The following is a 144,179-nucleotide window of genomic DNA, read 5'->3' on the forward strand; positions in this document are numbered from 1 at the left end:
TAAAAAATTAAGCAAATCATAGTTTTTTTTAAAAGCTTCTAAGATTTTAAGATGTCATGAATTAAAAAAATCATGAAAAGCATTGCATGGCATTTAGAATATATATATTTAGAAAATGAAAAATGCCCAACATTTTCTACTTTTTATTAACAAAGATAAATAAAAAAATATTTATTGCCTAACTTCTTTTTTGTTTGAGACATTGTTGTAAAACTTTTTATTCTAAAACTTATCTTTCCTCATAAAAAGTAACCAATCTTTCGAAAAACGCCGGCGTTACTTTTCGAGAAAAGACATTTAAAAAGTGGACAAAATAGTATTTTTTCCCTTGATTCTCTCAAAAATATGTTTTGAAACTCATAAAAAAAGAATAAAAGAAAGAACCAGAATAAATATTTAAAGTTACGAAAAGTTTTACACCAGCATATCCTCATTGTATTGCTTTCACAAAACTTTTAAGGGTGCATGAAAATTTTTAGTTCGAAAAATAAATTTTTAAAAGAAAAATTTGACAACGAGGAATAAAATAAAAAGGGAGGACTGTGAAATTATGTTTTAAAACTATTATAATGAATTAAAAATTGTCATGAAAAATAAATTGTAACTGTACGATACTAATATATTTTTACTAATTTTTCTTATGCTCATAAAACCAGTAAGCTTTTCAATTAAATCCTGAGAAGTTAATTTGTAAATTAAAGCCTGAGAATTTATTTGGCTGCTTATTTTGATACACTTGTTCAGTTTGTAAACTTAATATAAGTGAATCATTTTCTCTACACAAAGAAGATTAAAAACTGTTTAAATTTTATGGAAAATATTGTTTCACATTATAGTGATGTTAAATCTCTATTTTTTTTAATTCTCTGTCATTATATAAAATATTTCAAAAGGAGAAATTTTTATTGTAACATTGTCAAAATATTTTATAGCTTGAAATGCTCTATTTATACAAGATGTCAAGTCAGTATGTGATTTATAGCAAAATATTATTCTTTATGAAAAGTCCGAAGCTTTTTTGCCTCACTCTCCCTTTCTGTTTCTTTACTTCTATTTTTTCTTTTCTTTTTTTCTTTTCTTTCGATAGAAATCTATTTTGGAACTTATCTTTTTCTAAAAAATGTAATACAACATTTATAGTACTTTAACAAAAGTTTAAAAGCATTAAAATTATCATTAGGGGTAAGATACTATTAAATATTTTTGAATCTTCTGATTTCTCATATTAATAGTTAGGTTTTAAAGGAAAGATCAATTGTAGTAACTTTAAACCAAAAGAATAAACATTTAATGAAGTTTCTTTAATATTTTGGAATTGAAAATATTAGTCTCATCGTTATTAGATAAAAACCACATATGTGTGACACTAATCAGCTGCTACAGTTTATTAATATTTTAAATACGGAACAACAATTCTTCAACAATGTTGCTAATGCTATTGAAACATTTATCCATTTTTGGTGAATGTTTGCTAACTATTTTGGTAAGATTATAGATGCTTTTATACGTGGTATTCTGTGTTATATAAATCAGTATTTTCAATATTCATGTCAGAGTAAAAGATTCTAATATTTTCAATTCGGAATTGCAGTTTGATGTAACGTAGTACGATTTGCTTTTATCATTAAAAAATGAAAAATTTTGATGAAATAAATACATATTATGTATAAAAAAAATGTTGGTAAAATTACCGCAATGTATGATAATGACATTACTAGTAAAAAAACGTAATTATAGTCAATAAAACCAAAATATACGGTATGTAAACCATTTATTTGGTAATTTTTCCGTTGATATGGTAACGGTTCACCGGAAATTCTAGTTTTTAAAATAGTTCTTATTACCACATATTTTATAAGAAAAGCAAAATATTTTTAGCATATTTAACCGAATAAATAGTTTTATGCCGTACTCTAAGATATAATGATAAAATTACCACATTTTATCACATATTATTGACATATATTTATTGTTAATTTTACCAAAATCCATACCAAAGTACTTCGGTTAAAATTACCGCACTTTTTGGTGTTACCATAAACCCAGAAACACGATAAAATTTGCAATAAAGTGGTAGTTTTTACCATACTATTTTCTCAGGTGGAGCCATACTAATGTGTTATTGACAATGGACTGGGAAAATGTTTTAATGATGATGCGAAGACAATGCTTGTGTATGCTTGAACTGCACAAAACCGATTTAGGTCGAAGGGCTGATGAAGGAAGTAATCATCCAGCCTTACCATCACACCCCCAATCGATTAATTGTAAGAGGACTTTTTTGGCTATGAAACCGTTCGTCATGTTACTTTAGAGAGGATTCCAGAATGCGCAATCTGATCAAACGATCAGCTTTTATCGTGGGTAATTAACATCCCCAGGCCTTGATAGACGAAGATTCTCCCCTCCATACCAACTCGATGACAATAATACAGTTGATTTACGGTATTTAAAATAAAAACTGATTTTTATCTATAGTAATTGTATATGTTGTTAACCATTATTTATATTAATACCGATTGGAAAGTAAAGTATATGAAAGGGCATTTTAAAAACTCTAAAATCTTTAACTAAAAGTACCTGTTATAATTTGTTATAACTGTTGGAGCCTAGTTTGTCTTTTGATTTTAAAAAAGAAATACTTAGTTAAGATCTTTCCGGTTGTTATATTTTATTTCAAAGCTGATGAGTTTCTCGAATTTATAAAAATGTCATTTGCATGTTCTATCATTAAGTTATTTACTAAACGTTATAGAATTTAAAGTTTCTTTTCCAAGAAACAGCGATTTTCGAAATGATAAATGTGAGGAAAAAAATGTTCTGAAACTATGTGAAATTAAAGCAACTTAACTCCTTAAAAATGTCTGTAATATAAAACGCTGCAATTAAAACCGTATATAGCAAAGTATTATTTTAGCAGTTTACGTTTTAAGAGATTGTTTAATTAAATTGAATGGTTTCAAACAGAGCTTCATTAATAATATGCAGTTTACCTAATTAACTTTAATAAAAATTCGAAATTAAAAAAAAGTAATTAGACACCGATATCCTCTTAGTGAAAATATTTCCACCTGACTAACATTCCCAAGCGTAAAAATGAGAAGGAATACAGTACAGAAAATGAGAACTCTACCTTCGTACGAAACGTGCAAATTATCAGATCACGCAGACGAACTTTCCTTTTTTAATTCCTTTTTGATTATTTTGGCGAGGATTCGTCACGCAACGTGGTTGCCATAGTTACTAATTTCATAGAATCTGTCCACTTCCTGACCAATGTACAACGATTTGTGGTTGACGGGTAACCGTAAAATGTCGACGCAATAAGTGAAGATCTTTCTAGACTGTCCTTTCTATTTGCTGATAAGTGACACACGTGAGAGAAATGGGAATTGATTATCCAATCAGTGGCGGGAAAATGGTAGGGAACTAAGGTGAATTTAGACGCTAGTTGTAAGGTATCATAACTTTAACAACGGCAGTTAAGATAACGTAATAGTTGATGTATTAAAAATGGATGGGTTGAAAATCATTTTCACGAGGAAAGTTAAAAGAACTTCTGTCCTAGCAATAAAATACTTCTTACATTCAAATTTTTCATAAATTCGAATAAAATGCTGTCTGTTTCAAATAACGGAAAATTCTGTTGTTGAAATATTATAAACGAATTTTTACAGTAATAAGCAATTAAGCAGGAATTTAAAAAACAAATAAATTACAATAATGATAAAGTTACAATAATGACCAGGCAGCAAAATTGTTACTTTAAGCTTGATCCCAATACAATCGGAAGCTAAATATGTGAAATCTAATATCTGTTAATTCAAAAAAATAATAATATAATAAATAAATAAAAATAATAAAACTAAAATTTTTTTAGTTGAGTACTTTTTAAATTTTTATAAAACAGTCTGTTTCTGGTCAAGAAAAAAAATATTTGCCAAGCAATCATAGTGATCAGTGGCATAGTTTGTTTAATTTCTAAACATAATTTAACTAAACGTAATTACAATAGCATAATTACACTAAAAGTAGGGTTTACTTTTAAGAATGCATGGCAATTAAATGGAATACATGGCTCTTTCTTTAAGTACTCTCTTTCTAAGTACTATTTCTCTCTCGTTTCTCTGAATATGTATTTCTCAAGTTCAACTCGTAACTAAGTTTTTACTTTTACTCGTTTTTCTAAGTATCGAATCGTTTCTCTAAGTATTTTCTATTTTATAACCGTCGTTGAACAGCCAACCCAATTTTGGGATTACAACTATAATGTTCAACTCTGTAGCTTTGTAATTTTAAAATAATTCAGAAGACAAGGGAACTCCTGGATCAAGTATTGAATGATACTTGCTTTCGTGGAGGACTTTTTGATGGAACTAAACCGCATTTGCGATACATGGAGAGAAAGACCACGAACATGGTCTATTTTTTTAAACTGTTTACTGTTTTTGAATTTTTTCTTAATTTTTTGTAACTGAAAGTGATTAAAAAATATTTTAAGGTTTAAAATTCATAAAATCTTTTATTATTCATGAAATATAAATGTTCTAAAGCTAAAAATATACTGAACTAAATCCCAACTGAATGCTGAATCTTATTTAGAGCTATAATATATTTATTTGTTTTATTTTAAATCATTTTAGATCCCATTAAAAATTTTTAATAAAAATATTTCATTTGCATTTATGTTACTCAATAAAATATTTATCTATTTTTTATTTTCTTTCATTTCTTTCAAGAACATTAGAGTTAATTTATTTTAATATAAACTTTTATGTTACTAAATATGATAAAAAACCAACACTTCTCCTATCCTCATCTTTATATTTTTTTCGACAAATATGTTTTTTGATAAGAAGAGAACATTTTTTTTAAAAAGTAGCGGTTTGGTATTTGTTAGTTTTGAACAAATTTCAACAGTTAAAATAATTTAATTTTATGTAAATACATAACTAAGTTGACTAGTGAAAAGATGAAAGATGGAATTAATTAAAAGAATTAAGAAAATAAGAAAAAGAATTATAATTGCTCAAAAAGATTTATTTCATGCAAACATTTTATTATGTTGATCGATAATTATGTCCGAAACATTGATATTTTGATATTTATGAAATTATCGTAATTGTTGTCAAGATTTCTAGGTACAAAAAAGAGTTGTTACCCCAACTATTTGAATCACAATGTTTCTATTATGAGATATTTTTTAAATTAATTTTACAAGTAATAATAACCCTTAACTAAACTTTGAATCTAATTATTGTAAGATAGTGAGTTATTTTTTCGTATTGTTACATTAATTAAATTTTAATGTGGCAAGTTGGTAAGTGTATACTTTGTTCCATTTTAGTACTTTTCTGAATTCCGCCTTTCCAACACAGTTATTAATTCCTTATTAATTGAAATACAAATAATTTAAAATATACAAATTAAAATTAATTAATTAATGTAAATTAAAATAAAATGAATAACTTTAAATACCTAAATGTACTTTCATTGTGTTTTTGTTTCATATTATGATTTTTAAAGAAAATTAAGTTAAGTTTAAGAAAGGCCTCATTTATAAATCTTGCAGGGAGCGCACCTAAGTCGATGTAAGGCCACTAACTATAATATTTGTACTATGATCCTTAAACAAACAGTTGGTAATAAATTAGTGAACTTCATTTCAGCGAAACTCGGGCTAACAAGCGGTTTCGTCCGTATAAAAATGTTTCAATGTAAATACATTGAACTACTTCGAAGTTTTTGAAGAATCGAGGTATTATGCTGTTATTTATGCTAATTTCTATCACTAGCAAGCCTGCTTGAAATCAAGCGAATTTTTAAGGCAGATGATGCACTTCTTGTTTTTCCAGTGGGGACATCGATGACCAAGAACACGAATTCAGCCACACACACACGTCACAGCCCTTTTTACAGGGACGACACAATCATACTCCATTTACTTATCCACAGATCATAATTTTGTCCTGAACCAAAGAATGATCAATCTCCAATTCATTACCCCCAAAGGTATTGATTTGTTAATTGGAACTTGGAGAACTTTGTAACCCAACAGATTTAACTTGCACCAGTCACCATTTAATACTCGAGGATTCTTTTGTCAGCGGTTTGAACTCACGTTCTCAAGAACACGAACCCAACGTCCTACTAACCATGCTATTCCGGCTCAGATACTATGTCTTCACTTTATACCACATTATTTAATTTCTGTAAAACTGAGCTTTAAACTGTACTACCGAAGATCTTTCCACGTTGCTTCAAAGTACGAGCATCCTACCCTCCTCCACTCTCTACTTGCATTTTTCAGTGTAGCTTTGAATTTAGGCTTTTTATCTTTTTAAGTAGGTTTTAATTCCTTTATTCAATACTTAAAAAAGCTTAAAAATATAAATCTAAAGAAAAAGGAAGAAAAAGTGCATTGTTGGCTAAATTATTGTTAATAAAATGCATACCTTTCCAGCGTTATTTATGAAGCATCATTAAAACAAAAATATAACATTTCTACTGAGCATTTAATGCATATAAGATTTAAAAAAATAATTAAAACAAAAAGTAACTCTTTCGAAAGAAGAAAATAACTATTATTTTAACATTAGTCATCTTCAAGGACACATAATTTCAATAATTTTATAGACTCCCGTGAGTTAAGAAATATATATATTCATTTTAAATTCTCAGAATGTGCCTTGCTTATGTTTGCTTTAAAAAGTAACTTGATAAATAAAATAACAATTTTTAAATAAAAATTATTTACAGCAGATGGCTCGCGTGTTTCCTTATATTTCACTGTCACGTTTTGATACAAAAAAGCTCGAGGCATGACATAATTTTTAGAACACTATTCGTTTTATAACTTGAAGACTATATAGTGACACTAAAAAAATTTTGTGTATTCAGTTTATTTGAAAGTATATAAAATCCTTCACCTTCAATTTCTCTTCAGCAGAAATGGACAAGAAAGACGAAAAGAAACCTGGTGAACATGGCAAACCTGGAGAACCTGGTAAGCCCGGAGAAAAAAAGCCTGATGATAAATCAAAATCTCCAGAAAAGAAATAAATTCAGAAATGGCTGACAAAAGAAATAAAGTAAGTGCTCTTATCAGCTTTTAAAGATGGAATAAAACTGCGATAATATATTCATATTTCTTATATATCTTGCGTAGTTGCTTAGATTAAATATAGTAATTTAAGGCATTATTAACAATATGATTCATTTTGCCATTTTTTGTTTTGTAAGTAAAAGCTTTAAACTGAAAAGTATATTTTTATTAAAAAAATAATATATTTATTATTGTACTAATTTTGGCCATTAACTAGACTAATCCAGAATTTAAAAGAAAAATAAATAAATAATTTGCAGCAAGAATATTTTTTTAAAAATTACCTTCATTCTGATTTTAAAGTTAAATTTTGCAGTTAAAAACGCTTATCTAGAACTGAAATTTAAGTATTGGAAACAAATTTTAGATATTTGTCAAAATTTCTCCTGATTTAAGAAAAAATTGCTTGAGCAAAGCTTTAGCTCCTCCTTTTTCATTTTTGATACATACTTTATAGCTACACTCATAGCAAAATTAACCGGTGTAAGCGGCTATGGGGATCATGTATTGGCGGCAGCTTTTCTGAGTTGTCGCCAACGCGAATAATCATTCGATTAAGTAGGAATTGGTAATTGCGTATTACTCCGTCGACCAATTTCGTCAAATCTGAAAATAAATTTGGAAGCAGTTAAAATTGAAATATTTTCTCCTTTTTGCGTACAATAAATTATATTTGTATTTGCTAATTATTTTTGATAAATTACTATGTAGAAATAAATTTGAACGATAGCAAAAGGACTCGCAGAGTTGGCGAAAATAATTGACGGGATAATATGTAAGTACCTACGAATTAATAGTTAGGTAAGTACGAATAACAATTTAATAAGGGCGCTGCTGCTTTATTGCCAATAAGTAGGAATTTTATTACAACGACATATTGTAAAAACATCAATATTTACAATCTATATAGATATTTCCCAAGGAAACTAATTTATATTATTATAATAATTTATATTTCAATATTTTTGTTAATTAGATTAACTTTATTGTGACTCACAAAAATATTTTATTAAAAAAATATTATTTACCAATAATTATCGTTATGAATATTATTCACAAATTATTTTTTCGATACGTTATGCCATCGATAATAATCACAATATGATTGTATTCAATGCGTATTATTATTGTTAATGAACTCTCATGTGTATTATCAGTAGTCGGTGATCTATGTAAATCAAAATCTTAAGCTGTTCACGCCCTTTGGTCATTTTGGCTGCGTGGTCCTTTTAACTGATAAATATTAGGTAAGCTTTAAGCATTATCAAGACTACTACTGCCTCTTAGCATCATTTTCGATAGTACTGGTGACAAGTGATAAGTTTAGCGCGATTTTGAAAAATGTTGCCAACGCTGAAATGACGCGTTGATGCATGTCGCCAAACTGTTGCTTGTTGCCAAACCTGCTGGTTGGCAAACCAGGTTTTCGCAGGTGCTGAAATCCCATTTCTGGTTACCATGATTAACTTTGCGGATTTTGCCTCCAATGACGTCACCTTTGGGTTACCGCAACTTTTGTTTACCCATTTATGTGATTGATTCTTGAGTTATTTTACATATATATTCGTTTATTTGCCAATCGCCAAAAATGAGAGGGGCCCCCGATTGTAAACTATTACAGATTTCAATTTCATTTACTCAAAAATAATTTGGTTTCTTAAGAGGAAAACCATAAATTTAGAAATTATATAATGCTGTACTATTGCCAAATATATTATTTTTGGAACATAACGCCCGGTAAATAAATCGTCCCTTTTTGCGCAACTTAAATTTAATTTAGGTACTTCTCTGTTTCCATGAGTCATAAAATAAACGCCAAGCTATTTTTGACACCAGTGATTATTTTTTTCTGGGGTAAAAGGCACTGCTGGTAATATGGTCAATAGATACCTAATGTATTATTACCAAAACATTATAAACAATTTCAGGTCAAGTAACGGCATTTAGGGTACCGGTGCTTTTTACCATAAAATCTATTTTAACAATAAAATTTTACAGAACAAATAATATAATCTGCCATAATTTTAACTGTAATATTTGCAGCAAAATTATTAAATCACTGCAATTAAATGAATATCAATGTAAAATCCACGGTGTGAAATTTTAGGGTAAGATGGATTTTATGGATGATGTACTGATGCCAGTACTTTTTACTGTAATTTGATTCGGAATTTTTTACAATGTTCCCTATACAAATATTGTGATAACTGATCTTTACAATACCTTGAATTATTTAGGCAATATCACTTGTATTGTGAAGAAATTTTTAATGAATAACTATCTTTTGTATTCATTTGTAAGATTCATATTTTTTAAATTGGAAGCATGAATCACAGTTTACTTAAAATTAGAGAAACTTATCATTCTAGATGGCCGGTAATAAATTTGAAAAATTATTAATCCTTTTATTATTTAGCATCAAAATTTCTTTTAAAAAATGAATGAATTAAAATCTTCAAACTGAAAATGATATTTTTGTATCAGAGAAACGAAGCAAAGGGAGTGAAAAATTATAATACTTTATTTATTTGTCTCTTCCTCGACACTTGGTACTAAACCTTAAAAAAAGCTTGCCAGTTTCCTCTTAATATTAGGTAATCATTTTTTTTAGACGTGGACTTTCAAAAATAACGTGAACGCTCATGTGACATTTTCGGTACTTTTTCGTTATCTAGCTAACGGAGAAAGTTTAGCGAAAATTGGCAAGTTCATCTTCAGTGCTCTAGCAATACGTCATCAATGTGCCAGTTATGCATCAACAAGTTATTTATTCGACAAAATTGTGAAATTTTTATAAGTTTTTATAAACAGTTAGCTTATTTTTTTATAAGATTAAAGATACACTTTCGAGTAGCGAACAGGATAATTAACTAAGTTTCGAAGAGAATTTAATTGTTTCTAATTCTTTAAAATGTTGGCGGGCATTCTTATGAGTAAGAAGTTTTGTTAAGCAGCGAGATAATGGGTAAGTACCTAAATAAAACCGAACCGAAAATTACCTAAGTCAACGCCATTGAATTAGATTCATCAGCAACTATCACCAATTTTTCGCCGAACCGAAAAAGTCAACAAAACCAAAAAGTACCTAATTCAACGCCATTTGGATTCATCAGCAATTGTCACCAATTTTTCTTTATATTTACCCTTTTCGGGGTTCAAATGTGTAAAAAAATGATGTCTTTTCCTAATCAAACTAAACAGTTTTAAAAATTCAGAATACTTTCTTGGGTCTTGGATTACCAAGTCTTTGGAAGCAATTTTTACTAAAAGTTAACCCTAATATCATGGATCATGCATAATCTATGCATATGGTATCTATATAATTTTATCATTTTATTATTTTAATAATCTCCGTTAGTTAAATAACTAAAAATGTTGGTAATAAAGAATATTCCTTTTTTTAATATTAAGTACTTTAAGTGGATGACGAAAAACATGAGAAAAAAACTGAAAACATTTACCCGAAAATCTGAAACAAAATGGCTGATTAAAAATATATGAGTTATGATTTACATTTAATACTAAAATTCCGTTACGTTGCACTTACATTACTGACAAGCTATTGGCAACACTCCGCCGAGGTATTATAAATATTAATTTTTTCGACAAGAGTGTATCTTGATTTCTTTTTTTCCTTTCTAAAGCATTATTTTTAAAAACGGTAATATTTAGTTTCCAAGTTTAGTAACCAAACTATTATTTTATTAAAATATCACTGGTATTGTAGTAACATATAACTTACCGTTAGGCAATACCGTTATTGAATAGACGACAGCACGATAGTATACTTCTGTATTAAAAAAGATGGAACTTCATAAAAAAAATTAATCCTGCATGTTTTCAAAATTTTACTACCTAAACAACATTTTTATGTATTGTTTCTTTATAAAGCAACCTCTTAAGCAATTAACTTATAAACAAAACATATTTTAAACATACATTAATAAAAGAATAATAAATTCAAATAGGCAGATTGTTTGGATTCACAATTGTTTCTCGTCAAAACTGCTTCTTTGGATAAATTCCAATTAATCGTTATTTATAGAGTAACTTTTCCTTTTATACTTTTTCAGGTACTAGCATTGAAGATCTGCATGCTAAGTGCATCAAGTCCACTGAATATGATTCTTTTCAAAATTCAATTGCAAAAAATTTCTTTTCAAAATTCATTGTAATTTTTAAACTTTCTTACTGTTTAAACAATGTTTTAGAATAAACTCTCTAAAAGAATTGGTATGATGTTTTTTTTTTTGCACTTCTTATTCTCACAACTATCATAGCATTCTTAATAATCATATCAAAATACTTTAATTTCGCTATTTTTTTTCTAGTTGAAATGTTTATATTTGCTCAATTTGCCAAATTATGTCTATTTGCACAATGTAGAAATGAAATAAATATTAGAAATGGTAAATAATATTTTTGCAACAGCTAAAAAGGAAAAAAAAGTGGTGTGAAAATAAAATATATTTAGAATTTTGTTCAATTCTCGTTAGTATTCACTGAAGCTATAACAATGAGATACCACAATAAAAATATTAAAATAAATAACTTTTAAAAACCTGTATGACTTATAATTTTATTTATAAATTTTCGCTAATTTCTAAAATTTTCACAACATTCGTGTATTTAAATAGGCAATATAAACACAATTTTTCAAAATTATATTCGTAATATTAAAAATCATAATGTTTGTGCACCCTGTACCATAAAATGTTTCGAAGAAGTTTTAATAAGTAGTTTTTACGAGTGTTTATCCATACTGTAGTACTTGTACTTTATATTATGTGCATTACATTATATAATTTTGTATCACTATAATTATGAACATAACTTGATTACTGTTAATGACTTGAGTTTCATGTTCTGAAAGCTATAAATGTTAGAGTTGTTATTCAAACCCAGCTGTATAATAATTTTATTAAATTTAATCGAAACATAGCTAATATAGCTGACAAATATTCGAAGTGAGAGTCAATCAAACTCACATATAAATGTAACAACAAGCACTTGTCTTATTTTAAAAATATTTTGTAGCATTCAGAAGTAAATAGTTTCAAAGCACTAATCATAAATTATAATTTTACTTTAGGAAGAATGCTTTCTGCGGCATTTATTCATTCCGACTGCATGTAAAAACTCCAAACTATTAACCTTAGTCATGCTTAATTGTTAAAATAAGTACTACTGGCATTGTTTTAATATAAACCTAATATACAGATAGAGATAACTACTATGGATACTGTAATAGGTTTTTAATGACACTTTTTCCTGCAATGCAATATTGCAATTTATGACAGTAATTAACACTCAAAAGTTTTTTTAAGGACAGACCTGGGCTAGAAAAATAGAAGCAACATCTTTTTATATTTGTGTTGTATGGAGATCAAATGTTTAAATATATTTATTAAAAACGATATACAAGTTTATTATAAATATATTTTCATTGATGAAATATAAATGTAAAGACACCGATTGATTTGATGGATAACTGTTTCTCAGTTTCTCACCAAAATTGGTGTATTAGGTGAATTCTTAAGAAATTTAATTTCTATTTTCATATTATTCTAGGTTCAAAAAGTAAACACGTAAGCCAAGTATACTCATTTTCTCTTACCTAAAATTCCTTATAAATAAGATCCGTAAAGCTATAAAAATTAACTTCTTGTCTTAAAATTTAGTAGTATATTAAAATATAGCTAGAAGCTAGATTGCGCCCATAAAATAACCACTTTCGTGGAAAATAATTTATGTCTGATCTAGGTTCATGTACCTTTGAAAATTCATAATGTCACTAAATTCCTTTTTGATATTTTAATTTGTATTTTATTTATAGTTTGCTACTTATTAAAAATTTAGTAGCTACATCAAATAATTTTTGCGAATGGCTTAATTAGTGGGATTTTTCGAAATTTCTCTATCCAGTTGATTTTGTTTACCATACTTTTTAATGCTTTATAGATAAAACAGACGAATAGTTCTATGCACATTCATTTTCAGCATTTAAAATGTGCCTTGCTTATATTCGCTTGCTTATAATCATTAAAATAAAAAATTAAAAGTTGTTCATTGCACGCGGCTCGCGTGTTCATTACGCTGTTACNAAAACAGACGAATAGTTCTATGCACATTCATTTTCAGCATTTAAAATGTGCCTTGCTTATATTCGCTTGCTTATAATCATTAAAATAAAAAATAAATAAAAAATTAAAATGTACGCGGTAAATGTACGTAATGCACGCGGCTCGCGTGTTCATTACGCTGTTACGTTTGTCATAAAAAAAATCTCGAGCTATGAAATAAGTTTTAGAATACCATTTGCTTGATAATTTTGAGGCTGTACAGTGCAACTAAAAATTTTCAGTGCATTCAATTTATAATAAGGTATTTAAATTCTTCATACTTCTAACTTCAATTGATCAAGAGCAGAAATGGACAAGAAAGACGAAAAAAAACCCGGAGAACCTGGTAAACCAGGTGAGCATGGTAAGCCCGGCGAAAAAAAGCCCGATGATAAAACGAAATCACCAGAAAAGAAATAAACGAAAAGAATAAATGAAAAAGAAAAAGAAATAAAGTGAGTACTCTTATCAGATTTTAAAGATTGATAAAACTGTAAGCATACACGTATTTTTCTTATATATCATTTGTAATTTCTTATTTTTCTTATATATCATTCAAAACTATGCATTCTTCACTCTTAATTAACAAAAACGACACATTTAAGACAATACTGGAATTTCATTAATTTGTATTTCACTAGCTGATTTATCCAGACCTGAATTAAGCAGCAAGAGTTTTTTTTTCAATTCCTTTTAATATACATTTTATAATTCTTTCTGTTAATATACATACTATTAATATACTATTTCTTTTAATATACATTTTATAATGAAATTTTAATAATTTAATTTTTCGCTATTTCGATTTTGCTAAGTGAACAGGCCCTATTTTAAAAACCATGAAAACTTTAATCGTTCATTATGTCAAAAAGCAGTGATGGTCAAAAAATGTATTATCCATTAGTAAAATTTGGTTTAACTCTAGTATACAGGTGCATTTGGCGACATTGGCGATGTTTGGGAGGGCAATAAAGTTTCAAATATGTAGTTTTATATTTGGCGAGAATTAGTATGTTATTGCTTTTTATGGCATTTTTATGTATTTGCTATTTTCAATAAGCGATTTTTGCTAATTCCAATTTTTGTCGATAATCGTAAAAACGTCTTTTAGGCGTTGGCAACAGTTTGAAGACTGTTGACCGAAAATGTCGAATGTGTCATTTTGTCACGATTCTACCTAAAAATATTTATGTAAAAATGTTAATTTATGTGATAAAGTTTCAGTTAATATGTTTAAGTTTAATACATATTTAAATTTAAACATTTTGCCACTTCATTTTTTTTTTAAAAAAAAAGCTATAAATCTAATTACATTTAAGAAATTTTTTTTTCATTTATAAGAAAAATAGTACTATAACCATTGTAACATTTTTTTTCTTTCGGTGAGAATATTCATAAATGTAATCGAACGAGAATTTTTACATTATATTTGCTATCACAATACTTCCTTTTCATAAACAGATTTGAAAGTACTTTTCTATTTCAGCTATTTTATTCATTTGTTATATCTTTTTATTTTTGAGGAAATAAACCATCATCTAAAAAATAGAAAATAAATAAACACTACAGCTTAGCATTGGCGACTTTATCCCCTGCGTCGGCGAAACGGAAAATACCGATTCTATTTATGTAAAAAAGCAGCATTTGTATGTTTTTGTTTATTCTTGTTTTCGTGAAAGATATCAGTGTATATCAATGTCCCATAAAGAAAACTGGGTTCATTTTTTTAATAAAAAATCCTTTATAAAACATTTTTTTTAAAAATCCTAAAATAAAAAATTATATAAAGCTGCACTGTTTGTATAAAGCCGTATTTTTGGTTGCATAGCTGGATAAATAATTTGTTTATTTTCACATAATTTATTTATCTGTTTCAGTGGACCATAAAAAATCTCTGAACCATTATCCACGCCCGTTAATAACTGGCGATAATTTTCGTTCAGTTTTTCTGAAAATCCCGATTCCGGTAATCATAGCATTCTTTGATGGCTTTGTTTTCAATAACGCCAAATTAGGGTTATCGAAACTTTCGCTTGTTATTTGTTTTTGATTTGTTTTTGGTCAACAAGTTTCATCGACAGCAGAATGGTAGCAGCAATCACCAATATGTCAATTATTTCACAAAATTGCGTAATTAATATTAGCGGTTTCAGTTAAACCTACTACCCTATTACCAACACTAATGGTACTAATCTTCAGAACCTATATTGATGACTAGTGGTAACTAAATATTCACAAATTAAACTTATATATATATATATATATAAATTTAACCATTATANTAAATTTATATATATATATACATATAAATTTAACCATTATATATATATATATATATAGTCCGAATATACGGTATTTAAATTTAAACCATTCATTTAGTAATTTTTCCATTTATATTGTAACGATTTACAGGAAATTCTGGTTTTCTCGATTAAACTTCTTATTATCATACAATTAATAAAAAAATACAAAACTGAAGTTAAGCCGAAATAAATAGTTTTTAGCCGTGTTCTAAGATATAATAATAAAAATACATCATTTTTCAAACTTTAACACACAATATAAACTCATATTTTATTATTAACTTCACGTAAATCATTGCTAAAACGTTTTGGTAAAGATTACCGAGCTTTTTGGTGTTCTCATAAAGCGAGAAATCAGCTAAATGTTACCATATTCTAGTAGTTTTGAACTTAATTTTTCCTCAGGGCATTTCCAGAGACCGTAAAAGAGCCTCCAAATTATTGCCCCCAATGATTTTTAAGCAATTATATAATAGATGTAGGTACCACTGTTATTGTATTTGAAGGTGATAGGTATTATAATAGGTATCTAGTAAACAATACCGTTATTGCATACACCACACTCTTTAATTATAAGATTTAAATGGCGGAATTTGGTGAAAAATTGAATCGACACGTTTGCAAATTTTCTGTCTAAGTAATATTTATGCGTGCTGTTACTTTATTTAAAACATTTTTGTAAAAAACGTGCTTAACATAAATATAAACATTAACTGAAGAGTATAAAAATGCAGATTATTTACATTTACAAGACATTTATTTCGCGCCAAGATTGCTGTCTTGGCTATGTTCCAATTAATCTAACTTTTCCTTTTATATTTTTTCAGGTACTAACACTGAAGATCTTCATAATAAATGCATTCATATTCCAGTAAAGCCACCTATAATTCCTTTCGAAATTCAATTCCTTAAAACTTTATTTTCTAAATTCATTATATTTTCAAATTTTCCGAATGTAAAAGCCACGTTAGAATAAACTGTCTAAAATAATCGCAATGTTTACTTTGCATCTTTTTCTTACCATATATTTAATTCTAGCATTTGTAATAATTACACCAAAAACCAAAAAACTAGTACTTATGATTAGGAGTTTACTAGTACTAGTAAAACAAGTACTTATGATTTTTCAGATCGCGTTATCAAACCTATCAGTGCGAAAAAGGCATGATTGGCTAAAGCTCTAAAACCAATTTCAGTTAGTAGATTGGTGATAGCAAGAATATTATGATAATCAAATAACACCGTTCAATTACATGGTAGCCGTAAAATAAAACGTCAATTCTTTTTTTTTAATGTTCAATGTAGTGTTAACATTTTTTGTTCAGCTAATGGTGTTAAATTTGTACTTTTCGGTTACTTGGGAGCAAATAAATTCACCTATTTTTTAAATGCTTGTTACTTTAATATTTTATTTTATTTAATTTTATGCGTTTAAAAAATAAATTAAAAAAAATTTAAAAAAAGTTGGTAGAGATCTACATTGTTTGGCGACTTTTTTCTCTTGCTTGTCTAACGGAAAGTACTGTTAAGTTATATAGAAATAACTGTACATGCTGGCTTACCTCTTTTTTCTTCTGCTTTTTTATGTTCAACGTTTGTGTGTTCTCGTTACATCACATTATTTTTTGCTTAATTTTCTATTTCTTTACTTATTATAACGTTTATAACGTTACGTATCAGCTAACGGCGTTTAAATATAAATAATAATTGTGTAATTTTTTAAAAAGCAAGCAATATAAATATCTTATATAAGATTAAAAAAATTTCTCCCGTATAAAACTAAAATTCATTAATTAAATTTAATTAATAAATTGTTATTTAAAAAAAACTGTTGTTGTTGTTGTTGCTAATTCCCATCTGGTCTGACGGGGTCAGACATGGGAAACAGTTCAAGATGTGCTCAGGTGATGCCTAGTTTTGTTGGCATTTAGGGCAAAGATGAAAGATCTTTTGATTAGCAGANAAAGATCTTTTGATTTGCAGAAAATGTGAGACTTTTCAGGTGTCCACTGGCCAGTCGGGATAGGCAGGTGTTGGTTTGCCTGTCACCAGGGAGAGATAGAGAGAGTCCTGGTCTTTTTGCTTTATACCAGTAGTGAATAGGTGGAAGCAGCCACTTTTGTTTGTTCTGGGCCTTTTGCCTTGCAAAAAGTTCAAGGTATGTAAGCTCTAAAAAAAAACTGTATTAACATCAAGTGTCATTCACTGCAAGTTTAATTAATAAGTATCATAATTTTCTTAATCGAATGATGCATTTAGTTCGATTTATCTAAAATATATATAATAAAATTAGTTTAAATCCAACTCAGACAGACTCTATACAAAAGCAATTATATCATTCAAGGTCAGACTGATGTCGTTATTTTGGAACAAATATTTTAAATTTAGCCTGGAAACTTAACTTTATTGTAGGAAATCGTTCAACAATAGAAAGCTTTTGCGTTACGTTACGGTTTCCCGTTAACGCTAACGCAAACAATATTAAGCTTTACAGCACATGCATGAAAATTAAAGTAAAAAATAACACATGCCTACAGTTTTTACATTAAATTTGGCAAAAACTTAACCTTATGCTATTTTTCAAAAGCCGCGTATTTTATTGTGACTGTAGATTTAATTGCGCTTCCGAAAACTTTTTTTCCCTTATTTTTTTCATTTTTTCTTTATTTTCATTCTTTACCGTTATTTTCTTTTTAATTTTCATTATATTTTTAAAAATATGAATAACATGAATATGAATCTATATTATACATGAATATGAATATATAATATGAATATGAATATAATTTGCTGGAATTGGCGATATACGATAAAACACTTTTACTGGAATTGTCGCACTTTTCAACAATATTCATACTTCAGATAGGTGAAATAGGTCAGAATGGTTTTTCTTCGACATGGAAGAATACATTTTGAAATTATTAAATTTTACTTTCTGTTAATTTTTTTCTTATTTTAATATTTCATTAATTACTACTTGATTTGTGAATTATATTGGAATGATAAGTAAGAAATATACGTGCTAATTAACATGTAGTGTGTTATGTGCTATACTCTGTTACTAGTTAAAAAAGAAAAGCAAAACATCTCTATGGAGAGAGTCTGTTAGCATCGAAGTTCACGCCAAATGGATGCCAAGCTCCTAACTTGAACGTATATCAATATCGCTAACTCCTGAAATGACGTTGCATAGCCTCCTTTGTGTGTGTGTTTATTTTCTTATTAATAATAATAACTGTTATTAACAACAATAATCAATTGGCAAGTAATAAGAAGTAATAAAAATGATATCTGAACATCGTAACAAATATATGACTTTCTGTTAGCATTTAAAGAAACTGATGAAAGAATATTAAATATTTTTTCTTGCAGACGATTTTCTTCTGCAGCGAAGCAAAAGTAAAAAAATTTTAACTCGCATTTGATTTGTCAAGGGCATGTCAGCAAAACACGTGCCATTTTTATTGGTCCAAGCGAATCCAATATTCTTACCACATCATATAGTTTTCTTTTTCAAGAACGAATGTTCTTATTCATCGAAATATATCACCAAGTCTGGAATTCCAGTAAGGCTACGAAACTATAACCTTTTTATAATAATTATTTGATATATATCTTAAAGGATTTCACGAATTAAATTTCTGCTACGTGTACGTGTTTTCGAAAGCTTTTATATTGTTTTGAAAGCATGTCTGTACAATTTGTTCACGAAATAAACCGGAACGATTTGCAGTCTCGGATGATTACTTGAATCCAATACCGCAATGGTCTCTTCTAAACCTGCAACGGATTATATTCTTTACCGCTTTTTGAAAGTTAAGATGTTCAGTAAAAAAATAAATAAGCTGTGATAAGTTTAAAAATATAAAATGAATTTATTTTATTTTTTACTTTTAACGTTTATAAAAAATTCTTTTATTTAGACTGATTTAACAGAAACACTTACAATTAAACACTTTATATTAGACATTAATATTACTTGTTAAGATATCCTTTTATTCACTTACTCATACCGTAACTTTTTAAGTTAAAGCAAATAGTTGCTAAAATTAATTAGTTTGGAATAAAACTACGTAATAGGTACTAATTGAAATCGAAGAAATAGTTAGAGCTATGTATCAAAAAGAAAACAAAGTGAGAAATGATACTTGTTTGATTAAGAGAAATGTAAGAAATCGCCATACTGTTATTGTCGCCAGACCTAATTAATTTTAGTAATGGGTTCTAATTAAAACAAAAAATGAGCCATTTACTACAATGAAAATTTAATGGATAAATAATTCTACTACTAATTCATTATGGAAAAACGTAAAAAATCGCCTAGTTATTATTAAACTACATCTAAAGCATTTTAGAAGAGAAGAGAGGAATCTGAAAAAGTAAGGTCTTAACTTCTTATATTTTAATTTTATTGACAATGTGAATATAAATCTTAAATAAAGTTATGAAAATTTCGATATATAATTTACTCCTNTGGCGTCAGCTCTACGTCAACTTTCCGCTGACGCCCAGATAAGGCGCTAGTTCTAAGAAACCAGGCCTTGAGCTAACAAACCAGTATTTTGTTGGCGTCAACGAGACGTTGACGTCCCGCTGACGCCCAGATAAGGCGCTTGTCCTAAGAAACCAGACCTTTAAGCATTTTAGAAGAGAAGAGAGGAATCTGAAAAAGTAAGGTCTTGACTTCTTATATTTTAATTTTATTGACAATGTGAATATAAATCTTAAATAAAGTTATGAAAATTTGAATATATAATTTACTCCTAGATTTATTTTTATCAATTACATAGTGCAATACTTTAAAAAGACTAGTGCACAAGCGTGAAAATATTAATTTCATTATAAAAATACTTACTATTTCTATACTGTGCGAGAACTAATAGCGAAAGTAAATCATGCTCCCGAACACTTAACATTATTCTAAACTAATTGACACCGAGGTTATAATAAACAGCGCTAAACTGACTAATAGTTAGTTAAGAAAGGATTTTGGATTCAGGAAGGAATCAGTAGAAGTATTGTTGGCGATAAACAGCAATCTTTTATGTTTACTTCCACGATCAGTACTCGCTAAACTAAAGTTTAGAAGTAGTACTTTTATAATAAAATTAAAATTTACACGATCTCATGCTCTTCTTTTAAAATTATTGCGCTTTGCAATTGATCACAATAAACTAAAGAGTGCATATGTTGCAACTGGCGATAGTAAGCAAAGTAAATATTGGTGTACATAGACGATTATTGCAATTTGAATAAACTTCATTTAAGATTTTTACTTACATTTTCAATAAAATTAATCAAAATATGAGGAGTTAATCACTTACTTTCTCAAATCCTACTTCTCTTTTCATTTCAAATACTTCAGATGTAGTTCTATGTGTACCCGTACATAACGTAATGAAAATTTGTTTTTAGTAGCATTGACTTTACTTTTATGTAATTCTTTCTAACGGTCAGAATCTTCATAAGAATCCGAAGCTAAATCATCTCCGAGGAGAAAGCTGGTTATTCACTGTCGGTTATACACCATTTCAGGCCTTTTTTGCTCTCCATTTTTAAAATAAACATTCTTACGCTATTTGAGAGATACAATACGCTATTTGAGAGATACAATACGCTATTTCTGATCATGCACAGTATCTCTAAAGCATGGGAAATAAGGTTTCCGTTAACGCAACGCAAAAGCTCTCAAATGTTAAAGTACCAAAACCTTTTACTAGAATAGCTGATAAAAATAGTAAATGGTCTAAGAAAGCATTTTTATGTTTCATTTAAAGTTTGGAAACAAAAGTTTGAATTTCAATCTCATAACGTTAACCTATTGATGCAATAATAAAACATCCGTTAGTCAACATGTTATAAAAAAGAGTAGCCATTACCCTAGACTATTAGAATACGAAACTATCATTCCCGTATAAGTGGCCCACCACACATAGAGCTCAAATGTCCGTTGAAGTTTCATTTTTATAATTTAAAAACTGTACTAATTGTAAATGGTTACAAAACCGTATGGCTCTGTATTCACGGTTTTTTAACTGTACTAGTTTTAAACGGTTTCAATACCGTAAAAAAATTGATTTGTCCCTATCCATAATCTTTTTGGTTAATTGGATGAACAGACTGTTGCCAGTTATTTTACCATAATTTCAGAATAAATATTCTAACAGTATAAGGTAAAAAGGGTAAACTCACAAATTAGCGTATTTCTGAAACCAGTTGAAAGATTGTATTTTGAGTAAAATCTTGAGGTTAAACTAAATCACGAATATATTAGTTCGATAAACCGAATGACAATTAGAGTTATAAAAGATGATGATTTGGATACCATTGCAGTTATTTTTATGTCAGCGTATGGAAAAACATAATTAAGAAGCAAATTATTATGCAAACACAATTTAGATATTCAGTTTGCATAGAAATTACATTTTCCGAACATTTTCGGAAAATTCATTTCTAAGAACAGTATCACAAGACAGTTTCCTGATGATAATAACTTAAGTAACACAATAATAGTAAACCTTTTAATAATGGTAACTTTTTTTAGTAAATAACTTTTTTTTAAGCAACAAAACAGTGAAATTTTTTATTAAAGCATTTCATAAAATTTCCCTCTTAATTTCTAAACTTCATTAATAGCTTGAATTTTATGTCTGGAACATCATAATTGTCCGAATCGTAATTTAAACCTAGAATTCTGGTAATTATTGTTCTATCAAATTTGATCATTATAATGTGGCAGACAGAACTATTCGTATGGAATGTTAATCATAAACATATGGTTTATAAGTTTAATAATCAACACTTGTATGCTTTAGAAGAAAAACTTTAAGACAATCTTCTGGCAATTAAACAATTCTTTAAAGCAATCAAATTTTATTTTTGGTAGAGTGCTTTTTTTTCTTACTAATCTGCTATTCAATGGAAATTAAAACAAAATTTATTTTCTTTAAAAATTGAAATTAATGTGATCATACCATCAGTCTTTTTTTTTTCTTTTTTTTTTCGAAAAACAAAATGTTGAGTATATGATCAAAACAATTTTGTGGCAGAATTTATTTGTAAAAATAATTAAAGATAAAAGTATCTTAAATCCATTATAATTTAAAAAGAACATTGTTTTTAATCAGTACTTTTAAATAGATTTTTAAACGTAAAATATTAGTTATTTATATTTATTTACAAATTGATTTGCTGACTCACTGGTTTGAGAGAAAAAAAGAAGCAATTTTACATTTTTATGTATTTTTTGTTTTGGTTAAATAAACGTTGTATGGAAGTCTAGATATATTTTAAATATATATTAGTCGAAGAACAGTGTAAAAATACACGTTGTTTAAATTGGAACTGTTTCTCGCCAAGTTTGCTTTATTACGCAAGTTCTTCATAATTTAAATTTTCTTTCTTATAATAGAAATAAACAATCAAATATAATTTGTATGTTTTATTTTTGAGTTTTTTCAAACAATTTGTCTATCTTTTAGATAGTGTTTTTAATAAACAAGCGAAAACCTGATCTTTATAATTTCTTAAATCTTTGTTCAGTGTGCCACATCAAGCCTATTTTTCGTAGCTACAATATAATCAAGATCAATAAAATTAAGTGACGTAAGTTTGTAAACAATGATTTCTAAAAACCATGAAGAAGAAATAAACATTTGAATTTTTAAAAAAAATATGCCAGAACCAGATCTTTATAATTTCTGAAATATTTATTCAACGTGCTACCTTTTGCCTATTATATACTATTATCTAATTTGGTTATACGCTTTGGTCTCCTTTGTTTTCTACCTATTCTTAACAGCTACGTTTGAGAGGGTCATTTCCTGGACACTTTAATGATTTTTTATAATTTTTTGGTTCTAAATAGAACTTTGATTTTAATATCAAGTCAAAGGATAAGTGTCATAATTTCTTAAAATGTATACATATGCTAAAAAATGTGTCTAAAATATTTTTAACCGAATTTTTATTTCGTCCTTTATCACTCCTCTCAGTCTGCACAGGTGTTGCTAAAACCAAATCGATGATGATATACATATGAGGCGAGTTAAGAAAAATTCTGTGTAGTCAACATTTAATTTATACTATTATCTAATTTGGTTTGTCGCCTTGTTCTCCTTTGTTTAGTAAAAATTATTAGCTGCGTTTGAGAGGGTCGTTTCCCGGACACTTTAAAGATTTTTTATAATTTTTTGGTTCAAAATAGAACTTTTATTTTATCATCAAGTCAAAGGATAAGTGTCAAAATTTCTGAAAATATGTATAAAATATTTTTAAACTAATTTTTATTTCATCCTGTATCACTCCACTCTGTCAGCACAGGTGTTGTTAAAATCGATGATGATACAAACATGAGGCGGGTTCAAAAAAATTTTATGCTACCTACATTTAATATATATTATTATCTAATTTAGTTACACGCATTGTTCTCCTATGTTTTCTATTTATTATTGGTAGCTACGATTGAGGGAGTCATTTGACTCACACTTTAATTATTATTTTTTTATAATTTTTTGGTTCATATGAGAACNACTTTATTTATTATTTTTTTATAATTTTTTGGTTCAATGGAGAATCTTTATATTAATATTAAGTCAAAGAATAGGTGTCAAATTTTCTAAAAACATATACATATACTAAAAATATTCATAAAATACTTTTAAAGTCTTTTTATTTTGTACTTGTCACTCCATATAGCCAGCGCAGGTTTCGAAGATATAAAGGAATTAAAGAAATTAAGTGTAGTCTGCAATTAATGTATACTATTGTCTATTTCTTTAATAGGCATTCCTCTCCTTTTACTTTCTAATTATTATTAATTTCTGCGTTTGACAGGTCATTTTGCGGACAATTATTTTATTTTCTTTATAATTTTTTGGTTCAAAAGAGAAAGAGAAATAGAGAAGAGAAATTTGGTTCTAAAGAGAAAAGAAAAAAAGAGAAAAGATAATTTGGTTCAAAAGAGAAGAGAAGAGAAATTTGATTATCATATCAAATCAAATGATAGTTGTGATAATTTCGAAAAACATATACATAGGCTAAAAAATATTTATAAAACATTTTAATTTTTTTTATTTTGTTCTTGTCTTCTATTTAATTAGCACAGTGTATACTTAAACAAGAACCGTTTTTCCCCAGCACGTTTAATCTTTACTGTGCAATAACCATTTTTACATGACTGATTTGCCAAAACTTAGAAATCCTCAAAACGCACAAGATTGAATTGTCATTTTTTTAAGAGATGGACATAAGTCGTTGTTCCCCATTGATCTTCATATATGACTGCAAACTTTGTGCAATATTCATGTGTGATGACTTCTTGTTTGAAAACTAGAACCTTGTCTGCTTTAAACGTTTAATTCCTAGTCAACATAAATTATTCACAGGTTGCGAAAATTATTACAAAAATAAACTTTCTTTTAATAAATATACCATTTTGGATCACGTACAGCCTACCCAATTCTAAGGTTACGAATATCAGTATTCAACTCTGTAGACTTGTAATTTTCAACTCAACTCAGAAGGCAAGGGAACTCCTGGACCAAACATTGGGACAAACTGGCATCCCTAGCTGGAATTTCTTGGTGGAACTTACCCTCATTTAGCGGAAAGGCACTGGAATTTTCCCACTAACTGACTACAGAGGGAATTTTACATTGCACTTTGGTCGGTGCTTTTGGACCTATTCAATTTTTCTAAATCTCATAGCTGAAATCTTTAAAACATTTTCTCAAAAGTCAGGAGGGTAATCAAAATTTTGAGCTTTGTTATGGTTCATCACCTGTTTGCATATTTAAAGGAACTATCTCTAAGTTTAAGGAACAGTTTAAACAAGATAAGAAATTTCTGAACAATTATAATATTCTTTATTCCATTTAAAACACTTCGTTACAATCATTTTTTCATTTAAAAAATTTTTTTCATTTCATAATTATCAAAATATTTTGAATTTTAAATAGAACAAATTATTATACTTTAAATTACGTAATTCTGAATGATCAAATCCATATCTTGAATGAAATCTGTGCCAACAATTTGCGAAAAAGAGACATATAAATATACAACTTCTTAAAACAAAAATCGCAGTGCTCAGAGATAATTCAAATAAACTTATTCAAATATCGCATTTTCTCATTTAAAATTCGATAGTTCTATAAAATGCGTGAATATTTTTTGTCGTGTTAAAAAAATAACTGTTTTGTTAAGAAAAAAAACTGGAGCGTTTTGAAGAAGACAAAAATACATTTTGTAATGTAAATTATGATTTACGTAAATATTTTAATTCTTTTACCATTTTTCCTGTATTTGAATTTATTTCTATGTTAAATTAAATACATATTTATATGACTGAAGTGCACCATTATTCAGCTTAAACTAAAAATGGAATAAGTATAGCTAAGCATTACAGTAAACGTCTTACTATTGCTACTAAATGATATTTGATAAATTATTAATGCAAATTTTTTTCTTTTTCTTAATTTATAGCTTAATTTTTTTATGACTGCATTAAAGAAGCAAAAATACATAAAAAAATTTTAAACACACTAATCACAGTACTTCTCGATTTTCCAAGTGGAAAGACACCAAAAAATGTAGACATCCACCAGCTTCTTTCTTTTTACTATATTTTTCGTATTTTATTTATATTTTAAGCATTGAACAAAATGGGCGCTCAAAAAATCAAATATAAAAAAGTAAAAAATAATAATTAAAAATACATTTGAATTTTCTTGTGTTAATCAGTTGAATTGTGCTCTTCCCGGTTAATCAAAAAGTACCCTAATTATTGATAGAACACAAACCTAAAATTAAAGATTTCCAATTGTTTTGAAAATCTTAAGAAAAGCATTATAATGTCGATACAGTGAAGAGGCCTTTAGTATTATTGTTCAGGTTTGTTTACATATTTCTTTTCAATTGGGTACTTGCGAGAAGGGGTGAAGTGCTTGCACCTAACCATGTGACTTAAGTCAGATTTAATAGGAATCCTGCTAGTGACATTACGCTTGCGTATCGTACCTGGTTGACTTGTGAATTCGCGATCGCAACGCTCGAGTACGCCCTCTATCGGGAGCCTGTAAATATCAGACATTAATTTATCACGTTTTCATTTAGTTCCATCAAAATCATCGACCATGAAGGACGCCATTTTCTTAGCAGCAAGTAAAAATCAAAATTTCCCTAAGGAAAAGCTGAAGAACTTGAAAAGACTAACCAGAACATGTCAAACATTGAAACAGAACACGCCAAGCATTTGAAGAACAATTTCTCAATAATTTTTTCCTTTCTATTACCAACAACATAACTTAAATTTCATGATCACTTGCTGTTACAGATGTGTATATTACGGTAAAATAATTTTTTCTGTCTTCAATTCATTACAAATTAAAATGAAGTCAACATTGCTTTCGTCATTCCAATAAAGAAATGTGAATTCAGAACGTCAAGAACTGCAATAGTTATAGAATTCTTCTTTGTTATAGAACAGTATATATTTCTGTATCTATATAATTCGGAAAACAACAATAAAGAATCAACCAAATTACTTGAAATAGTGTCATTTGTGCTGATGATTAATAAATTTTTTATCGTTTTCTTGGTAAGTATTTCTTAGTTTTGAAAGAATAGATAATTTCAACTAGAATTCAGCTGTTCTGTTTTTAAGCTACATATTCAAATTCATATCGAGATCTTACAATTCTAAAATTTTGATGTGTGGTATGTTATCTATAATAAAGGGATAATCTATGCACATATTATTTGAAAATAAAACTTTCAAACGAAGAACATTTCATTTGGAACTCTACGGATTTATAAAGAAGGTGAGTGTTATGATTTTTATAATAAAAAATTAGCTTGTAAATCTTTTTTTCTTATTTGATGATAGTTCTCTACAGAATGGGTTCTTACGTCTGATTAAGAACTATAAGAATAATAAGAAAAGAAGCTATATGAAAGTTTTTATTTCAATGTAAAGAATTCTTAAAATCGTTTTTTATCCTAAGAATTCGTTATTTTCCGTTTTATAGTTTATAATTTTTTGATAAAAATGGTTGTTAAAATAATTGTTTTGAGAGATAAATGGTATAACATTATGTGCTAATGCAAACTTCTTGCATATTCTAATGTTTCAAATAATATGATTCAGAAAAGTATGAGTAAAAATTCGGTACTTATGTATTAACGCCACAACAGCTACAGATTTGGCTGTTTTTAAGTGACGCCAATCTACTCCAAAAATTTTTGTGACAAATCATAAAACGAAACACTTTATTTAAAATCAAAGTAGTTTATCGGATTTCGGTGGACAATGGGCAAAATATTTCGCTCCAGAAAAAATAAAATTGCATCTTGTTCTATTTTTGGCAAATCCCAAAGACGCATTTTCGTAGCACTAAAAAATGGTAACAAAAATCGAAGAACAAATCATTTTGGAATTCTTCTGATTTATAAAGCTGGTAAGTGTTAATTTTCATAAAATAAAAAATTTTACTTTTAAGTAGTCTTTTTCTTGATGATAGTTTTCTATAGAATGGTTTTCTACGTCCGATTATGAATCAAAAAAGAAAAAAACATGAAAGTTGTTTATTTAAATATAAGGAATTTTTATTTGTCGTATCGTAAGCATTCTTTACTTTACGTTTTTCAGTTTCTAAATAATGATTTTTATTAAAACTTAAAATTTTTTGATAAAATTACTTTTCAAAAACCTTATTTACAAAATTAAATTACATAAAATTATGAAGCTTATGTATACTTTTTGCTTATTTTAATGTTTGAAGTAATATGATTCTTAAAACTATGGAATGTAAAGTTTAAAAAGGCCTTTCAGGTTATATCATTAAATTTAGTAAAACTATTTCTCAGGCATTAGGTTTTAACTCTAATAAGAAGATCCATATTTTTTTCTGTTTATTTACAAATATTTTTCAGATGTGTTTTGGATGTTCCTTCTTTAAAAAAAAAGAGATACCATCTTGTTTTCGTTTGTATAAGAAAGGATATCAAACATTTTTCTTTTTTAAATTTAATAAGCCACATTAAAGAAGGAACGTTACAATGTTACACGTTACATTAAAGACGTCTTTAGAGAAACTGAATGACGGTTCATTTAGAAATCGCAGGTATGCGTCTCATACAACAATGCCCCCTATAGTTCGTTGCGATCGCGAATTGACTACGTACACAGTGATTTACCTATGACGGCTAGAGCCCCTGAATTAGAAAATTGATAGTATAGGAGCCTTAATGACGGCGTCACTTGCAGTTATCCTTTTCATGAAATGTGTCTCACTTATGCTTGCTTTAAAAAAGTCCTCATGAATAAAATAAGAAATTTTAATAATGCTCAATGCACGTGGCTAATGTATTTATTATCTTTCACAGGTCACGTTTTTGATATAATAAAACCTCGAGACTTTAACTTTTAGAACAGCATTCGGATAATTATTTTGAGAATTTGTAGTTCAACTTAAAATTTTTAGTGAATTCAATTTATTTCAAAGTATTCAAAGACTTTCACGTTACTTCCTTCGGTAAATCTTCAGCAGAAATGGACAAGAAAGACGAAAAGAAGCCTGGAGAACATGGTAAACCTGGAGAACATGGTAAACCAGGAGAGAAGAAGCCCGATGATAAATCAAAATCACCAGAAAAGAAATAAATTCATGAATGACTGAAAAAATAAAGTAAGTGCTATTATCTGAATTAAAACCTTGGATGAAGGGGTTAAAATAAATTTAGAGGTAGCCCTCGGAGAAAATAACTGACTTTCTCTTGCCATCAATTATGTTTACCTACTTTACCAGATGAAAGGGCACCGTAAACAAAACTATAATATAAAAGCATTTTGACTCGAATAAAATCCATTATATATCAAAGTAAAACAAAGTAACCTTAAAAATTGAAATGCATGTTATCTGATATGCGCAGTAAAATAGGAAATATCGACTTGCCTAATTTACAGATTTAAGTGCCATACTGAAACAACAATTAGAATATAGAATTGGGTGCCCCTTGGATTGGGTAGTGCAGTTTGAAGATTTTACTCTATATAAAATCTTCCATTTTCGTATTATTTCTATCTACATTTTTTATTATTAGAAAATTTCTGTGTTACAGTGTAGAGTCGGGTGCCCCTTGGTTTGGTGCCAAATTTCGATTGCTGAAACTCAGTTTCTAGTTACCATGATCTTCTTTTCCTGCTGTCTCTTATTTTAATGAGGACAACATCGAGTTACCACAATTTCTATTTACCGTTATGTGATTGATTCTTGGCTTATTTTCATATGTATATACCTAGGCATGTTTTCTAATCGCCAAATATCATAGGACCCTTGATTATGCAGTTTAACCAATCTTTGCTTTCTGTAAGAATATAAAAAATAAGAGCGCCCTTAATTGTAATTTTTTTTAGCTCACCGTTTATCTTGGCGATAGGGGGTAACTCAAAATATAGTCTTACCGGTAAAGGCATAAATAATTTAATTTATTTTCCAATTATCTTTATAGTTGTTTAACATCAGAATAATTTAAGAAATAATTGAAGATCATATGTATTTTGAGTTTAAGAGTTAATCGTAATATACGTTATACGGTGGATTTGGCGATGTCTAAGAAGGCAATGAAGTTTTCTATCTGTAGTTATAGATTTTCAGAGTTTCGGGGGTTTTTGATTTATTTCATGGTAAGTTTATATATAGCCTACGCCAATTCTTGGCGATAATTGTAAGAACACCATTTCAACGTTGGTAACAGTTTCGGCGAAAAGTATTAACGCTTCATTTCGGCGTTGGTGACTTTTTATAAAATTGCGCCAAGCATGTAACGTATACTAGGATTTTATCGGTTTATTTTTGAAAAGTTAATACATTAATCCATTATTAAGTTTATAAAAAGAATCTTTTCCTTATAGTTCTAATTTTGAAATCTCAATAAACTTGCCCATAACTGGTATGAGCAATTATTAATATTATTATTATTTTCATTAAACTTTCACTTTAATTTAAGTTTTAACTATTTAACACAAATGTTACTTATTTAGCATAATTTAAGAGGTATTATGTTGCGAGAGATAGATAAGAGAGCCCATTACCACTATACCAGTAGCGTATATTACTAAATTTATCATAACTGTTATCAACAATAGTTTTGCCCTCTCATAATTTATTCTTTCATTTTTTTTCTTCATAAAAGTAAATAAAATTAAGTGATAATAATAATAAAATACACAGTAAAACACTACATATAGTTAATATTTACGTTAATAAAATGGTACATTTAACACGATACCTATACTTTGGCGACTGAAATAATTTGATTTGAAATGAGAGATAGAATACAACCTATGCATATAAATACGCTTAAGTTCAAACTACAGTTATTTATATAAATAATTATATAAACAAATTATATAAACAAATTTGAAACTAAGTATTTAATTTATTTTTAAGTATTCAAAATTTTATTAAATTTCTCTTACCAAGAAATGACACGATTAATAATTTGAAATACTACATGGAATTTTCGGATTAAAAATAAATAGTAAAAAAATTTTAATGAATTATATAAATGTTCAAGTCACACTGTTACAATTTTATGAAAAAAATGTTTTAAAATCATAGAATAAAGATAGCTTCCTTTTTTTCATATCAAAATGGAGTTAACTAGATATTTACTTTGGCGATTAAACTGACTAATCTAAAGCTTAAATAAGAAATAAGTTATAAATTATTCAAATTTTCCCAGATCAAATTTTTTATAATATAATAAATTATTTTTATACGAATTTTAACATTATTCACATTAATCTTAAATTTAAAGTTAAATTTAAAGATATATTTATAACTTCTTTTCATCCATAATAAAAATAGCACATAGAGTACTAAACTAAAGGAGCTTATATGGCGATGAAATGCACAATAAAAGTTTCTCTATTGCTCAAAGTTTTTAAAGTCTTCCAAAAGTTTTTTTTTTATTGCTCAGGATCAATTTTACTTAACATTTATATAAATTTTGCTACTTACGTATTTTCCCGTAGATTATTTTCGCCAAATCTGAAAATAAATTTTAAAATGACTCAAATTTAAATATTATCTAATTTTCTGCATGCAATAAATTATATTTGCATTTTGTCAATTTCTTTAGGTACTTTTTTAAAGAAGTCGACACTTAAAAAACCAAAATAAGTAAATAAATAAAAGTTAAGAAACAAAACAAATGAATTTATTTGTACTTAGTAAATTTACATTGGCAACTTTTTCCCCCTGTGCCGGCGAAATGGAAAAGTATCTTTCCTTTATAATTAATTACTATATTAAAATTAAAAAAAATTTAAAAACTAACTGAAGGACTTTGGCGCGATGTTGGTTATTGCCTGAATTTCAAAGTTTGAATCAAGTAAAGATCTCATAGCATTAATTTTGCATCTTAAATTTCTCTACATTCTTAGCAAAAAGACTGTTCCGTATCGATTATAGGTATTATAGGATTCTCGATTATAGGATTCTCGATTATAGGATATCGATTATAGGATTCTTGATTATAGGATATATCAATTATAGGATATGTGTTGGCGAAAACTCGGAAAAAGCATTCACGTGTTGGCGACTTCCTTACCAAGTTTTCGTCAACATGTGCATTGGTCTCCATGGCCGTTAAAGCTTAAGGTCAGCGTTACTTGACACAAAATAAAACAATAAGCTTGGATAAAAATTCTATTTTAGGTAGATTGTTCAATTTTTTTGACACTCTCTTTGTCGTATACATTCGTCAATACTTTTGTACTGCAAATGGCAGACCTTGGCAAGAAAACTAATTCGTAAATTTCAGAAATTCTTGTGTACGCTTTAAAAATCGTTTAATATTTGCGTGATTGTTGCATGATTTAAACCAGCTTTTTAAGTAAACACTTATAATCCTTTTTTATTTATTATAAATACACTTTAATGGAATTACTATTAATGCAAATAGGCATATTTGTAAAATTGCATATTGTTTTTCACCTGGTTTAAATATTGCGTAAACTCCAGTTAATCTAACTCTTCTTTTCATTTTTTTTTCAGGTACAAAAAGTGAAGTTCAGCAAACTAAGTGCAATCAGGCTCCATTCAAATCCAATAAATATGACTTATTTGGAAATTTATTTCAAAAAAGTTTATTTCAAAATTCCTTTGATTTTTCAAAATTTCTGTCTGTGAAACTTGTGAAGAATAATATTAGAAATAAATGGTTTAAAGTAATCAAAACATTTTTCTTTTTGCCTTTCTTTCTAGAACTTTGCATTTTTTCGGAAGAACTAACACACGAAGGAATCCTTCTACATTTTCTCTTTTTTCTTTTTTTTTTTAGATTCATACGATGTATATTTGTTCAATGTACCAAAAGGTTGCAAAATAATTTGTTATGTATTTAGACACATTTGGTTTCCCAGATTTAGTTAAGATTCGATCTCAATAAAATCACCAGTTCTATTAAAATATGCTCTTAATAATTTTGCACAAACCTAATTTTTGAACAAAATAATTTTGCACAATTATCATTGAAAGTTCGTCCAAAATTATGTATCATTATATTCCAATTTAACTCTTAGTTAAGATAAAATTTCATGCATGCTTTTCACCTAAGACATTACTTATTAATAAGGAGAGTAGTTAAGTCCTAATTTTATATGTTGACTGGATGTAGATTTACACAAAATTCATAAACATAACAAATTTACCGTTTACTAATTGTAAAATGGTCAATAAGTTTAGACACCAATTTAACCTTTTGCAGTTCGAGTTTACTTCGGTTGCTCGAATTACTTTAACTATTGTCCAGTTCCTCTCGATCAACTTTATAGACATAGTTGTAAGAATTCGCATTCAAAGTTTTCAGAAGATATTATGTATAAGTGAATATTAATGGCTTAAAATATTATTTGCATTTTCAGCATATTTTGCTTTATTTACACTCTAATAAAATCAATGGATCGGAAAGGGATTTTTATTATAAAATCTATTCTGGGATTACTTTATAAAAAATGAAAAATCAGTTTTCAGTTTTAAGTCTTTCATTTAAAATACTTAATTGAAATTATTAAAGAAATGAAGTAGATGTTACCAGTAAAGACCTTTAAAGGCATTCAAATGAATCTCAACGACAATGAGCTTTATACAACAACAAGGAAGGCTTTGATTCGTAGAAAAAACGTTATAAAATAGAGAGGAAGCTTGTAATTGAACTTTTAGATTAGCAAACCAATCAATCAGGTTTAACTGCGTGAGTGGAATTTTTTTCGCTTCACAGTTAGGTAAAAAGGTAAGAAATGCGTGCCTACAACCTATGTTTTTTCCAGGCAAGCAGGATTTCTTTTTGGTTTCTTTTTTTATCTGCGAGATGGTTACAAATTTTAATCCAAATATAGATTTAAAACTAGCGTAGGAATTAACAGGCAATAGCTTTTAATCTTAAAGACACATTGTTTAGGGAATTCCGGGGAAATATAAATCTGGCAATGATCCTATCCCTTAAAGGAGCAATATCCGGAAAATGTAAACCGGACAATAACTCACACATTTGCGCGAGTTATAGTAATTATAATTATTTTCATGTATATAGGTTAGTAAAATCCAATAACAAATTTAAAAAATTCTTATGTGCTTAGAAGAATATATATTTCAAGTAAGGTATTATTTTATTGTTTTTTTAATGAATTTGCGTTATTACCACACCTATTATAGAGAATCAGAAAGTGTTTGAAATATTCTAAGAATATTTCACACGTCAACATCAAATAGAGTCTACATTTTAGTTATTTAAATATTTCAGTACTTTTATAATTAAAATACGTATTTCATTCTTGAACTTGCATGAAAAGAAAATTTTTAAATTAAAATTAAATCATCAAATGAGCTAAATTTTACAATTCTTTAGAATAAATTAATATATATATATTGCTTTCAATCGACTAGCATGCATAATTTAGTACATAAAATTCGAATTTAAAGAGCTAAGGCCTGTGTAGAGAAAACATCGTTTTATTCATAGATATGATCTATAGTCTGGTTGCCCATCTTAAATCAATAATTTCATTCTGTTGAGAACGATATTTGCATAACAATTCAAATATTATTGACTGCTCTCGTGATAAGAGATTCCCCCTTAACTGAAAATCCCTTTATGCAGCTGCAATGATTGGCATTCTTTTTACCGAAATTTAATACGCTTTTGAACATTTATTTACCTCTGGCACAAATTGAATTTGGTAGCTTAGAATTTAATAAACAGTTGTTTCAATATGTTTTCGGAATTCATTCAGTTTTATAAAAATACTCTTTATATGTTTTTGTAAATGAAAAAGAAAATTAGTTTACGAAAATTAAATACAAATGCAATTTTTTGGAAGGACGCTGTTATGTCTAAGTGGTGCAGAGTTAAGTTGAGGAACATTTATTTTAGAGGTCAAATAACTTTTTTTTCTTAAGAGACTCCACATCTCTGTCGTTTACACTTGGGTTTCATCTTACATTGTTTCATTATATTCAAACTAGATTTTTTTTTAAAAGCAATATATAACTAGACTATGAAGATTTTTTTTAATTCCATAGCACAACAAGCACAGAAATGAATTATTTTTCCAAATCGTCATATCTTTCTCCAATTTTTAGGGTATTTTTCTCGAATTCTAACTCATTTGTTTTATTTATTATGTAAGTCCCTAAATTTTGTTAATTTCTAAAAAGTTATTAAAGTTATAATCTGTAAGTATTTGGCGAAAAAATTTTCGAAAAGAGCTAAACAAAATTACGTCATTTGAACGCTTGATATTTCTCATTCAGATAAAACTGGTTTTAGGAAAATTCTGCCATGCAAGAAATAAAAGGAAATATAATTTTTAACGTGTCTTCATGATTAAGTTTTCAGTTTTAAACAAAGCAAAATAAGTAAGAAATTTAAATTTAATGGACTTTAGGGAAAAACAGCAAACATTGAGCCCAGAAGATCAGATAAAACATAAATTCGAAAAGTGTTACAAAGAAATCAAAATTATTATTAAAGTCAAAAGGAAGAATGCATTTTCAATTGAATACCAACTTACCAATGTGTGACACGCAACTGTAAGCCACCGAATACATTTAACATGAGTAAAAGAAAATGGATGCATTTTACGTAAAAATTGAACAAAAAAATAAACTCATAAATTACGCTTCTCAAAGGTTTGTCATTTTTTTAATTCAGATAGAACTGGTGCTTGACTAATTATTTATGAATTTTTCACATAATCGCATTATTCAACCTGACAACAGGATAACCAGAGCAAATGCGAAGATTTTTGAAGAAGGTAGGAGTAAAAAAGACCCATGGAACATTTGAAATCATCTAATTTAGATGAAACCAGTTCAATAGAAAAAGTTCAGCCAACTTTTATCAGAAAAAATTTTACAGTGACCACATAGCCATGCTGAAGAAACCATTCAATATTGAATAAACATTTGCAAAATGAAAAGACCTAGAATGAATCTTACGTACTCAAGCTTTTAAATGCAAATCATAACACCTCTGGAAGGTTTTATACCTTCGAATTCAGGCAAAACGTTACTTCAAAATTCATTGGAACAAAAAAATTGAAGACGAAGATATTATTAATGATACTTTCGTATAAACCTATTTTCCTTTGCGACGAGAGAGTACAATTATTCGACACTTGTTAAGAATTAAGTAGGAAGTTTTGCGTTAAGTATCCTAATAAAGAAATTGCACTTTAATAGCTTAAAATAAACAATGTTCAAACAACCTATTAATTTTCAGTAAAAAAATATTAACTTTCAGTTTATTTACTTTTGAATAACGCGGGCTTTTATTGAAGTAAAACCTTATTGATAAACAAAGTTTTTTATATAATTCGAAATACATTTTGTTTCAAGATACTGTAAAACATTTTTAAGATAGTAAAATAAAATAACAAAATCAAAAAGGTAGACTATTTAAAAATATTGTTCAGTGCTTTCCACTTTTAGCCAACCAACATTTAAATGGACTTTTTAACTTAAAATTCTAAGTTGATATTCTACTAATTAATTTGTTATAAGCCTATGTCGTAAGTTTATTTATCCTTTAAAAATATGAGCTAGCGTTTTATTCCATCAATATGTATAACACACATTCAAAGTGTGTATTTCATTAAGATCAAGACCCGAATATACTTCAGATTTTTCAAATAATTCATTTTAATCAATCAATCAATAGATAATAATATCATTTTAATGTCGTTCATGAAGTTTTGTTTTTCCAACCCACATAAAAAAATTTATAACGTAAAAAAAGTATTTTCTAAAGATATTAATACTTAATTTTTAATTTAATTTCATGGTAGATATAATTTTCAACGAAATTCAATAATATCACGTAACAAAAAGTTATTTCTTAAAGCGAACTTACGGGAGAGGTATAACTTAAGCCGTTTCATTTCCTTAAAGTAAGTGAAAGTAAATGCAGCACAGTAATTTATTTTTTAAAACCATTTATTAGATAAAAAGATCGAATTCATCATATACAGAAAAAATTCTCACATGCTTTTGCAACAAATAACTGGATAAATGAGAACACTTGAAACGCTGTAGCACACAGAATTGCGTACATATGAGCGGCAGAAAAAGAAATAAGCTTTCTGTAAAAGGGGGTACGATATTGGTTTGCACAGTTGGGTAGAGGGGGCGCTCATGTCGATGCAAAGAACAACACGTAGCAGTTAGTAAAGCGTTCAACGTACTGAACTTGCGGCAATCTACTGAATTTTTGCATTATTTTTTCTACATCAAATAATAAAGAATCAAACATATTCATTTTCTACACACTTAAAACAATTTATTCTTTACAAGATTATATAAGAATTTATACATATGCTAAAAAGATATTTAAGTTTCAAAAGTTAGGGAAACTGTTAATTTATTATATAATGCAGTCAGATTGATCCAAATTCAGATTAGGATTTACAATTTTCGTAATATACATACTTGTAACTTCAAAATTATATTGAAATAAATTACTGACTTACTAGTTTTTTATAAAACAGACATAAATGAAAACAAAAAAACAAATTTGAATTAAATTTAGAAATATATTGGGTGAGTTCTGTAACACGGAGCCTAAATAACACATTTCAAGTTGTTAAAACCTTTAAATAGATGAAGAAGTATATTTACTTGAGTTTAATGATAATTTATTTTAATGCCAGAGAGAGCGAATATCCATATTTTCTTTATCTAAACAAATTTAGAGTTAACTAAAATATTTAAATGATAAACTTTTTTTTTAATTGAAAATAATCTATTGCAATGCACTGGTTGGTTTTTTTAATAATTGAAATAAAAATCCATATGCAATGAAAATTAAGGAGTCTGCTAAGGAATCTGAAAAATGATAACATGTGTAAAGTAAAGTAGATTGTTCGAAGTCAACAGTCAAACCGTATTTCGTTTGACAGTTGAAGAAATTCGACTCCAATGCTTTCGTGTAACATAACTCACTCCTTTTAAAATATATATTAAAATGTTCATTTTAAACATAAATATTGTAAACAAATATAATCGTAGCAAATAATTTTTTCAGTTACATCATGTAGCACCTTTTGATGTCAAAATCGGTACAATAATCTTTCTACGAAATAAAGCACCAACTTTATATGTACAACTATAACTAAGATTTCAAATAATAGAAGCGTTTTGTACAAAAGAGAAAATTGGGTACTTGCACTTTAAGAAGAAGATCATTGATACCCAGACATGTGACCTCTTGGATGCTTTGCGCATGCTAATGGATAAATGTGTGAACCCAATTTTCCCCAGATCAGTTTGTGATATTTATAATTCCCTTCTTGCAGAGAAGAAAGTTTGTTTGCAATCGGAGCAAGTAAGGAATTTTATAACATCATAAACTGATATAGGGAAAATTAAGCTTGCACTTGATCTCCGTGAGCATGCGCAATATCATCGATACCCACACTACGCCACTTGCAGGTATCACATTGAAAAACTAATAACTTTATAGGATTGCTCAAGCATCTTTTTTCTAAACTATGAACGCAGGTTTAAAAAAAACTCAATGCATTTCGAAGTAAAGAAAAAAATTCTAAAGATGTAAACTTTTTCTTAAAAGGTGGTCTGCTAGTTAAATTTTTAAAAAATCACGTCTAGTTCGTATTTGAGCAGTTTTTTTTTTTTGTTTGTTTTTTTGACTTATTTAATTAAACATTGAGCTAAGGAACCAATTGAAATTGTGCGTGTTAAAAAGTGAAATCAGACTGATAACATATGATGCTTTTTTTTTCTGACGTCAAAAAGTTTTCTACTAAATGATGCACACTTGAGCAATTCTATTGATACACAAAAACACATACATATGTATACATACATATTTATATCCATATTTATATATGTACTTACCACATGGGCTTCTCAGATGTGTTGCAAAATAAAAATTGAAAGACTAAATAACTACGCCTATTACCTCTACTCATGATGAAAAAGAAGAATTAGCTGTAGTCTACGTATGTCAAAAAAAGCACCATCTTCATAGTAAAGATAACTTAAAAAAATGACTGATAATGTAAATGCTTATTCTGAAATGGACAGATACCAGCATTATCGTTATTTTAGCACACGTGAGATATTTATGAAAATGTTTTCGAATAGGACCGGGAAGAAGTTTAAAATCAATTGCTAAAATCGTTTTCTTTTTATTCGTTATTGAATAAAAATATTATCGCTTGTTTTAATCATTTATTAAATAAAAAAATTTTTTGTTATTTTATTGAAAATGACAACTGTTTAGAAAAGGAAATAAAGTGTTAGCAACTTTAAGCTATGAAATAAGCTATATTTATATTTTTAGGCTATATGTTGGATTATATTTAGAGAAATTTAAGATGTGTTATTAAAATCGTTTTCTACTTCGAAATCGTTTTCTTTATGTGCATTATTGAAAAAAAATGTTAGTGTTTGGCTTCATTATTAAATATTGAAATTTGTTTTTTCTCATTTTATTGAACACTACATCGATTTCGAGAAAAGAAATAAAAGCTCTTAACACCTTTAGAAAAATTGATGTAAAAATGTTTTTAAAGCAAATTTTTTCTTTGTTATTTCAATTAATTAATAAACATTAATTTCTTTAAGTAATTTTAAAAAACTATTGGAATTTATTATTTGTTTTATTTATCTATTCTGTTATGTGTATAAGTTTGCTTTAGAATGCTTTTATGAGTTAAAATTTTTTTATAGAACATTACAATTGCACTGGAAAAAAACACCATAACACCATAAAAAATAAAAAATAAATGCTAAGCATCTTTGAAAAACATATTCTCAAAAGGTTTTGTTCATTAGGATAATTCATTATTAAACATAAATATCTTTACGTAATTTTGCATAAAAATTGAGCTTGTTAATATTTTATACTTATTTGTTCCATTATGTATATAAAATTTCTTAAAATTATCTTGAATGTGGATTATATGCTTTTTCCCTCTTTTTCAATTTTAGAAACTATTTTAAAATGATAATTTTGTAGATGTTTCCTTTATAAAACTTATCATTTCATATATAAATGCTACATTAATAAATATTGAGCTTGAAAATCGCCCCGAAAAGGCATGGAAATTGCTTTATGTAAATTCATTTCTAAAAGGATTATTAAATGACAAATTTATAGCAATGAAAATGTTCCAAATAAGGAATTCTTTACTATATATGTTAATAAGAAACACCAGTTAAAATAGTAGAAACAAAAAACTGTTTTGGAAAAAAAATTAATTCCAAAATTTTTTTATTTTTTTTATTAAAAACCCGCATAAATTGTATATTAAAGTTGGTCATTTGTTTCATAGCATTTAAATATGGTATGGACGATTAGGGTTAAAAGTTTTTTTTAAATTTTTTTTATAAAATGATCTTTCACCAGCGACCCTCTAGTCTGACAATTCATTACGAAAATTAAAAACATTTTATGCGTAAAAAAAATCCGTTTTTTTTATTGATAGTTTTATTGGCAGAATACAATTTAAAGCGCTAATTGCTAGTGCATTTTTTTCTATCGATTATTTGAATTGGATTTTTTAAAATTATAAAAAAAATTTAAATGATATTTAAGTATTTTTACATAGATAAACAATTAACTTTAAAAAAATTCAGATCTTATGATTGAAATTTTACAACATTTTGCATTTCAAATTTTATCAAAAGTTTCTAGTAAACTTTTTATTTGAAAAGAATCTTTTTTACTGCTAAAAAGTTGGTAAATTTTGACCATCCTAAGAATAGAAAAGTGGTATTTTTATGCTTTGTATACATTAAGAGATTATTTAAAAAAATTCATATTTTGCATTTATTAAACAACAGTTAAGAATATGTTTGAATTTTTGCATTTTAAATTGGTTTTACTACATTAAAGAATATAAAAGTGTACGTAAGTTCCTTTACCTACTTAAAAGGACTAAATCATGATAATGAATACTATAAAATATTTACAGATATTGATGAGAAATAATAGAAGCTTTTAGAGATAGTTAAATTATGAAGTAAGAAACTTAATAAAAAAATAATCACTTAATCATTCGAAGGTCACCGGCTAATCTATCAAGAGAACGTCTGTTATGAAGCTGTCAATTCCAAATTGATACATTTTTTAAAAAAAGAACACCTTCCTTTCGTTCCTGTCTTTCTTCACACAGTCTATGCCCTGACATTCACGCGCAATCAAGAGTAACATTTTCCTTTCCATAATGTGAAGATATGCACAGATAAAAATTGGACGTTAATGCTTGGATTGAACCTTTCATAGCTATTGTTGCCGAAAAGCTGAGGCAATCAACCTATGAAAATTCAATTTGTGAAATTGCATTTATAGTAACAAGAAAGAAAAACTTTTTTTTTCTTCTTAGAAAGCCTTTAGTTAATACAGGAAATCATATTTTAAGTTAAAAATTTAATACTTAATTTGAAAAATTAAAAAATAAGTCGTAAAAATTTGTTTGAAGGAAATAAACAATCAAAGAATATTAAATTACAAGTTAAATGTGCCAAATCAAACGAAGTTCTGCAGTTATTTGTAAGATTAAGATATTTGAGTGATGCAGTTTAATTTAAGGACCAGCATAGTTATTGTAAAAAGTTAAGGCTAATAAAAAATTAATAATAATGAGCTATTATAATTATATTTTGTCAGAAAAAATGTAAAGTAAATTTCATAAAACAAACAAGTTCCTTATTTCCAAAAAATCCCCGTTTTTAATTTTGTCTTATAAACAAAAACCATAATAAGCTATTAATTTAGTTTTTGAAGGCTCTTAGCACGTCATAGGTGATTTTTTGCAAATCTTAAAAACTAATACAAATGAAGCATATATATCTTATAAAAGTCAGATCAGAAAATGTAATAAAATATTAAGGAAAAGGAGTGATTTTATTTTTAAAAAATTCAGGAAATCAAAATAACTATATTTAATGTAAAATTATTTTTAAAAAATAAGAAAAATTGACAGACTAAGCAATGAATTTAAAAGCAAAGAACTATAATTGTCAAAGTAAATTCACATTTAAAATAAGAACAATTATATACAAATGATGAATAAAATAAATGCGTAAGAAAAAACATGAACAATAAATTAATTTATAAAAACTTTTAAGGTACCCTACATAAAATATAAACTAATTTACTATGAACACATTTAAAATCAGAAGAAAAAAATTACCTTTTTTTATGTTTCATACAATTTTTTGATCTCGCAAATTTCAGTTTTAAAATGTTAAAGCAGATACTTAATGATTCAATACAAATTTCATAAAACAATTTTTTTACCAATAAGGAATAAGGATAAATTTCACAGAAATTCTTTCACATTGGCGACAACAACTACGAATGCAATGCATCGTGATCTATTTCACCTTGAAATGGTTATAGAACCAGAAAAGCCATAACAAAAAGGAAAGTTTCATTTGTAACTATCTTTTTTTTAGTTGAATGCCGCTATAAGAAAAAGTTTCTCCACTTCTTGCTTCATTCATATAGCAGTTATCTAACTTGGCACAGTCACACATTAAGATACATAACCTACGTTCAGTCCAGAGTTCATTATAAGGAGCGAAATGTTTATACAGCACTTTCTTTTCTGCAAAATGTTCCGTGTTACCTTTTTTTTGGATTTTGTATATTTATATAAAAATCTTCCAATCAGAGTTTGATAATTTATAGATCTAATTCATCAACATCAAGCAAAAAGTGATCGGCAAAACTTAAAAAATTATTCTTATTGTGGAGAATTAGTAAAATTGGATAATTTGTATTCTGAATAATCTATAATTATGATAGTTAAATTAGTGGATTTGATTAGAATTAATAAGGAAAAAAGTAGCCACATAGAATAAATATTTAGAATGCTAAATAATCTTAAGCTTATTATCTTTGTATTCTATTCATAAATCAGATAAAAAATAATTTATAAATTAATTGCATATGCATGAAACGCATCAGTGTATTTTATTAAAGTTCAACCATTTACTTTCTTGCTTAGATGCTGGTGAATGCAAAGAAAACCTAACCAGTTCATCTTTGGCATTTTGTTAAACCTTCTAATGAAGTAACTTCCTTTGGATGTCAAATGAAAATTAAAAATTAACACAAACAAAATAAAAAAGAAGAAACTAGCTTCTTGTTTTTCATTTCTCCTTTTACAATTTCATATTTTACTCAGGTTTTTCTTCCTCATTGTTTTCCCTAGATTCAACATTTTCGCTATCTGTTGCCTCAGCTGTGGTATTCTCTTCTTCCTTTTCTGCTTCCTCTCCCGTTTGCTTCTCTTCGTTTTCCTCTCCATCGCCGCCATCTTGGATCGATTTTTCCCCATCTTTCTCACAGCCGCCATTTTGTTCAGACTGTTCTCCGCCAGATGGCGCGGTCTCGTTCTCATCACTCTTTGCAGTCACATCTCCATTGCAGGCCTCTTTTTCGTCTCCCGTTGTATCTGCGAATGAAAAAGAACAAAATATTAAATCCAATGAAAATATGCTCAGAAAATAAAAAAGTGAGAGAGATTCAAATTTCTTATTAATGCCACCGGAAATGAATTTTTTTTTATTTCTTTAGCAGTTAAACCATACAGGCAGATATTGTTACATTTTCCCCTTTTCTACCATATGAGAGTTGAAATTATTTATTCGCTGTTGTGTAAATTAATTATTTGTATTTTTATTATGTGAAGGTTTGCCGCAAGGAGAAGGTCATTATCATCTTATCTGTCTTTCTTTTCACTGATGTTAAGGTCAAGTTACACTTCACTTAAGAGTTTACGATGAACAAAGAGTACAACTCACAAAAGTCCGTTATGTGAGTTAGCTGTTTAAAAAATATTTTACGTAAATGATTTATTAAAACTCTGAGTAAAAGTATATTACACTCATTCAGTATTAAGATTTTAATGCATATTTTGTTTTTATAATATCGGAGACATGTGGAAAAATGCCAATTCCAAAAAAAATAATAAAGCTTTTATACTATCTCGTAGTGGTTCTCTAAATTGTTTTGAATAGCTTTAAAAAATTTCGAAGTTTTAATATGGTTCATTTCATTGAATTCAATAAAATCATGAAGCTCATTAAAATAGAAGTTTCATCGAATTGTTTATTTTACTTTTGGACCCCTACCACAGATTACACGATTGAAAGAAAATAAGAAGATTCAAAGGAACTTATTTTTATACAATGATATTTCAGAAGAAGTTTTAGTATGTTTAAGTGAGTAAATCACAAAAAGAACCAGTATTTTTTAAAATACCAGCATCCACTATAGGTTAAAGCAACCAAAATCAATTTTATAATTTTATTTATTTTTCACTTTATAACCATCCTTGAACAACTGACCGAATTTTGAGTTTATGACTACCAATGTTCAACTCCGTAGTCTTGTAATTTTAAACCCAATCCATAAGGGAAAAAAAACTCCTGGATCAAGTAATAGGAGAAATTTGCCTTCGTGGGGGACCTTTTGATGGAACTAACCCGCATTTGCGTTAGATGAGAAAGTAAACCACGAAAACTATCACGGTTAGTCTGACGGAGGAGACTCTAATCCATGATCCATCTCTCACTGAGAATATATCACGTCTGCGCTGTGGTCGGTGCGAGTTGGGTAAGGAATTCGTATCCGCCAGCCAATACTGTGATTCGAAACCGGGTCACCTCATTGTTAAGTGAGCTCTCTATTTTTTAATATTTTTCATTAACGAAAATTGAACAGTAAGACAGAACGAATTATCAAATCATACAACATCGCATGAATAATCATTTTTATAACATCGTGTAAATTATCATATCATTTCACATTATTATTATGCATTATATAATAATTATGTCATTTGATTTGCAACATGCTCCAGTATAAACAGATTTTACGATAAAAAGTACCGACATTCTGAGTGTCGGTACTTTTAAAAATAATTTGGTCTGCAATTTCTTACAGCATAGCTCATTTTCGAATCAAGATTTACTTCATTCCTTGAATTTTTATATACTGCAATTTATTTTCCTAAAGGTGAACAAACTTTAAAACACTATTTACGATAAATTTGACAATATATTCAGTAAATATGTATAAATAACAGATTATCCAAATTATAGCCCAATAAAGTTATTATTATTTACGTTTATTTCGTGAATTTAGTGTCATTTTAAAAGCAATCAAGAATTTTATATTGTGATAAAATTCAAACATTAAATTATAGTTTTTGCTTATAAGGAAATTAATTTATACCTGAGATAATGAAATCAACATGCAACTAGTAAAACTCAATTGCCTTGTAAGTTTTTAACTTTATTTCAAGTTGGTATGCATTTATTTAACATTACGTTTAGATGTGTACTTTCTTATTTATTGATTGCATACAGACTAAGAATAAAAAATTTTCAGTAAAGAAAATTTTAATGAAAACTATATCATATTTTAACTAGTTAAATTCTCATTTATTATATTTAAAAATTATTTTTCACTCAAAAATCTGTATTGCTTATTAAGATTAAGTCCCTAACAATGTGCATGCAAACAAAAAAAATATGTTTATAACAGAAGCGCAGTTTTTATTTTGTATCACCTTGACAAAACTACTAATTGTACCTTTAACAGAAATTGAAAATAATCTAATTATTTTAAAACAACAGTTTTCTTTGCTTAAGTTTTATATATTTTCATTTTTTCTTTGGTTAAGAGACTTTTTTACCATGCCTAACTTTAAAAGAATTTCCAATCAACTTTAGAACATTTTTTACTGATTCCTCTATAGCATCATCCGTTAATCAAATTAATAGAACCCACAAGGAATTCCCTTTTCTTCTAACAAAAAAAAATAAAATAATAATCTTAGAATCTCCTCTTAATCTACTTTAGTGGAAGAGGGTATTGTTCTTTTGTTGCCTAATTGAATGATCCGAAGTTCTTTTTTTCTAAGGATGGCTATTGAACCAGATGGGAGAAAATGATCGTCTGCTTAGATATTTTCTTTATCAAAGAGTGTGACAAATGTACCCCATCTTCTTGTTAACGTCAACAGGCATATGAAACTGAAGAGGAAAAAAAACACTGTGTGGGTTATTAAAAGTAAGTGAGCGTGCAAACGTGAGATATTGGAACACCATTTTTCAAATAAAGCGTTCTTGTTTGCAAAGTTTTTTTTTTCATTCATTATTTTTCAATTCTTAATGATTTAAGACTTACTTTTTCTTCATAAAAATTGACATTGTTGTGCGTTGTGCAAAATTAACAGCCTACCGAGAGGGGAAGAGTGTAATTCAATAAACTGGCACATTTTAATTTACTTTTAATTATATTAATATTTTTACATTCCTGAAGACGCTGTCAAAAAGTTTGGAATCTGCTAAAGCAAAGTATCATTTAAATTTATTTGAATCATAATATGGTGAACTATATTTTTCTTTATATTGCAACCATTGTTGAACAACCGACCCAATTTTATGCGCTTACGACAATGTTCAACTCCGAAACCTTGTAGTTTGGAACCCAATACAGAAGACAAGGAAACTCCTGGATCGAGTATTGGGAGAAATTTGCCTTCGTGGAGGACTTTTTGATGGAGCTTACCCGCATTTGCATTACATGGAGAGGAAGACCACGGTTAGCCAGACGAAAAGGGACTCTAACCGTCTACCACTGAGGATATTTCCCGTCAGCACTGTGGGCGGTCCAAGCCGGATGCGGTTTTCGTATCGACTGGAATTCGAACCCGGTTCGCGCATTGGAAGGCAAACGCTCTATCCTCTGGGCCTTCATGGCACTGATAAACTATATTGTATAATTTCATACGAATTTAACATTATGTTTAATGTTTATGTTATGTTATGTTATGTTATGTTATGTTATGTTATGTTATGTTATGTTATATTATGCTATGTTATGTTATGTTATGTTATGTTATGTTATGTTATGTTATGTTATGCTATGTTATGTTGTGTGTAATGTTAACGCCTTATTATGCATGCACCAAATTTGCATTAGATAACAGTATTAAGGTTCAACATGCTACTGCCAGCAAACTCATGTACGCGATGTTAACACAATGCTGCTGCCAGCAGCATCGCGCATACTGTGTTAACCAAATATTTTTAAGAATGCAAACACGATTATTTTTCTTTAGAATTTATAATGCACTTCGATTACTTTTAAGGATGGTGTGACATTAAAATAATTGAAAGATTTTAAACATCAAAGTTAAATTTTTTTCTTAAAAATTTTCATTTATTTTAATGCTGCTTCTCTTGTATTTTTTTAATCGTGTTGCATAAGTAATGTTTGTATTTATTAAGGAACATGCATAGAGTGAACTTGAATGCATATTCTGAGATATCATAAAATATACATTCATGAGCACGCTACTTGCGATCTAGCCTGTTAATATTTTCAAATTACTATGTGTTATTAGTTATTACAAGAATAATAATGCTTGTTAACAATAAACATTCATTAAAGATTAAAATCTAATCACTTTAAAAATAATGATAAATTAATAACCATCTTAAAAAAAGTTTGTTTGTTTACGCGAATGAATACAAAATGAGTGAAATTAGTTTTTACTTAAATGCTAACATAAAATTACATTTTAAATTCATAAAAGCCGTTTTGAAACTAAGGGATTATACAAAAAGAGCACACAGCAAGATATAAAAGCAATCGAAATTATAAAATTGTTCTATGATAAAAGGTTAGAATCAAAATTGAATTTCAAAGACTCTTAGAAAAAAATTACTTACACACTTATTAAAAAAGGACTCGATTGGCTTATAAATACATTAATAAACAAAAAAATTCTTTTCTGACACATTAAAATGAGTTTTACAAATATTTTTATTTATTAATTCAATTCAATTTTGAAAAAAAAAATTAAATTTAAGAAGATTAAAATAAAAATATATTATTTGTTCCCCATTTAATGTATTAAAATGTAATATTTATCATTTGACAATGCAGTGAAAAGTAAATCAGATATTTAAAGAATAAAATGAGTGCACTGTTTTTAAATTAAAATTATCATACATACTTTAAAATATAAATAAAATTGAATTGGAAAATATTTCGAAATACCGTTTATAAAAATAAAAACTGCTATTTGTTGAAATTCTGTTTAAAATATGTAGGTCACTGTTTTTCAATTGAATGAAATCCCGATTATTCCCCCCATCCATGATTTTTCTTCAATACAATACATGGGGAGCACCCCTTATAGGGTAAAAGGAAAGAGATATTCATGCAAAAACAGAATAAAAATTTAAAAAAAAAAAAACTTGTTCGTTTTCTCCTTCCTCCAATAGCTTGAATAGTCATTTTTTTCATTATTACTCCAAGCTTAGCTAAATTTCTGTATCTGTTCCATAAACTGAGCTGTATTCTATTTAATATAAATTACTATTTAATGCGGTAATAGAACTTTTTCTTTTGAAAACCAATTTAGTTTTATTTAAGAAGTGATTCTTAATATTTAATTCAATGAGTCACACATATTTTTAGAACCAATTTGATTTCATTTAATAAATGATTCATAGCATTTAAATTCAAAATAAAAGCAAAGTTAACTTTGATTTGTTGTTCAAAGATCAAGTATTGAAATTGCGATTACAAGTTCTTGCGATTACAAGTTCTAAATAGATTAAGTGTCAGATTAAGTTAGTCATTTATGCGTAAAATAATATTTTAGCTGTTAGAAAAAAACAGAAAAAAAATACCCGATGGTATTTTAAATAATCCATCTTCCGAGAATTGTCAAATTTTTCTACTTGTCCCTATTTAATAAATTTTTTTGTTCTTATAGATTGAAAATGTTAAGCTAATTGAACTTAATTTTTATGTATATAAAGGCTTTGAGATTAGAAATTAAGTGTAAAAAATTGCCTATTTCTCTGCAGTTATGAAATATATATTTTTTACGAAAGAAATTTACATTTTGACAAAAAAAATAACTAAAAAGAAACACAATATTTTTATCAAATTTTTCACAAAAATGCATCTGGTAAAAAATTCTTAAAGCCATTTAAAAGCACGTAATCAAAAATGAAAAATTATCTATTTCGACGATATCATTGAAGTTACAAGTAAATAAGAAACTTTGTTTAATAAATAACAAATAGAATAATATTTGAAAAAAATATCTCTTCAAGTTAAATTCTAAATTCAAAATAGTTTTGAAACAGAAGTTATAAAATGATTGTGGAAATGAGTCTGTAATCATTTACTTGAAATTACTTTATTTTAATCGCTTTTAATTGTAAACATTATTGATTTAAAAGAAAACAATTGCATTAAGATTAATAAATATATCGCTGGTTCAAAACTAAGACGACACATCTGCAAGCATAATACGTTTGCAGAATTGTCGTTTTAGTTTTGAACCAGCGATATACTCTTTTCTACAAAGAAATATATAAAGAATTTCAACTCTAAAGTTTAAACATATTAGAAAAAGGTTTGTTTGTTTTTTCTTTTTCTTTTTTATGTGCGCCAAACTGGCAACGCTAGCTCGAACGATTTTAACGCTACGATACGGCAAAAGCTTAACTACTAATTAGATTGAAGAGTTTATCGTTTTCTTCTTTTATTTTTAACTGAATTTATGAAGTTCCTAGTAATCGTTTGGTTATTTGCTTTATTTTGTTCTATAAAATGCTTAGATTTTAATTCTCTTAGGATGCCGAGCGTTAACGAAGACGAAAGTAAGTTTTAAAAAGCAAATTGCGATTTATTTTAAATGTTTCCATTTTGCCTATTTTTTGCTCTTAAATTTGTGTCAATATTTATTGAAATGCATATTTGTATGAATGGTATACACCATTACACTTTTTACACAAATGAATAAATTCCGAAAAGGATTATTTCTTTTGTTTGCCGATAGTAGAATTTATTATATGGCAGAATAAAATAAACAAGAGAGAATAAAACTATGCTTCATATTTAATCTATATGAATACAATGTATGTAAAAAGAATAAAAATTTTCAGTAAAATAAAATTAATGTTTCTGTTTTAGAGTCTTTTTTAAAAAAGGCTTTATTTTATACGCACTTTACCTCACGTGACCCTATTTATTTAATTACAGGGATTCAGTAATTTTTTGGTTATTATTACTGTGAAATTACAGTATATCTGTTTTTTTGTTCCGTAATATGCTCCAGCAAAAATGGGTTTCACAACAAAAAGTACCGACACCCGGAGTGCCGGTACTTTTTACCGAATTTGATCCGGAACTTTTTACTGTGTACAAGGAAGGTACCCGAACCTTGATTAGTTCACTTGAAAATTAAGCTGATTTTTTTACAGTTTTTTTCCTTAAAAAGTAAACTTGTTTGAGTACATGAGAGTACATATTTCATATTTTGAGAACATTACATTCTAGAAACATTCCGTCACGTGCATATAGTACAATTATATCATAACTTTCAAATATTGGACGCAGTTCCTAGAAAACAACTTGACCAGACAAGATCAAGTTGTATATAAAAAAACACATATTGTTCTTATATTTCGTATTGGGTAGTTATATGCTTAAATTTTATTTTTAAGGAATTACATTTAAAATGAGCCATTTAATGTTTTTAATTCGAATTTTTGCATGTTATATAATTACATACAATATATATTTGGTAACTAACAGTAACAGTTAAGTAACAGTTTGAAATTAAGTGGTAACTACCACTTGATTTCAAACAATTCTACAGTATGGATCATATGTATACATGTTTTTTTAATGTAATATTTTCAAACTGTCCATAAAAAGTAAAATATTAATAAGCATTCATAAAAGTTACGGTACCAACAAATTCCAAAATAAGTATGATCTTACTGTCACAAAATAAATCAAAAATATCGATTGTAATATTAGAAGGACGAGGCTTAACAATATTTCCGTAACTGAAGCGTTGTAAAATGACTTATTCGTTAATATTCTGCTCTATTTTAAAAACCGATGAGTCAAAATCATCAAAAATGCTCTAAAATCTTATTTTAATCTTATTACAGTTGTGATAATAAATTTTAAAACAAAATAAAAATTAGATAGAAATATTATTTTTAAGAGAGAGAAATTATTTTAAAAAAATCCATAAAAAATATTTTGCTGCGCACTGTAAAAAATGAGTGCTCAAATATCACGTAACTTTCTTCATTTTTGATAAAACCGTTTTCTGGTATATGCTGCTCTAAATAAAAAGTGATAAAATAACTATCGTCACTTTTTCAGGGAAACAAATTTCGTCAAAATTAAATTCTATTTTTTTTTAAAAAAACTTGTTTTGTCTAATGTATCTAATTTTTCTAATAAAAACTCTATCGTGCACACCATATAAATGGATCAGTGTCGCATCAATAACACAAATAGGACAGATAGAACCGAGAGATAAATTATTACAACCATGCCCGAAGCGAGAAAGCCCGGAATCTTTCTGGTATGAGGCAAACTTCTTGACCACCATACAGCCGGGTCAGCTCGTTTTGTCACTTTATTTTCTTCATTTCAATTTCGTCATTCTACTTAACAATCTCTCACAATGCGCTGCGATCAGGTTTCGAGTTGAGGAAATACTTTTGTCATACATTTAGGAGCTCATGTTTCGTCAATAATCGTGGCAAAATGATTTTCAAAATTATCGAAATACAACTCAGGGACTGCTGAATCATCAATTTTTTTCTAAATCATTATTTCTTAGAATGTGATGATATACGCCTTTAATAGATGCTATATGCCTCTGCTTCTAATTTTAAAAGAGAACATTGTCTCAATAATCGGAGTTCTGTTAAACTTTAATCATCAATTACTAAAAAAAACGTGAATTTTTCATTTCTAGATTGACTATGATTACTATTTTATCGTTATTTACTGTGCTTAAATAATTTTGCTCATTTTGCTTAAGCTTTTTTTTTCTTTTTACTTTATAACAGTCGTTGAACAGCCGACCCAATTTTTAGGCTTACGACTTATGTTCAACTCTGTAGCCTTGTAATTTTGAACCCAATCCAGGAGACATGGGAACTCCTGGATCAAGTATGGGAAGAAATTTACCTTCGTGGAAATCTTTTTGAGGGAACTTTTTGAGGGTGTTGCTGTTAATAACCCGCATTTGCGTTATATGGAGTGGAAAAACACAAGAACCTGCCACGGTTAGTCTGACAGCAAAGGGACTCTAACCCATGATCGGTCAACCACTGAGGATATTTCATGTCAACAAGCCGGATGCGGATTCGTATCGACCGGCCATGATATTTTTGGCAATGGGAATGTAACTACAACGATAGGGAACTTTTTCAGTTCAGACTATTATGTTCTTATGTTATATAGAGAGATATTAGAGACCACAAAATATAAACAAATCAAGGTCAATGTTTTCCATTTATGTTTTTGCCGGAACATTGACTTCGTTTTGAACGTTAATGTCAAATATATGTTGAAAATTCATCCTAAAAATGTTCTAATGCTTTTCCCGGGAAATATACATTCTCGTAAATATATCTTTACATTTAGGATCGAATTCAAATTTAGTGGTGAGCGAAAGTTAAAAGAAAAATGGCAAACTAGGTACAAATAATCTGTGTGTAAAACTGATACTAATTTGTATTAGAGATACATTGTTTATTTTTTATTAAAAAAATGCCAGCCATTGACTCTTAGGTCATTAGGTTTCTAGCTCTCCAGTACTTCTTAACAATAAAGTCATGCGCAAGTAGTCATGGCTTGTTCGGAGTTACATAAAAGACAATCTGATGAAGTAGTCAGCTAGAGGCGAAATAAATGAGAACGTAGACAATCATTTATTTATAAGTACTTTTATTCCTGATCTTACAAACTTGATAAACTATCAGAGGTAGATGACTAACCATTAATAAACCAAAAGTGCTCGAATCGTTTTATAATTAATATCAGCGCAAAGTTAAAAAAAAAAACGTTTTTGTGTTAAGCATATCGTTTTGAGTGACGCATATCGTCACTCAAAATTAGATTTAGATCAAAATCATAAAATTCTAACTAAAGTATTCACAAAGTATTGTAACTGCTTTTGGATTTTTCAATCTATTAAGTTCAATCGTAACTTAGATATGCACTGAAAAACAAGTATGGTCAAAACTACCAGAATATCGTAAACTTTAACGTTTTTCTGGCTCTATGGGAACACTGAAATACTTGATAATTTTTACCAAAGTGCTTTGGTAATGATTATGGTTAAAATTTAATATAAAATATGCTTTTATATAGGATAAAATTTGATAAATCTAGTAAAATATGACGATTTTATTATGATGCCTTAGAGCATGGTATGAAAACCATTTATTCTGTTAAATTTACTTCACACATTTGTATTTTTTACTAAATGACTTTTCTACTAAAATAGAACTATAATTTTGAAAACTAGAACTTCCGGAAAGCCGTACCAGTAATGAACGGAATTATTACCAAATGAATGGTTTAAATACCGAATACTTTGGTTTCATTAAACAGAATTTTTTTTTACCAGAAATGGATGTAAGATGATGCCAAAAAATTTTTTACCATCATCATGCAGTACAGTAACTTTACCAGAACTTTTTTCTACTTGAGTGGACATACTAAACAGATAGGATTAAATTCTCACCAAGTAATCCGGTTATAGAAAAATTTAAAACAACAGTATTGGACAAGTTAACTGCAAATTGACTGTTTCCTCAAATTTGCAACCTTTTTTAGCAAAAAAATTGATTTATCTATAGTTGAGGAAAAGAGGCTAATCACAACAGAAATTCTTTATGAAAATATTTAAAAAAAATATGTTTCATAAGTTTTTTTAATTATGTAATAAGTTTAAAATACCTTTAATAAAATAATAGAATTTTAAGAATATTGTAGAAATAGCAACAGCTTAATTAAAAATATATAAATTTCATATACGCCACATCATTTGTCTCAATTTTGATTACATAAATGATGACTTACCAAAAAAAATTTCAACTGTTAAACAGTAAGAAATCATAAAAATGAAAGGCAAATTTATATCTCAAAAAATTATAAACTTTTTTTTACAATATCCATTACAATCAGGCGAGGTCCTTTTGGATAAATGTCTTAGTTTTTCGAAATTGGTCTTTATCTCTATCTGTTACGCTATAATTTTATTTATGAAATAAAATTGCTTGTGAATCTATAACAACCCAAACAGCAAATCTTCCTATCCTTATGATGAAAAAGTAAATTTTGTTTAGATAAATGCGCATTTTTATTAAGAAAAAACTAGAATACATAAAGCATTTCAAACATAAAATTTCAAACTTAACAAAAGGACGATTAGTATTGTTCGCTTTAGACACGAAATCTATAATAAAACTTTCTAAAAAAAGAAATAAAATGAATTTTCTCCAGTTACACAATATATTAACCTGATCAAAATGATATTTGATGGTACATGATTCAAAAACTCGTAAGGCTTTGAATGTGCATTGTTTCTTATGCATGTTCTAAGAACACATATAAATAAATTTCTTCTTCTATCCCAAAAATAAAGCAAAACAAAGCATTTTATCAATTACTCGAAAAGTGGTCTTGGCGTGAAAAAAAACTGAAAATATTATTGATAAAGTAATTTATATATTGTTACAGACATCAATTGAATGAGGAAACTCCCCCATGTCCTTTCTCGAACAGGATTATAGAGAGAGTTTTGACAGCTTTGACAGCTTAGAAAGAAAACTAGTAAATCAAATCCTGCCACGTTATTTTATTTTCGAAGAAAGTTTGAAGACATAGAACCATAAATTCTATCTGAAATCTCACACCCTCTCAAATAAATTGCTCTTCAGTGTGAAGTTTTTATTCAAGACAATAGGACTGTGTATGAAAAAAAAATATCGTTTTACTAACTTCAACTTTAAAGATTCTAAATATTTTGTTATTCGACCTAATATGTTTACAAATAATTTAAAATTATCTTACATATTCGTGAGCAAATGATAATCTTAGTTAAAAAGTTCAAAGCGTTTAACGAAGATTAGTCAAACAAGTGGTTCCCTGCGTCCTTAACTATCGGACCACTAGGACTCTGATAAAAAAATTAAATCTCACTTAGTATATTAATTTGCTCCTTTTCATTATTCATTCGCTTACATACCTGTGAGATTAGATTCTTGCAAAAGAATTTTCTATGATTTTAAAAAGTAGAAATTTTTTTAAAAAGAACTCAGAACTATAAAACATATTTTTTTAAGCCTTGTGCCTAATGACAAGCTCCAATTGCTTCTTAACAGCCAGTAGTAGAATTTATAGCCATATTATCACCAAACGAATCATCAACCGAAATTTTGACCATTTTCCGTATATCTAGTGTGCTAGAGCTTTTGTGCTGTGTAAAAATACTAGTTTTTTCTAATCGTTTTCTCTTTGGTGATATTAATATTACACGCAATTATTATATCACAATTTATTTTTACCGAACAGAAATTAGCGACGATCGAAAAATCAACCAATTTTAGACTAGTTAAAGTGCTTAAATTTTAACTGAAGCTCTGTTTTTCATGCCAATATAAGCTGCACTTAGTTCTTGTAAGTAAAATGAATCTGTAATTTTATTGCTGATCAAAATTGGACCCCTTTCCGAAAGTAAGCAAACTAATACAGTCACAAAACTAAGAAGAAAGAAAAATAAAATAACAAGTTTGAAAAACATTCTGGAACTAGAATCTAGAAAAAATATCTAGAACAGAGAGTGCATCGCTCTAATAGTAATTTTGTCATCCCACCGAAAGCTCTCCTATCGCCCTCATGTTATTTTAAAATAATGCTTTTGTACGTTTTTCATTTTAGATCCAGTACAAATAAAATTATTGCCTTTTTTTTACTCAATTTGAAAAATTATTAAGACTATTAAAAATTTTATTTTATTTTATCATTTTCCTTTTGATAAAATGGAAACATTTATTAATAAATTGGGACATTTTATTGGAATTTTATTCCAATAAAATGTAAATTAAATTTAAAATAAAAATTTTAATTAAAGATAATTATACCTATTGGAATATACGTATATTAAATTAGTTTAAGAACATAGTATAATTTTCGCTTCCCTGTACATCGGATACATTTTTAAATAGGTTGAGTTTAAAATTATAAATAAGAAAAATGTAAGCTTAAATAGTAATGAAAAAAATTTAAAACAAAATATTGAATTAATGTTTAATCAGTTAAAAATAAAAATTGCTCGTGGTAATATTCCTAGATCAAAAGAATGAAATAAATATTTTTTTTTATATTCTATTACATGTCACCACTGCGGTGAGGGAATTTAGTCATTTTCTGTTTTTTACAAAATATTCAATTTTAAAATTACACTTTTAACATAAGTTGAAAATTTTCAGCAAACTCTACTACATAATCATAGTTGGCCAGACAGCCTAATTCTTTTTATTAATTGCAAGAAAATCAGACTTCACTAAGTCAGCCATTTTCAACCGCGGCCTTATCCTCGTTCTTGTTCCAGTGGGTCTAAAAAGCAGTATCTCTTTTATTGCAGCGTTACAGATACTCTCTTTTACACATTTCCAATTATTTCCCACACTACCGTCACAATTCTTTATATACAACTGTTCCTTTACTTTTTCGCAATATTCAAGTCTTATCCTTTCATTTTTAAGTTTATCACAGTCATAGTCTCTCAAAGTCTCTCCCTTGAACATTTTTGCATTAGATAATCTTGATCTGACTTTGGTAATAATCAAGAAGTGATCTGAATCCGCATTAGCCACACGATAAGTTCTCACGTCCATCAAGTCTGAGTAATGTCTTGCGTCAATTAGTTCGTGATCAATTTGATTAGCACAAGTGCCACATGACGTACGCCAGGTAGCTTTATGAATATTTTTATGCGGAAAGAACGTGCTTCCTATAATCATATTATGTGAAGCAGCGAAATCAATTAGTTTGTGTCCATTATCATCGGTTGTATCATGTAAGCTAAATTCCCCAGTTACAAATTTAAATTCCCTTTCTCTACCTACTTTAGAATTTAGATCTCCCAAAATAATTTTTATATCATATTTTGGAAAACTGTAGTAAATTTTGTCTAAATTTTTACTGAAAATTTCCTTTTCTTCCTCTGTTTTATCTTCAGTTGGTTGGTTTAGTTTGTTTTTTCTTCAGTTCTACTACAGCTAGCGCATATTAAAAATACGCTTTCCAATCTATTATTTTTTATCTCGCTTATTTTTTAAACTAGTTTTTTTTTTTAAAAAAAAGGACAAAGGAGCACTTTTGACAATGTATCATGATATTAGATAGTATAAATAAAGTAGTGCTTTTTTCGTTAGTATGCGAAATAACGTTTTTCTTATTAGTCTTAAAAAATTAAAAGTCTTAAAAATTTTACATATTAAGAATATATCATTGTGTGGTAATTAATATTGTTTAACTAATTGCAATGACAATTACAAGTAAATGCATCTATCGCGAAATAATAAATACATTACAAATAGTTAGCTAAATATTCCTTCATAATTCTGTGTGTTTAAAAAATCGCTTGAACAATCGCAATCATTTTAAAACTATCATGATTCTACAAATTGATCAGTTTATTATAACTATATTAAAGTATTATAAATGTTTTCTGAGCTAGGGGAGAGTGGGGTCAATTGTAACAGGGTACGATTGTAACAGAGCAAAAATTTCGAGTGTCGGGTACTAGATTTGGTTCCTAGGGGGTGCACAAGATGTATTTAATAAATCTACATGTGCTCCCCTGCTGGCAACTATTTTTATGTACTTTTGAGAGAGTTACATCACAAAAGATATTTTCACGCTACGTAAGTACTTTTTTTGGTATTAGAATATTATATTGTAACAATGTAATTTAGTTTAAAAAAATAAAAATTATTAACCGAATGTGTAAGTGGACACCTTAATTAACATTTCAATAAAAAAAAATATGTTTATTAACTAGCATTGTTTTTAACAAATGAAGCTGAAATGGCGTCTTGGGGACAATTGTAACAATAAGTAAAGGGACGATTGTAACAGCTGAAAATAAATAATCTTATGTTTACAAACCATTACTTAACTCTTTAAGAACCACCAATAGTTTCCTATATCATTTATATTATGTTGCATGTGCATTATTTTATTTGTCACCTTTCACAGCATAAATTAAAATTTTTAACCCCTTAAAGTTAAAAGTTTAACCCTTTAGGTCTCTGCTCATTATTATTTTTACTCCTAAAATATCACTACTATTTTGATCAATAAAAAAATATATCACAACTATGATAATATGTATAATTAACTATGTTTTAGTTGAATTTATGAACTGTTACAATTGACCCCGTAAGTGGGGACAATTGTAACAAGTGCACGACTGTCAAAAATTGTTAATAACTAATATAATAACATTTAAAATAAGGTATTTATTTTTTTTCTAGTAGAGGATAGTCTACTTTACTTGTCTGTCCATTAATACTAATAATATATTGGATTTTTTGTTAGTTAAACATAGCTAAGTAAAAAATGTTACAATTGACCCCACTCTCCCCTAATCTTGCTATATTGTTGAATGCAGCATAAAATTTGAAATCATCAGCGCATAAATTAATAACTATTAACTCACGAAAAACTTGCTTCAAAATCTTCAATAATTTTCATAGTGATAAAAATTTTAAAACAGGTTAATTAAAAGATTTAAGACAACAAAAAGGCATAATAATTTCTTATAACATATGAAAGACCATTCAGATATTAACTTTTTGATCACAACTAAAAAAATAAAAATTTTAAATACTTATATGTTTAACTTCCTTTCAGAACTTTTATCATGAATGACGCAATGGTTAACAATTGAAAAGTTTTTCAATTGCTTAAACAGTAAAAAAAATTCATCTGGTAAAAATAATATTAAAGTTATTTCTCAGTATGAAGAACACCAAAATTAAATATAACAATATATACCTTAGAACATGGCATAAAAAACCTCTTTTTTTCCAGTTAAATTTACTTGTTGACTGAAAATTCGGTAAAATTTGCTTGTTAAATGAAAATTCAGTTAAATTCACTTGTTAACGTAATTAGTTTCGTATTTTTAACTAAATGTGTGATGATAGGAACTATAATTTGGAAAACCAGAATTTCCAGTAAATCGTCACCATATGAACGAAAATAAAGTCAAATGGAATAACTTAAATACCACATAGTTTGATTTTATTAAACAGAATTATTGTTATTGTTTTTTACCAGAAATGTCATTACCATACAAAACAATATTTTTTCCTGAATTTTTCCACCATGTACTATTCTAACGATGCCATTACAAATCTTATTATTATATGGATAAGAGTTTTAAAAATCCTAGTTAAACTTGCTATTGAATACGAATCAGTTATTTCAATTGAAGTTTAGTTTTCGAAGTAATGCATTAATCTTTTTGTTATTTTTTTATGAACTTTGAAAAAACGCTATTTTGCTTCGCTGTGTTAGTTTAAAATTTGAATGAGTTTTGAAACCCTTAAAGATTTAAAAGTTTTTAAATACCATAAAATTAAAATTTAAAATTTGGCAATTAGACTTTTTAATCAAATGCATTTCAATGAATAAAATGACGCAAAAATTTATAACGAGTAACTTGTATTCGTTTACGAGTAAATTCCATTCATATGGTACTCCATAGATTAACCTTAAGGAAGTATAATCGTTTTTCTGGAGAGAACTTAAAACACATCTGAAATTAAGCTCTTTATATTTTGCCTCAATAGGTGGTAAGTATTCTCTTTAATAAAGCGAAGTACAATGAAAGTAGGGCTCAAAGTACCCAAGCAAACAGACAATTACCTTTAAGAAATATTATGATCATTATTACAGCTTTTTCTCCTCTTCGTCTTATAATTATTATAATTAATAATAACATTTTTCTTTATAGATTTCATTTTCATATTCTATAGCAAAGCTTTAATTCATGCTGTATATTTTTTTGTCATATTTTATAAAAATATCATATGATTTTTTTTAAAAAGTCATTTGCACTACGAAAAAGAGTATGATAAAAACTATCAGAATTTGATAAAATTTACCTTGTTTCTAACTTTATGGAAACACCAAAAAGCTTGGAAATTTTTACCCAAGTAATTTGGTAAAAAGTTTAGTAAAACCCAATTATAAAATATGGTTTTAAAAAATTTGATAAAATTTGGTAGTTTTATTATAATACTTTAGCATAAAAACCACTTATTCAGTAAAATTTATTTTTTAATTTTGAACTTTTTTACTAAATATATTGTAATAAGAACTATAAATATAAAAACCAAAATTTTCGGGATAACGTTACCATATGAGCGAAACAATTACCAAATAAATGGCTAAAATAACCTATATTTAGGTTTTTATTTCCAAAATGGTTTTGTTCTTTTTTCTTAATTCAGAAATACTCTTATTCAGTACGGTAATTTTACTAGAATTTTTTTCTCCGTGAGATTCGAAAAATACTTCAATATTTTGTAGAAATGCAGCTGTTTTTCCTGGATAAACCTATAACAGTTTTGTTGCATAGTTTAAAAATATATAAAAGTGCCAAAATTTAAATTGAAAACATTAATCAATGAGTAAAATATGTGGAATCTAAATATTTACAGCAAATGAAGTATTCTAATTGTAGGTTTGTTGTAATAATATAAATAATACAACAAATGAAATATTCTGTTACTACATAGGCTAAAGTGGGTAATCGGAACAGAGATGTTGTAAAAGGAACCAACATTGAAAGATTGGGGACAATGGTTTACTCATTCTTAACTCTTATATACTAACATCGTAATATTTGTTTTCCTTAACTTAGTTTTTTTTAAAAAGAATGCCATTCAAAAATAAGATAATTTGATATAATTCAAAAGAGTAAGTATTATAAAAAAATATATTGGTATCGTATTTTATGAACGAATAGCCATACTTAATTAGGTAACAACTATTAAGAATTATTTCACCCCAAAATCTCAATTTTGAAATTAAAATTGCTTAAATAGAAAGAACTCAAGTACCTGAATAGAATTTTTTTTTGTGTATGTAATAAAGATAGCAGATACTTTTTTGATGTTCGAAATATCATTATTTTACTGAAATTAATGAGTTTTAATGTAATTAATAATCCTGTAATATAAGTTTTAAAAATTATAAATGGTTATTTTTCCTGTAATAAATCAATCTTCCATGAAGTAATGAAAAAGATTTGTAATAATCATTCAATGAGTTTGAATCGAGAGGAAAAACTAATTTTGATCATTACAATAATTTTTTATGCAAATAATTCAGCTCGTATTTTTTATTTAATATTTATTTAATATTATATTTTATTTAATATAGACGATCTTTCACTTATATGATAAGTGTTTTTATATCTGATTTGGAAACTTCAATTATAATTAAACACTAAAATAGATTTAAATTGATTTGCTACGGACAACTTCGATTTTCCGGAATCAAAATTATTACACGATATTATTTCCATGTACTATTTAAAAAAAAAGACTAGAATTAAAAACAACCCCCTTGATTTTGTTTTCCTTTCCTGTAAGTAAAAATTAAAATAAAAAAAATTAGTTTGAAAATTAAGAACAAATGATAAATTGCGTTAAATTGATTTGAAGTCAAGAACTCACCCAACTATCACTTTATTTAATATCGAGAATAACTACACGCGATAGAGATCATTAGCGTAATTATCTCTCGCCACATTCTCGTAATTCGGCTGGTTAATTTCGGGACAAGTGAAAAACTACTTAAGCATATTAAATGTCAATTCGCTTACATTTTTTCCCCCTTTCCTTTTTCACAAGAGCCCTCGAGGATAGGTGATATTAATATGAGAAAGGATTATGGAAATTAAAAAAAAAGTCTGGAGAACTCATCAGCCTTGCTGTCAGGGACTATTCGTAAAATTCCTTCTCACAGTCAACAGACTATAGTTTATCCAAATTAGGCCTTCAGCTGTCGGTGGAAGTGAATAACGCCACTGAACCGACTCACCCTTATTTTACCCGGGTAATCACTTTCCTCACCCCCGATTCCTTTGCGAATGGATCCTTCTTTTCCCGCCCGCGTGGGTCAATGTCCCGGTAATGTCATGGACAAGGGGTTAGCGACGCTCAGTGCCAGATCGATACTCCAACCCCCACTCATACGAGCGCGTGCGCGATGGGTACGCCGGTACCGGCGAAATCGTCTGCTGTTAGAAATTCTCGTGCTTTCGACTGTCTGAGTGAGATAATGGGTTTTTCCGACAGTATTTATCGTCTGCCTTTAAAATAGTTTTCTTTTTAGTTGGAAATAGTATGAAGTAGTTAGGGTCATTCCACGTTATTACGTGTGCTGCAGAAAAAAATGGCTCTGAAGCTGACATCTCGTTTAAACTTTTCTGTAAAACGGGTTTTTCCTTTAATGTAATGCGTTAGCAGGGAAAACGAATTGCGGTATCTGGATTTAACGAGTGTCTCCAGCTTGGAGATAAAAAAAAGAGGAAAAAAAATTAATGAAAATGCTTTTCATAACCTTATTATAGTATGTCTGTCTGTAATGTTTTGTTTCTTTAACACAGCAATTTAAAAAATAGTTCAATTATCACTACAATTTAACAGATCAATAAGCCACTGAATAGTTCTTAGCATCATTTTTGTACGTTTTTGAACTCGTGGATTTACGATAGCAAAAAAACTAGATATAATCAGATAGCAATAATAGTAAAGCATGCGCTGCGTGAAATATAAAAAATAATGAATTAATTATTACTAATAGTAACCAAATAAATGAAATACTACTAAGAAAATTTTCACGTGTGAGTATTCTTTTAATTAACTAAATAACTTTTCTTTATTACTTCAATGCGCAATTTATGAAATTTTAACTAGATGAAACCTCTAATTTGTTTTCCAATAGTTTAAAAACAGTGGTGACTAAGTGTAAAGAACGTGGGCTAAACGTGGGAGTTTTTCGTGATTTTCTTCCCCATATAACGCAAATGCGGATTAGTTCCATAAAAAAAATCATCCATTAAGGCTAATTTGTCCCAATTGATTGATGCAGTAGTTTACTTGTACTAACTATTAAGCAATAGAGATGAAAATAGATAGGTAGGGTCAGCAGTTCAACGCAGGTTATAACAATGATTTGAATAGAAGAAAAGTAAACAAATTATTTCCTCTAATGTCCGCTAATTTTTTATGATTGATGCGCTTTCATTCGGCGAAGTTAGCATAAAGAAATAGTAATACAATCTAATTAATGTTGGACAATTATTTTCGTGACTTTTTCTATTTTCCGTTCCTCATGTCAGTTTGCATTAAAAAGACCCAAACACTTGTCCTATAATAAATAAAAGGAAGTATTTAATAAAGAAATTCTTTAAGCAAAACGCATTTATGAGGTGTTAGTGGTTTAGAAGATTTTCGAGTCCACATTTAATAATTTAAATCCGTTCCTCAATTATGAGTTCATACAGTCTACCAATTAACCTTACTGAAGGAACTCAAAAGTAGAAATTTTCTTACTGAAGGAATTTCAAAAGTAGAAAAAGTAGATGCCTCCTTGCCTTCAAATCACAGAGATACCCTAAATCCTATTTAAAATAATTTTAATATAGTAAGTTAGATAAATTGATTTTTTTTATCTACAGAATGTCGATAAAAAAATCACTATGCGACTTTTTATTTGATAATTATAATTATTAGTTTCATTATAATCATAAATAATTAACTATACATCATTAATCACTATGTGATTTTTTACTTGACAATTAAAATCATTGGATAAAAATTTATCTGATAATTACAATCATTATAATAATAGATATAAGATTCTGTAGCATTTTTTTATTTCATCAGTTAATAACTTATACTTTTTTCATTCAAAAAATCTGAATGTTTAATACTTTATTTATTCAAAGAATATACTTTAATAACATTTTAGACTTTTCAATATTTTATGTTCGTGCTTTATGTTATGTAACATATGAATTATATTAATGTATCGTGGTACATTTATGCAGTTAAAATATTGCGTAATCTTACTATATTAAGCAATATTTTGCATTTCGCTTCATTTAAGTAAAATATCTTAATTTATTACTATTCTTATTACACGTTGTGCATTGAATAATTTCACTGCGAATTTTAGTTATTCATGTTAAGCTAATTATAGTATTAGGTATAATTATAAGAAATATTCTGGTATTTAATAATTTACCCTAATTACAATATTTTTATAAATCCATGAATATTGCAAAGCATCTGTTAATGGTTTCCATTCAACGTTTCAGGTAAGAGAGCAGGGTTCAGTTCCAGACATGTATAAGTGCACAAATGAAATAAAAAGCATATGTACATTATCCATAAGTAGCTGAAAACTAAAATCTGTGCCTAATGCAGTGTTCAATTTTTCTGGTGCGACTTAGAAAGAAAATGTCTAAATATAACTGGGTCATATATTGGTACAGCTATTAAATGGATAATTAGAGTTCGGTCAGAATCAGTACCTTTGAAGACTTTTAGTAAATGAAAAAAAGTTAAGTGCTCTTCTTTCATTAACTATTACCAAACAAAACGAAATTCCATAGTAACCTCAGCAAGCGTTAAGTACGTTTAACTCTTGATTCGTAACGGACGCCTTGAATTTTTAAAATGTTTTCTAGGTGAGATGCTTTATGGTGTCACAAAACGTAACGGGGGCTTTTTAGCCGGAATAGAATGATCTTGACATAGTTTTTGCGATCAGAGTGCTTTAAAAAATTATCCTGCAATCATATTTTATCGCTTTTTTGTCGATGGCTAATAATAACTAATGAAACAGTGACGATTATTTGATAATGTTCTAATAGTGGAATTTTTGTAAGTGGAAAAAACCATAGTGGAATTTTTGTAAGTTGATAACTTACAGTGTATTTCCTTGAGCAACTTAGACAGATGATCAATTTATAGCGAAAGATACGTCTTTTTTATCAATTCTGATTCTTTAATATTCATACATATTTCTTATCCAATAAAAACGTAAGATCTACTCAAAAGAAATTTTTTAACGTAACTTAAAAAATTTATTTGGCAAGTACTCAATCAATCTGATACTCGATTAAAAAAACTTTATACTTAATTAAAAATGTTATTAAATCCCATAATTAATTACGAATTGTAGTATAAATTTAATACTAAACTGATTATTTGGTCAATCAGTTTGGCATAGTTATTAAATGTGTGGGAGTCAGAACGCTAATTTTGAAAAATAAAATTTCCGGTAACCCATTACCACGGACGAAATACCAAATTAATGGTTCAATTTGATATTTTGTCCATTAAATACCATATTTTGGTTTTAATAATCAGAATACGGTTTTGTTTACCAGGCATGTTTACTACACAGTACGGAAATTTTATCAGAATTTTTTTCCGTGGTTACATACATACCTTGTTATTGAGGCATGCCAGTTATTCAGTTGCAATAATTTCCGAAAATATCTGAGAATGTATGAAATTTATAAAATTAACATCATACTCATTTCATTTTGTTCCAAAATTTATTTTATGATAATTTTTTTTAAAAAAATGCAGTTATGAACTTTGCATTATAATACTTTTTAACCATTATTACAAATAGATTTTAGTTGCAAGTTTACTACAAATGTCTCCCTTCCCCCCCATATAGTAAAAAGAGGTTTCGGTTAGCTTTTAATACTGTTTTGAAGCCTTAGATAGTATTCTTAAGCATTTAAAAAATTGAAAACAGTTCTAAAAAAACTTTTCGGTGAAATTATGAAGGGCTTAGAATAGCATTTAATAACACTTAGCTAATTTGAGTTATTTTGATGGTCAACAAACAATATATATACATGGTCGGACAACAAAGGTTTGTTTTTCTTTTACTATATAGGACTAAATTCCCTCTAGATAATGAAGGTCAACTTATACAGATTTCCTTATCTAATAAGAATATAAATTGTTTAAAATATGAGGCCTTAGGGGATCGTAAATCAATCATCTTGTTAGAAATGTGTTCATAATATTGTCTCAAAATTGATTTAATCTTTTAATATGTTCTAAAAGTGATAATAAAAAAGTACTTCTCCATATTTTCTTAGTGAAAGTTAAAATATAAAGTTTAGATAAAGATATCAAAGTAATTTTCAAGTCTGTATTTAAGAGTATTATTGAAACACAAAAGGCATCATTGTTTATTACATAAAATTCAAATCTTGAAATTATAACGTACACATTTTTCGTGAAAGTTAAATTGCGATTCATACACAGAGTTTAAGAAAAAATTGACAGAAAAAATCAGTAACAATTTTTATCGAAACAATTTTAAATTTTGTTTTGAAACTTTTATTGGTGTATGAGGAGCTTTGTTTTCATTTTATATCATTTAAAGGTTGATACTTTTTACAATTAAGGATGTTGTTTCCTAATGAAGAATAAAAACACTACAATCTTATTTTCTACAGTGCGATACTATTTCACATTTTTCAAAACAGAATTTGAATTTTTAGTAGCAAACATTATTTTTATTAAATAAGAAAAGTTTCAAACTGAGAATATTAACATTTAAAAAAACCAAACGAGGTCATAGTTTTCGGCTTTTAACTTATTATGTCAAAATATTGTGTTCAAAATTATTACATTAACGGTACCTAAATTAAACTTTAAAAAAACTTATTATTGCTTCATAGGAATATTAAAAAGAGACAAGTTTAAATAGCTCAAAACAAGAGGCTCCTGTTCAGGACTAGATTTTAATTATGAAAATTTAAAAACAAGAAAAGGCACAGTCACCAACGAAAAAAATAAAACAAAAAAATTAATAGGGAGGAGGCAAGATAAATCACAGTTACCAGGAGAACGATGGTGGCTGAAAGAGACAAATCAGGGAGCTATGCAATTCATTATGAAATGCAGAAGATGAGACTATTCAATGTTATTTACTACAGAATCTGTGCCGATTTGAATGAAATAAGAATTTTTTTATTCAATAAAAAAGAGTATACTAGTACAATTTTGTTCAAAATAGCAAATTTTTGCATAATAAACTCAAATAAATTTTCTGCTTTCATAATTTTAAAATTTAATATGTATTAAAATACCAAAAAACCGAACTTTTTTTTTAAAAAAAAAAAGCATTTAATATTTAAATTAAAGACGGTATTCACAATAAAGTAAATGGTTTCACCAAGAAGCGAGACGTATCGAGTTTTTATAATGATTTTTTTATATAAAAAAACTTTCAGTTTTTATAAGAACAGACCGAGATTATTATGTTTGCGTTTGAAGTTTCACTAGACACTGATCAGACATCTAACTAGTCATTTCAACTCAGACGTGACTGAATTTTCTAGACGAAAAGGAAATTAATCTATAACTTATGAGAATTGCATGTCTTTGTTCTGAAAATAATAATTTTATAAAGTCAGATTTATTAAAATTAAATCTATATTTAAGTTCAAGTCATTTTTTTCTACTAAATTAAATTTTCAATTAAATTTCTATTTAGTTATAGTTTGGTCACTCCAAAATTCTCAAATTTTAGTTTATAGATTAAAAATGAAAATTAAAAATTCGAAGGACAAAATTGTTATACTTCAACTTTGCTAAAAATAAAGCTACTAGTTCAAATTGTCCCCTTCTCAACAAAACCCTTAAAGGAAATCCATTTTCTCTAGATAAATATTTGCCTTTAAACTCCTAATAAGTTTTACAATAGCGTCGAAACTTTAATAGAATACAAGTTGAAAATGTACAAAAAAATTTTTTATAATATTTCGGGAAAGATCAAGTAGTGATGTATTGTCCTAACTATAATTGTCCTAACTATAACCTAAGTACATAAACTTACAAAAACATAACTTAATTTCATTGTAAAAAATATGTAAAATTTAAAGGGAAAAAAATAGACAGCTACTGTGCCAGTAAAAAGATATTTCTTTCACAGAAAAATACTGTTATTTAAAAATGAATGCCTGTTTGCTAAACAGATATGTTTTGTTATTTTAACAAAAAAATTCCGTTATTTGAAAAAATCTCTTATAAAATAACTATGTCAACACTGTTATCTGTGCAAACCGAGAGCATAACTTGTAAACGTTGGAATTCGAACCCGGGTTACCTCATTAGAAGGCGAGCGCTCTGTCCCCGGTGCCACGACAGATCTTGTATTTATTTATGAAGAAAAATCTTAAACTGTCATTATCTTAAAAATCTTACTTATTGAAATAATATTTAATGCAAAAACGTTCAAAACCTGTATTGGCCAACTCTTAAAAAATTGTCTGGCAATTTAGCTTACAAAAAAATTGTATCCAAATACAGATAATAATCAGGTAGCGCGTCAATTCGGCAATGATGTCATATCACAGCTTTATTCATTCAATATTCAAAACTATTAAATTTTTGAAAAGTAAGATCAAGTAAGATATCTTGCAGTAAGCAAAACGGCATGGAAAAGCTAGAATTTGAATTGACAGTTTTAATCCATTTAGGATAAGGGTGAAAAACAGAAATCTGTCTTGTGGAAAAACAGCTTTTATTCGTAAAACATACGGAGATAGACTGTAAAAAAAACCGAAATTTTTGGCAGCGCGGTTAACGGTAAAAAACAGAAATGTTTTTTCTGTAAAAAATAAGTAGTGTTTTTTTCTGTAGAACAGAGTGCTATTTTTCAACTCCTATAAATAATTTGCAATGCATAATTAGAATAGAATTATGAATAGAATTAAGCATAATATTTTGCGTATAACTTTAAATTCACAAAATATTAATTATTAATTATTTTACAAGTTTGAAAGAAAAAACAATTAATTTTTTTAATTGAATAATTATGTAATTATTTGAGGAGAGGAGAATGTTTTATTTCATTTTCCTAAAATAAACTTAAAGATTTAATTTTTCTTACATTATCAAAATTAAATAAAACAATATCTCTTTTTCTCTTCTACAGTACTTACTCTTCTAACTAAATTTCTCCGAGCCTAAAATTTTGCCAATTATTGCTTCCTTTATAAAATGATATATAAATAAAACTGTATCTATGAATGAAGCATAATTAAACTTTTAGAAAGTAAAATATTTAAGCTAAACATAGAAATAAAAAAATTGAAAAACTTTCGAGACTGTCTTCCTTTGTTGTAATTCTATTTAGGAGATCTTCTTCAATTGTTTGCGCTGTCAAGAATCCATTGCATTTTCTTATTTCAAAGTTATTCGAGCATTTTACGGCACTGTAAGACTCCTAATGGAATGTTCTCTCTTCCGGAAAAATAGTCCCTTTTTTAGTGCCTTAAAGAAAAAGTCTAGACTAGACATTTGTTATTTTGCTTTTCAAAAGTTTGTTTTTATTTACAATAAGAAAAGCATTTAATATTGAAATAAAAAATATGTTCGGTTTGAGTTGTTTGCAAAAGAAGTTTATTTTTATCTCTGAAAAGTAATCCTTATTGCCCCAAAAATTTAGAGAGTAATAAATTATATTCAATACTGGAAAAGATAATTATAAATGTAAGTAAATTTTTATTTTAGCCCAAAATTTTTTTTTAAAAAGTTGATGTCAGCAGCAACAAAAAATGGTGTAAGATAAAAATTTTTATAAAAAGAAAATCATCTCAAATAACCATTTATAAATTACTCTGTTAATACGAATAATATAAATTTTATAATTACTTACATTAAGGAAAAGTTTTTTGTTGCGTTTATACAAATACTTAGTCTTGCGTAATTTGGATGTGAGAATTTCAAATCTAAAAAAGTTTTGCTGCTAAAGCTAGCGACTTTTTAAATAGCATTTTCATTCTCTTTTCTTGTCGAAGTGTACAAGTTTACGAACGCTATATATAGCAGGAGGTCGCATAAATGTTACGACAAACTTCTAGGGAAGTTAAGACACATTATCAGGATTAAAATTGCGCAATAATCCCTGTTCGGAAATGTCGTCCTGTGCGGCTAAGAGCTCTTCCGTACTATTACCTGTTCAGAAGCACATGGATGAAAGTTCATAATAGAGAAGCGTCCCTAGCTGCGTATGACAACAGTGCCAGGCATGAGTTCCTGCGCAATTTTAACCCTGATGATGCGTCATAACTCCCCTAGAAACTCCCAAAAGAATAACTCCCCTCGAAGAAATCCGAACGGGTCAGAATACAAAAAGTGGATATTGTGATACTTTAAGACGAAGGATTTGAAAACGACTTTTATACTCCAATAATGATTTTTTAAGTTTATTACCATTATTTTTACTTATTGAAGGTTAAATTGCCAATATATAGTCTATATGAAGTTTTTATTGATACTACATATACATTCGTCGTTATAATTTAAAAAACCAAGTATTCAATTCTGAGCATTTTACTAATTGATAGCTTTGGTCAAGAATGCAAATGTATTAACTACAATTTTAGCAAAAGCCACTAAGGTCATAAGATGTGAAAAAAAGACCTTTAATTTAAAATAAATTAAAACTAATCATAACTTTCTTTAAAGGCATTAATAGAAAAAGAAACGTTTTTAAAATGTTATTCTTATAATCTTTTCCAGCAGTGCAGATGATGATGACTAATCTTTATATAATTTTTCTCCGAAAATGAACCTAAGCAAGCTGTAATAAAAATCCCACAATATCACAATAATCACATAATGAATAAAACCCACAAAATTTTGATATAGTTTGTTTAAGAACATTTTAAAAAAGTAGTATCCTGAATTGTGAAAAGCGATAAAAAATAGTCTTAGACTAAAAGAACAAACTAAGCTAATGCTTAAAAAAATCTTTTTTGCTTAAATAATCTTTATAGCGTATAATAAATTCAGAATTAAAAAGTTTAAAGTGATAATTTGATACAGAGCAGAAAAATTATTAATTTCAATATTCTAATAATTTCTGCAATAATTTGTAATGCGTGAAGTGTAAAATAATTTCTGCCATAATTTGTTATTAATTCCCTAAGAAGGTGTAACACGCCCTAGAAGTGTTCAACGTCCACTCAAACTTTAGAAATGTATGGCTCAAACCTCCAGGAAAAAAAATTAAGAACTTATAATAATTAATACAGATATCAAATACAGTTGTGACAGATTTTATTGAACTTACACGATGTTAATAACGCCATCTCACCATCACCATCTCAAAGAACACAAAACACATAGGAATGCAATATTAAAAAGTTTGGCGTTGATTGGCTAAAGGCTTCTATTATTACATCATTATTATTATATATTGTCGATTAATTTATTATAAATTGTATTATATATTGGTCTTCTATTATTATTGTATGATGGTTGGTTAATGGGCTTTTTTTCAGTGACTGAACTCAGTCATCAGAGAAGTGTGAACGGAAAATGTTGTATACGTAATACGTAGCAACGTAACGTTCAACGTACGTAATGCAAACGTCGCGTATATACGCAAAAACGTTATATACGTACCGTAAAAAATGAATATCTAATAAGAAACAAAGTATTAAATTGACAAACCAAAATTATTCTTATTTTAATTCTTACTTGAGAAAATCAAATTTGTTCGAAAGGTTATGAATTGCTATTTCTGCTCATCTAATATAGCTGTTATTTTTGCCCCTCTTTCGAAAAGTATTGAGGTTTCAAAGCTCAGAGAAAAATATTCTCGCAAAATTGCGTTACCAGTACGTTAAAGACATTTCTGGTGAGAAAAATTTTGGTAATTAAACCAAAATATGCGGTATTTATTTAGTAATTTTCCATACGTTATGGTAATGGTTTACCGAAAAATCTGGTTTTTAAAATGATAGCTCTTCTTACAACATATTTAGTAAAAATACATAACTAAAAAATAAATTTAATCAAATAATTAGTTTTGATGCTATGCTCTGAAGTATTTCAATAAAATTGCAAAAAATGTTGTTTAGAAGTATCATTCATTTTACCATTATTTTTATTTGGTATTTAATCAATAAATGTTTAGTCGTTCTACCAAATACAGTAGTAATAATCAATTTACTCTTCTATGATTTATTTAAAATGGTGGTTTATTTAAATGGTTGATAGGAGTTAGTTAATGGTTAATTATTTCTTTTCCTCATATATTTATTAATTGTAACAAAGGGAAATGGTATATGAATGATGACTTCAAATGCTTAATTAAAGCGTTAAGGACACTAAACGCAGATATATCAACATATGATGTCTGATTTATCCATCTTTTATAGGGCATCTTTATAGATGTAGTAGGATTTGGGTATTTATTTTCATACATAAATTCTTATCAAATTAGAGAAAAGATATCCCAAGTTGGAGAAAGACAATACAAAGATGCATCTATGGTAGAGTGGAAGTAGCAGGTTCAAATCCTACCGTATTCCTAGGTATATCTTTGTGATATCCTTCTCTACCTTATGCTATCTGTTCTTCAACATTGCAAGAGCTTATAAACTAATCTTTGTAAAGAGCATACAATGTGTGTTTAACAAAAATAAATAAACAATTGAAAATAAATAGATGCATCCAGGTTTGTGGTGGGATTCGAACCCACTACATCCCTACTTTTATTTTAGGATATTGAGACAGTCTGATACGTAGTATTTAAGTTACTAGTTTAGTTGAGTTTTATCCAATCATTCATGCATTCACAAGTACACATTTTTCTCAGTTTTCAAAGTTGTTAGATGTTAGCTTATAGCTTACATGGATATTAAAGCAGCTAACAGACCAAAAATAAAGTTAATGAGCTCTTACTAAATAAAGTAGACATAATAAAACTGAACATTTTTGAGTTATTTGAAATTATGCTTGTGTACTGGTAGCTGTACCAGTACCAACTGTACTGGTAAGAGTTCCAAATATTACCTTTTCTACAACTAAATAGCATGATAATAAAATGAAAATTCTAATAAAAGTCGAAACAAAATTACTAGGGTAAAATTTTCATACTTTTTGGTGTTCTCATACAGCCAAATAAAGCGATAAATTTTACGAAATGTAGGTAGTTTGGGCTGAACTTTTTTTTTCAGTGTAGGAAATAAAAATCTAAAAATAAAACCTAAAATTTAACATGCTGCGAAAATAGGACTTAAACCTCAGAGCTAAGATATGTTTGTGATGAAACAAACGAAAAACTCCAAAACTATGCAATACATAAATAAGCAATCGTAATGTATTGGTTGCTTAACTTTTAAATAAATATCAGCATTCATTTATTTGACTGGAGTAAAATAAGAAAAAATAACCTCTCCAAATCAAAATGAATTGCAATTAAAAATGAAATATTCAAAAAGGGTGATTTCTGCAGCACACTCCATCCTAATAAAACTTCTCGTAAATTAAAAATATATTTTATAAAGCAAAACTAGAATGAATAAAAATAAACTATATTCTCGAAGAAAAGTAATAAGACTTAAATCATTTATCGAGAAATGCAAATCAGTTAAAACTAAGCTTGGCACCAAAACATAATTTAAATTCCGCCATTTACTTTTTTAAAAGTTTTTATTTTGTAGCAAAAGCGCTTCTTTATTTCAAATACAAAACTAATATGTTATTTCGAAGTTTCATTTTCGAGGGGAAAAAATCCATTTTTACATTTGCATACATCAAATTCGGAAGCACGATCAGATTGCTCACTGAAGGAAGCAATTCGGAAGCTAATTCGATTCTTTTCTCCGTCAAACGTGTGCATTTGATTACAAATGAAGAAAAAAAAGGAAAAGAAAGATTTGGAATTCTTGTATTATTTTACGATGCAGCTGTGGGCTCTTTTTCAGTGGTTCAATTATTTTGTCGAAACCAATTTGGTTCCCGTTACTGCCCACAGTTCAATTGAAAAAAAAATATGCCTTAATTTGATATATATGGTAGTTGATTGATAAAACCAAAATTGTTACTCAATTTTAGTTCAATTTTCGACTTATGATTTAAACTCGTGTTTTTGTAACATCATTATTCATGAGTTGTAATTATTTCTTTGAGTGCTACTTTACTTTTCGTCACCGTGTTGAGCTTAGATGATTTTCAGTTACATAATTGAAATATAAATTGAACTAAATATAAAAATAAATATAGAAACTAAATATAAAAACTTATTATAATTAATTTAAGATAATGCAGAAAAAATATTGGAAATAAAAATTATGATTGAAATTTGTGGAGTGGAAATTTTTGTGAAATTATGTTCTATATGAAAGCAAGTATTAGTTCGGAATTCTTAGCTAAGATTATTATGCAGAATGCAATGAATTTAAAGAAGAAATATGTAAAAAATCAATCGATTTAATGTTGAAGATCATCTTTATGACTAGTCCTTTAGTACTAATAGTTTTTCTAGTGCTTAATCTTGTGGCAATATGATTTATACAGTGCGTAAAAAAGGATTATTTTTTCAAAATTTTTGATTTAACGATCAACGACTAATTACGGCTTTTTTTAAATCTAATTTCTCAGGGACTATTTGACCAATTGTGTTGAAATTTTTTAATTTTCCATGCAATTTTGCATTTTTTAAAATCATTCGGGAAAAAATTTTATGCCTTACAATTCAATAAAATCTTTCGACTATTAATAAATAAAATAAATATTTCAAAAAGTTATTTTTTTAATGGAATTTTCTTTAAATAAAAGACTTTTATATTTAATGCAAAGTTTTTCAATTCGCTTAAAAAGCTCTCGACATATGGCAAAATACGCAAAAAGTAAAATTAACATTAAGGAGTCTAAGCTTTTGACCGCTCTTCTGACCAAACTATTGGTACCATATTTACCATAATGCGGCTAGCCCCTATAATTTAAGGGGGTCAGAAATCGAAATCAGTCAATGAAAAAGCATGCTTATTCAAACAGGCACGTTTTTTTGTCTGATTTCGCAATTTAAAATATCATCTGCACTAATTAATTGGCACCCTTGAATCATTAAGATTGAATTTTAAAACATCAAGATCTAATCATTAGATTAAAAGTTACTCACGATGAAACTTTTTTTTTCGCTCACTACACCTGGATACTCTCTTTAAAACAGTGAAAGGTTTCGAATTTTCTTTTAATCCTTCTTTGACAGAGAATTTTAAATGACTCTGAGCAATTCGATCTGTTTTTTATAGATTTTACATATTAAATAAAACTTTTTTTGACGTCCCTTTGATGAACATAGATATCTTTTGGATATTATAATTGTACTAGAATAGTTTATCTATTTTACTCTTATGCATATTATAATTATAAAAAGATGCAAGGCCAGCAGTAAAAACAGCAGAGTATGAGCATTATACCGAAATTGAGCATTGTATCAAAATAAAAGACTATACTGAAGTAGCACAAATGATTAAAAAATGAATAAATATTCATTAATATCATAAATATTCATTTACTTATGTCTTATATACAAAAAATTTCTAAATCTTCAATACATTTTATATTTTCTCCGAAGAATGTTCTTTTTTTAAAACAGTATGAAAACCTATTATTTACATTTCTTAAACGGCAAAAAAAAAACTCTTTAAAATAGCTCAAAAAAATTTTGTAGCAGCGACAGCGACAAGCGAGAAAAGCATACTATTGCAATGTTATAAAACAAAGGTTGATAATGTAGAACTTTTAGAAAAGTAAAATATTTTTTAAAAATATAAATTTCATGTTGAAGTGGAAGAGAATGTGAATAAAATTTATTGAATTATCACTTGTCATAAATAATGAGTACGATTATGGCTAACAATAATTGGTCGTTACAGTTCTTTACAAATACCATTCTGTAATAACTGTAATGTTACAAAATTACATATGTTAAATATGTAATTTGTATATGAATGTATTGTAATATATATGTTACAAAATTACATATGTTAATATAGACAAAACAACAGACCTAGCAATATCTCGTATTGGAGAAAACAGCTCTAACATGTGCACATATCATCTTAAATAAACACCAAAATACCTATATCCACTAGTATCCACCACATGAGTTTGTCATTTTGTAACATTTATTCGATTCAAGATTATCCTTAAAAGAAGGTTTCATTAATTACTGTACTGAATTGTTATACTTAATAATAGCCGAAAAAAAACTTTAAAAGTTACATAAAACATTAATACAATAAGACACGTTTTTTTTTCTCTTCATCCGTTTTTATTTTAAAACCACTTAAATATCAATAGAAGTCAGTTCGAATGCAACAAAAATATGAAAAATAAAATTTTCACAATAAAATCATATCTCGCATTTGCCTAGCATTTTGTAACGGATATTTGAAATGAAAAGACTATTTGCATAATAACAGATAGGAAATAACAGCTACGGTTAATACTTGTTGTTCAGTTAATACTTATAATACAGTTAAAACTTGTCATTTCTAAAGGGAGGAACATATTGCACTCTTTCTTGTCACCTGCGCCTCAGGTTCAAATCTGGTGGGGATAAATAATGCTTTCGGTCTTCGCTTACCATAATATTACCATATAACATTCGATGCATTTATAGTTTTGTGACTCATTGAGCAACAATAATGGGTTTCTTTGATAATCTTTTAACAATAAAAAGCTTTTTGCAGTTTCCTCTGCAAGAAATAATCTAAATTAATTGAATTTCAATCAAAAATTCTTCCAAGGAGGTAAAATTTGTTTCACTTGCTATATTACTTTTAAGTTACAAACATGGTGAAATTACAGATCATTATTTCAAAACTAGCATGTGAAAAAGCTTTATTTATGAAATCAAAGAATGTTTAAAGTAAAAGGGGGAAAAACAATTTTAACAGTGAATTAATTTTAAATTTTGCAGACATTATATTTAAACAAAATAAACTCAAAAAGCTCCACCTTTAAATCTTATATTCAATTGCAATTTTCGGTACCTCATAACAAAACTAATCCAAAGCAGTACTTTATTCTATTTTTAACATAATTAATCTCGAAATAAATTCTACCCACGCTGACAGGCTCCATCATTAATATCTCCTCCTCCAATGATGTTAACTTCTCATCGGAAAAACCCCTCGAGTACAGAAGAAGACAAGGCATTTCATCCAACTTTATTACTTGTCGTGAGTAACGTTTACCCAAGGAAAAGAGCAAGAGACCATCCAGGGATTCTATTTGTTCGAAACGTGGAACGAATATCCCGACCCTCTTCCATATGAGAAAGTATATCCCTCTTGCAAGATGCACTTCCTGAAATGATTGTCCATCAACTTTTCCTTGATCATACACCCCAACACCACTCGAATATATCAAAGAGAAAAATGAAGTAGATCTGAGGTTGCTCTGAAGGAATGAAAAGTTTCCTCACTTTCAGAAGGAAAAAGCAATGTTTGCTCTCAGAGGAAAGGCTTATGGAAAGTGCACGTGTGTTTACATTAGAATTTTGAATAATGTTTAAGCACATGATGTTTTAAAAATGTTTCTTTGTAATAAATATATTAAATTCATTAAGGCTGTTCTGTAAATACAGATTACAATATACATATTTAGAATTTTTTTTTTTAAATTTAATTCATTAGAATAGACACATTGTACACTGTTAGAATTTTCATTCTAAAGTCTTATTCACTGTTAGAATTTCTTCCAGTTTTTAAACCATTTACAACTAGCATGGTTTTAAAATCCGCAAAAAATATTTAACTGGAATTGGAGATAGTTTAGCAGCTTTATAATGCCTTGTAATTGAAAGTATCGTATTCTAATAGGCTGGGGTCACAAATTGGGGGGTGCAGGACACTAGAAACTCTCCTTGTGTTGAAAAAATGGGTTAAATATCGTTTTGCCAACGCTGGGACTTGAACCCCCGTTCTATCGGTCATGAGACTGACAGATATGCCCTCTCGATTATAATGTGTACTCAACTGTGAAGAATTAAGGAGTTTTATTAGGTGGGCCTTGATAGTGCGGTAAAATTCTGGTTGTTTAACCGTATTAGGTTAAATCAGTTAATAAACGGTTTTTCTCGCAGCTAACAATTTGAATACCATCTTATTTATGGCTATTTGACTGTTTCGTTTGAATATAGTAAAATAACAATTGAATAAATTGTTATTTAGCCATTTTAACTGAAAAATTTCTAACAGTGTAAATTAATATTTCGGTTAGAAAAAGATGTTATAAATAAATAGTTGATCAATATGTTAAAATCATCAAAACTAATTTTTTAGGGATGAAACTGAACGACATTCATAAATATTTATATTGCGCATAATAATTTAGTAAGACAAAGAAAAGGTATAATTGATAATAGGTTAAAAAAATTAAAACAGATTGGTTCAAGGATTAAATGTTGTATTTAGCAATTTTATTCTCTTAAATATCTTTAATTCATAAAATGTTGTTCAACAATAATTTCTACTAGCACATACTATTTCAGGTTTAGATAATTAGATTCTTTTTTAAATTAAAATAATAAAATACAATCAATAACTTACTGAAGGGATTTTTTAGATACCACATTTTCATGAACATATTTAAAAAAATAGATTTTAAAAAATACTAAAACTCTAAAACGTTATTAAATTTACTGTTTTTTGCATTATTTTAACATGCAAATTTAATATCATTTTAACATCTAGATATTATCATAAGTTTCCACATTATTTTAAATTAAATTTACGCCTTTAACATTAAACCTACAATTTTTAAAAAAGATACAGTCATCATTGAAAGAAATTAGTACATAAGTTTAATAATATTTTCTCCTCAGATATCAACTAAAAATAAACACTAATTCAGTTTCCATAAATTAAAATAATTTCAAATATTTTAACCTAAATCCAAAACCCGAAAGAAAAAATTTAAATTATTTAATTTTCTGAGTCCACCAAACATGCAACTTGAAACTTTTAATCTATAACCATAAAGAAATGAAAACTCCCCCAGCTCTCTCCTTTAATTCAATTTAAAAACTAAATGAAAAAATTTAACGCACGTAACTTTTTAAACATTCTCTACTTTTAAAACTTATTTTCTTTCTCCCGTCTCTCAAACTAACAAGTTCATAAATTCTCACTCTTTTCCAAGGTCTCGAGACATCGTCTGTTCGTAAAGAACTTTGATTGCATTTAATGTTGTCAATATTCAAGGATTAAATCTTCACCATCCCTTAACTACTCGTATTCCTCGCACGCGACAATACAGATAAATCAATAAAACCTCTCTCTTTTCATGGTGATCGATATTTATCAACCCAGGGAGTTGAGGGAAGAAAAATAATCGTATTTTCTTCACCGCCTTTTCTGTTATATCGATTCCACAATTTTGGTAAGTACCGAAATCGATGAAGTGCTTCCCAGACTTTAAAATCAGAGGGAGGTGAAAGCTCTAAAGAAATAAAAAACTTTAATAGCTACCGATAGGGGTAAAAATCGAGTTTATGTTATCGTAAATTTTAAATAAAAGTATTGATAATTTGTGGCAGTAAAATATTACTGTTTGAGTTTTGTTAGGTTTTGTTGAAAACGTATTTTATTTTTTTAATTTGACGCACATCAATTCTACATTAATTTATATCTCTAAGAGAACTTTAAAATTAAAATTTATTTTAGTTAAACTGAAGTTATATTTTATTAATTAAATTTTAAATGAACGAGTGTTTAAAATTGTTTCTGCACTGAGAAAAAAAATTATGGTCCAAAGTACCAGAATATGGTCAAATTTATCGTGTTTCTGACTTTATGGGAACGTCAAAATCTCGGTAATTTTTTCCAAGGCACTTCATAATGAATTTGGTAAAATTAACAAAGAAATATAGTTTTATAATATGTGATAAAATTTACTAATTGTATCATGATATTTTAGAACCAAGCATAAGAACCATTTATTCGGTTAAATTCATTTTTCATTTTTGTATTTTTTATTAAATGTTTAGTAAAAAGAACTATAAATTTGAAAACCAAAATCCCCAGTAAAACCATTGCCTTATGATAAGAAAAATTACCAAATGAATGGTTTAAATACCGTAAATTTCGGTTTTATCAAACAGAATTATACTATATTTTTTTACCACAAATGTCATTACCATATAGAGTAATAACTTCACCGCAATTTTTTTCTGCATTTGTTGATAAATCTTACGTGCCGTTAAAAAAGCGTGAAATAATATAATGTGATCCCTTCCGTCTCTCACTTGTCAACAGAATATTTTAAATTTATCAACAGGCATTTACGTATTTTAAATTTATCCGTGTAAGATTATAAACAGACAAAATTTAAATATGTCAGAAAAATTTAAATTATCACTTCAGGGCATTTTTATTTTTTGGATTTTCGATACACTCAAACCACAGCGAAAAGTTTTGTAACTCTTTTTAGTTGTGCAATTATTTTATGTTTACATCAGGCTTGATTTTCAAAGGCCTAAACATTTATTTATATTGACTAAATATTATATTTAATCAGGGATACAATATTTTCCATCAAATAAAAACAAAAAAGGTTGAGTTAAAATTTGGCCACTGACTATAAATGGGTGATATAGTATGAGTGTAAATGCAAATATAGTTTTAAATCACATTTGAACACATTCCTTTCCAATGTTAAAGAATTAAAGATTTCTCCTCATTCAAATAACTTAACCAAAAAATTTATTTAAGTTAAATTTAAGTACAGAATAAGTTTTTAAGTAACATTCATCTTACGGCATCAAGTTTGCTCAATTGGATGTATAAAAAATAGAAACAACACAATTTTGTTTCAAACGAGTAAAAAAGCACTCCTTTCTTAAAAAATTGATTTGCAAGAAAAAGACAATTTTTTTTTCACTGTTTGAATCTGGAAGTGTGCAGCGAAATATGCTTGATAATAATTGAATATCCTTAAATTGTATACAACTTAAAAGCTAAATTAAACTAATTTCTTTCAAGAAAGTATTAAGTAAAAATTTAAATATAAGCTAAGGTGAAACAAATTAGTGAAGGAAGTTTACGACTGATATTTGTTAATTAAGAGTTAAGAGAGTGACTAATAAAATGATACTGTTCGTTACTATGTTATTATCCTTTCACGGTACAAATTTACTAGCTAATCCAAGAAAACAAGGCTTTATTAAATATATTTAACTAATAAAAACTTATTTTCAATGAACAAAATTCTATTTTTTGTTTTTATAAGCACTTAAACTCTCTCGCTATCTTTACCCTTTTCTTCTCTCTCTAAGTAGTCATAAGAACACATTAAAAACATTAGAAACTAATGTTGCGCACGAACAATATTCTCTAATGTAACGCAACGTGTTATAAAAGGAATAATGAAAAGTACTTCAAAAATTTACATTTGTCTAATAATTTCTTATACTTACAAGGGCTCGAAGTTTAAAAAAATTGCCTTATGACCAAATTACCCCTCTCACCGTATATTAGTGTAAGGTTCGCATAAGTTTTATTTTATTACAGCAGAGAATAGTTTAACTTTTATAAAAAAAAAAAGGTGTCAACATTGAGATACGTAAATAGAACGTTTCGCAAAAACATATATTTCGCTGCTTATTATTTTTCATTAAATACTTTTTTAAAATATCTCTTCGCTTCTTTATTATATTGCATACTAAATAAATTCCTTGTCTTTCAACTTTATCTTATATTAGTTATAAAATATTTTGATAACAGTATATTTAAGCAAAGAGAACAATCTTTTCGCAAAATTATTTTTTTAATTTATTAATTTTGTTATGTTAATAACTTTACTATCTAATCTCTCTAATTCCTAAGAGTTAAAATTTGTAAGTTAAAATTAATGAAAAGTTAATTTTTTTATTTTAGTAGAATATGATTTTTTTATGCATACATGGGAATAGAGTGAGACAAATTTTTGATACTTTATGTTTAATTAATTAAATAAAATTGTAATTTTACTGAAAATATTCAAATGCCTAAAAGTTCGTACAATAAAATGTCTTTAATTACATATTTACACTTAATTAAAAGAGAGCCTTTTGAAAATCTTGATATCAAATATTTTCTGGTTTCATTCACTTGCAAGTTTAGTAGTTTACTTAAAATCATAGCAACGAATTATTATTGATCCGACTACCAGACAACGATTAGTATGCAGCCCATCTAGTAATCAGATTTCCAGACAAGTCAGTTAGTGCTTGTTACCATTAGTTAAATGAAAATTTATTTATTCAGGTTCAACTGAATTTTGTTTCAAAATTGATTCTCAATTTCTTTTATTTCTTCAGTTTTTATTAATCTTAAAATAATTGTGAAATATAATATCAACTGAAGTTCGCTTTAGAACTACAAAATAAATTGAAGTAAACAAAGGGGAATGTGAAAGTCAGAGTTTTCGATTTAAACTCTTTTTTAAATTTCATAAAGTATGAAAAACATATTATTTTACAGATTTAATTTTTTGTAGTGAATGCGGAACAAAATAATTTTTTTAATTCCATGAATAACAGGTATCGAATATTTTTAAGCTAAATGAAAAAAGTTTTTTCTCAAGTAATAAATTTACATTCTAATGTCTCATGTTTTTGACTGTTATATTCCAATCAACGTTTGTACAGGGAGCAAAAAAAGGGATCACCTGAAATAACTTTTGATTTAATGATCGGATCTTCAGGTTCTTGGATTCAATTTTAATAGTGTATAGCGGTACTTTTTAGTGCAGACGATATTTTAAGTTATAAAATCAGACACAAAAACGTTCTTTCTAGGAACAAACATGCTTTTTGTCAGACGGATTTGGATTTCTGTCCATCACAATATAGGAGGTATCCGCAATTTAGGAAATATGGTCGTTAAATCGTTTAGTCAGGAGAGCTATCCAAAGCTTGGCCCCTTAATGTTAATTTTATTTCTTGCGTATTTCGCTGCATTATGAGATAGTTTTAGGTGAATTGCGAAATTTTTGCATCCAATTATTAAATTTGTTTAACCAAAGAAAATTTCATGCAAAAATAACTTTTGATAAATATTTATTATTTTTATTATTTTCTTTAATAATAGTTGAAGAAATTTTGAATTATAAGGTATACAATTTTTACATCATTTTAAAGAATGTAATTGTAATAGCTAAATGCAATTTATGTGGCTAAATACAAAATTTGAGCGAAATTAGTCGAATAGTTTCTGAGTAATTGAATTTTAAATATACGACTTTTTCAAAATTTGATTTCTCAGCAAATATTTCATATTGTTTTAAATGTTTCTTAATGTTTTTAAAAGCACGCTGAAAATAATATTATAGTTTTATAGGTAAAATTAATAAACAGAACTAAAAATTGAAATTTCATGTCTACAAACTATTCAAATTCATTTTACAGCATTATCAAAACAGTCACTATTTTTTAAAATTTATGTAAATTTCCCTGTTTAGATAAATTATGCATAGTAATAACTTGTTACATATTTTTTGATAAAAAATATGAATAACTAATTAATATGAATTATTTTTTGAATTATATTCATAACATGATGGATATGAATAGTTCACTAAATTGCATTCATAATACGCCAAAAAAATAAGCATTAACTATAATTACAAGTAGTAAGAAATTGATAATGCAAGCTATGGATTCAACTATATTCAACGCATATTTTATTTCAAAAATTTACGATATATCTCTGATTTATAAAAGTTTATGTGATCTTTAATTTATGCCATATTTAAACAATATTACTTTTACGAATAAAATTATGAAATACATAAATTTTAAATAGACAAAAAGAATTTATCAAATCATTTAAAATATGTACGTAAAATTAAATTTAGACAATTAACATACAGTTAAAGCATTTAATATGAATAAAGACATAAATTTATATATAACACTACAATAAACATCATTTTAAATTTGCACTTTAATATCTACCATTATTTAGGATTATTAATTAGTATTGTAATATTAATACCGTTATTATGATCATTGTTTGCAAGTATTTATTATTATGCTCTGTAATATTTTTATTTATTATTACGCACTATAATATATATTAACCATGGTATGAAACTGTGATTTACTATTATTTATGGTTATTTATGTTCAGTTACAAACAAATTTGAAACAGATATCTTCATTTTCTATTAAATTTTATTACACTCAAATGCAACAAACTATTAAACATTAGTTACATTTTATACATAATTTTTATTCGAAATATATCACCTCTATCCCATGTATAGATTATGAATTATGTTTAAAAATTAAATGTGGAATGGAAACAGCTATTATCAACATAGCACAAATGTAACATAACGTAATAATAAACATAAATTTGTAAATAAAGTTACGATTAGTGTTATCTTAGTTTTTCCTAATTATTATAATGAGCTTATACAAGATTTTAAGCTCAGTATGAAAAAATTATTAATAAATTAACTTTTATTTATTTTACTTTTTTTTTCTTCCTTCATGTACAACAATATCCAGAAACTTTTTTTTTCTATTCAAAATTCGAACAATGAAAGAAAGCGAACAGAAAAAAGATTTATTGCAATTTGTTTCTTTTCTGAAGAGGAGAAAATTCATTCCCAAACGTAAATGTTTATCGGAGTGCGTTTATCTTGGGATTGAAGAAACGTCGAGGCAAGTCAAAGAACACAGCTGGGGTAGATGCTCAACTTGACAGATGCCTTGTCAGTTCCCAAAACATTCGGAAACAGTCCTCCCTTAACGTTCTACCGTTTAACGTTTTTCGTCACTCGTAACGAATAGTTTTAAGAGCATGAGAAAATATCTTCTTGTTCACATTGTCCCTCTGCGTTTGGTATGTTGCAAAAAGAAAAAAGTTCCAAATTAAATTCCAGAAAAAAAAATCCCATTCGAGTGGTAAAATAAAGAAAATAGATTTATTCTTTCGGTAAATCCCAATCTATTTAATTGTTAGTTCGATTAAAAACATTGCTGTAAGACTATAATTTGAGATCTTAATTGTTATTTATAAGGTAAAATAATCGAGAGAAAGAAACTAGACAGTTTATTTCAAAGAGAATGAAAATTGTTTTTTATCTAGAGAATGATTCCATTGTATTTAAATATAATTTCATTAAGTTTAAGGTGTAGTTAAGGTTAAGGTTTCATTAAGTTTAAGTTATGAAAACTTTTTATAACACTAATTTTATTGAAATTGCATTTAAATCATGCGGAATCATCATTTAGATATAATCTCACGTTGTTTTTACTTTTCAACTCAAGCTGTCTAGCTTCTTTTTCTGGACTATTAGAAATTATATTTATAATTATTATAAAATGAAATAGTTCAAAAAAACTGAACACTTCGAGTTTTTTCACTCGAATTGTCAAAAGGGAGGATAAGTTTCTTTAGAAGAACTTATCCTCCCTTTAAAAACTAGTTAAAATTTACAGATTTTGCTATAATTAATGCAACAAATACAAAATTAACAATCATATTATTTTTTATAATTTGATGACTAACCAAAAACTGTCTGAGCTATCATACTATGTTTATTATTACATTACTCAGACACTATTACATTACTCAGAAATTCCACTTTGAGAAAAATCTGGGTCATTGTTATTTTAAAAATATTTGCTATTATGTTTTCGATACTCTAACAAGTATTACTGTTTTAGAGCAACAAATATGGTGTAAAAAAATTTATCACGTATTAGAATATTTAATCACAAGGAAGATAGAGTACCTTATTTATAAATAAATATATCCAAAATATATATTCTTCACTTTGAGGAATGTTGCTTGACATATACTTCAATTTTGAAATATATATATAAATCTTTGAAATAATTTTAACAATAAATGAAATGTATAATGATTGAAATACCACTTTTATTCATTGATAAGAAATAATTGAAAATAAGGAGAATAATGGTTTTTATCTTTTGTGATTTGAAATTTCGTTAGTTACTATTAAAAGTGTAATTGAAAAATATAAAGATTATTATAGTGTACTGAAAACTGGTTTTAACAATTTATTTCAATTTTGACTACCAGTTGTAAAAACTTCAGATGATATCGCTATTGCGGAATACCCAAGCTCTTAAACAAGCCTCCTTGCATTAAAACAAAAGGCAAAGACAATGAATTTAATAGTAAACGAAAAGAAGACCAAATATATGTCGTGTTTAAATTCAGATCTTCAAATTAGTCAAGATTAAAACAGTAGATTCCTTCACCAATTTTGGAGAAGAATTTAACAACTATTTAACCCTACTACAGAAATACATAAACGAATCACGATAACTAATAGATGTGTTCACAGTCTGAAAATATGTGTGAGATCCAACTTTTTAATATTAAAAACCTAAGTTACTCTTATATAAAACTCTTATAAGACCTATCTTAACTTATGCTTCTGAGACCTGGCATTGACTTCGAAAGACGAGGAGATGATTGTAATTTTTGAAAGAAGAGTACTTCCAAATACTCGTATATGTGGTGGAACTCAGGTAAACGGTTCATGGAGAGGAAGATCTAACTCAGAGCTGTATAAAATCTTAAGGGAGCCTGAGGTTGTCAGGTGCATAAAAATACAAAGACTAATATGGGTTGGACATTTAATCAAAATGTAGGAAGACCGAAACTACAAGAAAATATTTTTATCAAAACCCATGGGAACAAGATATAGAGAAAGACCACGTCTTAAGTGGATCGACAGTGTTGTGAAAGACATCAACACTTTGATAATCAAATGCTGGAGAACAGTCGCCAAACAGAGGGACAGTTGAAGGAAGCTCCTAGAAAAAGCCAGGGCCCACCCAGGGTTGTCCCGCAGTGAAGAAGAAGAAGTTGTAAAAAAGTATGCTCTCTGTTCCTTTTTCCTCAACATAAAATAAAGATGAATAAATTAAGAGCGTGAAAAACTATATATAAATCTACATAATAAATCTATCTTTGATATTTAATGTAACAACTGTCTATAAAATACGGCATGTGTACAAAAACTACTCAATAAAATAAAGAAATGATTGATGTCAAAATGGTGCTTTTATTCTTATGACACACTTGTTTCCCATAGCTCCCCTATCATCGATCTGAGCAGTTTATCTGCCTGATTTTGCAACTAAAAATGTGCACTAAGAGCTTAATTTAACTCTTAAATTTTTTAACAAAATAATTTTTTTTTCACAAAATATTATTTTAAAAAAGCATAATTTTGAATAATGTTTACAATTTGTTTAGAGAATTAAAAATTTTACTAATCGTGCATATTCATAATTTCAGTCACTCTTTTTTCACTCTTCTATAAAATATAAATACCGTAAACCGGGGCGAGTCTACCCATTTTAGTTTTATTTAATTTTCACTATTTTAAATTGCAAATAAAAAAATTTTTATCGACGGAGGACTTAGTTCAGACTCTAAGGAAGATGGAGCTATAGTAGTTTGATCCGTTTTTATTTATTTGGTGTCTTTTCAACCGACCTGTTCAAACGTCTTTTGAGAGATTTGTATTGCAAATCAGCAAACTTTAAATTGGTGCTCCGTAAGTATATTATTATTATTACTATTTTCACTTTGGTTAAGTGATAAACTTATCTAAGACTAAGATTACATTAATTTTATATGAAAACAAGCAAAAAGAATGTAAGTTTTGCTGTTGTAAACAAAAAGCCAGAATTCGCGGGGCGAGTCTACCCATTCGTATTTAGTTTTAATAAAGCATAATAATATAATTTAGAACTTTGTTTATATTAAAATTAAGTCATTTTAAATGAATTTGAGTATATTATTTTAATTCTGCATTGATAAATTTATCATTAATAAGAAAATTTATAGGTTAAATATAAATGTAAATATAAAATATGTTTATTTTACCTATTTTTTCAATTTTTATATTACAAAATTAACTTTTTTTATTTAATGCAAGTTAAATAAATTATTATTTATTATTACAGATGGTTCGAAATTATATTCGCAAAACAAATGGATTTAAATGTTACAAAAAAATGCCACCTGAGATGGAAAAAGCTATCCAAAGGATAAAAGCCAAACAATAACAATATTAATTTTAATTTATTTTTATCAACAATAATCAGAAAAAAATGTTATTTTATAATGTTAATGATTATAAAAACAAAACTGTGATCAAAATGTGATAATCGATCAAATACTCAATTTGTGTTATTTTATGAATAAAAAAATGGAATATATAATAAAGTTATGAATTTTACTTCATAAATATCCTATATAGTAACTAAAATAACAATTTAATAGTAAAATTTGATTATTTACAATGTTAACATTCATTTTAGTAGAATGGGTAGACTCGCCCCATACGAGAGATTTGTCAGCAGTTCTATAAAAATATACAGTAACAGCGTAACTGTTAATATTTTCTAAAATCGATTTCACAGCTTTAAAGAGGGATAAATAGCGATTCCGAAACACCTATTAAAAGCCTTTTTTCTTTAATAATTACAAAAGTTTGACCACTTGAAAGTTGGCAAACTGAAAAAATGGGTAGACTCGCCCCGGTTTACGGTAGTTTGTTTGTATTTAAAATATAAATAGTTACATACATTATAAGTAGTTATATAAATAGTTTGAATTTATAAATAAGAATATAAACTTCAACCTTTAAAAACAAGTTAAATTTACAGATTTTGCTATAATTAATGCAGCAAATACAAAATTAACAAGCATATTATTTTTTTATAATTTGATGACTAACCAAAAACTGTCTCAACTATTATACTATGTTTATTTGCATTGCGTGTAATACATGTAAAATATGAAAATTAATCTTAAAAAAAAATGCGCTTTGAACATGAAACTATGTTATTAAAACAACAAGTAATTTATCAAGAAGAAACAAAGTTTATAAAGCAAGTTATTATCATTTAACTGAATATAATATATAAATATTTTTTAAGCTTTGTGAACGAAATAACAGAAGGGCATGCGCAAAGAAAAGGACATATTCTTGTAGCAGCTGCAATGTCCATATTTCATGCCAATTACAAGTGGGATTCGATGTACGATTACCTAACTGTAACTCACCTCGCTCTCCTTACTTTTTTTCACACTTCCGCAATTTTATTCTTCCCTAGAGTCCCCTCTTCCCTTCGATCCCAAGAGACATCAGTTTACCCCACAAAGCAGCTTTAGATCGGGGATGCGTTTTAAAGCTTGGAACGGATAAAATTTAAATTTTCAAAATTTCATCTACTAATAAAGTTTGAATGTACCTTCGTTTATGTGATGAAAATTGTCTTATTACAATTTATAAATATATTATTTTCAATGGCAACACATAATAGGTTATGTAGAAACTGTAAGAATATTAGGCATCCTAGCCGGCAACTGCTTTATTCAAAAGCTAAGCGGATAATGAATATTATTAATCAGCCATTAATCTATTAAAACATAAAGAAAATTTGATAAATTGTTAAATACCTTAAAATATCTATCTATCAACCAACACTATTGAAAAAGGGATATTTTTAAAAAGATGTCATTGTCTCTATTAATGTCTTATATGCTTTAATCGCATTAAAATACTAAAATTTACTCCATTTCAAAACAGATAATATAGAAGAATAAGAATCAAATTACAAGTTATAAAAAAATTCATTGGACGTTACACTAATTTCAGTATTAGATTTAGATAAGCAATTACTTTTGCTTTACAATTGATTATTCACTACAGCAAAATTGAATTGATAATTTTTTATTCACAATTAAAACTAATAGCAATATATTTTTCAAAATTTTGCAAGGTAGGTTTTATTCTTAAATGCTATTAAAAATTGTGAAGTATGTAAGAGTGAAGTTTCGCATGTCTTGTCAAAATACTTCAACTTCTGATGCTTGTTATCAAAAATATTTACTACTAATACTAATAACCATTTTTTTTTAATTTCTCTTCAACATTTTATTGGTGATTTATTTTCTATTTGATGGTATTTTAAAAGGTGACCAAAATTGTAACAACTGAAATATTCATCAAGATGAATATAGCTACTTGGCATAGCGCATATAGTTACTTGGAAAATGCGATGGCACAAAAAACCCTTTAGCTTGTATGAAAGGTTTTACCTAATTGTGAAACTTCTATTTAACATATACTTAATGTCGTAAATTTTACTGCGCACTGTGTATAATGTATATTTTAAAGTGTTAGTTTCTACTGTTAGAGCTTTTAGACCTCATAATGTCTTTTGAGTATCAACCTTTTGACTATGCTAAGTTTAATCATATTATCTTGCAAAATAATTCAATCTAATCGCAGAATACTATGGCTCAGTTTGGAAGGAAAAATAGTTCAATTTAACACCACTTAATCAGCATATTGTTATTATTCAAATTTGTACCATATTGTTATTCAAAGAAACTAGGTTGTAGTAAAACCTACTTTTATAAGAATTTAGTAATGTTTTATATCAATTTTAAAAACAATTATCCTTCCTAGACCTATTCAATGTTATAATTAAAGAGGAGGTAAATTCTTAAGAATGAAAAAAGTTCCTATGAAAACAAATATCGGGTTTTTTTTTTAAAATAATCACACACAAAAAAAGGACTTTTACATATTCCACATAAAAATGCGCAAACTGAGTGATTCATTTTCTTTCGCTGTTTCGTTGAAAAGAAATTCATCTTGAGAAAAAAAGACCCCAAAAGAAGGGTTTCTGGTTTTTAAACATTCTTTTCTTCTTTACTTAGAGCAGAAAAAGGAGCAAATTCTTTAAAACTTAAAAAAACGTGTTCAAAAAATAAAAAGAATTGGGGAGGGGCTTTTTTTTTCTCCTTTTTGTAAAAAAATGGCAAAACGGTGAAGTACTACTTCTTTTTGTAAAAAGAAAAGCGTAAAATAAAAGAAAATGGTGTAAAAATCAATTCTAATCTCAGAAACGTATCATATAATCTCGTTCCCCTTTTCTTTCCACTCCAGGGGTTTTATCTCGTTCCTATTACTTAACGGTTCCACTTCATTGGTTTTGACAATAGAAATTGATTACTTTTCTGCTTCAGTTTCAGTTTCGTTTTGTGTGTCGTATAGTTTGCTGCTTTTGAACATTCCTGAAGAATGTTTTTGATCCTAGTTTTCTGTTTCTGTTGAGTGAAAATGAATAGGATATGATAACAGCAACAACATCCTCCTGCAACTTCCGTTTCCGGTCATAGCGGAAAGTATTTGGAGGAAGGTTTCTAGAAAAGTAGCCTTCTTCATTTGATTGATGTTTCTTCAAGTGTTTCTAAAAAAATCTGCTAATTTATAATTAGAGTTAAATTTTTTAGATATTTATGCTTGTTTTTATTCAAAAAACTAAGAAAAAACTAATTGTATCGAGAAACAAAATATTCTAACAAAATTACCGTACTGGCTGGTAATAAATTTCAGGTTTTTTTCTTAAAAAAATTATAGTAATAATAATTTTACTAATAAAAAAAATACGGTATTGAAACCATTCATTTGAGAATTTATCCGCGTCCATATGGTAAACGGTTAGCGGAAAAGCCTAGTTTTTAAATTTATAGGTCTTACTACAGCACATTTAGTAGAAAATGCAAAACTGAAAAGTAAATTTAACTGAATAAATGGTTTTCATGACTTGCTTTATGTTATACTAAATTACCAAATTTTACCATATTTAAAAAAAGAGAATTCACGTATTATATCACCGCATTTTATTGTTAATTTTACCAAAATCATTACTGGATCACTTCGGTGAAAATTACCGAGCGTTTTGATGCTCCCATAAAGCCAGAAACACGATAAATTTTATCATATTCTGGTAGTTTTGATCATACTTTTTTTTTCTCAGTGTGATTATATAAAATAAATCTGAATTTCTGAATTCAAAAGAATATGTACAATGTCTTGGTAAAATATTAATTAGTAGATCAAGTTTTTTCCCTTTTTTAAGTCCTTTTTTCGGTAAGTTTTTAGTTGTTAAATTTAGCGTTTTTCAAAACGTATGACAAATAGAGAAAAGCGTCCCATATTTTTTAGTACATCTTCTGAAATTTGAATGATGGAACCCTTTTTTTACAGACTATTTTGAATAATTCAATTTGATGCCAATTTTAAGTGCTAATGTGAAGCAATCTATGAAAAATTATATAAATTTTTTCATCAAGTTCGGTTTTTGAAATATGCTATTAGAAAGTATAAATTTCTAAGTAATAATCTGTAAATCTGAAACAAATCATAAATAGGTGAGGTATTTTTTATCCGTTTTATAAATCAAAAAGTTCCAAATTTCGTCTATTTCTTATAATTAAATATCATTTTGTATGAAATATCTTGCAGAAGACAAGTACATAATATTTCACTTCTGTAACTAAACCAAACTGAGCCATAGTATTCTGCATTTAAACTCAAGAAGGATTATTTTGGACAATAGTATGGTTATACTTAACTCTGTACAAAAGTTGATGAAAATTTAAATGACATAATGGTTCAGTCAGAAGAAGTCAAAATTTTTAATCCTAAACATGCATATTTTTTACATTAAAACATATTTACACATATTTTTACATAAAAATGACTAGCAATACGAAGTCCTACAATATCTATGCCAAACAAATTTTAGATGATTGTGAAAAAATTTTCTTTCAAACTATAATGATGAATATGTTATTTTCTCGGTTATTTCACCACGTTTTCAAAAACATGTATGGTAGACATGTATGAACATGTTATAAACGTGTATGGTAGAAAAAAATAATCTAGGAAATATTTTGAAATGTACTTTTTTTTCATTATAGCAATAATTTACTCATCAACTCACAAATCCCTTCATTAATTAATCCATCGTACTTAATATTCATGTACTGAGAAGAAAAAGTATGTTCAAAATTACTAGAATATGATAAATTTTATAGTGTATCTGGCCCTAAAGAAAGACTAAGAAGCCTGGTAATTTTTACAGAATACAGTAAAGATTTTGGTAAAATTAAAAATTTAATATGGTTTTATAATATGAGAAAAAGTTGGTAAATGTGGTAATTTTATCATGATACCGCAGTACATGGCTCCTAAATAACTTATTCGGTTAAATTTATTTATCAGTTTCGTACATTTTACTCATTGGGTAGTAATAAGAACTATAAATTTAAAAACCAGAATTTCTGGTTAACTGTTAACAAATGAACGAAAACAATTAAAAAATGAATGGTTTTAGTACCGTATATTTTTGTTTTATTAACCTGAACGGAAAACGGAATTCCTTCAATTGGGAAGTATTTAATGCGAAAGAATGAAATGACAATAAAATATTACTTCAAATAAATTTTTCAAAAACAATTTTTCTTGCTTATTTTGTCAACAAAAAAAAGCAGACACATAGCAAACAAAACAGAGTTAGTCGAAATACCATGGCGATATTAAATAAAAATCATCATTTTGAAACTAATAACTATCAGAATTTCTTTTAAAAGAAAAGTTTTTTTAAAAAAATAAGAAAGAATAAGAAAAAGACACGAAATACTTTCTTTTTTTTTTCTTCTAAGTTGCAGCCTACAAGTGTCTGATGTGACACGCCTTTTTAAAAACGTTTCAGTCTGCCGCGTTTCACATAAAGGAGTCCTTTTATTAATATTAACATTAAACGAGAAGTGGAATTTTTCTGAAATATATAATTCCAAGAATTATGTCATTAATTCGTCAGAGCCATCTTCATTAAATTCATTTATACTTTAACGAAAGTTAAAGTGTAATTTGTCTGGTTTCTCGCAAACGAACATCAACGCGCGGACACGAACCTAGTCATAAATCATACCCACGGCTGTCAAAATGGAACACATAAATGTCTAAACACTTAAAGGGTGTATCTAATATCAATTAACTTCCGTATGTCATCTTTGTAAACGTAAAATAGTTACGTTTTCTTTTTATGTTTAATAAAAAAAGCTCTTTAGTATTTGTGTATAACTGCATTATTGAAGGCATTTATTCATATTTAATAGATTTTGTTACTATAAGGAACAAAGTTTGGTCAAAACTACCAGAATGTGGTATTATTGTATTTCTAGCCTTATGTGAACACTAAATGGCTCGGTAATTTCCGAAACGCTTTGGTAATGATTTTGTTAAAATTAGCAATAAAATATATTTTTATAATATGTGATAAAATTTTTTAATCTTTAGAGTATGGCATAAAAACCATTTATTGGGTTAAATTTACTTTGCAGTTTTGTAATTTTTACTAAATGAGTGATATTAAGAGCTATTTTAAAAATCAAAATTTCCGGTAAACCGTTACCATACACACGGAGAAATTCCTAAATGAAAGGTTTAAATACCGTATATTTTGATTTTATTAATCAGAATTTTGTTTCCTTGTAGTTTTTTTTTCTTTTGTTTGTTTGTTTGTATTTAACCAGAAATGTAATTCTATACAGAATGAGAATTTACCAGATCTAAAATTTTTCTTAGTAGTGTGAATGAGACACCATTTCATAACTGTTGATTATTTAACTCCATTTTTTAACTTGTGTGTGAAATACTTAAAATTACAAAATTACCAATCACTACTTTTGTTTAATTAGGTACTTTTCAAACATTTGATAAGGGGTATCCTTAAATATAAAAGAACCCTGAATGTTCATTTATTAAGTAAAAGACTAGTACTTTTGGACGCATTTTTTGTTTCATTTTATTCATTGAAATGTGCTATATGCCTACTTATTAAATTTTCAAGCTTCAAGTCGTAAGAATTTTCAAAACTCGAACTTTGAAACATTTTAAAAAGATATTTACAAGTTTAACATTTGGTAAGTAGGTTAAATACAGCAAATTTCAATTTATGAAATTAAATAAAAAATTATTGAAATATAGTCATTAATTACTTAATAAGGAAACTGCTTTTATACAGTCCTCCGTTGACTGACGTGGAGGAAGTAGAACATTTTTAATTAAAGAAAAAGACTCTTAAGATCCATGTTGCACACAGGTCTCAGATATTAGAATAAGTAAGATAACTATTCAGATTTTTACGATATTAGAAATTCCTTATAGTTCGAGTTTAGAAGGAATTAACAACTTTTAAGTTATTTCATTATCTTTATTTTTTTTAAGTTACAAACTTTTCTCTGATATTTGACAAAGTGGCAAAAATATTTGAATTATCTTCCAGGACGTTTATAAACGATTCCCACCTAAGTTTTCGATTTGAGGTCGATATTTGGTGTATAGATAACTAGACCTGCAAAACTAAGTTCTACAAAACTTCTGAGAATTAAACTAGATATTTCGAGCAGTAGCAAGAGGTCCTTAAATGAATTTTAAAATGCACGAGCAAATTATATTTAGAAAAAATTAAGAAGCATAACTTTTGACAGAGATAATTTCGAACCAAAGAAATATTTTGTAAATATATGTCATTTTTTCAAATAAAAATTTTTGTTATTGTACAAAAATAATAATATGTGGAATGATTGTAATTTAGATACTGAAAACTTTACTTATTTTTAAATCAGCACATTTCTTAAATACGTTAACAGTTTGAGTACACAAGCTTCAGTTTTCCAAGTCGCAAATATTTAAGAATGAGTTCATTTACTGCATTTTTGTGAGAAAAAATTTATGTTTAAACTACATTTTTGTTCTAGACAGGTTGGTTAAGAATAAATAATCAAAATCATCTGTTTTCAAATTATTCGTAATTTTAAATGATAAATGTCCTTATCCACATCCTCAGTCGCTAATCCCTCATCAATTTACTAAACAGATAATATTAGCATTATAAATAACAGACATGCTTAGAATAGGACTTAATAACCTTGATATAATTTAATAAATAATATCTATTAGGATTATGAATTGCAATATGATACCATTTAAAATTCCTACATTTAAAATATCATTCCTAGCATAGATAGCTTTCGTTCAATATCTACCACTTTTTTCGCTTTCAATAGGACTAATTTTTCAACTTCCTGATTCTGAACATCCATCAAATCTGATCAAATTCTATATCAGATATAGTCACGTGATTGAAGTGACGTCATTCTGTCTCTATTGTGGCTTCCCTTAAGAGTCGATAACATCTGTTTAGGGAATCAATCGGGCAGGGATGGGGATGGAAGAGAACAGAACCATCTGTCATTGTTATTGTCTGCACAAGAGTAGTACAGGGGGTGATCGGACAATAAGAGCAAAGGATAATTGATTGGAGAATGTATTTTACTTCTGTTATACTGTCCTCTAAACAGTTCCTCTATTAGTTTGGAAGTGTATGTAGCAATACTAAGTGCCCACCCTATAACAATGCTAATGTTGACCAGGAAGTTTTATGAGAATATTCATGAGAGAATTTACAATAAATTGGAATTATCACTTCTTTGTTCCAACATACATTAGAAATTAAATAAGAATATTCATCAAAATATCAGGGGGGAAATATAATAAGTATGGAATTATCGTATACTTATCTCCCATTGAGGTTCAAACTGTAGTAAGAATATTAATGATGATATCATGAAAAAATTTTTAATAAATTGGAATTATCGCATCTTTGTTCCTACTTAGAATAAAAATGAAATAAGAACATTCGTAAGAACATCAGGAAAAAAATTACAATAAGTAGGGAATTATCGAACTTTCAACTCCCTTTAGGGTTATGATTGTTGCTAAAATATTAATGACGATTTCTTGAAAAGATTTATAATGAATAAGAATTATCGCTTCTTTGTTCCTACATAGATTGAAAATGATCTAAGAATGTTCTTGAGAACGTGAGGAAAGAAATTGTAAATGGGAAATTACCGCATTCTTTCCTCCTATTGGGACTGTTTTGATAATATTAATGACAATATCATAAGAAAATTTATAATAAATAGGGAATAATCGCTCTTTTGGTCCTACATAGGATAAAAAATAATATGAGATTATTCGCGAGAACAGCGGCTAAAAATTATAACAAATAGAAAATTATCGCATTTTTTACTCCTGTTGAGATTAAAACTGTTATATTAATTATTGAGAGTATTAATGACGATATAATGAAAAATTTATAATAAATAGAAAACTATCCGGATTACGAATATTATGGAAATTTTCATGCGTCTATCATGAGAATTTTCATGATACATAAGTAACAATAGTTTTCACCTTTACATAGATCAATTTTATTTAATTTTTATATTGATGCATTTTATATCAAAAGTTATGTAAATTAATAAAAAACTGGTTTTCTTCTTAAATTAGATAACGATTCCTAAAGCTAAAGATTTTACTCGTATTAAAAAGCAAATGTTTTGGAATACAGCATACCGGGACAAAAAGTAAATTATGATTTCTGATAATAATACCATCTATTAAAATTTTCATGAATAAATAATTATCAGTGTTCTTTATTTTGGTATTCTCGAGGATTGGAGAAAACATCTTCTTGCTTTTTATTATCAATTAAATCCGAAATCCATATTTTTACGAATATTTCTAGCTATTTCTAAGAATTACTATATTACTATTACTTACATTTGAAACTTGTTTTAATAATTTAAAGAAAGTAATGAAATATATTGATATAAATATCTCAAACAAGTTCGCCAAAAAGTTACGGTTTTATTTGATAAATTTAAAAAAAACTACAATACAAGTATTAGAAATTTACATGAAAAGTTATAAAATAAAAATATTTAGAAAAGTACGAATATTTTCTTTAATTTCAGGTAGAATTTTGTCAAACTATTTATATGGTTAATATTTATAAAATAATTCCTACATAAATCAAAGATTTTGTGGCAAAAATTAAATTTGACATATTAAAATTAAACGCAATAGATGCTCGCGATCAAATAGCATAAAGAAGCCCAAATTACTTTCTTCATAATTATGACTACGAAAAATAGATAGAAAATTAACGTTTCATGGCAAGAGTAAAGAATGGAAATGAAAATTTATGATAACTTTATTTATTAAAACGAAATAATAATGAGAAAAGTTAACAAAGTCTAAAAATTTAACAATAATTTTTTAAAAAATGCTAAAATACAATCAATAAATGTGATTTCAGTGAAATTTGAATCAAATTTGTAAATATAAATTTTAGTTTTTATTATTTAAAACTATATTGTTTCAAAAAAAGGAAAAAACCTCAAATATGAACAAATATAAAAAGGTGTACCCTTAATAGCAGCAAGTGCGTTTATTGAAATGGATTCGTGCAACTTTATATTATTGTTTAAATATCCTTTAGAACATCTCACACAACTATTTGTGTTGCATCTTTCAAATAAGGGCACCCACAGAAATTTTCTCAAAGTGTGTAGTAAGGAAAATATTCATCAAAATGTTTTAAAAATAAGGAATAATTTTTTTCCCTTAAATAATTTAACATGCGGCAATCAGAAATTTTTACAAAACATTTCAATAATTTATTTAAAACCTACTAAACAAACAAAATTTAACCAAAAAAAATTACATTTCAAACTGCGGCATTAAAGTTTTATAAAAAAAAAATCTTAATCGTCTAATGTTATTAATGTTAATAAAATGTATTATGTAGCACAAAAAAAAGATATAACGAGAAATGGTTTTCTATCATTTTAATGATTAAGCACTGAGTTATTTTATATCTCTAAATGAACAAAAAACTATTTATTTTTTTAAGAAATTTAAATTAAAATTAATTAAATTCAAAATTACACTTATCATTATTTATAATTATTTAAATAATGTTAATATAAAATAATGTCACCATTATTTATGGTTATTAAAATTTTCAAAAAATAATAGTAAAATCAAACTATAGATTTCCAAGGGGTGAAAGTGCGCCATCTTTTTCGGGGCCCATTTTTACAATATATTGGATAATTAAATAACAAATTATTTTGGAAAAAATCACTTTAGTTTGATTTGATTAAATGATAGAAACAATTTTGTTCAGATCTCATTTAATTTTTTGACTTGGTATCCTTTTGTTACATAAATTTTTCAGATTTAGATAAATTTCATGAAGAAAAAATCTTTTATCAGACTTTTACACTTTTGGATAAAACTAAACAACACGACTTTCTGTTTGTTAAATTGTCTTACGTCCCAATAAAGAATTGGATAATATGATCAATGAGATGGTCATCCAGTAATAATAGGCTTATCTATACTTTCGTGATGTTTCATCCTATTCCTGCTATAAGGACGATATTGTAGAAGAATCAGATGCAGATTAAGGTATAGGATTAAATTTATCGGTCAACGAATCGTTCTATGCTTTCTCCAATCCCAGAGGATTATGTCCTTGTCTTGTGGAACATCTCTTTCAGCATGTCCATTGAAAGACAATCCCAAGAGCCTCATCTATTTCACACTGATAACCGATGAAATAAATTGGAAATCTTTTCGTGCTAAAGCCTTATCAGCAGAGTTGGAGTAACTTTAAAATTTTAATGGAGGTAGTAATTAAGGGGATTTTAATAAAATATTGTTTTATTTTCAACGCATAAAGATTTCATCGAGGAAAAATATATAAAGATCATGTATGTAACTTTAGAAACTCCACTCTCGGAAGTAAAACTCTCTCTTTTGATGATTCAGCAATCTTTGAGCTATAATTCGTTAGTTATAAGAATAATTTCGTCACGAAATCAAGTGATATGTGATAAAATGCGAACTGCATTGTGGGGGATAACTAACTGGAATAAAACTGGGAGAAGACTAGAGGATAGAAAATAAGGATAAGTTGACCGGATTTGTATTGCGACCAAGGAGTTTTCCTCCTCGTGCCAGGAAGAACCCGAGTTCGAATCCCGCTTCGGGCATGGGTTAAATTTATCTCACTGTTCTATTTGCCTTTCTTTGTCTTATTAAAGTGACATTGACTCAGCTGTTTGTTGCCCACGATATAGTGATTATTAGAAAAGTTAGGAGTCTTGAGGTTTTTCTTTCTTTTTTGGAAAAAAATAGAATTATGAAATTCGGTTCGAAAGAAGTGACGATTTCGTCACTTTGACAAAATATTCAATCGGAGCATATATCAGGAAATGGTTTCGTCACAAACGAAGAAAGTTTAGAGGAATTTTAATATCCGCTTTCTACAGTGTCAGAATGTATATTTGATAAATTTGCAAAAAACTTATTTATTAAGCATGTAAAATGTCTTAAAATATAATTAATTTTAACTTCTTTTTAAGAACACTTTTCACAACATACTTGAATTTTTTCAACAACCTATATTAATAGTATTTGCTCTGATAGTTTTCTACTACTGCATTCATAGTAATTATTCTCCAAAGAATTTTAGTTCTCTTTGATTGAATTCATAATATTGATAGCATTATAACTGTGTTCATAGAAATTATTCTCTATAGCAGTGGTCTTCAATTTGGATTCGCTTGAAGTTTCACAGGGATTCCGAGTTGATCAATCAAAGTATTAAAATTTTAGTAAAATTTTAAAAGATTGAATTTTTAAAGGCAGTTTTCTTATAAAAATAAACAACTGTTGCAGCCTTAAAAATACTTTGCAATTAAGCAATTAACAATTATTCATCACAATCACAACCAAGTCAGAAAAAAATTTGCTTTTATTAAGTCATAATTAAAAATATTTTTGCTCTTATTTATTATTTATAGAACATATTTCAGAACATCAAAAAAAACATTAGCTACTTTAACATTCATTTCTCACTAAGCCTTTGACTGAGAATTTTTAATAAACATATTTTTCATACGTTTTTATAATTATTTTGTGCTAATTTAGATCAAAATAAGTGAAAAAATATTATATTTAGCATTTTGTTAATTTATGGTTTGAAATACAGCATGAAACACCGGTGTCTTTTTCTGCGAAAAAGTTAACATCTTCCCAAACGCGGCTCACTTTCAAGCAATAATCTTTCAAATTTGTACTTTTTTTACAGTTATGTAGATCTAAAAGAAACAGTTATTCATCATTGAAATTATTTTAGTTTCAAAATCAATTATTGATTAATTTTTAAATATAAATGAAAAAAATTCAAAATGCTTTTTTTAGGGGGGGGGGAATTATATAGTTTAGCACAAATATAATTCCAATAATCTAACAGATTTTTTTAGTAACTAACTGTTTTTACAATTAAAATATACCCAAATAAATTTTTGACTGTAATTAGAGCATTAGAAAAAATAAATTAAAGAGACACTGATGTCCCATTTGTGTCAAATAGTTAGGATACTTATATTATGATGAAAAATGAAGTTGCAATAACGATTTCGCAAAATTGAGTAAGGATAAAGGTTTGATATCATATTTAATCTTCCTTCAAGAATACGGTAAACTCGAAGGGTTCCCCAATGTCTAAAAGGTTGAATACCCATGCACTGTGTTCATGTTATTAATTTTCTGTTGTTGCACATCTCCGAGATCAGTAAGACTAAATCAGGTCCATGATATTGCGCAAGCCCCATGCAATCAAGAATGTGGTCAAGTGAAGCCTATTCATTGTAGCACGTGGTGTAGATATGTATCAAAGCACCTGAAACCACCTGAATATTTTAAAGATCTTAAGTGACCAATGAGAAAGTGAGAGAGGGTGATCTGATCTAGTCGACGGCATACAAGTGCCAGAAAAAGCATCCAAGACTATACCAGTGGTATAGCCACTAGTGACTCCTATACCAGTGGTATTAATTTTTTATAGTATTTAGTTCTCTAAACTAAAACACAACTGAGTTTGCGCAAAAAATGTGAAAAAATGCGCTCGAAGTTACAAATGTATCATATATAATGCACAAAAATAGATTGATATTTAGATTTTTAATTTTTTATCTTGTATGCAATTTATACACTACATCATCATAAATCTTAAAGTATTCTGTTGTTCTAAAAGTATTTTAGAGTACATTAAGTAATTTGACATTTTTATGAAATGTGCATAAAAAAACTTGCTTTGTTATTTGCATTAGTTTTAGACCTCACGTTATGAAGAAATCTTTAACTTACATTTTTTGATACAAGTCACTCTGATAGTGCAAAATTCCATAAAGTTTATAAACTAGATTTTTCTTTTATGATTGAATCAACTTAGATCAACACAAGAAAACGTACTTATGTAATTTATTAAAAACAATAATAAACTAAACCGAAGTCAAAACTGAAACTCTCATCACGCTTAAACTCTGAACTGGCACAAGTTTATTGCAAATTAGAAAGTATTTAAAAAAAAAACAATAATAACACTGCAACAATTTCTTGTTATTGGTATTGTCAAATTTAAATAAACAAGATAAAATTTACTAATACATATACGTTTATGATTGATCCCTAAAATTACTTATTAATAATTGCTTACATAAATTTCCAAAACAAATTCTTAACTTAATTAAGGTAAAGTTCTAATTTTATACTTTGCATCCAAAACTTTAAAATCTCTTTTAAGGAATCATTTTATGAAACTTAAACAGAAATACATTTGGAGTGAAAGTAAGTTGTAAACATTATACTAAACTAGAAAGAAAAAAGCCAGCCTTCAACATAATTAGTGCACATTCGAAATAAAAATTTAAAAATGGTGGCTTTGAAAGCATTTTGTGGTTAAGTGTTATGACAAAAAAACTAAAGATTTCGAGAGATAAATCGTTAAAGTCATTGACTCGAGAAAAAGAATTTAATTCGTTATGGTCATTAAGGGATCTCTCGAAATCCCTAGAGTATAATTATAAGCATATAAAAGGCTGGAAAAATTCCAAGATAGCAATGATTTTAACGAAAGTAAATTTGTGGCATAGTTTTCGGCGTTTACGATCGTAAACACGGTGGTTTTTTCGACATTATAAACGAATTTATTTTTCAGTGAAGAAGAGATTTAAGTCATGAGAAATGAAGCAGTTAAGAAATAAAATTTATAACTTTAGAGTATCGTTTAATAAATTCATAGTCAGTCTTATCTAAAAACATGGAGAAGGTTTTACATGGTTACATGGAGAAAAAATATATATTTAAAAAAATGCAAAAGTTACCAACCAAACAATTTTCTTCTTATATTTAATATAAATACTTACTCATTGAATATCACTTCGTTGTAATCCAAAATATATTATTTTTAGTTTAATAAATAGCTTTTTGAGTTATTAATATAAAATTTAAATTACATTTCACTTACTCAAATACATTTTTTAATGACTTTCAATAAGATATGATGGTTAAATTTAAACATAATATTATAAAACAAAATGAAAAATGTCACAACTTTCATTCAAAATATTACTTAAAATATTATAATATTATTTAACATATTTACATGTTTTTGTGTAAATTTGAATGTGCTTGCATGATATTTTTTACCTTATATGCACCAGCCTATTATTAGATTAAATAAATAAATTTGGTATGCATTGCAAAAAACGCAATATATCAAAACGGATAAATAAAATATATGCGGAAGAAAAACATAAATGATAAAACTTGAATACTTCATTTTAGTTTAATTTTAAGTAAATAAAATATTATTAACTGTACCAAATAAAACATAATATTTCAATGATGAGTTTTTATAGTTCATATTTTTGAATCTTTGTACTTTCATAAGCTTAAAAAGATAATATTCTGTTATCAATTCGAATTTAATTTGATTCATTTAGGTTAGTTAAAAATATTCATATATAAAAAAAAACTTTAAAAATATTTAATACTTTTTCTACTCTTTGAATTAAAAAATGAAATTAAGTTTTAGTTTCATTTTTCAACTTCATTTAATATCATTACTTTATTCGTTACAAGACTAAATAACCTGATCTATGCGCAATGACTAAAGCTAAATTAATGTTACTCGCAAAAATAATTCGTTAACTAATCTTAAAATCTGATTGAACAAAAACTGTAAAAACTTAAACTTTTTTTGTTTATAAATTAAATAATATTATCATTATATGTACACATTTATCTAGTATTTATATATTGTTTGAATACGAGACAAACGAGAGTAGTTTCGACCGAATTCCAAAAATGCTTGGTGGCTTTTAACTTGAGTATTTATTTAAAAAATAGATGAATCCTCCTTAAAAAAATCAATACTAATTTATCAATTAAACAATCAACACTAATTAATAAATTGAATCACTCTGAATACCTCTGGCTTTTTTTATCTCTGTAAATGTTGCTTCACTGTCTATTAAGTAGACTAGTCGAAAAGCAAGTATGTCAGTTGCGCAGGATTTTCATTACATATCAATTCAATGATCGAACAAAAGCAATTTTTATAATAAAATCAGCTGAAATCAGCAGCAATCAACTCTAATTATTAAATTGAATATTTTTCTATGTATTTTAACTAGTTCATACTAGTTTCTCTTTTCACATCAAGGAAAACTTATCTGAGTTACTTATAAATTTATTTAGGAAATCAACTTTTTTTTATTCACTTCAGATATACATTATTTATTTTCGAGGCCTCCGTGTAACAATGTCAATAGTTGCTAGTTTCACATGTATTTGACATCAAAGCGATGTCTTTTCTCTTTAAGGGTATGTAATGTTTTTCGCAATTCCTTCACGCACAAACTCGAAAAGATTAAAAAAGAAAATCATTAAAACTAATTTGTAAGAAATCTTCAAACAATCCTATCTAATCTTGCGTTTAAAGGGTGTGGCTATCACGCAAAGGTGAATATGCCCGTATAGATTATTTTGGCTACTTTTGTTTCTGTTCCAATTATTTATTTATTCTTCCGTGTCTATGGGATAAGCGTTTCCCCTACCCTTGGCATTGAACCTGAGGCTGCTGACCTGCGGTCAAGGGAGGAGCATCGAGATATGATTCAGAGAGTGCATAAATGCATAAGTTTGGCGATAAGCGTAGTGTGGGTAATATTTTATGCCCCAAACAGGGCGCTCGCTTATCATCTGCTTAACATTCACGAAGTCTTTAAAGGCGTTTTGACGGAAATTATATTTGTCACGATAGTTATACGTACTATTTTACACTTCCTAGTTTTGACACTAGCTCAAATTATTGGTTTGAAAAAAATAGGATACAATATTAAGTAGATAGTAAAGCTCTCGTTGATTGTTTTCATTTGCACAAATAGAGTAAAATAAATTAATATGTATACTAAGTACTTATTTATTTTTACCAAAAGTTTAATATCGTTAAGAAGAAGAACATTCATTGATTTGTTAATCTTTTACTTATTTAATCATTTATTTTTAGATAGTATTTTGATAGCAAAACATGTATCGCTTGAATAAATATTTAAAATATTATAATATGGGTAATATAATTTGTTTTCAGTACCAAAGGTAATTTAAATCACGATTATTTTTTGTATGAGATTTTCATACATGCTTAAATTAAATATTTTTAACAGTCTAAAACTAACTAACTTTCCTCCCTCTTTCTCTCAATTATTTTAATATTCAAAATAATGCTAATTTTTGGTTTTATGGTATTAATTTTTAGTGATGTATAAAGGCTTTAACATTTTGTTAAAAATAAACAATACTTAAAAGTAAAGTATATAACAAAGATTTGTTATCCAAATACCAATATTCTTATAACCAAAGACTTTTAATCCAGTTTTCAATTTTTTGAATTTTCAAAATGCCTCATGCTAGTAGTAATTACATGGCTTTTAACCATGATAGGTAAAAAAAATTTATCCTACGCCAAAGTTCTGAGCAATAGATAAATTTGAACATGAAGAAGGAAACTAGATTACTAACTTAAAATTTTTCACATAAATTTCTTATACCTAATGATTGCCTTATTATCTTTAAATGAAAACTTCTTTTCACGCACTTTCATGGCATATTACTTTACAAGAAAGAGATTATATATTTTTTCAAATATCCTTTTGTTTAAAATCAAAAATCGAAGCATATATTTTTAATGATCTAAAACATTTTATTTAAAAAATAATTACCCCCACTATTTTATTCCATCATTTGCTCAAAATAAGCTTTGAAAAATAACAGATTGTAAATCATTGTAATAATTTCTTATTGATTTATAATATATAATTTATGAAACTTTCATATCTATTTTCCATACCTATGTATTTATAAGTATCTGATTATCTTTAATAAGCATTTGAAAAAATAGATGAATGAGAATGCATTTTTAAATATCTTTTTAAGTTACAAAAAAAAAGCTTAAATCATGAAGCAAATTCAAGCAGATGAAAAAGAAAGTAAATTTTTTTAATTTCATATTCAAAAAATTTTTAACAGTAAATATATTTCTGAAGCCATATAATCATATTTAATTTTTCCACAAATATGTTAACCTGAAATATTTCCTTACTAAACTGCTACTCCAAGAAACAAATTATATCTACTTTCAAATTACTTCCTTTTGCGTCTTAAAATAAAAAACATAACTTTATTATAATTTACTTAGAACTCACTGAAACTGTAAATCGTTATTAACTTCATTGTGACAATTATATTAAATTTTTACCCTTCTTTCTTAAAGAACCATAATTGAAATTCCATTACTTTTACAACTATATTATCTAACAAGAGTAAAAAATTTGGTATCTGATTAAAAAAAATTTAATTAGAAATGATAAAAAATCATTCATGCTTAGTCATTTAATAGAAACTGTAATTTAATACATTAAAAAACTTCGATAATAACAATAACATTCTTATACTATTATGATAATTTCATCCAAATTTATGTTTGAAAATGTATTCAATTTTAAGGAAAAAATTGCGTTACAATTGGGTATAAAGTTCAAAACTGAAATATATACTTCACACGCATCTCCAGATTATTTAGATTTCATGAGAAAAAGTGGATAAAAGAAATATTATAAAATGAAGTAGATTCTTGAAATAAATTTCATAAAATTCATGAAATAAAGAGGATATAAAATATTATAAAGCCCTAAATCTAAAAAATTTTAAAAAACACTTAAAATAAACGTTTTGAGTAGCTCTTTTGCTTTCAAATCAGGTTTGAAAAATTTTGAGATTTCCTAACTTTTCCAGAAGAAAATATATATATATATATAAATAAATATACGTATTCAGACATGAAGCCTTAAGTTGATTTTCCATTTGATTTAAAAATATTTAATTAAAAATCTGTGTGTAGCAAATTTTATAAAGACCTTCATAAGCATTTATACTCTTATAAGTAATTTAAGTCAATTTGTTAATTTCTTTTTATTATTCATAGAAATAAAATTTGTTCATGACAGCACATTTTCCATACATATGGAAGGATTCATACGTCATTCATCATCATATTTTTAACCGTATTTTCTAACTTTTAAACGAGAGTTAAAAAAAAAAATCTTTCACATTGAAAAAATTAAATATTCTCCAATTAAAATAGAAACGCTTTCCAAATGCATTTATTTTTACTTAATGTATACTTTGTGTACTGTTTTATTGTCAAATTTTGTCTTTGTGTACTGTTTGTGTGCTGTTTTTTTTATGTCAAAAATTTTCACGAGGTAATAAATATTGTCAATTTGCAGAATGACAATTAATACAATTTCAAATTGTCTTTGTTAAAAGATTAGAGTAATAAATTAATCACTGCAAGATTTGATTAACAAAACCACAAGAATTACACTAATAATTGGCTTAAAAATATAAATTAATAGAATTATATTTAATACAAAGCTTTCAAAGATCAAGAGATATTCTTCAACAAACATATGAGAAATGATATTACCGTTTTAAAACCTTTCAGACTTTTTTAAAAATATTTTTAGAGCAAATAAAATTTTGAGAAAGGTATTTATCACAAGTTACAACTCATTTTTTTAATGTATTGTTTAAAAATAACGTTCAATCTTTAAAGACATCTGGCGAATGGTTTTATTTAGGCATAGAGGACATTACACTGTAAAATGCATGAACAATTTTATCTTCAGTTAAAAATGGTTCAATTAGGATATGAGGCAATTTTTAAAAAGGAAATATTTCCATACCTTCTGCACCATTTGCACAGGCTACAGCATTTCCATTTACAGCTACTGTTCCATCTTGTCCTTCACCGTCCACCATCACTTTGGGAGGAGCAGCCCCATCCCCTCCTTCAGGGGCTTCCAACGCCCCCGTTGCCCCGCTGGTCTTCGAATTGGCGCAACCCATGGCACAAGATTTCTAAAGAAAATGTGGGAATTCACGAAATGTGGCAAGTTGAGAAAAAAGCTAAAAATCAAATTCCAGAAATCCTAGTTATTCCTGGGTTTTTCCTTGAAATCCCAAATAAAAAAGGGGAAAAAACAGAGCCGGTCCTTTTTACCTCGTTAAACGGGCGGATGCTGTGAGCGGAATGATGCCGGCTTTTCTGGATGAGGAAGAAACAGAGTCCCTGACTCATTGGGAAGAGAGATCAATCAATGAAACATCAGTAGCGCCATCTACTGGTGATTGAAGCAACCATTGGATGACAAAAGAGTGACTCATTCAGAGGGAGTCAGTGGAGTTTTTGTAGGTAGGGGTGGGAAGGGAGAGAGGATTAATGAAATGACGTTCGGTTTTGCTCTACTGGGTAAATGCAGTGATGTGGGCTCCCGTGTTCAATATAAATACCATAGAGAGAATAATGATGAGTGGAAAAGGGTTAAATAATTCGCACGCTTAGCTTTTATAAATTGGAGGTGTACTTTTGATAAATGATATCTTTTACGAACGGTGTGATTAAGGAGTTCATGGTTGACACTTTTATGGTTACATTAGTTTAAAGATTCATGTAATGACGCAATGGAAATATTTATTTCTTGTTGAAGAGTTTAGTTAGAATCAGTCAATAATTGCTACGTTACATTTTGTAGATTGAATTTCGACAGTCAAATGCATAAATTTTTAAAACACATAAGGTCTTGAAAGTTACTTAAAATATATTTATTTAACATAGCGCTCAAACCAAACTGTATTTGGCAGCTACTTACTACAATTTTATAGCCAATCACAAAGCACATACTTTGTTTTTAATGGAGGTTATTCAAATAAAATGAATAAAATGTTTTGTGATATTATCGTATTTGGGCAATCTGTGATATATTTTACATAAATAATACGCTAATGAATAAAATGATTCTGATATCCTTATTTAAAAAATAATGATAAGTAATATTCTATGCCATAATACCACTTTTAAATTATGGTAACATTAAGTTAACATCGTTTTTTCTACACAAATTTAAAACTTTATCAACAGCAATTGTTTGACTAGTTTTAAAATCAATTTATGTACACAGGAAAATATCTTTAGCAATGAAAAGTTCTGAGTTTTAAAATAATAAAAATAGCATAGTCTTAATTAAGTATTTAAAAATTGAGTTTTAATCATGAAGGTTAATTTCAGTTATAAATAATATCTTGCTAATGATAAGAATCTATTTACTAGCATAATTAGTAATAACTAACGGATGTTATAAAGATATCAAAATTATAACATGGCGATAGGTTGTAAAAGGATGATTTATCCGTTTCTATCATCCATTTCAAAAGCTGCTTATAATTAAATATATTTAGAAAGAGCTTATCGCAATATTTCATATATTAATATTAAATACCATCAAATCAACTGGAAAACTGCATTAATTTGAGAGTAAAAGAAAATTTCGCACACAAAGGAAAACCTCAACAAAAAAAAACTATTATGATTTGAAACCATAATAATTATAAAAAAACGTTTTTTCTTTCTAACCTTTTCTTGAATACTAATGCGAATCTATGAAATTTTAATTACGTCAAACAATTAGAACCTTTAATCCCTTTAATATATATACACTTATAATGTATGCATAAAATATACGTACATATGTATATATGTGTACGCATGTATATGTACATGCATGTGAAAACAGTGTAGATATGTACGTTTGTGAACAGTAAATATATACATTTTAAGCAAATACTTGTGTATGTACAATGTATATGTCTGTGTTTGTGAAAGCAGGTATATGTAATGTACTTTTTCTTATTTGTACCAACATACATGCACTGCGTGTACAATGTATATCTCATGCATAAAATATATTTATATCCTATATAGGCATATCCCATACATGCAAGTACAATGTACGAATGCCCTATGCATACTTAGGCAATTTATTTATGTACAATGTATGTATGCACACGTGCACATTATATGCATATCCAATTTATGCATGTACATATACATGATATATGTATTTTTACTGTATGTATCTACATGTGCATAATATATTTGTGTGCAGTTGTATGTACATTCCGCATATTTTGCATATGCACATAGATACATTCAACATGCATATGTTGCACATATGTTCATACATAAATTGGATATGCATATATTGCATAAATGTACATACAAATAGTGTACAAATGTTCATACATATTAAGTACATATATATATACATATATTGGACATAAATCTTTCGCACAAGTTTGTACATGTGTGCATACATGTTCGTCCAATGTCTGTTATATGTCCAATGTAATTATGTGCAATGAAAGTATGCACATATAGTTAATGCATGTATGTCCAATGTATTTAAGTCCATATATACAATATATTCATGCACACTGCATGAATGTATGTATATAGACGTGTACATACACTGAAGAGCCAAAAAAACTGGTATACCTGCTTAATATCGTGTAGGGCCCCTGCGAGCACGCAGAAGTGCCGCAACACGACGTGGCATGGATTCGATCAATGTGTGAAGTAGTGCTGGAGATAATTGACACCATGAATCCTGCAGGGCTGTCCATAAACCAGTGGGAGTAAGAGGGGGTGGGGATATCTTCTGAACATCACGTTGCAAGGCATCCCAAATATGTTCAATAATGTTCATGTCTGGGAGTGGATCCAAGAGCACTCTTCTGAATTTAGACACTTCCGCTGGCCACCAAAATCCCCAGACATGAACATTATTGAACATATTTGGGATGCCTTGCAACGTGATGTTCAGAAGATATCCCCACCCTCTCTTACTCCCACTGGTTTATGGACAGCCCTGCAGGATTCATGGTCTCAATTATCTCCAGCACTACTTCACACATTGATCGAATCCATGCCATGTCGTGTTGCGGCACTTCTGCGTGCTCGCAGGGGCCCTACACGATATTAGGCAGGTATACCAGTTTTTTTGGCTCTTCAGTGTATATACATTACATATATACATATGGACATACATAGTATGTATGTACAAATACATTAAATATATAAAGATATATTGCATAAATGTATTATATATGTATGTCTAAATATATGTACAATATAATAAATAAAATGTATGCTAAGTCACTGACAGAAAGGGCTCAAGTAATTTAAAGACATAATCAAACGATATTTAAATTTAGTTGTCAGCTTTAATTGCTCTATATCATATTAAAACAATTTGAATAAAAAGTAATTTTCAAGCATTTGATATGAAACGTTTGAGGCTACAAATTCATTTTTTTATAGCATAATGCATAGTTCATAAAAATTCATTGATGACAAAAGAACGTTTACTTTTATATGTGGAAACTATATTTAAAAATTTATGACAAGATTATAATTTGCTTTCGAAAACAGAAAGAAATATTGAGTTTTATATGTTTTAGAACGAATTTTAAAACGAACTTAAATAACTTTACTGTTATAAAGTTTTTTCTAAACATAAGAACTTTTAAAACAATAATGTTACTCTTGAGTAAGTTAAAGTAACATAAAAATAAATATTCTCTTTTACCTTAGTTTCGTAGTTAAATTGCATTTATATAAAATGATAAAGAACATGATGTTTTTCATCTCATGGTTCGCGGAAATGCATTTCCTTGCCAGCTAAATAATTTGACATACCTGCACAATGTGTGTGCCTACATACATTGTAAATAAGTATATTTCTTGTACATGCTTGCATTTATGCGTAACATGTAATTATGTACATTTATACGTAGCATGTACGTCCGTGCATTGCCAGCACATGTAATAATTTTTTGTACATCCATACATTGCATATACAGAGAATGAAAAAATGTACTACCCTGAATAACTTTTGATCTTATGATCGGATCTGCACATTCTAGGACTCCATTTCAAGACTCCATCTTAATAGTTCAAAGGGTCGACCTCAAATATGCTAATTAATAAGTACAAACAATATTTTAAGTTATGAAATCAGACACAAAAACGCACTTTCTCCAAATAAACAAACCTTTTTTTTTCTTTTTTTTTTTCTTTTTTTTGACGGATTTGGATTTCTGACTACAGAAATATAGGGAGTAGCCGTAATCTAGGAAATATGGCCCTTATAGTTTTGTCAGAAAAGCACTCCTAAGTTTGGACCCCATTTATGTTAATTTTTCTTCTAGCGTATTTCACTGTATCTCGAGAACTTTTTGATCGAATTGAAAAATTTTTGCACACAATTTTAAAATTCGTTTATCCGGAGATTCACGCAAAAATAACTTTCGGTAAATATGTATGATTTTTTATTATTTTATTTAATAGCGGTCGAAAAAAATTTTGAATTGTAAGGTATACAATTTTTCACATCTTTTTAAAGTATCTTATTTTACAAAATACAAAATTTGAACTAAGTCGGTTGAAAAGTTTTAGAGAAATTTAATTTTAAAAAAGTCAGATATTTAAAATTTGATTTCTCCGAACTATTCGACCGATTTTTCTCAAATTCATCACTGAATAAATTAACTGTGAATTAAAATACTAGTTATGGTATTTCAATTAAAAAAATAGTTTATTTTTTTAATTAATATATACTCTAAAGACTGATCACGGAAAACTTGGTAAGAATAAAAACAAATCTATCGATAGAACATGGTATTCAGTCTCCATGCGGTTATACTATATGAGGTTCTTTTTTTTTTTTTTTTTTTTTTTTTTTTTTTTTTTTTTTTTTAAAGAAAGAAAGAGAGAGAGAGATTGTGACATTATACATTTAATTTACAATCTGCGGAATTTCAGATAAGGGTATAAACTTCAATGGGGAGAACTTTAAGGAAAGAAAAAGAAATTACTAGACGCTTAAGCGGCATTGGTACTGATTACCATCAATCTATATTTAATAAAGCAAAGTGATTTTGATTTACTTCATTTATAATCAATATTCCAGATTCACGATTTAAACTTAACGGTGTGAATTTGTTATGATGCTTACAATTTCTAAATTAATTTCAACGCATATCATTTAAATTTTCAAAAGTACATAAACATTTATAAAAGATATTGAAAAGCATATAAAATTGCAGAATTTTTATAGGAGGGAAAATTCGTCTATCTTAATTCCTTTGAAAATATTATAATAAGAAAATATCTCAAGTAAAAAATTGTTTTGAAAAAATCATAAATATTTTTTTTAATAATTTTTAACCTTTTGACAGAGATTACTACTTTAGAAACGGATATAAACTTTTTTTTGCATGTTAATGTGTTTTTGTGAAGCATTATAATAAATTCTTTAGTTGTATAGTGCTTTTATCATATAAATAAGTACCATTCATAACTCATTAAATAACTTTTATTTACATGAAATATGTTATTCTTCTAGACGGGCAAAACGTTTTAGTCATTACGATTCTAGATGGCAGCACTATAAGTTTCAGTAGATGTTTTCATCAATTTCTTTGATCTTAAAAATTAAATTTCTTGATAAATTCAAGTTTGTTTCTTTGTTTTTCCCCCAATTTCTTGGCTTCTAGTAATTCGATTCCCTATTTGAAGCACAGTAACGTAACAGCTCTCATGATTTATAAAAAGAATTAATTGAAATTATTAATTTTGTACAATAATATAATAATTAGTGAACAATTTTTTTTCAACACATTATTTTTCGTTTTGATGTAGGTAGAAGAAGGGAAAAAACTAGATTTATATGCAGGAAAACAACCATATGCAAAGAATATAATTATTATTATGTCTTTATTATATCTAGGGTAATGCTTTAAAATTTGCAAATAAAAAGTCAGACTAGAGAGTAAGGATAAATAATACTTCTTAACGCAATTGTAAGAAATTATTTTTCTTATTATTTTGATCTCTTTCAATTACTTTTTTCATCAAGAAATTTCATTTGGCATAATTTTTCAATTTTGACAATTTTTTACAGTAGAAAACTTAAATTATAATTATTATTATTATTCTGCAGACTAACATGAATTTAATTTTAAAAAATTGTATTAGCTCTATTTTTTAGTTTTTCTCAAAAACACTATCTCATATTTATATATCTATTTATATATCTATTTATATATCTCATATTTATATTTCTAAAACTTCATATTGAGCATTTTAGTGCCAACAGTATATTTATAAGAACCAAAAATTGATTTCCACATTTATAATAAGCTACAAATTATTCCTCAATTAGAAATTAACTTGAAGAATTAAAACTTTTGGGAGTATAATAAATTTTTTACAAAAGTCTCTTTTCGTGCAGGGCGCAAAATAAAAACTGACCACCCTGAATAACTTTTAATCCAATGATCGGATCTTCACGCTCAAAGTCTCAATATGCTAATTAATTAGTGCGGACGATATTTTAAGTTACGAAATCAGACACAAAAATGCACTTTCTCTGAATAAACCAGAGCCGTTTTTAAGGCTGGAGCCAATGGGCTCTGGTCAAGGGCCCCGAGTTCCAATGGAGCCCCTAAAGTCTGAAGTTCATCACATTTAGTTTCTTTTTTTTTTCATCCTAACTGATTTGTTAAAAAAAAAGTATTAGCTAGTGAAAGAGATAGAGATGAAATATTAAAAGAAATAATTGGTTCAGCCATATGTCTCATCAATAACTACATGCTGCAAATGATGGAATAATACGTTCTTTTGGGGTTATCTTGTACTTCGAATTATAACCCAAAACTTGATTTTTAAAGCGGTGATTCATTTTACTCATTTATTGCACCTGCTGTACAATTCTAAGAAAGGGGATTTTTGTATGCCAGTCATCAACAGTAGAACAATGCTTTATGTTTCTTCTTATTTTTGAAAAATTAAAATTTTTATTTGACAGGAAATTTGAATTATGTGTTACAAATAATGCTTGTTTTCCTTACCTATTTTTTGAGAGGCATTTTTTTAAAATCTAATACAAATAAAGGTTTAAAAAACAAACTTAGTAAATTTATATTTTTCTTTTAAATAAAAAACAATACAAAATTACAAAAACAATTTAATTTGCACAATTAAAATAATTATTATGAATAAGTAACAATCAAAAATGTCTTAAATTAATGAATAAAAAAATATTAACAATAATTCTATAGATATTGCAAAAATTCATTTATGAAATCAAAAAAGAGCTACAATAAATATATTATTATTAAATTTAAAAAAAATTATTTTTATGAGGACATTTTTTGCTTAGAAAATACATTATTATTATTGTTGTTGAATTATTGTTGTTAAAGGAAATTTTTCCAAGTGTAATTTTAAAGAATAATAATCAAGGAACTATGAGACTAAAACACTAAAAAAAAAATAAACAAATACTTTCATGTAAGTAAATGGTATAACAGAGGAATGAAAATCTAGTTTACATAAGGAAATTATAAAGTAATTTTGTATTGTAAATAATAAAAATTCTATCCCAACCTAACCTATCCCTTATAAAAAATGTAATCTTCAACCATGATTTAAATTATGGGCATAAAAATCACTTTTCATATTTTAACAGTTGTTTTTACGTGCTAATATTTCTATGTTTTTAGTAGAGGATTAAAAGACATTTTTGATTGTAAATTAAAGGAATATCAGTAGTTTTAAAATAAGAGGAGTTTTTAATCAGGAAAAGAAATTTGAAGGAATTATTTCTATAAACTTTACCGAGTAAGCTACTCGGTAGTGTTTTCACCCTTTCAGCATCAATGATCTCACTTAGTATCATTTGTATTGTCACTTATTTTAGGTCAGGAAATTTTTATGTATTTATGCTATTTTAGGGAGGAGGCGAACATTTTTGGAATTTCTTAATTTTTTTTTCCTTTAAATTTTCCCGCTAAATTTTTAAAATCATTTATTTTTTCTTTCTCTCTCTCCATTTTTAACTGAAAAACATAATTTGAAGTTCAGTAATACAATTAGTTTTTAAAATTTCATTTCCAACATGAAAAAAGTACTTGAAAGGTGTACATGCTTGAACGAAGTACTTGAACAGTGCTTGGAAAACAAAGAGTTTCAGGGCATTGAGCCATTATCTCCTTATGTTTCCTTCATCTTTTTTTTTTTTTTTTTACTTTAAAAAAGATTGAATCTTTCATCAATCATGAGCATTGAATATGATGTCTGGCAGGAAATTAATTTTAATGATGTGACAGAAGACTTCGTCTCTCAAAAAACTCGAAAAGTACCGTTGCCTTGAACTTTCAATGCAAATAATGTATTAACACTTTTATAATAATGTATTTGTTTTTCAACCTTAAAATAAAATAATTTTTGAAACATGATTCAAAATTAAACCCTATTTATACTAAAATCAATCATAAAGGGCTCCCAAATAACGACATGCCAAGGCCTCGAAAAACATAAAAACGGTTTTGGAATAAACATACCTTTTCTTTCGATGGATTCGAATTTCTGACTCCCAAAATGTAGGGAATAGTCGCAATCTGGAAAATAGTTTGGTCAGGAGAGCGGTCTAAAGTTTGGAACCCTGAATCTTAGTTTTACTTTTTGCGTATTTTACCTTTTTGCGTATTTCACTATATCTCGAGAACTTTTTAAACGAATTAAAAGAAATTTCCCACATTTATAAAATTTGTTTATCCTAAGGTAATTGGATGAAAAATATAACTCTTAGATTTATGGTTTTTCATTATTTTTTATTATTTTATTTAGTAATAGTCGAAAAATTTCAAATTATAAGATATACAATTATTTACATCATTTCAAAGAATGTAATTTTACATTACAAAACACAAAATTTAAGTATAATTGTTCAAGTAGTTCCTGAGAAATTGAATTTTAAAAATACTATTTTTCTAAAATTTGATTTCTGATGAACTATTCGACCGATTTCGCTCAAACTTAACATTTTGCCATGTTAAGTTACAGACTTAAAAATTATTTTAAAAATTGTATACCTTTCAAATCTAAATTCTTTCGACTCTTACAAAATAAAATAATAAAAAATAATAAATATTTACTAAAATTCATTTTTTTAATGGAGTTATCTTTGGATAAACGAATTTTATAATTGTGTGAACTGTTGTAATATATCGAATTTTATAATTGTGTGAACTTGTGTATCTATACGTCTTAAAAGTTCTCGAGATATGTCGAAATACGCAAGAAGTAAAATTAGCATTAAGGAGTTCGAACTTCGGACCACTTTGCTGACCAAACTATGGGGACTATATTTCCCAGTACGTCGCTACCCCCTACATTTTCGTCGCTACCCGACGGAGTCAGAAGTCTGAATCCGTCGGGGAGAAAAAAAAGAGTATGTTATTGAAATAAAGTACGCTTTTTATGTCTGATTTCGAATCCTAACTCATGGTCTGCCCTACTAATTTGTTAGCATATTTGAGGTCACCCCCTTGAACCATTAAGATTGAGTCCTGGAACATGACGATCGGATCATTAAATCGAAAGTTATTTTGGGTGATTTGTTTATTTTTTAATTTATTTATTTATATATTCTTTTTTGCGCAGTATACATGAAATCATACAAATGTAATTTTATAAATGCCATATTAGTAGTTAAAAAAAATCCTCTTATTGAATGAGAAAAATCCATTATTATTAAAAATCTAATTTAATCCACTATATCTAAAAATTTAATTAAATCCACTGTTCTTAAAAATCTAATTAAATCCACTATTATTAAACTAATTATTAAAAATCCCCTTATTCCACCATTTATTCCATTCCTTCAAAATCAATAGTCATGCATAAATGTGTAAAATCTTGTGCCCCTTATGTTAAAACGTTTTGTTGCCATGCAAAAGAATAACTTTTTAGCTATTAATGAATCATGTATTACGCATAAATCACCTCAGTCTATCTTATTTTATTTGCAATTAAAATTTTAAAATTGAAAATTAGGAGAAGTCATTTCTCAAAAATATTCTATTGCTTTTCACATTCACAAATTTTTTTATAAAAACAAAATAAAGGAATAAAGAAGGAAAAGTTATGTATATATTTAAGTTACAAGGGAATCAACAGAAAAAGAAAGCGTGAAAGTTGTGAAAAATGTAGAAACTTTAGACTGAAAAGGTTAAAAATTCATAATATATAGAATGCCAATTTCTTATTTTTTTCTGTATTTCATAGAATGCCAAATGACAAATCGGCATAGTGTAAAATATATTAGGCATTTAACAAAATGCCTGGGTATTCTATAAATTACCGACATTTCATAAATTTCTGGTAACATTATATATTAGGTAGGCATTCTTAACAAATTGTCAGCAAAATAATTTTTTAGTTTTGTATTTTTTACTAAATGTGTGGTAATAAGAACTATAATTTTGAAAACCAGAATTTCCGGTTAACCATTACCGTATGAATGGAAAAATTAACAAATGAATGGTTTAAATATTTTGGCATTTAATACCAGAATTATATATATATATATATTTTTTTTACCAGAAATGTCCTTACAGAGCAGTAATTTTACCAGTATTTTCTATCCGTGTAAAAAAGACACAGAAAAATTCACGTGCTTCATACTTAGCTTAATGTTAGGTATTCTTATATATGCTAAGAAATTTTACATGATGTATTTTGCCATTTGTACTATTGTCGGCAGTGGTCGAAAAACTACGTTTTTTAAATTTATTACAATTACTTTCTTACAAATGTAGCTAACTATAACACTATTACTACTTTTCTTTTTTAAATGTATGTAGTGATTACAAACTTTCTTCGAAATGTAATAACTACTTCACTACTTTAAAGAGAATAACTTTGCTGGGGAACTTAATTTACTCCTGTGTTCAAAATGGTTTTGAATAAGTAATTAGCTTAGAAATATTTATTCACGTTTATATGAGCCAGTTTGTAATTCAAAAAAAAAAATTCAGATTTATTTATTTAACTTTAACATTTTGTATGCCTTTCTCGCCAGCGAATATTTAATTTAAGAAATGCTCGGAAACTATTAAATACTTGCGATTTTGTTAAGTGTTTAATGCTCTTTTATTCTTATTTCCTCTAAGAAATCAAGTGCATCGAAAATATCCCTTTCCTTTTAAATACCATCAATGTTTTATGAGTGTGAGTTGATAATTTCCAATGATTTGATAATTTCCAAAGTGGTAAATTATTTAATCGTAATGGCTAGTTTAAATATTAGTTATACGTGATTCCAAACACGTAATTCTTGTTAACTCTCTACCGTAACCATAGGGGCATTTCATTGGATCCATTGACGGACCTGCGAAGATTTGTACCCGAAAAATTAGTTGCGTTAGAACCTTATTTCTTTACAAAACTAACGTTAAAAGTAGTTGTCAAGAATCGCTACAAATTAGCGTTATTTTTCTTTTTTTCTTTTTTTTTTCTTCTTTTTTTTTCGTCTTACTACGCTATTTTTTTTTTCAAAAAAAGGTAACATACTACACTACAAACTACGAAAAAAAAAAGTAGTGACTACTGTAATTTTACTACCTGTAGCGCGCAGCTTCCAACCACTGGTTCTGCCTGATTAAAACTTTAAATCGAATTTCGCTGCTCCGTAAAGGGTTAATGAAGATTTCCTCAATAGTAATGCGTCATATCTTGATAGCCTTAGCATTTTTCCTCACTCAAATATTATTTTGTGACCCCTAACGACTTTTTTTTACCTGACGAACTGTGACTTTTTTTTAAATTTCATTTTTGGGCAGAATTCAAAAATATATTGGAGAGTTGGTTACGGAACATCCTATTTTAAAAAATTGATAACCATGTTGTGATGTTAAGCATTCCAAAAGTTTTGAAAATATTTCCCTGTTAATTTTTTAACTGGAATAAACTTTGTGGATAGCTACAACTTGAGGGTTGGCAGATCTGTAAATATATTATGTTAGATGAAAATGGTTGGTTTAACGTCAGTTCTCAACGTCATCATTTGATGAAATATTTTCTTTTCCGAACAGTAAAATAATGGTAGTAGCATAGATTATTTATTAAGATTTATTTTAATAGAACCCATTACACCCATCATTGCGAACACGCTATATTTTTTAGTGACGTGAAAATGTCTATGAAAACAGTGGCTGCATATGTACGCATAAGCTCAGTTGGGCTTTTTTTTTTAAGTTACCTACCACTTTAGTTAATAAAAAGTATAGCACACTAATAATTTCTTCTTACAATATAGATGCTTATGTTATGAATATATTCTTGTAAACAAGAATATCTGCTTTAAAATAAATTCTAAAGATGAAATAGGGTTGCCAGTTTTTCCACTTACTACATAATTTCCTTTAAAAAAAATAAGCAGCATACTACACTACAAACTACGCAAAAAAAATAGTACAGTAGTTTCACTACTTGCAGTGCACTACTTTTGACCACGGACAGTGAATAATATATCTATTAGAAAATATTAAAATATATTCTTAATATTAGGGTTGAGCAGCCTAAGGAAAACTATCCCCACCAAAAAAAATGAAGATATTCTCTAACATAGAGAATGAAAATATTCTCAAACAAATAATCATGGGATCAGTGTGTAATGTGCTTATCGTAGAGCAAATTTTGGTCTCCAGGTTATTAAAATAGCGGAATTGAGAAATGCGATGCTATATTTTGAGGGTGCAAACTTTTGAAACGACACACATGCCACCGTATCACTTGATGTTGTTGATTTATGACTGAATAAAACTGAAAGGTCCGAAATTGATTTTAAGTCCAAGCGACCATTAAATGACGGCGATTCATTTTGAATTTACTGGGTGGTGTTATTGAATTTTGGATCTGAAGTCCTCATTTTCGATAAACTGCAAATTTCGCCATAACGAGCATTGAATATTTCAGCGAAAACTTCAAATATTTTTTTTAGACAAATTTAGCAGGATTTCTAAAAAGAAATAGTTTTAAATTCATTCGTCAATTTCGTCTTTAATATACAGAATAATAGAAAATTTTAAATATACAACTATACGCAAAATAATAGAGTAAGTGAATAACTCGATTTTAAAGAAACATTTTTGTTATTTATTTATTTCTGTTATTCTTTAAATTAGTTTCCACTTTTTAGGAATTAAAGAATAAAATTTTACTTGGTATAAAAGATTCGAATATTTCATAATGCTCAAAAATTTAGTTACAAATTAAGGAATGCTTCGCAATACTTTTCAGCCCAGATCTGTTTTTTTCTTTTGTTTTGTTTTTTGTTTTTTTAAATATGCAAACAATCTTGCATTGCATAAACAAATTTTTAACTAAAATTTTTATCCGCATTATGTAAAATAGACTTATTAATTGCTCACTGTAAAAATTTCTTGTTCAATTAAGTGTAAAAAGTAGTACCGGTACTCAGGTTTTTTACCGTAAAATCCATTTTTGGTAGAACATGCAACAGAACAAAAAAATCTGATATACGGTAATTTTTACAGTAATAATTTTCGCAAAATCACTGAATCACACGAATTAAATAAATATTACTGCAAAAATTATGGTATAATATTTTACGGTAAAATACATTTTACGAATGAAGGCTGGAAGTTTAAATTTTTATTTAGTAGCCAATGGCCGGTAGAGACTCTGATAACTCATCAGTAGCCACTTTTTACTCAAACCTAATGAGTCGATGTTATTAAAATGGCGGATAACATAGATTTATTGGAGGTTATTGATGGGGATTTTTTTTTTCATTTAATAGCCACTTTTTATAATCGTTTTTTTTTTATACTTGGATCAAATTATATTTTTAGAAGAAAAAAACATATTAGAAATGATCTACAAGTCAGCAATAAAAATAATATAAATATGTGGCAAAGTTAGGCAAACAAACTGACTTAAAAGAACTTTATTTATAAATATTTGGGAGGTAAAACACTTTTAATGTAAGCATTACAACTTTGAAATATGTGAGTTGCAAATTAGAACTCTCCTTCTACATGAATATTTCCATCAAAAATTGACGGATTCAAAAAAATCAAAATTTTGAATGGAGGCATTGAACATTTTAATAAAGATTCTATTTTCTAATGTCTTTTTGTATTGATTTACTTTTATCATTAAACGATTTTTAAAAGGAAAAAAAAAGGATTGTTACTAATTTATTTCTCAGTCGTCACTTTTTTTATTTTTTATTCTCTATTGAAAAATGATTACCTACTCTTGAAACTGTTGAAATATATTTAACAACTTTTTTCTAAATTTTTTTTTTTTTTGTATTTAATACAAACGTGGCTCAATAAGTTTTAAATCATTATTTAGTTTAGTGTAGAAAAATTCTTAGCACGCGTTTTTTGTATGAAATATCTTAATGAAAAAAAAAAGCTTTACAATTGTGAGTATATAATCTTTTAATTTGTTTTATTAGTTTCAGAATGAGTAAAAGTTCTTCGTAATTCTGTTTTGCAGTGAACAAACTCTGGATTACACTTTACTACTCATGAAGAAGGACCTACCGTATTGGCGTGTTGTTAACTCAAGGCGTATGTGTAGATAAGTTTGTTTTACTATGCCAACAAATATTCTCTTTTTTTAAGCTATCCTTATTTATTAATCATTAGAAAGGAAAAAATTTTTTCAGCTTGTTATACGCTTATTAACGATTCTTACCCTAACAAGCAATGAGGAATTCACCCACTGTTATGTTTCGTTTTGATTACCTTTGTTATCGGGGTATGGATCGGTTGCTCCATTGTTGTGTGTCTATGCTGGGCACACGAAAGCTGCAGTGCAGTAGAGGAAGACAACAACTACATCCAAGACCTGACAAAGTTTCTGCGGATCTCGGGACAAAATTTATTGCGGGTCTCTTCTACAAGCACAAAAAGCCTTATTTTCATATTTTGTTGAATTTTTGAAAACCCCATATACAAAATCGTAGTTTATTTATAGATATCAGGAAATTCTCAGGAATTTTCTTTTAAAAAAAAAACTAATTAATAAGCACTATATATTTTGTAGGATATTTTGGTCAGACTCTTAGCAGTTCCGGACCTCAGAAAAATTGCCTCTATCTCTACTCTCCTTGAGTATGGTCTTGACTACGCCAATTGTAAAAATACATGCATAATTTTCTTAAATTGCCATATAAAATCGAAATGTCTGTTACTTTTTCACTGGAATATAGTGCTTATAAGTTTCCCAAAGTATTCACCTACTAGTTAAGTAAGAAAGAATAATTTGAATCTTTCTGGAAAAAATCATTGATAAAAAAAAGTAATACATCGTTGACTTTTCAGGAATGATATATTGTACGCAACTAAACAATAAATATCTTGATTAAATTTGAAAGTTTCTAGATCTAACAGTTTTGCTCCAACAGGCAGATGAATCTTAGCTACCAATATTGGCCCACTTTCCCTTACATGAAATTTTACAAAACTCTCGCTACGAGATTGCTTCAGGCTTCTATAAATAAAGGAGAGTTAGTAATTTCCTTGAAATCACCTTTCCAACGCCTAATCAATTGCATGTCATTATGATAAGGCAATCACGTGACTTATTTTAACAATAAGATTATTCATTGTTAGGGTTAGTTATTTAAACTAATTTACTTCTTTTTCATCTTCACACCATTAAAATTCAATTATTAGGTAAGCAATGATTCCATTTCGACAGTGGTGCGATAAAATTGGTCTTTTTATTATCTTTTTATAAAGATCAGAGAGGGGCGAGTGTTTTGGACAATATCAACTTTCATCTACAAAAAGGTACCCCAACATGGAATCGAATTAACATGTCTTATATACTAGTGGGCTGGAATTGAATGATTGTAGTGGCTACAATACTTCCACTAGCATTTTATCTGTGATAGAATTTGATGAACGGATGCAACTAGTTGATGCATTGCTGTTTTTGTGAGAAGTCGGGAGATCTGTATTAAGATCACCGGACATTAAGTGCTGATCATGAGAGCTGTATTACGTTCACTCTCGTGGTCGCTCCTGTGTTGCCATTAGCAGTCGAGTGTATATAGTCGAGAGTGTGTTATCCCGACTGAGTTGCAAGAGCGTGATATCGTGGTCACAAATAGCAAGTCAACTGTTCAATGTGGACCATCTATTGAAATAGGCGTGTTCAAATGAAAGTGGGCGTGTCTGTCGAGGCAGGCGTGTTCAGATCATGCCCGGGTGACCAATGAGGGGCGAGCGTTATCGACAATGCCAACCTTCATCTAAGAAAAGGTACCCCCCCCCTAGAATCGAGTTAACATGTTTTATGTAATAGTGAATTGGAATTGTAGCAGTGGTAGAGTTATAAATAGTCACAAAGAGTTATACTAGAGTTATACACTACAAAGAGTTATAAATAGTCACTGATGTAATGAAGTGGGTTAAAAAGATCATCAATTTCTTTTCCAAACTTAATTTTAATTTAGCAGAAAACGTTGAGCAGGATGAATCTTGTTCGTCCGTAACACCGTAACCACATTGCTTATGACAGTACAAATTTCAATGGTTTCCTAGGAATTACAGTTAACCTTTATAAGGTCATTTTATCATCAAATAAAGATAAATCGTTAGTTAAAATTTCAACCGCTTTCAGAGTAGTTGAAATTTTAGCTAAAGCTCAGCGTTTCTAAAAATAGTTACAATTATTTCCTAGATGTTTCGAGCAAAATTAATTGCAATCGAAAATTCAACATCTTTACATCGTTAACAAAATTGGAGACACAAAACTTATAAGAAAGTATTATAATAAAATAAAATTAAACAAGCTCTACGTTTTTAAATTGGACTTAAAGTGAAAAAAGTTCTATTTCTGTCGAACGAAAAACCTAAAACCACCTTTCTATCACCACTGATAACTTCCTTGAAGCTTCGAACTTAATTTTTTCGTTTTTGGTTTGACAAAATTAAAATTGGTTTCTCTTTTTTTAGTTCATTTGAAAAAATTTTTAATTCTTTTTATTTTTACAAAATTCATATAAAATTATGGAAAATTTAAGAAATTCTTCAAGTTTCTTTTTATATTCGTATCATCAAATTTTTAAAAATATATATTTTTACAATTTCAAGCGGTATTCTTGAAACAGAATAATAATACGCCCTCGCAGAAAGAATTTACTACGAGAAATTAATACAAATGTCTACCCGAAAATAAAATCCCCCAGGGGATATTTGCTTCTTTTTTTATGTTTTAATATTTTACAATCATATCAATAATTTACAGTATTTTCCCTATATATTGAAAAAAGCATTTCGATTTTGTTTTGCTTTGTTTTATATATAAGAAGCTGTTCAATTAAACATTTAATTTTCTGAGATATGTTGGATTTCTTTTGTACATCAAACTTTGTCCATCAAGTACTTTTATACATCAAATATTTCTTTTATCATCAATTATATAGTTGTCTCTTTTTTTATATATGTGTTCTTCAATTTATAGTCAATAGCCAAGCTTTTTCTAACAGTTATATTTTTGCATCAAACTATTTCGTTTCCAGGTAATTACTTTCAGAATTTCTTGAATTCTCAGTATATAACAGCCCAATACACAAAAAAGTCTTATTGTCTACATGTAAATCAAGGCGTTTGTCAACGAAGCTCTCTAAAAATGTATGAATTTGTTGCTTATCATTATATTGCCTTACACTCTAGAATTTTTAAGATGTAAAATTGCGAATGAAAAATAACTGGTTAATGTAAAAATAATAAAATGCTATTTTTTTAAAATTTTTAAAAATAGCTCAATATCCATTTCATTTTTACATTTACATCATTTTTACATAATAAATTATTATACAGCCTAGTTATGTAAATTGTATGAAATTTAAAACCTTTCGCTTGAATATACTTAAATATCAGTTTAAGGCAGCAACAAGATTAGTTCTATTTTCCTTATTATTCCAATGTATTTGTAAAGAATTTCATATAATATATGAAATTTGAAACCCTAAGATATTTTAATACAACAAAAAAGAGCTTGGATGCACTTAAGTATCAGTTTAAAGCAACAACAAAATTAATCATATTTTCCTTATTATTCCAATGTATTTTTAAAGAATTTCATATAGTACATGAAATTTGAAACCTGCAGGTATTTTAATACAACTAAAAAGAGCTTGAATCTCCTTAAATATCGCTTTAAGACAGTAACAAAATTAATTCTATTCTCCTCATTAACCCAATATATTTTTAAAGAGTTTCATTTAGTAAACAATATAGTTTTCTAATAAAATAATGGCAACGGCAATTAAAAACAGACGATCTCTAAGTACAAAGTAAAGTCGGCAAATTGATAATCTGAAACGGAACTGAATTGAATAAGACTATCAAGTTCTTGAGCGCGGTAGAAAAGACGAAGAAGAGCGGTTATTGGAAGTGACGGTTACAGGCAGTAGTCTTGGAAATGGCTTCGTGAACGATTGACTTCGAACGCAATTTCCTGTGGAAATGACCGCGATATGACACACAACACGGAGGAGCATTTGTTGACGATGCCAGTTTTATTGACGTAAACTTTAAGCTCTAAGAAGTAGTATAAAAAAAATTGCTGCAAATGGACAAAAAAAAGTAAATAAATAAATTTAGAAAAGTAACGGGAAAAGGGATTCCCGACTTATCCGAACATTCATCTTCAGTAAAGGTGACATTTAGTTTCCGGAGTCGCAAAGATTTATTTTTCGTGCCCCATAGCTGCCCGGAATGAAAAGACTTTAATAGTATCACTTGAACCATTTTCTCAAAGATCTAAAGGAGTAAACTTTGATTCTATTTTATGTGATGCCATTTGCAATATAAGATGTACCATTATTTTGTAAGAAAAATATGCATTGTTGGCATTTTTCGTACTTTGTTATTTTGTCATTTCTAGAACTGTCTTACTTTTCAGCGACATTTTGGGGAGGAATAATGGGAACTAGTTTTTTCTGAAGTTCTCCAAAAAATTCCAAGTTTGGAATCGCTTTCTTTGAGTAAGGAAATAAAGATTATTCCTTTTATTTATTTTATAAGGGTATATCCTTTTATTTGTTTTATAAGAGTGTATTATATTAAGAGTTTATTATTTTAACTGAAAAATTGAAAACAGTTTAAAAATGGTTTTGCTTTTCAACAGTAATAAAATCGATATTAATCAGTGAACAATTTATTAAATCGTAATAAATAAAAACAAGTGAAACTATTACATCCTAAAATTCATCAACTGAGCATTAAATTAATAGAATCTTACGCCCGTGTATGAAAAAAAAATTGACTTTTTTTAAGAATATAAACGAGATCAGATTAGACTTTTTTTAACAATATAAACTAAATCAGATATGCCTTAAATTAAAATAATAGGCGATTCATAAAATTTCTTTCTAACTGTTACATAATACTATTTGCATATCTGAGTTTTAGTATGGTAACAAGTGATGTTGGTATTCATGCTTAGATTAAAATCCTTAAAATTTAAGAAATCATTCGCCCATTATTAGTAATAAAGAGCTGATGAAGACTAAAGACACTTATCAGATTTTCTTATGTTTGAAAATTTTTAAAAAATAAGCATGGACAAATAGGTTATTTTGGGTTGTATCAACTTGTATTAATGTTTTGTAATGGCAATAATAGAAAGTCTTCAAGATTTTGACCTTGACTAAGCTGTTCATGTCAAAGGTCATTCGTGTCAAAGGTCAGTCGTTGCTGAAGCAGTTTCTAATATTCTGTGAATAAAGATATAATTTGAAAAATTAATCAAGAATAAGAAACATAATTTCATATAAGATTAGGGGTGTATTTGTGCTGTAGTCGGTAAAATAAAAAAAAACTATAAGAAAACCCACAAAACTAGTTAAAGGACACACGAATGTTTTAATGCTATAAACAAGCATATCATTATCATTGCTTTGATTTAGAAAGTATTCATGTCTTAGCACCCTGCATAAACCATGCATCACTTCCTCGAAAATCAAAAATTTAATCTGATTTCTCATTTATCTGAGTTAAGATTTTTTGGAAATTTACTTTTAGTTTTGTTTTACTAATAAAAACCAAGTTGAATAGAGCTAGAAATTTCTCTTAATGCAAGTAAACAAAAACAACGAAATGCTTCAAAAATATAAGAATAAACAGAGGCAGATAATTAAAATTTTTTCTGAAGTTTCTGGTTGCAAAACTATATGATTCTAATTTGGTAAAACAAAAATCGATCAAAATTTTAAAATATCACCAGTTCTCCTTGGGCTTTATATGCTATAAAAAATATCGCCAAATAGAACAAATTATTTTTTATTTGTGTGTGTGAAAATTTACTATCAATGATTGAAAGAATATTTAACATCCTCCTTCTGTCCCCGTCCCTTTTAACAGTTGAGTTTGAACGAGAGGGAAGAGGTATCTAATTTCATGATATGGTCATCCGTAAGTAAAAAACATTACTGACAAGTGTCTTTAAATGAGACAGTTTGCAATTGGATAAGATATTTTGCTGCCAACCTTGTGGCATTTTTAAATATTCTAAAACTCTTATTCTAAACAGGCTGAAATGTTACGATGTGGTTGGCTCTTCCTATTCTCATTGAATTATTTTGTTTTATGTAAATAGTTTAAATTCTCTTCAATTTCTTTCTTTCAGTTACCACAAAATACTTTAAGCCCATCAAAAATCAATAACGCGTTTTATAACTTGAAGTAACAAATTGAACTCTGAAATAAGATTTGATTGTGAGTTTTATCCATTTATTTATCTCAAAAAAGTAAAAAAAAATAAAAGAAAATTTCTCATCTAGACTTTTTAGTATTGAAGTAGTCAAAAAATGAAATAGAATAAAGCAGATATATTGTTTGAAATAAAACAACGCAACAAACTATTTTTGCTCTACAAGATTTGAGGAGGTTTTTATTGCACCTTTTCAAACGCAAATGGCACAGCGATTTTCTCAGAATATTTCGAAAGATATTCACTTGAAAAGAATTCTTTTCAATAAAAAATAAATTGAAAAGTGTTTGTAAAGCAGAATAGCAGACTCAGCACTATAAAACACTCTTATTTCTTGTAGAAATAGGCGATATACTCTTTTTTCCTTTTGTTCAAAAAGAGCAATAATGATAGTGACGCCATTTTTATTGCCTGAGAAAAAATACGAAACGTTTGGCAACAACGACGTGTTGACAGCTGTCTCTTATCTCGCACGCGACACCTTCCGGAAAAGAAGAACATTAAAAGTGTTGGGATTTTAAAAGGCCAAAACCTAAACAGCTTACGCTCAATTTACCTACATTTTACAGCTGGAACATTTTAAATAACACATATATTTAGCTTGTTTCTTTAACGATGGGGGTTTCGATTTCTTTTATTTAGACTAAACAAGACTTTCAGGTTTTGCTTATCTTCAATTATATACATACGCTCCCAATAATTAGAAATACCTTTTAAACCTCCTCCTAAAGTCCGTTTCTAAAGTTTCGAAAATGTTACACTTAGAACTCATTGGAATCATTTTTTTTATTGAACCATTATTTTTAATATCTTTTGGGCTACTACAGTTTCTACAGTTTCCCTAAACGAATAAGTACCTTTTCTCCATTAACTTTGCTTTTCAGTACATAAGTTCATTTTTAATTTGAACTAATACACATTACCAATATTAAATGAACATCATTGTCATCAATAACAGAATAGCGATTTTTTACAATTCCTCTAAACGATTGAGTAACTTTACGCGATTAATTTTGCTTTTTAGCTTCTTTTATTTCAATATTCATCCATTACCTAAATTAATGAAGCATCATTGGTGCTAATAATAGTTTGGTGTTCTTTTATGCTTCTCCTGAACGAATTAGTACCACTTTTACATTTTTTTTTTATTTCAATTACGTTGATTTTAAATTATTTGCTTATATAGAAACAAGTTTTAAAAGAATTACTGTAAACAAAACCAAAGAAAATACGTGGTTTCAGATAATTTCAGAAAAACTAATTTGGTGACGTAGCCCTACCACACAACCACGTTGTTTACATAGAGTAGTTTAATAAATTATACACTGAAGAGCCAAAAAAACGGGTATACCTGCCTAATATCGTGTAGGGTACCCGCGAGTACGCAGAAGCGCCGCAACACGACGTGGCATGGATTCGATCAATGTGTGAAGTAGTGCTGGAGATAATTGACACCATGAATCCTGCAAGGCTGTCCATAAATCAGTGGGAGTAAGAGGGGGCGGGGATATCTTCTGAACATCACGTTGGAAGGAATCCCAAATATGTTCAATAATGTTCATGTCTGGGGATTTTGGTGGCCAGCGGTACTCTTCTGAATTTAGACACTTCCGCTGGCCACCAAAATCCCCAACAAACAAAACAATGGCTAGCTTTTAACCAATCAGAAAATTCCATTTCGACTTTCACTGATATCGCTGGAACGGTTTATCGCAGAATGTTCTAATGTCGACAGAAACCTTCCTCGTGCTTTGAACTATCTGTATGCCAAGTTTCATAGGTTTCTGTCGGATGGTTTAGGAGTCTATAGAGGACAGACAGACACACATTCACTTTTATATATATAGATATTCACTGCCTTTTTTTAAAAAAAACTTTTTAATAATTACCATAAAATGGAGTAACTTTGTGGGGGATAAGGTAAATATTTACCGAACATGTTTTCTGATTNCACTGCACATCATATATATATATATATATATATATATATATTAAAGTACGCAAAATAAACTCTTTCCTTTTCATCAAATAGAGCTCTAAGGTAGCAAATATCACCACTGATGTTATCATTAAAACATTTAGAAAAACAGAATAGTTTATAATTTGATTTAAAACAGTGGCTAACGCTTAACCAATCAGAAAATTCCATTTCGCTTTAGCTTGAATGCTTCGTAGCATAATGTCCTAATGTCAATAGTAACCTTCATCGTGCTTCGAACTATCAGTATATGCCGGTTTTTTTAGAAAGGACGGACCCATAAACAGGCAAACATTCGTTTTTGATATGCATAGATCGATAGGAAGCAATTTAATCCATATAATCTCCGTCATTGCCTAATCAATTTTAAAACTTGGAAATGCAGCACTATATACTACACGATAGACTGGAGGACCACCCGGTATATTAAAAAAAGTACACTTTTACTCTTCATTTCAGTAAAACTCTGTGTGTATATAATAAGGTCTTCATTTTGAAGAAAGAAACGCATCCCCTGTTACTTTAACGATATCGTAAAGAAAAGAGGAAGATATAGTGCCCTTCAAATCAGTTTTATTTCCACGCGATTAACACATCATTTCTACTCTGAAAAGCTTTTTACGAGACGTTAATGCTCCATTAAATGTTTTTATGAGTACATCAGAAAACACAGGTTTACAGTATACCTAAAACCACCAAAATGTTTTCATCTAATGTGATGTTCCAACAGAAGACTATTTTTTTCTACTAAAAAATAGCCACTATGTCTAACGATCATTCAATTAATAGTTCAATTAATAATCAAAATAAGAATTAAAGAGTCCGAGTGCCGTATATTTATTTTTGTGCTGCATAAAAAATGCTACATATCAATGAGAAATAATCAATCAAAAATAAAAATTTAACAATTTAAGTTTCGTTTGTTTCGTTTTCTCCTAGTTTTTCGTCCATTAAATAAATACTCCTTTTACTCGAATTTCTTTGATAATGATCTTCTAAAGAAAATTTTCCCGGGCTCAGCAAGGGGTGTTATAAATGTTTGTAGAAGGAGAAAATATTCTTATTCATTTTTTTCCCCTCCAACCATCGATAGATTCCAAGTTCCCTTGACTTATCGCGCAATCTTGAGAAGAAAATCTCAATTTTTCTCATGGTAGTTGGTTTTCGCTTCCCCTAATCCCATGTTTGGACAAAAAATAGATCTCTCTTTGACATTTGAAGAGGGCCCTGTATATAAAATTACGAAATATTATTTGGAGGTTTCTCGTAAGAGTTTTGACCCAAAAAGTCTTTGACTGAATGTACACCGTTTACGAAGAACGTATAGGTTTATATATATAAACATAACACTTGAGACGAGAAAAAAAACATATGATCTAAACGTATAACCTTCCTAGTACTCCCTAAGTAGCAGAAAAAATTAGGACACTTAATATTCATTCAAGTGGATTTTAAAAAGTTAGTTTCAATCGCATAAAAACTGTAGGTTGTTGAGAAAAAGGGATTGCAAATTAAGTAAGCCACGAGAAAATCTGTTCTAAAATCTCGTGCAACAGAAAACCAATAAAAGCCGGTTTACTAGTGTAATATTCAATAATTTATAAAAAGAAATATATTAAATAATATGCAGTAATTAGTTTTTTGCTACTATGTAATTTTTCCTCATTAATATACAACGTAAATAACTAAGTGTAAGAGATTTCGGAAACATTAAGAATTTTAATATTTATTTCCATGTTTCTGGTACGTAAATAAATTTTGCATAAGAAATTGAATTTTAAATAAAATATCTATATTTTCTGCATGAGATTTTAGAACCTATGAGAATTACAACGTAAATAAAGGAGCTTAAAAATAATATTTAATTTTAAAGTTCTGCCATTTTTGCAAGTTTCAAAATAAAATTTGCCATATTTTGGCAAAATCATACTTATCTATTATTTACGTAGTGAGATAATGAAGAAAAATTCCTTAATAGCAAAAAATAAATTTCTGTAGTTTTTAATGTATTCTGTTCTTCAAATGCCTGGGGATGATTCTTTACTTTTAGAAGATATAAATCTCGTAGCAATTGAAAAAAAAAATTCTCTTATTTTAAATTCGTATTCCGACATAAATTTAGAATAACAAATCTCATGTTCAAATTGATCAAAACTGACTTTGAAATTCTATTACTCTACACGCTATTCCGTTTTTAAACGTAACCAATAAAGATTCTTTCTATATGCTTCACCTTTTCATTATTCCTTCAAACAAATTAACTTATTTCGATTATTTTATGTTTATATTTCTAATTATTTAACTTAATGAAAGTTAATCCCATATTAACGTTTTTTTTTTCTTTTTCCTCACCTAACTTCTGTTTCTTAATCCTTAAAATGCATAGGTTTAGGTCATTATGAGATTTCTGTCAAACATTATTTTAATATATTGGGGGGAGTAGGGTCGTAAGGCCGGGTAGAAGGGTAAGACTGATACCTGGATTGTGTGGAAATTCTTTTGGTTTTCAAATGGGCAAATTGAATTACATTTTACTAGTTAAGAAGAAGATCTGGATATTGGCTTGTTGTTATTGATTATTTTACAACTTATCAGTTTGTTTTACCTTGTCAGCTCTCCAATAGTCTCTTGTTTTTAAGCTATCCTTATTTATTGGTCATTAGAGTTGTAGAAATTATTATTCGTTTACTAAAGATTCATACCGTAACAAACAATAATGATTCCATTCGGTAGTAGCACTGTTCTGTTTTGTTTCGATAACCTCTACTCTCGAGGTAAAACCGGGTACTCCCTTGATGTGAGTCTATACTGGGCCCACGAAAGCTGCAGTGCAGCGGAGGAAGAAAACATTTGCATAAAAGGCTGAACAAAATTCTTTACGGGAACCGGGACGAAATTTATTGAGGATCCTTTCTTCAAAGCACAAAAAGCCTTATTTTCGTATTTTGAAAACCGTTAATACTAAATCGTATTAATTATATAGATATAAAGAAATACTCCGCAATTTTTTTTTCTGAAAAAACTAATTAATAAGCACTGTATTTTTTGTAAGAAATTTTGGTGAGGCCCTCAGCAGTCCAGGGCCGTAGAAATATTGTCTCCTCCTTGTGTATGGTCTTGACTACATCACATGTAAATTACACGCATAATTTCCTAAAATTGCGTCATATAATATAGAAATGCGTGCTAATTTTTCACGGAGATTCTAATATTTCTAAATTAACGTGTGAATCCGGTTTTTTACTTTTTCGAAGAAAAAAATCATTGTTTTAAAAAAAGAAGTGCATCAGTTACTTTTCAGGAATGTACACAACTAAACAATGACTATCTTGATCAAATCTGATAGTTACTTGGTGGAACAGTTAGCTCCAATAGGTCTTCGAATCTTGGCTACCCGATATTATTCTACTTTCTCCTGTAAATTGAGCAAGGCGATAAGGAATCCTTCATTTTCTTTTGAAGGAAATTCTAGGAAGATTAGACACAAATGGGAGAGAAAAAATTTTCATTAATTTTTCTACTTGGTATATCAATTGTCTCGTGTATTACAAAATTCGAGAAACTGAATTGGTAAAAGGGTTTAAGAAACAATCAAAATCACCATCGAGATTAAATGAATAAATAACCTTGTTTATTTTTAAGTACCGACTTTTTAGACGGAAAACTTTGGTTTTATGTAGCTATATATGCACTCTTGAACTCTTTCATACACATCTTAGGTAAGTATATTGAACCGCAAAATTCATTTATTTAAATTCTTTACGCATTGTGATAAATAATTTGAGTACAGTCATTAAAATTCCGTTAATTATTTTGAATACATTTTTCCTGACAAAAACTTACTTCCTACACAATCCCCCATACACGCGACATTTTGGTTGCGTGAGGAGGTCAAAAGATCGAATACTGATGCATAGGTCGCGCGGGGGTGTTAATGGTGACAAATCGAAAATCTCTTTTTCTCCACCCCTCACATGATCACGTTGCCTCGACTTTTTAAGGGATTTTTTTCCCTTCTCTTAATTGACTGGCGTCAAATAAGATGGGGGGTTAAAGCATTGTTATGGCGCCTATGACGTATTGTTTTTATAGTGGGTGGTCCTTTGCGTTCTCGTTGTGGAGAGGAGTGGGTGGGAATTTTTCGATAGTATTATTATTATTTAAAGTTTGTTGTTCTTGGAACATTAGTCTAGACAACGTGGGAACATTTTTTTTAGATGTCTCTATAAAAGTCTATTCTATATTGCCCTAATCAATTGAATTTTTAATTTACGGAATTTTTTGAATAAAAATTATGGATTTTTAAAGAAAGTTTTTAAAATAAAAATTAATTAATTTTAACAGCATAAATGTTACAAAATTTCTTTAACAATTGCTAAAGATGCTTTCAATTTAAGTTGATTATTAAGATATAAAATTTTTGAAATTGAAAATAATTATTTTTCTTATGAGATAAAAGTAATGAAGGTCACAACAAACGGAGATGAACAACGCATACCTTGACTGGGGCAAACTTTATCGATAAAGAAAATAATCTATAGTAAATAAAGAACAATAAGGGTAGAACGTATTTTACATCACTTGACATGATGCTATTACTCGCAGCCAACTCATAATAGTCAAAATTTACCACCATTACATAATTTTCTCAGGTATATATCCCTTTCGAGGAGCCTCAAAATACTTATTTCCTAAGTATCAGTATTAAAACTGCTTAGTATTGGTGCAGTTTTAATAATCACCAAATATATCAACTTAATATTCTATACCTATATTAGTATATTTGGTACTTATTGCATAAACCTTCAACATTTGAGTTTTCTGCAAAATACAATTGTCAGTGACAACCAACTAAAACCGAAATTTTTTTCCAAAAAAAAAGATAGAATTCATGCTAGAACTTGATAATGATTTCGGAGAACGATCATTTCTATATCTGATTTTTAATTTACTTTTAAAATATTTATAAGTATTGGTGGATTTTTTTAAATTCTAGTTCATTAAAATATTAATACAGTATCTTTGCTACCACTGAAACAAAATATTTTCTAAAACTACGGAAAACCCGTTGTAGAATTCTTAGCAAAACTGCACCGATTGCCATAATACCAGAAGTACATATTACCGCCAGTATAGTACACAGTAATTAAGCGTCATCTGTGAATAGCATTTTTCTAGGGTTTTCCTAAACAAATTTCCTACTAACCTTTTCTCCTTTAACTTTGCTTTTCAGCACATAGCTTACTCTATCTATTTTATTTCAATTAATGCATACTATCAAAATTAATTAAGCATTAGTGCCGATAATACTATGGTGATTTTTTTGTGGCTCCCTAAAATGAATAAGAATCTTTTCTCCCTTATTTTTGATTTTCAGTACATTTAGTACTTATATCAATTAACATATTACAATCATTAATAAAACATCATCGTCGTCTATGATAGTATGACGATTTTTTACAGTTCTTGGATAAATATCTTTACTCCATTACTTTTGCTTTCTGGTACATAGCCTATTTCCTTTACTTCATTATACAAATTTTACCTAAGTTAGCATCGCTGGTGTCGATAATAATATAACTATTTTTTGTGTTTCTCCTTAACGAATTAATGCCACATAACCCTTAATTTTGCCATTAAGTAATTTAATTTTTTTTTTTTTTGCATTCAACTACTGTTGATTTTAAATTAATAACTTTGTAGGAACAAGATCTGAAATGAATATTAAAAATTGAAAAAAAGCTAGTTTCTATCACACAACCTTAAAAGTATAAATTTGGTGATATAGACCAGGCGTGTTACCACGAAATGTTGTTCATTGAAATATTGTTCATAAACTATTTTTTTGATTAAATAGAGCTATAAGCTTGAAATTATCTCTGATATTACCTTTAAAATATGTGAAAAATTGAATCGTCTTTGGTTAAATTTAAAACAATGGCTAACGTGCTGTTGTTCTCATCCCCTATGACCAGCAGAGCTAACTCAGGTCCATGAGCTCGTTCACTCTGAGAAAGTCTTGCACCAATAGGGGAGCTTGAACCAGGTTCTGCCTGGTAAGTCCCAGACAAGATAAAATGTGGTCAGGGGAGGCCTGGGCAGCAGAACACTTAGTGCAGATTTCGAAATGTTTATTACCATCACTAACGTTTAACCAATCAGAAAATTCCATTTCGTTTTTCGCTCATCCCGCTCTAACGGTTCGTCGTAATTTGTTCCAATGTCAACAGTGACCTTCCTCGTGTTTCAAACTATCTATGTACCAAGTTCCATCGCTTTCGGTTGGATGGTTTAGAAGTCTAAGTCTATACAGAACACACACATGGACAAAGAAACAAACAGACATTCATTTTTAGATATACAGATATTACAGCGAGGAACATATTTTTATAGTGATTTATTAGGAATTAGCATAAAACAACTGAAAACAGCATCAGTACTACCCCAAAATCACGAAAGGAATGTGTAGAAAATTACTCACAAACTAAACGCTTTCAAAATTTACTGTTCTATATATTAACCGATAACCAAAATAAAATTATACTCTATTGTAGGAAAATTAGGTGAGACATTCACTTTCGTGTGTCTTTTGCTTTACAATAGGATTGCTAACCACTCGCGTATGTGGTATGATAAGAACAAATTTTTATTCTCTTTAATATTATATGTTGTACAAATGCTCATATAATGTCGAAAATGTCTAATTTTTACTCTCAATTAAGCCTAGTTTAATTAAATCTCAGTTGAAAAATATTTATAGAGGAAATATTTTTTTTAGCTTATAAAACTTCAGTTTTAATACGTAAGTTTCACGAGTTCTTTTTTTTTTAAATAACTAGCATTATATTTCACTTATTTACGTAATCATTTAAGTATTTATTATAAATTCAAATAATTAAAAGTAATGAAGAAAAATTAGAAAACTTCAAAAATAATATCTGAAAGGAAATCTTAAATAGAAAACTTCTCTAAAATCCCGGCGAAATCTCAATTAAATAATGTTTCACTAACTAAATGCTTAGTTCCTTATTTAGTTCGAATATGTAACTTCTTTATGCAAATTAGCATTCATCAATCATTAAGAACACATAAGCTACTAATTCCAAAACCCGTTTAAATTAGTTTGCTCGCTGAAATGGGTGAAATTCAATGCAGGTCAACTCAATCTCTCCTCAACTAGTGGCCGGAAAGCTCATCTCTCGTCTACGGATTAGAATGGCCCCAGAGCGGAGCAATCTATCAGGACTGCGCTCATCAGAAGCATCATAATCCCGAGTCGTCAGGGAGCCTCACGGGCTAGAACAGCTCTAATCGTCCGATCCATCGTCACCTGACCATCTCACAGGAAGGAAACGAGATATGAGATGAGGTTCGGTCGTTTAATGCCGATTGCATCGCTGAAATTTAGTTTGTAGGTTTGGTTGGCGATAATTGGTTAGTGTAATGGTATAAAACAGTTATACAACGTCTTTTTATAAATAACAGGTTTTTAATTGGATGAAGTAAAGTATTTAATTGTTTTATTTTTGAAGCATTGTTTTTGATTTTGGTAAAATTTAATTTTAGTTTGATTAGTAAGAAAGTTTGTTTTTCCGGGACAGCAATTTTTAGGTTTGAGGAGTTCTTTCTAAATTATGCTGATCTTTTTTTGTAGTTTGAATAAACTCAAAATACAATTCAGTTTTTGTAAATAATAATGAGAAAAAAAACTCAAGTTAAGGAAAAATTAAAATCTAAGAAAGTCAGACATTTATTTTTCATATTTATTAATATATAAAAGCATCATCAATATATTATTTTTGTTATGCAATGTATTTATTTGCTTTCCAAACCAAATATAATTTAAATTTGGGTATTTTAATCAGATTAGATAAATTTCAATGAAAGTGAAGAGTTCATATAACATTTTTAGATAGATATTAAGTTTTTAATTAAAACTTGTTTTTTTTACACTTCTTTTAGCACATTTACCAACGTAATATTATATTTATGCCAAATTAATTTTTCGTTAGATAATTATGTCGAAATCCTAAAATCCTATATTTTTTTATTATTGTTATTATGTTATTTTCTTCTGAAAGTATAGTTTAAATAGTAGAAACAAAATTTTTTATAACAGTTATTCTTCTGAGAAAATAACAATAATAAAAGGAAGAATTTCTTACAAACTTGCTAATGTAAAATTTTCATTAGCTTCAAAAACTATTAAGGTTGAAAAAGTTGACATGTTTCAAGTGCTTAAAAACAGGCATCAGACGAAACTCACCAGATGTAAATGAGAAAAACAAAGCAGATTTAAAAACGAAAACGCAAAGTTGCCAAATAAAAAATGGAGAAACAAATGGAAAGGTGAACAACATAACTATAATATCTGGGTACCCAGGACAGGCAAACCAAAGCAGAATGCAAGCTCGGTATAGAGGATCGGTTAGCAGCTCGTGTCGTTAACAAGAGAACCGTCATATGAATGAAATAAAAGTCCAAAACATCAAGATGAACTGATGTTAGCTGGTTGTAAAGAATTTTTATGATATTGAAATTAAATTATTGCCCAGGGTCCCAACAATGTGCGGCAATAGATAACTTATCGAACTCTTGGATGACGGACATATTTATCATATTCCCTTAATCTAAATTTTAAACCACGTTTGGTTAACATAATGAAACCAAGGTCGTTGTGGCTGAGGGAATAGAGCACTCGTCTTTCAATGAGGTGAACCGGGATCGAATCCCAGCGATGGCTGGTGGATACTAACTCGCACCCGGCTCTCACTGACCACAGTGCTGACATGAAATATCTTCATTGGTAGGTGGATAATGGGTTAGAGTCCCCTTGCCGTCAAGCTAACCGTGGAAGGTGTTCGTGGTTTTCCTCTCCATGTAACGTAAATGCGGATTAGATACATCAAAAAGTTCTCCACATAGGCAAATCTCCCCAAATACTTGAATACAAGTTCCCTTGTCTTCGGGATTAGGTTCAAAATTACGAGGCTACGGAATTGAACATTGATAGTAGTAAACTCATAATTGGGTTGGTTGTTTAACGACTGTTATAAAATAAAATGAAACAAAAGTTGAATAGGCGAAATACGTGGCAAATTTTCCATTGATTACTTATATGTTTTTAAGGTATTTCAGTTTAATTTCGTTAACAATCTGAAATTACGACCAAACCAAACACAACCAAAACATAAAACGTACCAAACGTATTAGCAACCAAAACGTAAAAGGATATTAGCAAACAGAAGCGATTGAAAATTTAGATTAAGGATATGTCAGTCGTATATATGATAGATAATCTGTTCGTCATGAAGAATAAATTATCTGTCGCCTCACATTGTTGGAACCCTAGGCATAAATTTAACTTCCTTAACTCCGAAACTTTTTCTGCTCCTATGATATTAGCTAATCATATGACAATTTGCTAATATCATAGGATGTATCCGCTCATATGAATACCGATTTCCTAGTTAATTACGTGGGTTCCTCAACTTCTTCATTGCACTTGGAAATTCTTCTTGCCTTGATTTGCCTGTCTCGGTGATCATGGTTTTTCTAGTGTCGTTTTTCAACTTCATTTCATTCTTCATTTTTTCGTGAGCAACTTTGCGTTTTTTTTTCTTTTTTTCCAAATCTGTTATGTTTTCTTTACTCACGTCTGGTGAGTCTTGAGAATAGATGTTTGTTCTCAAGCGCTCGAAGCTTGTTAACTTTATACACGTTATTAATTTTTGAAGTTTCTAAGTTTTTACATTATGAAGCACATCCTTCCGTTTCAGTTTCTTGGGATTACTCATTTCGAATCTCTTTCACATTTATATAGTTTTCAACATTAACTCAAAGAGAGAGAAAAAATTAAACCTATAAGCCCAACCTTCACTATCATATTGTGAAATCATACAATACGACTAAAGATAAGATAGCACAATTTAAAAAAAAAACTGATGTAATATGTGTTCGAATAAGTATGTTCCTTTTCCTTTCTAGTGAAACCAAAGTTTTGTAGTTGAGTTATGACAAAAATAATTTTTATTGCTTTTAAGATCCCAATCAGAAAACTTTTCTGGCCTTTCCACTGGAAGTATTGAAAGTAAATAATCCATAAATATCATTCCTTAACCATTATGATTCTGAAGCAAATAAAATTTTACATTTCTAATTAAGAGATCAAATTTAACACTTTAGCACTTAGACACTTTTCTCTGAAAAAAAGTACTAACAATCAGTTAAATTAACTTGAGTTAAATTGTTCACTTTTTTACAGTGAAATAAATTATAAGAATTCAGATATTTTACGAAACAATGTAATTAATCTTAAAAAGCATTTGAAGTTGGGCAAAAATGCAAAGTGCGCAAATTAAAAAATGCAATACTTTTATGACTTAGGATCTAATGATCGAATTGTAACGCACTAAAATGAAATCTTTATCGTTAGAATGAATAACCTCACATATGCTAGGTAGTTGGTGTAGATGATATTTTAAGTATTGAAATCAGCAAATCTAAATGCGCTTACTTTTTTTTCTCAGGCTAGGGGCTAGGACTTTAGAACCTCAAAATATCTGGAAAATATAGTCAGGAAAACGGTCTGAAGTTTTGTCCTCTTACTGTTATTTTTAATTTTAATGTATTTTTAGACATGAAAAAAACTTAACACATCATTGCAAAACTCGTTTATTTAAATATAATTAAACATGAGATATTATTTATTTCAATTATCATATTATTAATTATCTGAATATTGAAAGAAAAAATTTGGATTGTAGCGTATACAAATTTTTAAATAATTTTAAAATAAGCAAAATTAAATGATAAATTTCCAAATTTGAGCAGAATTCCCAAAGAAGTTTTTTAAAAATCTTATATTTGTTCGATTCTGCTTTTAGATTTTGAGATTTAAAATTATTTAAAAAAAATGTGGAACAACACTTTGATTTGTTTAAATAATTCCGTAAACTACTCAAAAAATAAAATTAATATTAAATGGATTGAATTTTAGGCGACTCTCTCGCGACTAGTACGACCATATTTTTCACATTTCGGCTACCCCACTCTCCCGCTATATTATGAGATTCAAGAATCGGAATTCTTCGGAGAAAGGTAATTTAGTTGGAAAAAAGTATGTTTTTGTGTCTGATTTCGTAACTTAAAACATTGATTGCCCTATTTAATCAAAATGTTTAATGTTTACCTACTGGAAGAAAAAATTCTACTGGTGGTGTCTTGTCCACGGAAGATCAAATATACCTGATCATGGGCTGAATGCACACAAGACGCAATCTCAGTGATCTTGCTCGAGTAGAGTCGCTCTACGTCAAAGGAAGAAAAATTCTGGTAATAAATCACAAAGAATATATTACAGAGATGCATCTATTACGGCGTGGAGAGAGCGGGTTCTAATTCCACCGTATTCCCTAGATGTATGTTTGTTATGTCTTTTTTTATCTGGTACCAGTTCCTGCATATGTTCATGTAACAATAAATAAATAGATACTTCCAGGATTGTGGTATGATTTGAAAGCACTACTTCTGCTCTTCAACATCATCATCATTCAAATTTCAACATCAGGATGTTGAAACAGCCCTGATGTTTAAAAGTTAAATACAAGATTCCCAGTTGAACATTGATATCAAGCATAACTGGAAACGGTCATTGAGCTGGTAGGTGACACTTCAAAGCTTGCGAAGGAACCGAGGGGTCATGTTACCGGGTCCTTGTTAAACTGTTCTACCAAATAAAATGCTCAACTTCGCGCACAGATCGGCGGGCCACCGAAACGAGGAAGCCATCTCTTCAGCAGAGGAGTAAAATTGAGATGACATATCTTCGGATCATCCTCAGGAATGTTTCCCAGACAGTCACCAATAGCCCATTGTGCAGCTCTGGTGAAACGTAACTAACGCAACTACTACTAATGCGAAACTAACAGTTAAGCTACTGATTTAGTTCAGCCTAATATTGGCATTTGTATAACTTAAACAAACTTAACAAATATACATTTTTTATAGTTTTTAAAGCTGGTAGATGTTAGCGTATAGCTTACGTCTCATATAGCCTTTATAAAAACAACTAACCGACGGAAAACAAAGTCAACAAGTGTTTACTAAATAGTATCAAAGTTATCAGACTAACATTTTCGTATCATCTCAAATCATACTCTTTTTGGCTAAAATTACTAAATTTTATCACATTTTTCGCCAAACAGCATGGTAATAAAACCATTTTTTTTTGTTAAGTTTGCCAAAAGTCAATACTAAAGCAAAAAAAATTATCGTGCCTTTTGGTGTTTTCATAGAGCCAGAAACACGGTAAATTTTACCATATTCTGGTATTTTTTAAACCATATTTCTTTTATTGTGTATAACATTATGATTGATTGCGTGTTAAAACGAGCAATTCTTGTCATTTGATCATAAGCTGTTCTATTTTTTTACCCTGCTAATTAACTATTATATTTTTACGCTGCTAATTTAGTTGTTCTTACTTTAAAATATTATTTAGCAATAAAGTAAAATAGATATAGAAAAATTTAAATATAATTCCATATTTAATGTCTCTTTTTAATTTAAATGTTTTTGAATCCGTAGTCCCTTAGACATTTTTAAATCTAATTTAAAGTTTTTACAGAGATGTGATTCTTGTCAAAAATTTTATCTTACGAGTTGTACTACTTTTTATATTGTGAAAAAAATTTCTCTTAAAATAATTTTGCATTTTTATGGAAATGAATTAATAATTATTTAGATTTATTTTTAATCCTTTCTAAAATTACTGTTGAAAGTTTTAAGCATAAACGGTGAAATGGTACCGCGTATTGTCATACCAATTATTGACGGAGCTTGCCTTTTTTGAGCAATAATTATACGTTACAATAATTTACGTTACTAAAGTTATGATTGGAGAATTTCTTGAGGAAGTAGTATAGCAAATAAAATTTTCAATTATTAGTAAAATTCAATACATAAAGAACTTTGAAATTCCTTAAAATAATTAGAATTAAAATCAAAGTACTTCCGAAAAGAAAAAATTGTGAGCAAGAGCTAAACGGTGAAAAAAATTTGGTTAGTATATTATTTAAAACGTATTAATGTGTTACGATTGAAGGATGGGTTAAAGAATTAAAATATTTAAGTACAGTGGTGCTGTGCATTTAGCTTGGTTACCATTAAAGTTTATATGTTGCACAGTATAATTTTTAAAAAAAAAGATGACCAAGCTGGTCACCAAAAGCGGCTAATTTTAAAATATTTCTCGTGGAAACTGCTCATGGATGAAAAAAATTTTCACGTCCAATGATCCACCTTAAAAAAATAGAATCATATACAAATTGAAAAAAGTGTAACAAATTGAACCTTATTTTCAAGTAAATAAGTAACAATTAAATCAGTGATCTAAAATATCTCAAATAAGCTAAAAACGATTCCTATTTTTTCTTTACTTTTTTTTTCCTTTATGCACCTCCATAATCCTTAATGGGAGCAATGGATTTATATTGTCACACTTCTGAGGAAAAAACAAGAGCAAGGAAAACTCGAAGGGAGGGAGAAGATTTCGAATAAATAACGAGCTCCCATAAACTATATTCTTTGCCTCCTTAGTTTTCTCTAAACCTATCTTTAACGAGCTGCTAAAAACCATTTGCCTCACTCTACGTAATCCTCATTTTGTTGAAGAAGCCACACGTCAATCATTGGAAAGC

At 28.0% G+C, this 144,179-nt stretch overlaps 1 protein-coding gene and 2 long non-coding RNA genes across 3 annotated transcripts; 2 read left to right on the plus strand and 1 right to left on the minus strand.

Annotated features, from left to right (window-relative positions):
- The first annotated feature begins 6,949 nt into the window (after positions 1-6,949).
- On the plus strand, positions 6,950-11,338 carry LOC139425363 (uncharacterized). Its single transcript, XR_011636584.1, has 2 exons — positions 6,950-7,091; positions 11,179-11,338. It is a non-coding gene; the product is annotated as an uncharacterized lncRNA (long non-coding RNA).
- A 2,028-nt stretch (positions 11,339-13,366) lies between these two features.
- LOC107457004 (uncharacterized) lies at positions 13,367-16,522 on the plus strand. The gene is made up of 2 exons (XR_011636694.1): positions 13,367-13,682; positions 16,358-16,522. It is a non-coding gene; the product is annotated as an uncharacterized lncRNA (long non-coding RNA).
- Positions 16,523-38,719: 22,197 nt separating this feature from the next.
- On the minus strand, positions 38,720-108,129 carry LOC107457002 (MARCKS-related protein 1-B). The gene is made up of 2 exons (XM_071179784.1): positions 107,737-108,129; positions 38,720-43,527 (listed from the first exon to the last, which is right to left on the minus strand). The coding sequence occupies exons 1-2, from the start codon at positions 107,897-107,899 to the stop codon at positions 43,250-43,252; spliced, it is 441 nt and encodes a 146-aa protein (XP_071035885.1). The 5' UTR covers positions 107,900-108,129; the 3' UTR covers positions 38,720-43,249.
- Between the last annotated feature and the right edge of the window lie 36,050 nt (positions 108,130-144,179).

The sequence above is a fragment of the Parasteatoda tepidariorum genome, chromosome 4 (assembly GCF_043381705.1).
Source record: "Parasteatoda tepidariorum isolate YZ-2023 chromosome 4, CAS_Ptep_4.0, whole genome shotgun sequence".
NCBI lineage: Eukaryota > Metazoa > Arthropoda > Arachnida > Araneae > Theridiidae > Parasteatoda > Parasteatoda tepidariorum.

Coding starts and splice junctions, on each gene's coding strand:
- LOC107457002 (XM_071179784.1), bottom strand. CDS start 107,899: ATGGGTTGCGCCAATTCGAAGACCAGCGGGGCAACGGGGGCGTTGGAA. Junction 43,528..107,736: donor CTGTGCAAATGGTGCAGAAG/GTATGGAAATAT, acceptor TTTCATTCGCAG/ATACAACGGGAGACGAAAAA.